Below are 114,179 nucleotides of genomic sequence, written 5' to 3'. Positions count from 1 at the left end.
AACTCATAACCGCAGGAACATAACAATATGATACAATTATTTATCAGCGGTGGAGTCGGCTAAGGTGATTGTTGATAAATGACAATCAAAATGATCGAATCGATAGTCAAATTGATACCTAAAAAGCTGTTACAACAAAAATGTGACAGTCATTTTGAAACAAGTATGTTTATTCCAAATAGAGCTACCAGGCACTTACACAAACGACTGGAAAATGTTTTTAGTTCACTTTGTTACGTTAAAAAAAAAAACTTTTCTGTGAGCGAAAAAAGTTTAAGGCATTCGAAAAAAGTAAGAATTGTATTCAAACACAGCCAATGTGATACTTTTATTTAAATATTTTAGAAGAATCAATTTAAAATTTCACCAATTCAACAATGAGTTTTGAAAATTTGATTCTGAAATTGTTCAATCGAATTGAATTGAGTTTTGAATTGGCCGATTTCACTCCAGATTATAATAACAAAAATGTATTCTAATAACATTTATATCTTGCAATATTATTTAAAGTTGTCAAGCTTGTAAGTTTTCCTTCACACACAAATTTTACATATTTTTTACAATTTATTGGCATTTTTGACTTCATCCCATAGATGCTCTATAGGATTTAAATCCGGACTTGACAATGGCCAGTCAAGTACTCGCATAGAGTTTTGATCAAAACAAATTTTTATGAGTTTTGCAGTATGCTTCGGAACATTGTCTTGTTAAAAATACCAAATGACCGGCTTATTTCTTTAGCCCACGGTAGCAATATGTTCTTCAGTATCTCAACTTATTTCTCTCTGTTAAGAATTCCGTCAATACGATGAATGGGTCCCAAGCCATTCCGAGAAACACATCCCCATACGCAGATTGAATGTACCTTGGGTCAAGTTCCTTACACTTTGGGCGTCGGACGTACTTTCTGTCGTCGGGACCAATGCGATTTATCTTCGTCGCATCGCTCAACAACACAAATTTCCATCGATTCACCGTCCAATGGGCATGTCTCTTGGCAAACTGGATGCGCTGCTGTCTTTGAACATTTGTGACCATTGGTTTCTTACATGAAATCCGTCCATAAGGTCAAGCTTCAACCAAACGACGGGCAACAGTTCTTTTTGATATGCGGATATCGTCAATTATTTCGCGCTAAATGACTGCTGAACTTCTTCTAGGATCTGCTTTTGAGAGGCGGACAATTTTTCTATCTGTGTGAACTGAAGTTTTTCGTGGTCTCTTTCGGCGCGCAACATTGTCAGTGGTTTTATAACTACGGAAATGGGCAACGGCACCGAACACCTTCTTTTTGGAACAGTTAAGCTGGGTTGCAATTTGTTCGTATGATAAGCCAGCTTTATTAAGCTCAACAATAGCGCTTCGGATTTTTGGCGTACAACTTTTGCCTTTTCCCATTGTGAATTTAAATCTAGTTTCTACCCATTTAAACTAAATAATGGATCTTTTCGCCAAATAAGTGAACAATCTAAATACTGGTGTTCCTCAGGGAAATTACCTTGGGCCACTATTTGTTGTTCATGTTATTTTTTAAAGTTATATAATATTAATACTGGCCCATTAAATGAGTCTTAAATTCTTAGAGTGGTAAATGTTGAACTACCTGTATTTTGAATATTTTAAGCTTGTTTTTAGAAAAGCTAAGGATTTTTTTCGGGAATGCTAAGTTGGAAGTTAGGCATTTGTAAGATTTTTGAATTGATCTCAAGAACATTTATTTCACAAAATTTCGCTTGCGACGTTAAAAATTGCGATAAAAATAGTAAGCACTTCAAGTTTTCGAATTAAATTTTATTCAAAATTGTTATTCGTAATAAATTTAAAGTTTTATTTTAAATAACGAATTAGAGTTGCAAGTAGCTGTTTAAAAGGTATCTAGATAATAAATTATTACATCAATAAATTATTGCCAATTCTATAAATTCTTTATTTCGATTTGACTAGATGACACCCATTTTCTATTTGTCAAGTACACTTTATAAGGCATTGAGCAAAAATAAAACATTTGACCTAAAAATATATATTTAAATAAATAATAAATTAAAAATAAAGCTTTATTTATATCTTTCAAATTCAATAAATTTTTGTTTTTGTATAATAAATGAATTTTGTATTCTATTTTAAAATTGTATACAATCTATAAAATAAAGATTTATAAAAAATAAATAAAATATATGTATCTCTGTAATTTGATTCAATTAAAAAAAAATAACAAATTAAATTTAAAAATAAAAATAAAAGTAAAAATAAATGTTTCGTTTGTTTAAATTTTATTATCTATAAAGAAAATTATTATTTTTGGTTTAATAGTCGTTTTTTTTGTTTTAATACAATAAATTTTAATTTTTTATAACTCCAGAGGTTTTTCAACTCATCATCATCCAGAAAAAAACATTTTCATTACAATATTTACTTTACTGTAAATAAATTCAATATTCTTTTTTTAATAATTTAGTTATGGTTTTCTTAATAACTTTATTTTTGGTTTTGTGTTCATGTTAGTTTATATATTTTTGTGTAGTTATGTATGTAAATTATAAATTAAAATTGATTGATTATTTTTTAGTAATCAGTTGTTCCTAGAACGCTGTACATCAAGCGATTGAATGATCCACTTTGACGGATTGAATCATCGTGTGAGTTTACCACCTGTAAAGAAAAACAATGACAACATATTAAAGTTGAGGTTATGCTTGGAAAGTTTGAAAAAACTAAGGCGGATATTAAGAAAACTATTTTGAAAGAAACTGCAAGTGATATTTGAGGAAAAGGAACAAAATTTGAGTATACAAATATAAACATTAATTGTAACTTAGTAAAAAAAAAGTATTTTTACAAATTTCTTGTAAATTGAAAAGAAGACTCAAACATAATTAGAATCGGATAAGAAAGAGACTATTTATTTAGCTTTTCTTCAAGACTTGTAATGTTCAATTCCAATAACTACACGGTTTTTTGAACATGAAATATAAAACTAATTTAGGATCCTGATTCCTTATTAGATTTATTTTTTGTTCAGATACTCAAAAATTAGTTTTCATTATGACTAACAGATGGCTATTTGAGTTTAAATATGGTAAGGTAGTGTGTAATTGATAGTTCATGGCAACTTAAATGTCATATTTTTACTATAAAAATACAATTAAATGTTATACTTACATTGTACGGCGAGGCACTTGAAACTGACGCTGGGTGTGGTGAGGAAGGTGGTTTCTATAAGAAATACAAATCATATTAGTCAAAACCTAGCAATTATTTTGTGTTGAAAGAAAAAACAAAGTGTTAGTAAAAATCGCACTATCAATATTTAGATTCTACTTAAAAATATCTAAACGTATTTTAAAGACACAACCAAAAATACACTGCAGGACAGAGGTTTAGGTACATAAAGTTTATTTTATTTTAACATAGATAGATAATAAATAAATAGGTATAGCCCACTTAAATCAAAAACAAACGTCAAATACAAATAACGTACAAACTTCACATGTCAGTTTTATTTTGTTTAAAGTTTTGTGCTTTTATTGTTGTCTTTTGCTTGTTGGTGTTCAAATGCATACATTTACATTATTTCAAAACAGTTTTATTTTTCTAAGCACATCGATCTTACCTTTCCCGGAACCATTCTATTTGGGTGGAAGACCTTTGGTTGCACTGGATTCGACAATTCAGACGCTGCATCGCCATAGCCATAACCTTCCTCTTGGATTGCTCTGTATGTTTCACTTTTCGATGGATCATATTGAAGTGTTTTCTTATAACTGTCATTATTTATGTCATTTTGTAAGATTTTTGTATTTAAAACATTTTCAGTTGAAGTCCATTCCAAATATCCCATCATCCATCACCAAAAGTTGCGTTTTATTTTACAGTAAAGATGTAGTTTTGTTGTTGTTGTTGTTATGTGAATCAATTTTTTAAATTTTATTTTGTTTATTTTTTTTTTATTGTTTCAGTATAGATTTTTGTTTATTATAAATTGCCAACAAAAATGTGAAGAAAGAGAGAGAGAAAATGTGCACAATATGTTAGAATTAATTTTAGGTTTTCTTTTTCTAAAAAATTTGATGTTTTAGTGTTATTAAATTATAAAATGTTATAAAACGATTGACGATGAAAGAGAAGTAGAAGTAGATTTGTGCAAGTTCAAAATGTCTTGTCTTATATAAATATATATATGTATGTATGTTTAAATGAAAGAAAAACAAAATTATAATAAAAATATATAATATAAATGTTGTGCTTGTAAAATTTTCAAATAGGAACTTCTTATCACAATTATTATTAATATTTTTTTTAATAGTTATCATTAAAACAATAGGTAAGATAAAACTTGATCACAATTTCGTTCAAGACATACAATTATAAGCTCATATAGTAAAAGTCTAATTAAATAAAAATATTTCAAATCTCAAGCCTATGGTTATTATTTTTTTTAAAGCTTATTTTCTTTGTTAAATAAATGTGCATAGCATTAAAGCTTCTATATCTGTCTGAAGAATTGGATGTCAAACTGTCAATTTTAAGTATTTTATAGCAACTATTATTTTATAGTTACTCTCCAAAAAATACTGGAGAAAATGACAGTTTGATACCAAATCCTCTGTTTAAAAATGTTTTTTTATACATTATAATTGTTAGTAAGAAAATGTATCTATTTGTATATATATACAAATATATATGTGTGTATATGTGTAAGCTTATTCACAAGGAACTAGTATTTTCGGAGGGATTTTTTGTATTATTAAGTTTTTGTTAATAGTTTGGGACAAAAATAATTATGGGAAAAACATTAGATTTTTCTTTCTTTTTTTTTTTGTTTGTTTAAATATTTTTCTTTTGATTTAAAACGTCTTTTAGTTGTGATGGAAACGATGTTGTTGTTGGCGTTGATTTCGTTGCTCTTGTTCTTGTAGTTGTTTTTGTTTTTGTTGCTCCAGGATTTTATGTTTTTGTTCCAGGAAAGATAGATCGATGAAAATTCTAATATTAATTGTGCAGCAAAATTCTATTTTTGATTTATACTTAACTACTTTTAATTTATAGTTTTTTTTATTAAATTAGTTTAGAAAACAAACATCTAATTATCTTCCTCTAGATTAGTAACTTTTAATTTAAAAAAAAAGGTTCTAAATTAAAGTTTTAAATTTAAATTATACTTAGCTAAGAAAATATATGTAATTATTTATTACTATTCGACAGTTGCTTATATTGTTTTGAATTCGTATTCTTTTTGGAAAATTTTACAAGATTTAAATATGATGTGCTTCTTCTGAATAAAGATGCGATGTTTAATGTTTGAGGCGAAAATTGAAATGCGTACAACAAAATATAAAAAACAACTTTCAAAGTGCTCTAAAGACAAAACAAAATGATTATTTTGGTGGTGGTGTATATTACACAAATTGCACAGGTATGATACGAGAATAAGAATAAAATATGTTTGAATTATGATTCTGAGAGTTTCTGAGGTGTCAAAAACAAACTTCATTTCTCACAAGGAGCAACAAAAGCCTAAACAAATACACCAGCAAATAAACAACACAAAAATCAATGTTTAAGTCGGACCGAAACATGGACCTTTTTAAAGAGTGTTTCTCATAATTATTAAGGCTTTAAAATAATGATACTACAGTGACATTTACTTTGACAGTTAATACAAAATGTGTGTTCAATATTTCACGGGTTTAACAAACTGATTGACTTTATAAAATTTTGTTTAATATGCGTCCATTTTAAAGTTGACAGCTGTACCAGATGATGTGAACATTTTACCGTTTTTTATTTCCTATGGATTTTTGACATTTTGTAGTTTCGAAGTGAACATTCGAAATAAACAGATTAAATGCATATTTCAACAGAGTTTCGCTGTCAGAAAGATAACATCATAACCAATTCCTTAAAATAAAACTAGTACTTTTTAAAAACTTCAATTTTCAACAAACTGTTGAGAAGAGTTCAAGGAAATAACATTCTATTCTATTACGAATGACAGTTTTTTAAATACAAACGAACAGATCTGAAACAAAAGTAAACGACACTGGAAGAATTGTAGCAAACCGAATTTAGGTTCATATAAAATTAAGTATTCTTCGTTAAATAATTGATTTTTTTCTGAACTGTCAACTGTAGAGTGACATTCCGAATGTCAAACATGTTTTTAAAACCCAATACAAGAAAAATCGAAAAGTCCAATATACATTTTAGTTCTGAAAAATAAATTCTGCTCTAGTTTTTTTAAAACATTTGTATAAACATAAATATAATTGACATTTAAAGCACATCAAATACATTCCAATCAAACAATACAAAGATTGAACTACACACAAAACAAATAAAAAGGAATAACATTTTTCAATAATTTTGGTTTTTGACAGTTGAGTGCATGCTATGAAACAAAACTTTTTGCTGTAGGTTGTGTTTTAAAAAATGTATGTTTCATGTGTCTTGGCTTGGATATACAAAAAAAACGTTTTGTGTGTTTATGTGTTGCACATGTGTGATGGCTATTGTAGAAAAGCATTTTCAATCAGTTGAAAGTATTTTTAAAGCTTAGATTTCCGAATATAACAGAGAAATGATTAATAGATTTTAATAAACATTTTCTAAGAAAGGATAATAATGTTTAAGTAAGGAAAGATGTTCCCAAAATTAGATACTGAAGAAAAACGAAATTATATGGTGCTGGTGATTATAAATTTTTTGATTTGAAAAGAAAAAGGAAGAAAAAATAACCGTGAATATGACGAATTAAAAAATTAAAAATAAAACTAAGAAAGAAACTACGAGTTTGAAGAAAGAAAATAAAACTAATATAAAAGCAAAAAAGTTTTTATTTCAATATTTTTACCGGTCAAGCTTTGATGGCAAGGGTCGATGTAAAGGACTACACCATTGTCTGTCGCATATGTTATTATTAAGTTATTTTTCAAAGAAGAATATAATAGACATAATTAAATAGTTTTAAGAAAAGAAACAAAAAGTAAATTATAAAATTCATTAAAAACATTTTCTCATGATTTTAAAATATGAATGTTGTTTTTTTTTTCTAGCGCTTTTTTGTGTAGAAAAAACCGAAATCATTTTTACTTATTTCATTGATTTCTAAGCTCAAGCTTGTAGTTTATAGCCATACAATATTAGAATACAAAGCTTAAGCTTAAACATACTCTACTAATCTAGTTGAATAAATTTGATTTTCAATTTAATTTTATTATACAAAATTTTCTTTTTAACTATACATTTTAATTTAAGCTCAAAAGATTGCTTGTTTTTTTTTTTTGGTTTAGCAAAAATAAAATCAAATTGAAACTTACGGAACGGTTTGCCTGATTGTGTTTTCAATATTGTTATCTGAGTACAAGCCAATTGGTGAGTTGAATTGTTTATGAAAGACCTTCAAAGTATATAACACAAATTCGATGAAAAAATGTTCTATAGGTTTTTATTTACCGATTATTATTTACCCTGCCGGAGTCGGCGTCCTTGCCAACAACTTTGTGCAACATTGTATCAGCAACACGTTGCTTCATTAAAACATCATTGTAATTGTATTCATGACCGGGTGGGGCACGTACAGCTGGATTTGGGTAGTGCCTCAAGTAAGAATCTGTTGTTGGAGCATCCTTCTTTACCTTAGCACCGGGAAGAACCAGTGGAGTTGTTCGGTATGGCTAAAATTATTTAAAAAAAAAAAACAAGGTAATGATTTTAAAATTCATCTAAACGAATAAAATTCTTTAATATTATTTTGTCATTAAGTTTAAATTTATATAAATAGCCTTGGAGCGACAAAAGAAAAAACAAACTTATTTAACTCATGTAGTTGTATTAGCGATTTTGCCAAAGCTTTCTAAAAATATAAATATAAATTTATTTATTTTCTTCTTTTCAATTTGCCCCTCCCTCAATAGGAATATCTTAAAATAGATAATTTTACTCTTTGTGTCATAAAAAGACTTGCTATTTCGTATCAAATTTAAATTAATTATTTTTCTATACATAGATGTATGGCTTTAGATTATTGAAATATGTATTCAAAGTAATTAAAACTAATTGTTTGCTTGCATTGATATAAATTTAAAAAGAGAGCATTTATCAAATACGTTTTTGTTTCGATTCCAAAATACTCAAATATTCTAACATACGAATAGATATATAGATGGTATGTTTTCCATCTTGGTTATTTTTGGATGGTTATGTATGTATGTTTGTTATTTGAATTTTTAGAAACATTTGGCACCCAAATATTTTCAGTTTAGAATTTTGGAATCTTTCGGAAGGTCTGTGTATTTTTATTAAGGAATTTCAACATAAAAACAATATAGAAAGCTGTTTTTTTATTATTATTTGCTATAACGTAAGTAAAAAACTAAGATGTTAAATTTAAACAAAATGAATAATCGGTATGATTAAACTTTACAGTTTTTTTGTCCAATTATTAGAGACGTTTTATTCAGATCAATAAATAATGTTCATGTAAAGGGAAGTGAAATCAAAAATAGAATTTTAACTATCTAAACACATTTGTAAGTTTAATTTATGAATATTCTCAAAAATTCTTTCAAAAACTGAAACTTGATGTAAATTTCACTTTATTTATCATAATACAATGAAATAATTTACTTATAAGTTATTAATTTAATATTTATTAATAGTTTCAGAATATAATTAACTTTGTTTTTTCAAAATCCTAAATTAACTCCAGATGTGCATAATGCCTTAGGTTAGACTCAGTTAAATTACCACACTACCTTACCGATTCAATAAATTGACATTACTGTTGCCTTATGAACGCGCCCATTGTCAAAAACATATGTGCTGGCGAAACAAGCAACTGCAGCCATTTCACAAATCATAGCATAAAAGAAATTACAAGTTCAAGTTTCGCTTCATATTTCGCGCCTAAATTAACATAAACTAAACATCTATTTTTAAATTCATAAATTCAAAATATCTTTTAAATAAATAATAAAACAATGTCGACAGTTCGCAGATCCACAAGACTGAGTAGTGTAAGTAGAACACCCACCAAACCGGACAACAACAAGTGGCGGTCAAGAAACCAAATTATAAGCCTTGACACCAGTGACGACGACGAAGAAATCGAGAATCGTAACATGAATTTTACTCCTAAATCTCCCAAAACACCAAAATCAAAAACCAGACCCAGGCCCAAGTCTAAGCGAAAAGTTGTGGAATCTGACAGCGAAGAATCCTCGTCCGATGTAAGTTCAAGAAACGCAGGTGTCTCGCCACCAAAGCAAAGCCGACAGCAAAGATCACCTAAAGACGATTTGCTCAGTCCGTCGAGGCTTCTCGATCGGTTGAGTATTGATGAGGATAGGGCGGAGGAGAAACAAAGACAAATTGACGAAGCGAAACGAAACAAATTCCAAAATGCCCGACGAGTGCTCAACAGTGCGGAAACAAATTTCTTGCCGGGACGCGAAAAGGAACTCGAAGAACTACGAGAATTTCTTTTGGAACATATGGATGGGGTGAAGTCAGGTAGCTTGTACGTTTCTGGGCAACCTGGAACCGGCAAGACGGCTTGTCTATCGAAACTACTAAAGTCTGAAGAGTTTGCCAAGAAATTCGTAAAAGTCTACATCAACTGCACATCGATCTCAACTATAGGTAGTATTTACAAGAAAATTTGTGCCGAACTCAATCTCAAGGTGGCTGGAAGAACAGAAAAAGACCATCTAGCTGCTGTGCGGAAACACCTAACGTCGGACCACAAGGTGATTCTTATGGTTCTGGACGAGATCGACCAGCTCTGTGGGCAGAAACAGTCTGTGCTCTACACCATCTTCGAGTGGCCTTCCATTGTGAACTCAAAAATCATACTCATCGGCATTGCCAACAGCCTGGATCTGACGGATCGGATGCTGATGCGACTCAACGCCAAATGCGAGCTCAAACCACGACTGATGCACTTCTCTCCCTATACGAAGCAGCAGATAGTGGACATATTCAAATCACGCCTTGAAGAGGCTAATGTCCTCGATATCTTCCCTCCGGTGACGATTCAATTGTTGGCTGCAAAAGTCTCTGCCATAAGTGGCGATGTTCGGAGAGCTCTAGATATTGGACGTCGTGTGGTTGAAATCGCCGAGCAGCAGAAGAAAACCGGAGGAGCTCTCAACCTCTCCGAATTTGGAATCGAAACTCGTCCTGAACCCGAAGCGGAGCAAAAGCCAGTTCAGGTGAATCAAGTCATGAGCGTCTTGAATAAAGTCTACGGAGCATCGCAAAATCTCAATGACGACATTGAAGAGTCATTCCCTCTTCAACAGAAAATCATCCTCTGTTGCCTGATGCTGATGCTGAAGAAAGAGAAGAACAAGGACATAACGATTGGACGCCTCCATGATGTCTACAAACGTGTGTGTTCTAAAAGGAATATTCTCGCTGTTGATCAAGCCGAGTTCGCAGGATGTGCCGATCTTGTGGAGACTCGTGGAATAATTCGAGTCATCCGCCGCAAAGAGCCACGACTCAACAAAGTTCAACTTCAATGGGACGAAGAGGAAGTCAATGCAGCTCTGCAGGACAAACAACTTATAGCCTCAATATTAAACGATTCTTCATGTTTGGGACGATAATTTTAAGAAAATCTTATCAAAATAAAGTTAAATATATTTTTTTAATCAAAAGGAAAATATTTTGTTGTTTTCTTTTTTCGCCGCTTAATTGTCATGTCTCACGTGTCGTGCAGAATGTCATTTGTTTGTTGGTTGCCTTGAGATTTTCGCCTTGACTTAGGCGGATCCAATGGATTATGATAGCTTTTGTTGGTTCGTCCAACGTCCCACTGATCTAACGCTGTTGGAAGTTTAAAAATAATTTAAATTTTTGTTTGTTTATTCGAATTCTAGATGCAGCTGTAGATCGTCATTGTTTGTGAAGAAGCAACAAATAAACAACAATCATTTGTGTGCTGTTGATGGGCGCCAATCCAAATGTGTGGAGGCGGAGGATATTTACATGTACATACATAGAGAGTCGTACATATATTATTTTATAGGAAAATTCTCACTTTTATTTGGCTCGAGATTATTCTCCGATTTGGCATTTATAGCATTTTTCTTAATGATCTTAGGAAATAACATTTTTAATTAATTGAATCGTAAATGGATGTGGATCGTATTGTTTTGTTGAGTTTTAGAACAAAGGCGAACTTTCAATTTAAAAAATCCGAAATATGTATATTCAATACGTATGTATGTTGGTACTTCGAATATTTTTCTTGGTAAACCATTATAAGGCTCCCGGTTATTGCGACTGTAATTACAAGATATGTACATGAAAATTTTCATGGCATTTTCAGCATCCAAAAGGATGAAAATATTTGTATTAAGTATTTACAAACTGTTTTCTAATATATAAAAAATATTTCCGATTATTTGCAATTGAAGACCAGGAAAAATTAAGAAAAAAATGCGAAATAGTTTATAATAAATAACTTCAATTTTTGTTGATAAATGAAGTCACAGTTTATTGATTGAGTGATTAATCTTAAGTTAAATTAAAATTGATGCGATACTCTTAACATTATTAAAAAACTTAAGTCAATTATTAAATTTCTGAATTGTAAGTTTTAATTAAATATGAGCTTCAAAAATTATTTTCCGTTTGGTATTAATTTTAGTTTCGCATACAAATTTTTCTATCATCCAAAAATGCATATTCTTGACGGAAAATTAAATTTTTCTTTCGTATATTTTAATAGGATCACAAATTTCAAACATATTAAATGTATTTACTTTTGTTCTTAAAAAAAATGCTGAGGAAACTGTTTGGAATATTTTAAGAAAATAACAGGTTATCTAAGAAAAGAACGGAAAATACATAAATATCTAAGTTACAAGTGGTAGTTTCAAAACAAAAGCCTTTTCAGTGAATATTTTAATTGTCCTTGATTTATTGCAATTGATTTTTCTGTAAGATCTTGCTTCCATATTTTAAAATTTCTTCAAAACTAGTTTTTAAGTGTTTAGATTTTCAAGTTTTTGAACACTTTATTTAGGTTTCAATCTATTCAAAATGATTACTAAAAATAATTTTACTATCAATTAAATTAAATTTCTAGAAAAATTTTTAAGTCGAAACCATTTTTTAACTAGTTTTGAAGAATCTCAGTAATATGGGATGTAATTTTTCCCAAATTGTTATTACACATCTTTTCAATCATATTCACACCTATAATTTGTTTTTTCGACTGAAAGCAGAAATTTAATAACTAGGATTTTGTTAAGAAAAGTTTCCAGGATCACTTGGATTTTTTTTCACAAACTAAATCAAAAAATTGACTTAACTTAGTTTTTCAAAAATTGTTATTTGGATCTATTCTGTTTTTAATTGGCCATTCAAGTAGATCCCCAATAATTTGATATTACTTTTACCCAAATAACCAAGAAACAAAAATCGACTCAAAGTTTTCTCAAGATTTAACAAAGTTTTGCATAAAATTCATGATCACTATGAAAATCGACTTTCTTATAAAGTAATAAAATCGCTTGTATCGTTTAGTGACATAATAAAGTCTGAAACTTTCCAGAACTTCGTCTAAGGACTTATTTGGTTAATTGACAAATTTTTCCGAGCTTTTATTAATTTTTAATTATTTATTGTTTATTAATTTTACGCTTATTTATTTTAAGTATTCCTTAAGTTTTGAGGTGCTGTAAATAAAATTAAAAAGAGCCTGGGATGCGACCCACACTGACAACTTCCCATCCCGTCTGTCAATTTCTCTTGCTTAAAAGTTTGATGGTTTTCGTGTTGGGTTAAAAAAGTTGTAAGTTCAATTATTCTTAAACATCTTTAAAGTACCAACAATATTTTTCATATAAAGAAATAGAACAGTTTTGAAAATCTAATTTTGTTTGTATAAATTTTTAGTCGAAAACAAATTTTTGTAGCGTTTCTTAAATTTTTATAAACTGGATAAACGTAATTAATTTGAGAGATATCAAGAACCGAACATCAATTTTTACCAAATTTGCGAACTTTTTTTGTAGATTTTATTTTGTATGAAAAAACCTACTGTTGGATTTTTATAATAAAAAAAAAACTTCTAAATATCAAAAAACATATTTTCTGTGAAATAAAAAAGTTGGAAGACAATATTTTTATTGTTTGACAAGCTATTTGAGTCGAAAATCAATTTTTACCAAGTTTTAGTATTGTTTTTTGTTAGGTTTTGAATTTTTTGTAAAAAAATTGTCAATCCGATTTTTCTCAAAATGTTTCGAATGGTGAAAACAATATTTCTTATAAGTTAAAGTAAGTTGAAAGCCATTATCTCAAATTCTTGAAAAGATATTTGAGTCGAAAATCAATTTGTACCAACTTCTGTTAAATAATTTAAAGTTTTTATTTTTTATAAAAAAAAATTGTCAATTCGATTTTTCTCAAAATTTTACTTTATTTTTAGTTGCACAAACATGTTTTGAAGATAAAATTATTTTGTATTCGTAAAATTTTCAACGTGACAACATTTATTTTTGATTTATAAAAAAAAACTGTAAGCTGAATTTTTTTTTTCAAAAAATATATTTCTTTGGTATCACGCTACGATATTTTATGTAAAATTTAATTCAAGTTTCCAGCGGTTTTGGTTCGTAGGATATTAAGGGTTAACCAAAATGTTCACCTTTTTTTAAACTGTTATGGTAAAAAAACCGCCCACGCAATTTTCTTGAGAGCCCTTTCTGCATCTTTCTGCGTTATTATCTGTATAAACAAATTATTTGAAGTCGATATCTTTTCTGGTTCTTGATCTATGGACAGCGAAAAAAACATCGCGAACGTACGGACGTACAGACATGTTTCTAAAAATCTTTTATTTCGACTTTAGGGACCTTGAAACGTCGAGAAATGTCAAAATTTTCAATTTGACAAATCGGACCCATTGCAATAAAGTTAAAAATTTAACATGAAATCTTGGAATTTGTTTTTAATTTTCTTGTAAGAGGTATAAAATAGCACTTTCTGCTGTCAAAATTTTTACTCATACGTACACGAGTTATTCTGGAAAGTCTTGAGTAGTTAATTTGTTTAATGTTTTAAGTATAGTCTTGAGAATAAAAAAATTAGCAGCTGACCCATTTTAAGAAGAAATAAAACCAATAAGAAGTCCCAATTATGCAGTTGTTTTTTCTTTGTGATTACGTGTGGAAAATAAATCGTCTAATAAAATTTACTGCTTAAAATTATTAAATATAATAATATAATAAAACAATCCTTTAAATTTTGAACAAACGAAAACAGAAGGAAGCAACTTATTGTTTGCAAGTATTTGGATACAATTGCAAACAATTTTCGCATTTCTTCAGCAAAACATAGCACTTTTAATAATTGCAGATTCTAAGACTATAATAAGTGCATAGTTCTTTCAAGAAGGAATTTTTGCACGTAATTGTTTTCTTTAATTTGTATTAAAAAAAATCAAGCTTGTTTTAAAGAAACAATCAATCAACTTTCACTTTATGGCAAGGAAAAATGTGCTTAGTTTAGCCATAAGTTCTGTTACACGATTTCAAGAGCGCATTGCTTATAACTTCCACTAGGAATAGTACCGTTAACTATTGTTTCGAAGCACGTCATCTTGTAGGTAAAGAATGGAAGCTTGTTTGGTTTCAACTTTTGATTGGAGATCATGGCGTGGGGCGTTGAAGAAAATCGAGTCGTGATAAGCGCATTACATATGTGTGGAAAAAAATCAAATAAAATGTTCGAACTTTTAAAACCACTTGGTTTATCGCGAATGTTTGTGTATCGTACTATAAAACGTTTTGATGAACTGTCAAGATCAGAGGACAGACCAAGAAGTGGTCGTCCACGCGTCGCTTGAACGAGTAAAAGCCGTGAACGAATTCGTAGGAATCCTCTCCAGAAGCAGAAGATCATTTCCAGAGAATTAGATATATCCGCCAGATTCATGTCAAGGCAGATCCGAGATGATCTTCACATGAAAGCCTATTGTCGATCAACAAGACATCTTTTAACTCCAAGTCTTAAAAAAATAAGACTTGAAAGAAGCAAAAATATTTTGCAGTGGCACTCGGTTAATGAACACGAAAATATCTTGTATACGGATGAAAAAATCTTCACAATAGAAGAAGTTTATAACAAACAAAATGATAAATAGTCATCTAAAGAAGCGTGGACACCATCCCGCTTCAGTAATGCTTTGGTGGGGGCTTCCCATAAAGGTGTCACATCACTGCACTTTTGTGAAAAAGGCGTGAAAACCGGTGCAAAAGTGTATCAGGAGAATTTTCTCGAGGGTGTTGTTAAGAGATAAACAAATACTCTCTTCAACGGGGAAAGATGGGTCTTCCAACAAGAGTCTGTTCCAGCACACAAGGCCAAAACCACACAAGAGTGGCTTAGAACAAATATTCCTGATTTTATTGCAGCTGCAGATTGGCCGTCGGGGAGATTTGAGCAGATTTGAATCCATTGGATTACAGAACATGGCCTGTAAGACTCCCCATCGAAATTTGGATAGCCTAAAAGCTGCTTTGTTAACAGCAGAGTCATCGACACAGAGCGTGCCGCTATAGACCAATGGCCACATCGTTTGAAAGCCTGCATTAAGGCTAAAGGCGGCCATTTTTAGTAAAACTTTTTTTCTTAAAACTAATATTGTGAACTAATTAAAAAAATAAATTTGATGATATAAAATATACTAGATTTTTTTTTATTGCCCTCTTAAAATGTAACAGAACTTATGGCTGGACTAGGTACACATTATCAGACTCTAAATGGGATGAAACATAAGGTCTTTAAAGTAGTCCCAAAAAAGTTCAAGGGTGTCAAATTCTAAGATCTCGTTGAAAGATGTTGATACTTCTTACAAAAGCAATACGGTCAGAAAACTATTTTTTCAAAACTGTGAAGTCTAACTGCAAATTTTAAATATTTACATATGGATGTAAAGTAAAGTGAATTTTAACAATTTCGTAAATTGTTTCTTTTTTAGTTATGTCGTAGTCTATGCATGTCTAACTGACAGCTGTTAAAATAGCGTCCTATTCAAAATTAAATCTCCTTTTTTAAAACCTTATAACATACACTTTATACAAATTATAAGCTTACAAGATTTTAAAGTCAATGTTTTGTAATGTACTTTCATCTCGTCAAACGATGAGATCATCGATCTTTTCTTTTAAATTTCTGTAAACCCTCTTGATTCATAAATTCTCTTTAGACAATGAAAATGTTTAATTATTTGATACAAAAATAATTATATGACCTTTAATTAAAATCCTTTCGATTTTCATAAATACCACTCGTGATCAAAGAAGTTTGTCTCAAACAGGCTAACATTAATAATATTGGTCTCATTCTATCATCCCACGCCCAAGTATTGTACCAACAACCATTAACCAACAATCTGCAATTTATAGTCCTTTGACATTTTGAATTAAAATTTCCTCTCGAAATTGTTGAATCCAACATTTCTCAACCATCGCATCACTACAGTCTACACCCAACCCAACCTGAACCGGACCATATCAATGTCACTGCGATGTTTCCTTTCATTAGCATTTAAATAAAGACGTTTTCATAAATCACCAAGTATTTTCGGGTAGATATTTGAAAATTCTAAAATGTGAACATTAAAATTAATTTTCTTCTCTTCTCTCATACACTCGCACTCGATCGTTGTGCCCCGCCGCCGGCCGCACCGCTCATCATTTTGGTGATCGTGGTGGTTTAAGATAAATATTTATTTTTTGTCTTAATTTTCTGCGCCATCCCTCGCTTCAATAAAAATAAAATGAATTATCTTATAACGTAAACTTATTAGGTTTCACTAAATACTTTGATCATGCGCAGGAAATGGGGCAAAGTATAAAAACAATAACGAAGTTTGTATTAGTTGTTTCCCGAACGAAGGAACAAATTGGAACAATTTTTCAATTAGTCATCGATGGTGCTTTAATTTATTTTCGTATAGATATCTATTTTTCAAATTTTGAATTTTTTTCAAAAAGAATTTAAAAAATCACTGATTGTCTAACACACACGTCAACACAAGCAGAAAAGGCGTTATATAAAAATGTTATATAAACATTATTATTGTTCCACTAGTTTGTATATATTTTCAAAAAAATGTTTTTCTTTTTTATTTTTGAGAATTCAATGCATAGGTAGATTTCGAAACCCACTTTATCGATTTTGATTAACATATTTGATTAGTATATATAGAAGGTGTTGGATGATTGTAAGTAGGTTAGAATCCTTACTTGATATTGGATGGCTTCATTGAAGTCTGGAGTATCTCTGTAGTAATGGGGGGTGCCATTTTTGAATTGAACGTATTCCATTTTTAATGTGTTTTGTTTATTTTTGATCAAAAACGTCCTTAAATTGGATTTGAAAAAAATATCACTATAAATTAATTGCACAAGTTTTTAAAAAAATTAAAAAAAAATCACAAAAATTTGCACAATTTTTTTTTATTTTTAATATTTTATTTTAATATCAAATTTTAAACCTACAAGTTAAATCGTTTTTTTGATTAATTGTTTTTGAAATTTCAACAAATTTCACTTCGAGATCGTGTGGAATTATTATATTCACTAAAAGATGATGTTTATTATACAATTTTCCGAAAGCAACTGAATATTAAAACGAATATCAAAATGTTTTGCTTGTTGTTTCGAGAAGCAAAAAAATATACCTACTTTTCCCGTGTATATTAGAAAAACAAAAAATATAAGAAAAATCAGTTTTTATTACTGAATTATATAGACGTTTGGGGGTGTGAATGACGCAGAGGGGGTATTGGAACATATCACCTTCCAACAACCTACACCAATAGCGAAAAATATCTATCGAAGCTTTTACATAGAAATAAGTTTAATGGTGATCTTTATATACTCGACTCTTGATGGCTTAGAAAACTTAGACAAGCAAATATCCACCACCCTCTTCACCGCACCCACCCGCCTCCCTCATCAACATCATCATCAAGAAGAAAAACATTGTGAATCTGTGTATGTTGAAAATTGTTTGTAGATATTTTGGAAAATATTATTCGCCTCTGTGGCACAGAAATTCCTCCACATGAAAAATCGAAAAAAAACAATAATGATCTTGAGGGATAATTTAATTGAATGCCAACTGAAAATAGATTCGAAATAACTGCGTAAGTCAGTGTCCCGCTGCTGGTGGTTAGAAAATTGTACTTGGCCCTTCGAATAAATAAATTTTCATGGTCAAAATACTTGGCTTTTGAAAAATTTCTCAAAAAAAATGTAAAGAACGTTTTCACTGCTCTATCAAGGCTAAAAAAATAAAATACTTTGAACTCATTTTTGTTGTTGAAAACGGTGTTTTTTGAATTTCAAAAACAAAAAAAAGTATAAAAACAACACACTTGAACGGAAGCTATTAGTGGCTGTGCTGCGTAGGGGACACTTTTCATAAAACTGTGGATGCCACTTTTCATATTTTACATAGACCATCATAAAGAGACAATTGTGGGTCAGAGATGGGGAGCGGGTAGAGGGGGCTGCAATGTGTGTTTTACTCTGTCTGCACGCTATAAAATTTTTGTCGAAAAGGTAAATATAAAACACCTTGATTTTATTTTAGTTTGTCTTTCTTTTTTTAATGTGCGAGGTATCCTTGATTTTCAAATTTGATGAATGACAGTCTTCATGTTTAGGTCAGTTGCATTTATATATATAAAATGTTTAAACTCTTTGCTTTGTCCGCCCTTGACCGAGTATTATTTTTTGTTTTGTCAACTTTCATATAAAAAGAATGATGAATCGGCACAAATGTGTGTTACATGCTCTAATTTTTGTGTAGTTTCAACTAAATTAATGATGATTGAATAATTTTAAATATGAAATTATTAATCTCTCAGAGTAATAATATTTTTAGTTAATACATTTACGCAAATCAAATAATATTTATGTAAATAGGCCAAACATTTTCAAAGCTGTCATAGTTTTATGATGGCTACAAATTTTTTCATTTAATTGATTCTTTTAACCTTATTTTTTAATCACTAAACAATAATTAAGAAAAGAAAAACAATTTACATATTTTGTTGTTTCTATTTGTTTTCGTAAATTTGAAGGCTAACATTTTTTTTAAATTTTGTATTCATAAACATACTTTATTAAATACATACTCATACAAATTTTCAAAACAAAAACTAAATTGGAATATCAGTTCAGAATTAAGACATTAAAATATTTCCGAAATTATGAACGGAAAGTTTGTATTTTAATTAATTTTTTGTATATGTATGTAACTAGATTTAGCTAAGAATGCCAAAACTAGAATTTAAGTAATGTTTGGCTCAGAATTATTTTTGAAACACGCCTAACCATAACCAATGGCTGTCACTATTAAATATCAATTTTCTTGTCATTTTCTTCTTTAAAAATAAGAAATAGGATTCAAAACTTTAATAAAAATTGAAAACGAAATTATTAAATTATAATAAAACAGTACCTTCCAAATACTTGTTTTCAGTAGTCAACTCGTTCTGAGCTCGAGGAACCCGCTCTGAATAAACACATTCAGAACAAAAACAAAGAAACACCAATTTGAAGCTCTGAAGGTTCAGAGGTAAAAGTAAAAACGGAAAACAATATTTTGTTTGACAGTTCAGGCTCTGTCACAGCTTAACGTTTAATACCTAAAGTCAAACTAAAGTTTAGCTTTTTATGTATGTATGTAAGTATAGACTATTTTTTTTCGACCTATAAAGTCAATACACTCTTGATACGAAAGTAGCTGTAACAAGTTAAGGCATTTCACAGATTTTGTCATATAGCTTGCTGAATTTTTTCTGACAGTGAAGTTTCTGAAAAAAAAGTCAGACTGAAAACGTCCGTCGCGTTGCCAGAAACGCAATGTTTTGCTATTTCGAAACTTTAGAAAATTTCTAGTAATTGCTATATATTTTTTTTAGATAGATAATATAAAATGCAGATTATAAATATATCAGCATTTTAACACGTTAACTTCCACCGTACAGGAAAAAAATCAACAGAGTTCCAAAAGGTTTTGTATTTGTTTTAAACTTTTCTCTGTGTGTTTTGTTTTAAAATTGTGTCTTAAGTTTCAAGTTGTAAGTATTTTGTATGTGTTTTAAAAGTGGGACCACGTGGTCTTGAACAATATGGAAACTGTTGTTCGTTTTTAAGTCTTATGTATAATGGATTTAATTTTTATGTTTATTATTTTTGTTTATCTATTATTTTAATTAAAATGTTTAAATACCATGTACCATAAACCTCTAATATGTAAATAAAATTAAAAAAAAAAAAAAACAATATATTGAAAATAAATAATATACCTTTTACATTAACCGTAAATTTGTGTTTAACATTATTCCTCCAAGACCAATTGCAGCAACTGCTTCAGGATAGGATTTCTTCTTACTTATGGGCTTGTTTTTAGACTAAATAATTTTGGTTTTAGGTGAGTATTTAATATTTTGAGGTTTTGAGACAATTTTATAGGTCCTTGGGGCAAGAATTGAAGTTCTTGACTATTCTGAAAGAAATGGTTCTTACGACAACAACATACGTTTTTAAACGTAACGATACCGATAACATTAATTTTTGGCACAACAATGTTTATTCTTCGTGTTTGAAAATAATGTTATTGTTTTAAATATAAAAGTTATTAAATTTTGAGAACTTTATTTTTGGTTTTAAAATAAAAGTATTCAAGACTTAAATAACACTTTACTCTCTTAAGTTAAAATAAAAAGTTGTTGGTCAGATTTTAACCTACATATTTTCTTGAGACAAAGTATAAAATTTTGGCATAACTATTTTTTTCTCTGAGTGACTGGTGGGCAACATGGCCCCTTGTGTTAAATGTTTGTGTCTAGTGCCACGTGACCCACCGGTGGGGCACATCTTTTTCTCGTTTGTTTTTCTTTCATCTAATTTTCATTATCATTTTTTTTAGATTTTTATCGGAAACAAAAAAGTTTCTAATCATGGTTATGTACCTTGGTATCCCTTGCAAAATTGTTGCTCAGTCGTAAAACGCATCTTATTGGAACTCTTCGAAAAAATAAAGCTAGAAATCCAAAAGATGTTGTTGTAGCTAACTGTGATTGTTTCCAAATGGAAAGATTAACGCAATGTTTTGATGTTGAGCACAAAACACGGCCTGGAAGAACGTTCAACAAAGCCTGAAGTTATTCTTGAGTACAACCAAGCTAAACAAGGCATCGATGTGTCTGATCAAAAGGCTACACCATTGCGAAAAAGAATTCGCTGATTGCGTTCGAGTTTTTACTTTCGACAGCTGTTGTTAATGCTTTGGTTGTTTACAAAAAGTACAAGAACATACAAATTGGCCCCCCTTTTAGACAAGCCATTTGTGAAAGTCTTTGTGGCGTAGGGGTTCATCTGAAGGAATTCGAAACGGTTGACAGAACCAACCGAAAAACCAACAAATGCTTGACCTGTTACAACGAGCTCAGTAAAACAGAATGTAGAGCTGTTGCGTCAAAAAAACCCAAACATACGTCTCCACATATTGCAGTACGTGTGAGGGAAACCCAACTTTCTGCATGGAATGTTTCAATAAAAACATTAGATTTCTTTTATTATTATTTTTTTTTAAGTTAACTTATTATTGTAATTTAATTTTGTATAAAAAATTTAGCTTAAAGCCTAGTACGCTGCTGATGCGAAACGAAATTTCCCATACAAAAATGACATGACGAAATCATAAACGAAAAATTTCGCTGTGCTTTTCGTTTTTCAGTACGCTGCTGAACAACGAAATGTGTCATTTTAGTGGATAGCTGTACTAGATTTTTTAGTACAATTCTCCACTCTTTTCGTTCTCAATTTAATTGCCCGGTATATTAATTGCTTGCGAAATTTTGACGTTTAATTTATTTATTGGAAAAAATTGTTTACAAATCAAAATTGAAAATTGTTTACTCGTGACTTTCGGTGTTTTTGTTTTTTGTTTTCCACAGCTGACAGAACTCTACACAAATATTTTTCCGTTGTGGTTTTCGTTTTAATTTCGCTCTACACTTGGAGACCACCGAAAAATTTCGTTTCGCATCAGCAGCGTACTAGGCTTAAAGCAAAAAAACTTAGCTGGAAATAGGCTAATAAAATCCTGAATTTTGATAAACAAATACAAATTTTTTTTTGTACTATCAGGAACGGACTTTTATCTAGGTGCCAAAGAAGAAAAAAATGAATCTTAATCGCAAGCCACATAAAAAGCATTGATGAAAAAATATACTAACTATGACCCATTGGTGGTTTACATGGCCTCCTGAGAAACTTTTGCGTGGCCCACCGGTGGGTCACATGGCAGTCAACGTAACTACATTTAAACTTCCTGCATAATTTGTATTGATGTTTCAAGACCAATTTCCAATTAGCATTTTTTTTTAATTTAATATACAAGCCTACAGGAATTAAGGTCAATATGGGTAAATTTAAACAAGTACTTATTTTCTCAGTTTCTCGTATTAATTTGTTTTAAAAGAGAGATGTCAGTGTTTACGTCCTTACTTTCGGAAATCATTTTTCGTCCTCCATATCTGAAGAACCAGTCGACTTTAAATACATTTTTTACAGATAATCATATCAAGATGTTCAACTCGAATATTTTACGAACAAAAAAACTAATAACCTTCAGAATAAAGATATATGGCAAAAAAGGACGTTTTCAATATGCGGTACAATTTTTATAAAAAATCTAATTAACATTTTATTTACAATAAATAATATCCTATACCTTACTTTATTTAACGTCCCGAATATCTCTATCGAAATCACCTCAATCTTTAATTTTTGATTGAATTTTGACTGTTCGACTTTTTCGAACTAAAAATATAAATAATAAGGGCAAGCATCTGAACAGGCTTAAAAAGTGTCAGTTTGTGAAAAATAGAAGTAAAAAAGTCTAAATTTGGGGAACAGACCAATTTATTTAAAATTTCTGAAACTTAGAAGACATATGGAATTGTGTCATTATCTAAAGTTAAAGTAGCTATTTTCATATTTAAATTAAATGTTATAAAAATAACTTTTATTTCTTGTATAAATAATTATATTGTACGAAATTGTTTAAATTTAAAATCCTTAATTGATTGAAATCATATTTTTATATTTATTTAATATTGTAATTATGTAATATTGGTATGTTTACAATTAACTTACATAGTTTTTTTAATTTTTAATAAATTCGTGGGTAAAAATAAATTGCTATTTCATGGAAAGGCGTGTTACATAATTGAACCCACTACTTTTGTCGAAAACCAATGAATTTTGTACGTTATATATACAAAACGTTTGCGACTGTTTATTCTTCTAAATTAAAGATACAGAAGACTGAACTGGAGTTAGACCTATGAAAAATATTTATCAGATTTTAAAACACCTTAAGGTCAATCATTTTCTAAATTTCATACTAGCTCTTTACAATTTACTAGAAACTCAAAATTCAATTTGAAAATTAAAATGCACATAATTTTGTAAACTATTGAATAGTTAACATCGCATATTTAGCCTAATTAAAAGACCCAGTTTGTGTTTTACCGCATCGAGATCATATGTCAGGAACATTAGCTTTATTTTCCAAAACCAAGTAATTTGGTTTTCATATTATCACAGAATCAGCTTCAATACGAAAAAGATTATCTTTTCTGTTTTTGAAATAAAATTCATCATTACAAATTTAATAACATAATTTAATTGACATAAAAAGGATACAGATGTATATATATTTCCCTCATTTGAAATCAATTAACTGAGGCTTATTTTGTCTTTGTTAGAAACTGTTTTGCTTATTTAGGTGACTCATATTGTTACTGTTGATAATCATATTTTTGTATCTTTTATTAAAAACGTGTATGTTTTTTTTCGGACACACCATTTATCATTCACTTGATTGATTTTAGATAAAATCCTTTACCTTAAGTTAAGTGTCTTTCATCATTTGAACTATAATCAGAATTTGACATTGTGGTATTTTCGAAAAATTCCGAGCAGAAATAAATATTGTGTAATATTTGACCATCTAAAAATATATTTAGTGTCTGATATTTTCTAATCGTTCATTTTATATTTTAATATTTTATTTTAAATTGAAAGAATGGAATATGATGTACAAATAACATGTAAAAACACTATAAACACACATACATAGATGGAACATGAAACAAAAAAGAGAAACTACTAATTTAATTAAATATTTGAAAACATATTTTAGGATCAAATATTTCAACCCAAAATAATTATTTTTATTTATTCAGTTTTTCTTCTTTTTTTTGTGTTAATTCAAAAATATTATTTTATTAAATTCAGTCAGTAATCCTCCGAATTTTTGATCGAGACCAATGCATGTGCTTATAATTCATCTTTAATTCAGTTAAAAATTGCATTTGCCAATAATTGGTAATGGATTCTAGGAATTTATGCCTGTAAAAAAAATTAAGTTTATGTGCATGAGACATTACTTTAGTTTTTTCTTTTTTTTTTGAAGACTCAAAGTGCACGACACAAAAACTTGACATTGAAATTTTTAAATCGATTTTAACAAATTCAAATTAAAATGTATGTGATATGAAAATACATTTAACAAATAAATGTGTACATCAAAACATTAAAAATTATTAAACTAATTCACTGAAAAATGTTCTCACAACCGCCAATGATGGGGAAAGAAAAGTTATCGTGTGGTTGACAAAAATCAATGACGAACGTTCGAAAAGTTATTTAAGTCTATTTTTCTTAAATTCATGGCAAGATATTTTTTAATTTAGGCAAATTTTCTGTCGACTATCCCGATTTTACATAAATACAGAGACTTGTTTTTTTTTTTCAAAAAATCAAAACTATTTGTAATAAGGGTTACTCTAGGTGAAAATTGGCCTAACTGATATTTGTACATATTTAAAAAAAATACTAGTAATTCTTGGAAAGGTTTTTGGCACAGTTTTATCTAAAAATTTTTAGAACATACAACTGGTTCAAAAACCACAAGTTATAATCAGGGCCGGATTAAGGGAGGGCAACAGGAGCAGAAGCCCCGGGGCCCCACAATAGAGACTTTAATATTGTTTTTTTTTTTTTCAAATTGAAATTAGTAAACATCTTCACGTAGTACTTTGTTCATACATGATTATTTAATTACATTAATCTTAAATAACAGAAATCATTGATATACATATATTTCCTCACTCACGGACAGTTTTTAGTCTTGAAAAAAAATATATATACGAAAGCCTTAGTCAATGGCTATTCGGAAATCGAAGAAGATCTAACCAAAATATCCTCCAATAAAGAACAAAAAGACATAGTGAGTTATGAAGCAACGCAACTTCTACAGAAAATGAGTGGTCTCGAAACCGCTTTGTTTCCAACATTTTGGAACGATATCTTGGAGTGATTCAACGCTACAAACAAGATGTTGCAAGACCCGAAAACTATTCTTGAATAGGCAATGCGTTCTTTAGAATCATTGAAATCATTCGTGGAATCCAAACGAAATGATTTTGATAAATACGAGGAAGCAGCCAAAAAAAATATCCCATACTGATGAATATGTACAATCACGCACCCGCACCAGAACGAATATGAGCTTATCCGCTGGATTACGTGAAAGCACAAGATGCAAATCTGTCACCCAAGGAAAAATACAAAGTATCCGCCTTCACCCCAGTTATTGACCAGTTATACGTTTTTCGTACTGAAAGATTGCATGCCTTTAAAGCTGCACGTTCGAGATTTGGATTCCTGAATCACATCGAGAATATGGATGCTGAAAATTTGCACCCTACAACAGAGTCATTGGTAAAAGCGTATCCAGATGATTTAGAGCCTAGTCTTGGTATTGAGTTGGTTTAATTTGTGTCTTTGATTGACTCATACAAAAAGGAAAAGGACTATGGAACAGATCAATCGCCGGAACTATTTTACTGCCAAATTGTCAAAAATCAAAATTTCAGTGCTACATTTCCAAAAATCGAAATTGCATTGTTTTGATGGTAGCAAGTTGCACTGGAGAGCTCTCATTTTCAAAAATGAAACTTATAAAAATAGCCTTCGAACCACGATTGACAAAACCGTCAATGGAAGCTTTCTCTCCTGAGCATTGAAAGCGATTTACTCCGAGAACAGGATTTCAACAAAATCATCAACGATTTTTCGACGAAAAAAGCTCGAAAAGTTCCGTTCTCTAACGCTAAAATTTAATTTCAGATAATTCTTTTTTCCGTTTATATTTTGTATATGTGTTTGTTCAATACTAAAGGAATCTACTTGGTTTCACAATAAATTGCTTATTGAAAAACTCAAGTGAAAAAAATGGTTTACTTTATTTTGAAAGTAATTTGGGGTGAGGGGGCCTCCTCTACATTATTGCCCCGAGGCCTCTGTACCTCTAAATTGGGCCCTGGTTATAATTTCACATTGAGACTTTGGCCTGCTTTAAAAACAGTTCAACATTCAGTTAGGATCCTATGCGTGTGATACATTTTACTCCAATTAATTTGTGGTTACATTTTAAAGGCCGATGTTGAATGTGAACCACACCTAAGCGTGAAGTTTGTTTCTGCATTTCATGCAGTTGACTTAAGACCAAAAGTTTCTTGAACATTTAAAGCGTCGTCAATGGTCAGAATGGTGGCAAGAAATGGCAAGATTAGATGAACATTTTTCGAAGAAATTCATATTTAGTGATGAGGCACATTATCACCTCAGTAAATTCGTCAATAAGCAGAATTGCGCATTTTGGCGAATGATAATCTGAGAGTGTGTGTGTTTGATGCAGTTTATGGGCTGGTCGTATTTTGTGAGGTCGCGGGGGTCATTTGCACAATATTTTGTTCGATACATCAAAAATTCCAAAATAATTTATGTTTTATTCAAAATCAACATCGGAACCTAAAATTTGATCACCCTTTTTTTCAGATAAAGTAAATAGGGTGCTGCTTAAAGAAAGTTGTCATATGTTTATGTAAAGTCTTTGCTTACACTCATCCAAAAAAACCTTCAAATATTAAGTTGTTTTTGAATCAAAACATACAACGGGGAGTCAATATAAAACATTCGGGCCAAAAACTATGCAATATTTTTTAACATAAATAAACCGTTACAGTTTTAAAATCTGTCCCACTAACAGATTGGTCAAATTCAAATATTTTGTAAAGTGCCACTAGCTTACCTGATTTACAATAGCTGCTTGTTCTTCTTGAACTTCCTGTTGATGGTCTCTAGTTGGCATTGGACTAAATCTTTGTGATGCTGACGAATCTGGACGATATGGTGGAACATATCCACCAGATTCATTCAAATTTGGAAATACTGTATGTGGCAGAGTGTTCACTGGTGAGTGCATTGCCCTATCATATTGACCAGGTCCTGGCAGAAATGGTGATGGTCCCCTATATACACAAACAAAACATTTACATTTTTATTATTTTCTAGATCACACTTTAAGCAAAGTTCTTACCTATGAGGGGTATTTCCGGTGTTGACAGGGCTAACAGGTGGGATGGTAGAATTACATCTTGAAGATTCATTACTCAAGCCCTGTGTATAGGCAATTTTGCTATCCCTGAAGAAAGCAGAAAAGAGAAAATTAGATTATAGAGAAATACATACAATTTTCAAAACCCTCACCTTGACACAACTATTCTGATTTCATTTCCGGCTGTGCGAAAAAGCATTTGAGCATCTGAGTGACGTATATCCCGCGAATCATACTCTCCAATTTTAGTAACAATATCTCCTCGAAGAACTTCTCCATACGCTGGACTACCTAATTGAACCTTTAAATTTGAAATAAAAAGAAAAAATAACTGATTAGCTTACATAATAATTTACATATGCATAATCTTTCAGAAAAGAATTCTTAAGGACATGTCGGAAATGTCAAGAATTCAACACTATTAAATTATGGTAATTTATTGTGACACAATTTGATGCCAAAATAATTTTAGATGAAGAAAAAAAATATAATTGCATTGCATTTTTTTGTAATGTGGTGTTTTTCGAAACAAAATTTATATTTTTATTCCAAAAATAAAACTCTCAGAATACATACTCGTATATAGTATATAAAAGTGCCAACAGCTAAAATATCGTTCGTGGCCAATTAGAATTTATTTCAGTCGGACTTTTTGTTTGTTCACAATTAAAAATATAAATAGAATATGCATTAGCATCTGGAATTATATCAGGTTATATATTGATTGTCAAAATAACGAAAATCACTGACGTGGGCGGCAATACTAAATTATTATGGAGAGTTAATTAATTTATATCTAAATGCTTTCACGTCATTATAAGATTTAAGCCGTTATGTCCAACGGAGTGTGAATGATATTTCCTCCCAAATACAATGTATCATCGGCTTTGCGTATGAAACCACTAACTTTATTTTAATTGTGTCATTAACTAATTCATATTTTTATGCAATGTCACTGAAGTTTTTTATCGTTAAATGATTTTACATATTAGCGGTTCATTTGGGCTTATGCTTACTTTTTTATTATGTTGAATTTTCTCTATTTTCTATCTTAGTGAAATTTTTAGGTTTTAAAGTAAAGGTAGACATCTCGAAATGTTTATGAAAGGCTCACTTAAAATTTATAGTAAAAATTAAAAGCAGACAAAAATACTTCACCTTTAGAATGCATTTTCTTAGAACACTTCTGTTGTGACATTGATAACTTGGATATTTTTGACGTAAAACTTAAAACTAAGTGTGAAAGAAACTTATCCGAGAAATCGGAATATCAATATATATTCAACAGCAGTAACGCTCCAAAATCCTTCAAATTTCCTCACAGTTTCAGCAATTGCTTTTTTATTCGGTCGATTATGATGAATATAATCATTGTGTGACATAAAGTGGCTCCGTTTAACGGTAAACATTCAACTAATATTATAATACTTCAAATGACAACTCAGTTTGAAAGGTATCAAAAGCCAGTGCTAACAACTTGAAAACACGAAATAAATGATTTTATATCTGTTTCTCACCTTCCCTTAGTTTGTTTAGTACTTCTTTAATAAAAAAGAGGCTGGGATGCGACCCACACTGATAACTTCCCATTCCGTCTGTCGATTTATCTTGCTTAAAAGTTTGTCTTTATGTACTCGTATCAATTTTTACCAAATTTGCGTACTATTTTTTGTAGATTTTATTTTTTATGAAAAAACGGAAATCTTTTATTTCGACTCTAGGGACTTTAAAACGTCGAGAAATGTCAAAATTTTCAATTTGACAAATCGGACCCATTACAATAACTTCCTATGGAAAGTAAATAAAGTGCACCAACTTTATTCTACATCCAAAGACTCTCTTTTGTTTGTCGGCAAAAAATTAAACGCCAATCAAAAAACCTTGATTTGTTAAAAACAAATTCGAAACTTGTAATAGTTTTTTTTTGTGGTAATTTTGTATATATGTACATTTTTTAAATATAAGATTTAAAATGTTTTTAGTATGTAGTTACTTAGATCTTGTTGATACGGGTTAAACTGTTATTTTTTGTAAAAAAAAAATGATGGCCCATTTTCAAGATATAGAATTTTGAAAATAAAAATAATGTTTTTTTTAATCCAAAAAACTACACAGACATTTTTCATAAAAAAAAAATAGCTTGCACAGACAAAAAATTATTCAAATCAGGTCATAAGTTCTTGAGAAAACTTATGGAAACTTTAAACCAAAATAGCGGTTCTATGGAGGTACCCTTCTGGAGCAATACAAAAATATTATTTTTCTATTGAAAGAAGCCAAGTTAAGAAAAAAGATTTTAGAGAAAATTTAATAAAAATTTAATGGTTTGTTTTTGAGAAAATTCGAATTTGCGATTTTCTAAACAACAAATGTGTATCGACTGAGGACCACGCCTTTAGTCTTAAAACCGATAAAACGACTAATACAAATCAGCTTAAAACTTTAAAATCCAAGTTTGAACTCAATTCACCCAAAGGTTTGTGCTTTCACTTTTCTCCCATTGTAATGTTATGTTTGATTAAAACCTGGAGTTCGAACTTTTTTACGAAGGCAATACTTGCCATATATTTCCTTTTGGTGGCAAATACAAACTTATTGTTCAACTCAAAATATCTCCTGTTTTAGTATCATAGAAATACAATTCTTTTTATTTTTACATAAAAGCCAAACAACAAAATTATTGTGGGTGTTATAACGATCTCGAAACCATGTTTTAAACTTTGTTTAACTTATTTTTACTATTTTATTTTTAAAAATTATTTAAATTGCATAGATTTTAGTAAAGGTAGACTGAGCAGTATTTACATTTTTAAACGTCAGAAACGGTTTCTTCGTGAATTTTTTAAGAAGGGTTAAATTCAGTAGGCTGATAGGATAGGATAGGAATTTAAGATAATTTTATAGTTGTATGCATTTAAATCAAGAAACAGTAACATACAGTGTTAAAGTTACAGTATTGTTAATATAGCAGGCTGTTTTAAAGTTTAAATGTGGATACATTATTTTCATTCCTTTAACAATATTTTGTTGGAACAACTTCAATTCCAAAGTAAGCTAAGGCAGATTTTGTTCAGTCATTTGTTTTTACTCACTCAAGAGATTTAAGATTTTCATATCTTCTGAAAAAACTGAAGTTGACAAGTAAGGTTGGGTATTGACAAGGATATATTAAGTCCGTTCGCTTACTTTCTGCACTAAAATTTGTAAAAAGATATATTTTCAAGAGTGGGGGTAAAATTCTCTCACAAAAAGGCAAACTACAAAAAAGTAAACGAACGGAAAAACAACAAATTTTTCCAACAATTTGATTGTCAAAAAAATGTAAATTTTGAAACATCATCGTTCCATTTCGCGATAAGAATTTTTTATTTTGTAAATGGATAAATTAAGACAACATGAACTTCAAGCAACATCATGCTCGTCCATTGCTTTTTTATGAAAAAACTTGATTAAATTGAAACTTGAAAATTGCAATCTTGTTGCTGTTCTTTGGGAAAAGAATTTTAAATTTCATAAGTAACGACAAAAGAGAGCAATTTATTTAATTTATTTGAAGTTCTATCAAATTTGACACTTTTCACAAATCAGCCCAAACAAATTTCTTGAGCTAAGGTTCGTAGGTTGGGGAAATATTTTACTATCTCGTGAACGCTCTCTTTTACCAAAAAGTACGAAATTCTTGTGTACACGAACAGGTTTTAGTTAGATTTCGTAATTTTTAAGATAAGACTGTTTTAGGAAGGTACGCGAACATTTCTTCACCTGAGTTCTATCTTATCCTACGTCAATTTTTCAAAATATTGGGAAATAGATTTTTAAAGTAAAGATCGCAAACTTTTGTTTATTTTACCAAATTTATATTTGGAAGTGATGTTTTTCTGAAAGATAAATTGATAAAATTTGTGGATTTTGAACAAAAAAATTTAATGTTGAACAAAACCGAAATTAACAAGGATATTATAGGAAACCAGAATAACTTTGTATTAAATTGAACAGTAACAATTTCGTTTGCTACAATCTACGAAGATGGTTCCCTTCTGTCCATTGGAATTCTGGACAATACTGTCTCTGTATTCACCGCTGAAGCTACTGCGATCTTAAAGACTGCAGAGATATTAACAAAACTACAAGGCCACTTTGTGATCTGTTCGGACAGTTTGGCAGTTCTGCATGCAACAACAGCACCGTCATAATTAGCAAAATAAGAGACCATCTCATTAAGTCTGCCAACAAACTAAAACTATATACAATACAAATCTATCAACCACCGAGATACTAGGAAACTTCGATCCAAATAACATCAGAAAAATATACAACTTTATAAACCTACACAACTTTAAAATCTAACTATATAATTCTTAAAACTATAAAATAACTTTAAAACATAAATATTTATTTCTCACTATTTATACTATTTACTTTTTACATTATTAATTAAAAAAAAATATACAAGCTCAGTTTTTATAAAGAGTCAGAAGCCTCAGCAGCTAAGTCTCTTAACAATATGTATTAACCTGTGAATTTTAATTTATAGTTAATAAATTTTAATAATAATAATATTCAAATCAGATTTCATTTGGTTCTCTGAACAGTACTATGAAAGGAGACAACAATATTTTGAATATCTTGGTATGTTTGTATTGTTTTAAAAAAAAGTATATAAATTTCACTTCTAAATGCTCAGATAAGTTCATTTTAAATTTAGCTTTACTTAAAAGTATTTAGAGGTGAAATTTGTGTTTTATTTTTACGGATGTTCTAGGCAAAATTGACTTTAGGCTATATTTGGTTCTATTATCCAGGGTTAATCATTACATTCCATTTAATGGTTTCTTATTATGTTTTCGTAAAAACGTTGATCTTGTATGTTAAGCATGAACTTTAACATTGCTTGAATGTCTTTTTTCTTTTCCTTGGTTAGCTTTATGTTGAAAACACTTTGTTCGACAGTAGGAAGGATATTACACTTTGAGGCTCTCATAGCTTTAGCGATTCTGACTGTTTGAAAATCTTCACTATGTTTTGTCTTATAATACAAGGAAAGGAGGTCATTGCTTCGTTATTTGGCGATTTACTTGTGTGTAATTGTCTCAATACTAGTATTACATTCCATTAATTTAAGAATGGCTAAGGATACCATTCTGTTCTTACTTTGGGAATGCAAGCTTCGGACCACAAAATATTCCGTTTCGTTTCTGGAAGATCTTCCAGAACTTTGTTCAAAATAATAGTCAGACCAGATGATATGTCAATTCCAGACCGGTCGCTTAGCGTTTCGTGTTCAATTTCGCAGTAGGTGGTTTTATTATTTTGGCAAAATCCCGTCAAATTATATATAGCATATTTAAAATAACTCGAAGCATTTGCTTTCGGCAGCGAAAAAACATTTTGCAGATCATAAGCGATAACAACTGTATTCTTACACTTGTTTTTTCGATCGATATCACGCTGAGCCTTTGCTTCACTATGATTATTGCGATGAACGTCATAATCCCGTTTTTCACTTGTATTCGGAATTCTTGTTGCTGTGAACTTAGCACCTTTATCGCAAATATCTTTTTTGGGTTTAAAAAACGACAAAATGAATGATTCATTGCAAACTTTTAGATAAATATTATAGGAAACATGTTTTCTCGCTGTCTCTACATTTATTTTCATTAAAGTAAGCCGAGATATGGTTTTTTAGTATTTGCTCAGCAGTAGTGCGAATCCATTACTGGAAAAAAATTATGAAATACTATGAATTGTTCAATATGATACAAAAAGAATAAATAGTGTTTTTTTGAACAAAAGTGATACTCAAAATGGTCAGAAAAGTGGTATATTGAACAAAACAGTTCTCCATAACTTGAAAACTAAATGAAATAGAACAAAACGGTTTGCTGCAATCGAAAGGGCACCCTCGAATGATTAAAACTGCATTTCTACTCAATTTCGTCAAAAATGGTCTATTGAACAAGATAGCACTCAGGTGACGATTTATAAAAGTTTGAATCAGAAAATGAGTTGAAAAAAAAAAACAAACAAGTTTCAACAAAATTCTTAGAAAATGACGAAGTCAAGAAAATTTTGTAACCACATTCATTTTTGATTGTAAGCAATATTTAATAATATGAAGTATTTTAAACAAATTCTTGTACACCGTACACAACCTTTAAAGTCAGTATGTGACTGCCAAAATGCCGAGAATTGTGACGTTGATGATGATACAATGGCGTAAGTATGGGTTCTAATCCCTTACATTTTGAATCAGTCTTTGGGACCGCATATTGTTATAATATTCATGGATGAATTTCAACCCCTTAATTTTTAGTTCACTTGATAAATACTCAATATTAATAATAAAATTATATATTAACAATTCTTGCTATATTTTCCAAACTATCCCTGGGTTATTTTAAAATTCTAAATCAACTTAAATTTTTTAACTGGGGAATAAAAATAAGATTAAAAAAAAATTAACTTGCGTTTCAACTCGTGATAGTAATTAAATGTTAAGATGACCAACATGAGAGTTTGCATTTGTTTATTTAAAATCGCCCTAAAAGCTACTAATACTCATTCTCGAAATTTTAAATATTTTTAGAAGACTTAATCTTTAATCGTCTTCAAAAATGTTTGAAAGAACGGTCACTTAACACTTAATATTATTCTTTGAAAAAAACTAAAGCATTATAAAATCACAATAATTCAATCTTATGCAATTTGTTCACTTTTACTTTTCAACACCAAAGTACAATTAAAATTAGAAATAAAACAATTCCTTAATATAAACTAACCCTTTTGACATTAATACAATTTATGGGATAGTGACACTAAACAAACAATGCGCAATTTTAATTGTTTAAAAATAAATTCTCTAGATAAAGTACAATCTAAAAATACTAACAAAAAAATAGCTTCCTTAAGCTGTAACAAGAACACATGTTGTTAATATACTTCAAAAATGATTCATTGTATGGCACCGTTAAGGCAGGTGAAAATGACCCAATGTTAAAAATAAATCATCCCAAATGGATTAATGATTTTTTTTTTCAAAAACAAATGTCAAGGGCATTTTGTAATTTAAATAAAATATTTATAAAGATCTAACGAAACAAATCAGGAAATCGTTATGAGATTGAAATTTTGTATTTATTTTCATAGTGAGATTTTGTATTTTGGAAAATCATGTAACAAAAAATCGATTGATAGGTTTACGATACCTAAAGAAAAACGAAATATTCTTTTTTTTGGTAATTAGGGAAAATATTTTTCTCGTTGAAAAGAAGATCATTCATTTTTGTCGAAAAAAAAAACAAAACAAAAAAAATATTCTATTTTCACTCAAGTTCAGGAATACATTTAATTTTTAAACTTCAAAATTGAATCTAAAAAAAAAAAAAACAATTCATAACTTATATACCTTGACCACACGCACATGTGTTTCTGTCAAAAAATCGGACAGCTTTAACGCATATGTTGTGCTTTAGCTGTCTCCGAGTCACTTATTGACATACATAAATCTGACTAATTGCAAAGAATATCATATGGGTGCGTGTAAAATTGTTTGTTTGGTCTTTGATATTATCTACTATGTAGCCTGTAGCTTGTAGCTTATAGGTACAACAAAAAAAGTACACTTTTTGCATCATACGTAGCTTTGAAGGAGACCTTCATTTTTTCGCCAACTAGGCCATGGATCAGGGCATACCAAGTGAAATAATTAAAATTATTTCATTACACATAAAACAGCACTTTCCGAGGGACCGACGACGACGCGGACGACACGGACGGCGAAAATGCATGTGTGCCTCAGTGTGTTTTTGTAATGTGTAAACAAAACTCAGGCCCCTCAGTTTCTAAAAAGGCCTATCATGCGGCCCATCGATCGTTAAACATCAGACTTCATGTTTTACCGGAAATAGACATTGATTGCTAGATCGCTTGTTATTTGCAACAGCAGAATGTTTTTGCAGATACTTGTAATTTTGAGAAACGGTGGCGCGCAAAAACATTTTAATTCGGTGCCAGGAACACAAAAGAAAAAAAACCTAACTAAAAACTAAAACAATGGGATCGAGGAAACTTGGCACCGAGCTCTTAAGTGGCTACAGCTAGCCACATAAAACACAATTTAATCCATTATAAGAACTCGTAATGAAAAATCGAATCGAAGAAAAACATTGTCACTTTTTTGTTGTTGTTGAGATAAAATCTGTTGCGAAATAATAAATTGCCTTTCAGTAAGTTCTTTGCAAATTGGAAATTGTATATCAGATTACAATTATTATATTTAAGATTAAGAGATTTACTTTAGTTATGATGAGTGGAGTATCCAGATCACTGCCGCCCACCAAACGAATACCCCATGGAGTATCGGGTCCATCGCGTTGGAGAATCACCACGAATTCATGTAACTTGGGGCTCATTTTTTGACAACCCGTTTGTTATCCTTCGCGCGATATGTCACACGAAAAGTCCAAATGAATCGAACGGTTATTACGAAAATTCGAATTCGAAACTACAGTATTCGTAATTGTTAAAACTATTGCACTAAGTTTTGATCTTTTCCTTTTTTTTAAGTATCTTTCTTTTGGGGGCACTTTACGATTTTAACGATTTGTTCGAACTGAATGCTGCTGAAATACTAAATTTAAATCTACAACAAGAAATGGTTCTGAAGTTCTGATACGATGTACAGATTTGTTGTTGTTTTGTGTTGTTTTTCTTTTTGCAAAGTCCACACTGTTGCTTCTCAATTTCTCATGCTCCCCGAAAATTTGTTCTTCGTCTTCTTTTAGATGGCGATGGCGGCGTGTGATGGCGGTGATGGTGTTGATTTTGCCATCCTTTTTCATTGCCGAATAATATAGTGTTTCTTTTGTTTTTCGAAATATGCAATAATAAAATAGAGAGAGAATGTGTATTCGAAAAGTCCTTAATGTTTTATTTTAGTACAATCAATCAATTGACTAATTTGTTCATGACTTCTTTATGAGACATAATGCATTGGTCTACATTTAGTTGTCATCATTTGATGACCCTCTACTGTAATTGTGTTCTAATTTATTTATTTGAATTTAAGATATACAAAATGTTTGCCAATTTGTTTACGATGAAAGCAGCAAACAGAATCAGCTTGAGCAACATACGCCAGCTGATTGAGAAGAAATCTCATTAAGTAGCTTGTTGTTCATTTTTATAAACAATAAAATAATTGTAAAAACAAAATAAAAAACATAATAAAAGATTTAGTTTATAAAATCAACCGCTTTCTTCCGAACCAAAGGCAAGGTACATAAAATGTTATTCAGTTAATTTTTTTATTAGCTATAAGATCAAAAAGAATGATATCATTCTTTCTTTCATAGATTTTATTTTACCCATGGATTTGAATATATATTCTCTAATTAATGTAGTAATATTAATGGAAAAAATATCTATTTTTAAATTAGAAATATTAATTTTGAAATTGTAACCTATTAAATTCATTCTAATAAGTTAAGTTTTATTATAGGTACTTAACTAATTTATAAATTCGTAAAAATTGCGAAAATAATTGTTTATTCTAAATAAGTTTTTTCATAGTGGTTATAATAAATATTGAAAAAACATTAGGTCTAACAGTTACTAGTTCTGGTAGTTTATTAATAGGAAGAGCAACAAAATTAACTGGTTATCCAAAACCCACCTCGTTCAGGAACACCGAAGCTTCGAACATTACCTTTACACTGGACTTATTCGCTAATTTTTTCCAACCCGTTTAATCAATACCCGGTGACGATGTATGCCCAATGTACTATATACCTAAGGTTGATATTAGTTCATTACAGTTAAATGGCTACGAAGTTCTGCTGGAGCTTTAATCGGTAAAGCCTAACTAATCTAACTAATGTAAATATATACACTGGACTTATAGCAAAATTTCCAAGGAATTGCTTGACATCACTTTGCTTTGCTTTTTCAACAAATCCCTTTCGTAAATCTTGGTCTAAGAATCTAATAGAAAACCACAGATGTATTTCCAAACTATCAACAAATTCTAAGTCCTTAGAAAGTGTTGCGAAAGCCAAATTTAATTATTTAACTAGGGAATCTATTATATCCGAACTGCGCCATGACTCTATTTTGAGCTAATGTCATCAAATCCGTTGAAGAAAAGATGCAATTTATACAAATTTTAATGAGGCTTTAGACTCGGTAAATCAGTCCATTCTATTGCGTAAACTAAAACTATTAGAATTCCAATCATCATTTTTGAATTAAATATCACCATACTTCGTTATTGGTAGATCTCAAGAATTTATTATTATTATTTATTAATGTGGGTAGCCATTTGGGTCCCCTTCTTTTTAATATTTTTATTGATGATGTAATAAACTATTCCCAGTACCTTCTTTAGGCTTAAACTATTTTTAATAATTAACAATGTAGAATATTGCTTTGTGATACAATCTGTTATTAATCAATACTTTGAATAGTGCAATTTAAATTACTTAAAATTAAACATACAAAAAATGTAGCGCTGTTTCTTTTTTAAGTCTAATAAGCTTTTATAATATGATTTAGTCTAACTCACTTTCAAATTAAGGATCTAGGCATTATGCTTGAATCAACTTTTTATTTGAAAAGTCATATCATTTGGTTGGAGGAGGAAATTCACTTGCCGGATTTTTGATGCGAAATTGCACTGGTTTTGGGAATCCTTACGCGTTGTTATCCCTTTATAGGACTGTCTTCAGATACTGGAATATACAGACTTTATATGGGGTCCGATATTTAAGACTGTCCCTCTCCGTATTGAGAAAATCCAGAGCCGTTTTACGGCATTTATATTTTGTAAAATGAAATGGAGTTTTATTCCGGATAAAATGGGATTTTGGTTTAAAATTGATAGGTCTTTGTAATAAGCTTAAGCAAAGGCCTAAACTTGATTTTTAAAGGGACCGTTAGGTTAAGCAAAATCGACCAAATATTCACACTACGGCAGATCTTGGAAAAAACCCAGGAGCTTCAAATCGAAACCCACCATCTCTTTATCGATTTTAAAGCCGCGTATGACAGCATCTATAGGGAAGAGCTCTACCTAGCAATGTCTAGTTTTGGCATCCCTGTCAAACTTATCCGTTTGTGCAGAATGACGATGGAGAATGCACGCTGCTCTATCAAGGTCGGAAAAGATCTTACCGATGCATTTGATGTCAAAAAAGGTTTTAGACAAGGCGATGCACTGTCATGCGACTTCTTCAACATCGTTCTGGAAAGAATTGTGCAAAACTCAACCGTAAACACTAGAGGCACAATCTTCCAAAGATCCATCCAATTACTCGGATACGCAGATGATATTGACATAATTGGAAGATCAAAGCGTGATGTCAGTGGAGCGTTTTTGAGCATTGCGACGGAAGCGAAGAAGATGGGTTTAGTGGTCAATGAGGGCAAGACCAAGTATATGCTGTCATCAAAAAAGGACACTGAACGACGACGTCTTGGACAAAACGTCACCATGGACAGCTATAACTTTGAGGTAGTTAAGGACTTTGTCTACCTAGGCACCGCTATTAATACAGACAACGACACCAGCGCTGAAATCAAACGAAGAATAACTCTTGCAAATCGCTGCTTCTTTGGACTTAGAAGGCAATTGAGAAGTAAAGTCCTCTCTCGAGCATGTAAAATCACCATCTATAAGACACTCATCATCCCGGTTCTCATTTATGGCGCTGAGGCCTGGACCCTGTCAAAGAAAGATGAGAGCGTCTTAGGATGCTTCGAGAGAAAAATTCTTCGGGCGATTTTTGGTCCCGTACGCATAGATGGAGAATGGAGGAGAAGATATAACGACGAGCTGTACGGGCTGTACAGCGACACTGACCTAGTTAGCAGAATCAAAGTCCAACGGCTTAGATGGCTAGGTCATGTAGAGCGGATGGACATCAACGCTCCAGCCCGGAAGGTCTTCGAATCCAATCCCAAGGGACGGTGCAGTAGAGGAAGACCGCGACTCAGGTGGCGCACCCAGGTGGGAGAGGACCTCAACCAACTTGGCGTGCGAAACTGGAGACAGCTAGCTAGGGACCGAGCTGGCTGGAGACGCTTGTTGGTTGAGGCCCAGGTCCGCCCCGGACTGTAGCGCCACCTTAAGTAAGTAAGTAAGTTAGGTTAAGCATACCTAAGTAAAAATAAGTAAAATAGTTTTAAAAAAACCATACACATATACTGTAAATAATGTATGTTGGATTTGTGTATTTTTGAAATTTTGGCTTTGATCCTTATCCGACCTTTTATTATAGCTGTTTACATGATCAAATTTAAAAATAATCGTTTAAAACATATTTTTTATTTTCTTTTTGCAAAATATTTCCAAAATTAAATTTGATTTTGTGCATGCGACGATTTCGTTAAGGGCCTTGCACATGAGAGCGAACAACGAATGGGCGAACAAACGTGATTTTATACATTTCAAAAATTCAATTTCAAACAAAAACACTGTCTCATTTTCATTCTAGAGGAAGAATTTATCCAAGCTCGTGTAAATGCTTACACGGGCCTCTGTCTCTGCCCAGCATTAGTCTGTAGTCTGTCCCTCAACATGGGAAATCTGCAAATCCGGCTCGAAGGACCGATTTTTCCGTATGAAATTATTAAAATTAATTAGGAATTGTGTAATAAAAAAAAAATACTTGTATCAATATATATGTACATATGTAACGTAAAAATAAGTAAGACAAAGAAAAAAGCAGAACTTCTTTGTTCAATCAATTTTGTGTGAAAGGTCATGGCTGAGGAAAATATGGAGAAAAAATTGACAATTCGTTAATGCGTCTGCGAATAGAAATAAAGCCCATGTGAAAAAAAGTCAAAATATGCGAATATCCACAGTTCGCAGTTAGGAGTTCGAAATTTGTAGCTCATGTGCAAGATGCTTTATAAGAACAAGAAATTACTTTTATACCAGTATGGTTTTTTGTGTTAAAAACTGTTTCAACATAAGAGCTTCAGTTCTTTCTTAAAATTTATTTGGTTCCTTACCGATCATGTTATAATCATTACAAATGGCAATATACGTTATGAAATACTGAGAGTCTGAGTGTCATGCACAAAAGTCTGTTAAATCTACTCAAAGACTCTTTTGGGTGCAACTTGCAACTTCCAAGCGGAATGAATATTTGAGACTCCCGGAATTAGAGTAACTTGACTTAATGATCATGTTTCATGTGGTTTCAAGAAGACGAGCCATAATGAATAATATAAAGAAGCGTTTCCTGGTGGCGTAATCTCATAATGGGATAAAACAGGCAAAAATGTGTTTGTATTACATCACTCAAAATATTTTGTGTTTAGTGGAAAAGTAATAAAAATTAAAAAATTTAATGATTATTTTTCCGCCATCTTGAAAATTCTTATTACGAGTATCGGGGTACCTCTCTATTAAAATTCATTTTTAAAGTAAACAGAAACATATTGAAAGATGCAAGAAATTTTAATTGAGTTGATCTTATTTATCAAAATTACTTAAATAAAGTATTTAATAAAGTTATTGGACAATCCATCAATTCTTCTGAACCCTACAAGTAGGCAGGTTCAGGCTACATAAGGTACTTGAAGGTAAGCCAAGTTTCTTAAATAAGCAGGTTCAGACGACATAAGGGACTTGAATCTGATTGGCCAGCTTCCAACAAATTTCCTTTAAATTATGTATTTTTATTCGAAAGTTGATAATCAAGTCAATTCCATTTATGTTAAAATGACAGCTAATCATGTTTTTTTTTAATTAACCGAAAGCTGAACTTTATAACTGTGATTTATTCATTTTCTGCACAATTCGATTGTTTTATTTAAAATTGTATCTTGTTAAATTGGAAAAGGAATAAATGATATTTGTTTTAAATACAAAATACAAGTCGGGATGGACTGGCCTAAAATGTTTTTCGAGCAATTAAAAATACAGGAATACAGGAAAATAAAGTAAAGTTCCGAGTTTAAAGTAAAGTTAATGACACTTTGGTAAGTAACGAACTGCATTTGTCAAAATGTACTTTCAAAAAATGCAGTGGACTGCAAATGAAAACCCTTATGTTTTCTAAACCAGCCCAATCTCAAAGACCAACTAAACCAATTTTACTCTCAAGTCATGTTTTTTTTTGGTCATACAACCGAAAGCTTAAGTTCATAAATCTTTGATTTATTTATTTTTTCTTATAAGGAATGTTTATTTAGAATACAAAACACAACTTATGATGGATTTGTAACCTGAATAAGGAGATTTTTTTTAAGTTCCTAATTTGAAATTTATAACATGAAGTCCCTTATGCTGTCTGAGCCTGCCCAATGGCCGCGTTCAGTAATCAATCCAAATCTATAGATCTGTGTTGTTAAAATAAAGCTGATAAATAATTCATCTTAAGCTAGCCCAAAATGTTTGGTATGCTCAGCTATTTTACTTGGACAGTAGGTGATTATGTTCATAGCTGGTTTTTAATTTCGTGTTGTTTGTTTGCGTCTATCTTTGTATCGATTTCGAGGCCACATATGACAGCATCTACAGGGACAAGCTGTATAGAGCCATGTTTAGTTATGGCATCCCTGCCAAACTCGTCCGTTTGGGCCGGATGACCATGGAAAATTCACGCTGCTCCATAAAGGTTGGAAACAACTTAACAGAACCTATATATCTATCTCAGATAGCCTGTCGGATTGCAAATTGAAATTTGTTAACTTAGTTAATTACTCGGCCATTTTTAATACATTTGTTTTTTTGGAAATCACAAAAGAAAATTTTATGTTACATTTACTTTAGAACTTAAATCTCTTTCGACGAGACGTGGCCATGCCATTTGTATTTCATCAATTAAATATGTCAACATTTTAACTCTGGTAAGTTTTTGGACTTAAGGCTTTCTTTAATGAAAGATTTAAGATTTAATGAAATATGAATAATTAATCCGCTTCTCTATAATGCTTCACACCAAAAAGAATATTGTATTTCTGCAATGAAAATAACATCACTCTTTTAAAAATAACACAATCAAAAAGTCTCCAAATAAACTATAATTTATCAATGTGTTATATTAAATGAGAACGCACAAATTGTCAAAACATTTTCAAACTCAAAACCAACAAATTCAGGTCATTTACACTGATGAGCTCTCTCTAAAACTAAACATTATACATTGAACATAAAGGCGTCTATACTTTTTGCGATTAGCACACGTTACTTATAAATTACAAATTTATTACATACGCAGGTAAATACTTCGTAATCATTTTTACGGCACTTAATGTACATATGTACCTCATCTATGAAATGGACCCGTTTTTTAGTGTGCCGCTTCTTTGGAAGACATCCCCAAGTATGTGGGGGTGGTTTTAAAATGTTATCCTTATTTCCACTATTGCATGAAGATAACTTGGCCCAAAAGGGCGGACGACTATAAGATAGTGACGACATCTTTTGATGTTTTTTTTCACTTTTCAATTTAACAAAACATTACTATTAAAAAAGAAAAACTAAAATTATTCAAAAAGATTAATAGTACAAGGTGAATCACGCACTAACGGTTACGCGCACACGACCCAACCAACGCCACACCACGCCACGCCAAAGCCAAACCACTATATGCCTATGGTTCAATGAAAAATCGCATAGACTTTCGTTTAAGTTTATGATCGCTTCGCAGAAAAGTCTACGAAATTGTTTTTCAGGAGCAGGACGGACCATGCTATTTTACGTTATTCAATATTTTTGTGTTCTAGTGCTACAGCTTACTTCTGGCAGCTACACATGAAAGCGAAATCGTCAGAAGGAGGCACGCCAAGAAAAAAAAAAAGAAGAACTGTAAGCGAAATGGAAATCTCAAGTAAAATTTATTAAAGTCGAAGCAAGGCAGCATAGCGTATACAATATAATATACGTTCAAGACTCAACAGCACTGAGAATTTTAATTTAATTTTAGATTCCTCCACTGACGTTCTTCAAGTGAAATCAGATAAAAGTTTGTAAAATAAAATCGAACATACAACATTGCAATGGTTTATCGTCAAGATATTTCCATTCGGCTTTTTGAAAACAAATTACCAAAGATTCATGTTATTATGTTTATTTATTTGTTTAAGCTTTGTGAGGAAATAATGTAATATTCAGTCAGTTTCAAATGACTCTGAGCGGAAATAGTAATTATGAAGTTGTACAACCAAAAAAAAAGAAAGAAAATTATAAACTTTCCTTTTCATCATAATTTAATAAGAGATCTTTATGTAGTTTAAGAAAAATTAGGAAGTAATGTATTTGCAACAAAAAGTGTAACATTATTCAAAACCTTTTCGAAAACGTCATTTGCGTCAAAAATGCAATCAGGTATCTGACAATCTTCAACGCAGCCATACAAGAGCCAGCCTTTTAATAATATTGTGTGCAATAAAGCTTTATAACTGATCAATCTGGTTTATAAAAGCGTTAATGTCAAATGTTTCTGCATATTTTAAAACTAAAATATCTCAAAAATAAGAAAATCTAATTGACGTATTACACACCCATAATAACTTTGTATGACAAAAATGTTAAATCTAGTATATACCTAATATAATATGAATATCAATTGAAAACACTTAGGTATTCTGATTCTAGCTTTTTGGGCTGTAGCTAAGTTAAAAAAAATGGGCAAATTTTGACGAACGACATAAGAAACTTTTACTGCCAAAAACTTCCCTTCCAATCAAGGAAATTTTATTGGAAATTTGACTAGAAAGTAAGTAAAGAAAAATCTCCCTTGCTTACTACAGTCAATGGGCAGGTTCAGACAACATAAGGGACTTCATTTGCAGTCAACTTCAAACGTAAATTTTGACCAAAGCAACTAGTTAGTTTTTCGAGTGTCAAGGATTTCAAATTTAGAACTTTCAGTTCATAGTACAAAAACTTCCAAAACCATTCCTCAGGCATGCTACAAGTCCATCGCGATTTGTATTTTGCATTGTAAAGAAATATAACTTATTTCTTTTCCGAATTAAAAAGGCATTTAGAAAGCTGCCTTACTTTCATGTTCCTTATGTGGTATGAACCTGCCCAATTCTGCCTACGTCAAAATAACATTATATTTTGACGTATTTTTTCTCATTCTGAAAGCTAAAAACTAACTCCGTGGTTTATTTTTGTCTCGACTATTACATTTAATGGTTTAGAATTAGTAAAATTTATTTAAAGTACAAATTAAAACTCATGATGGACGTAATGGAGTTTTATAACTTCCCATAGGAAGCAGAAGATGAAGAAACGGCTCTCAAGAAAATTACGTGGGTTAAATTTTATATAATATATAGTAACGTGATTCCAAACAAGCATATTTTTGAAAAAAATCCAATCATAGGTTTTTTTATAAATAAAAAAAAAACTGAAAAAAAATTTGTCAAACATTTTGTAACAATACAATTAAACAAATACAGAATGATTTTATCTCCAAAAAAATTCTGTCCAACTAAAAATAACGTGTGGTAAAATTTTGAAAAAAATCGAATTGACAGTTTTTTTATAAAAATAAAAACCTTAAAAAAATAGATTACTCAAAGTTGGTAAAAATTACGGCTCAAATATCTTTTTGAAAATTCCAACTTATTTTAACTTATAAAAACTACTGTTTTCAACATTCTAAAAATGTTTGAGAAAAATCTAATCGACAGTTTTCTTACAATAAATAAAAACCTAAACAAGAAAAAATTTGTAAAAATTGACTTTCGACTTAAATATCTTTTCAAAACATTGAGATATTCGCTTTAAACTACTTTTATCTTTTAAAAAATATTATTTTTAACTTTCAGTAAAATTTTGAGAAAAATTTAACTGACAGTTTTTTAACAAAAAATAAAAACAAAACAAAAAAAAAATAACAAAAAAAAAAGCAATACTAAAACTTTGTAAAAATGTACTTTTGACTCAAATAGCTTTTCAAAATTAAAACTATTCTCTTCAAACTTTTTTATTTCACAAAAAAATTTGGTTTTCGATGTTCAGTAGTTTTGGTTATACAAATCAAACAGTCCGTTTTTTCATAAAAAAATAAAATCTACAAAAAATAGTACACAAATTTCGTAAAAATTGATGTTCGGTTCTCGATGTCTCTTAAATTAATTTCATTCATCCAAATTGTAAAATTTAAGAAATGCTACTAAAATTGGTAAAAATTTGTTTTCGACTAATAATCTATTTAACAAAACTTTATTTTCAAACTAAACTATGTATTTCTTTATAAGAAGATATTGTTGTAATTTCAAAATTTTTAAGAATAGTTTTTAAGCAAGACAAATCGACAGACGGGATAGGAAGTTATCAGTGTGGGTCGCATCCCAGCCTCTTTTTTACTTTTTGCACGTTCTGAAACTGAATTGATATTAAAGGAGAGTGAAGTAAGGTTCCATGTTTGAAATTGTTGACATAAAAAAAAAAAAAAACTTATTGCGTAGCTTGTATAAAGCTATTCAATGTGAGAAGTATAGACAGAGCTTAAAAGTGTTTTTCGAAGTTTCTACAAAACTAGTTTTACGTCAAACCAATATTTAAACAAGTTTTGAGTTTTAAGTTTTTCAAACATTTTAATTACTTGTTAATCAAATGGAAATAGTCTTTAAATAATATTAATTGTGTTGACATTTAAATCAAATTTCTGAAAAACTTAAATTTTAAACCATTTTAAAAAGATTTTCCAAAAAACTGGTTTTGAAGAAGGTATTGGTAAACATTGTATTTAAATGAACCGCTCACAACACAAATTGAACGAACTTTAAACCGCTGACATGGTAGTTGCTTACTTGCGAAACTAAAGCTACCCAACTCGTTGAATAAGGCATCTTAAAATTCACTTATCCGGCCTATCCAAAGTGACATTTATGATTTTTAGTTGACAGACATTTTAAATAATCTATTTTTTAAATTTCCAAAGCATTATATAAAAATTTAATTGTTTAATTAATAGAATTGGATAGAAAAAAGAAATATTATTTAAAAATGCATAACCGTCAACGGATGTAAGAAACACAGCCTCTCAAACTATTCTGTCATTCGGATTGTTTATTCCTAATTCCGAATTCCTAATCTATGACAATCAGCTGTTTTCTATCAAAAAATATATTTCTGTTTTGAAGTAACAACTCATAAATCAACAAAAAAAAAACAAAAGACGACCAAGAACCTTAACAAATGTCCATTTTTAAAGCACGGTAAATTTTATTTATTTATAAACTTATTTAATTTAAAACCATTTAAAATATAAAATTAAACCAACCTACGTATTACAGAGTCAAAGAATTTGAAGATGCACTCTCACAAGACGAACTGGACATGAAAAATCTAAGGAATTTATGCTTCCATGGCAAGTAACATTATCAATTAAATAAATTGTTAAGTTTGATTTGTAACATAGGGGTGTGTATTTTTTGTTTTTTTGCTTCTCGATTTGTTTAGGCATTCCTGATGTAAATGGCTTCAGAGCACTTTGTTGGAAACTTCTATTGGGTTATTTAGGACCATCCAAATCATCATGGACATCTACGTTGGCTAAAAAACGAGCTCTCTATAAACAATTTATTGACGAGTTAGTCGTCCAACCAGGTTTAATAAAAATGAGCGAATGCCATGACCATCCACTGAGTGAAGGACCTGAAAGTGCTTGGAATACATTTTTCAATGACAACGAATTTTTATTGCAAATCGACAAAGACGTCCGTCGACTATGTCCAGACATATCATTTTTTCAACAACCAACCGACTATCCATGTGAAATTGTTGTTAATAGCAAAGGGGAGCGAAGACTGCACCAGCGAGTTGTCCCATCGGTATTGAATTCGGCAAACGTTGAACGCAAAGGACTTGGAATGACAAAGGTAAGGAAATATGTTTTAGAAACGTTCTTAAAGTAAGCATGAAACTAATAATAACCTGTTGAATTTGAATCCCTAATGCTTCCTTTGAATTTAAAGCAAGTAAGTTAGTGAAAGCATTTTTATTTATTATAATAATATCGTAATAATAATCAATGCAGATTTCTTACTCATAAACAATTAATAAATAAATAAGCACCTCATTGGTACCACTTGTTTATTAAAATTTAGCGAATTTTGAAACTTATTTATAGTGTGTGACCTCAAGTTAGTTGAAATTTCCATAAATGATGTGATGGCATTTGTCTGATGTGGACAACATCAACTTAGTTTGGTACAGTGGAAGCACATCTGCTGTTTTCGAAATAAAAGTGTTTTTAAATTCAAAATATTAGTTTGTCTCACAAATGACCGAAGAATGAAAAAAAAGTGTTTAGACGTTTTACAAAAAATGAATGGACATCAAGTTATGGTGTTTTATGTTAAACTTCGATATTTGACTAAAATGCGAGGCAGACTTGTCCGGCTTACTTTCCAAGCAACATTCGTATAAAGTTTGACAGCTAACCCTCAATAATAAATACTCAAAACTTCAAATTTCTTGTAAAGATATAGCAGCCTCAGAGAACATAAGGGACTTCATTTGCAGCCAACTGAATTTTTTGAACGCAAAATAAAACCATTAGTTAATTTTTTAGTTGTCATTAATTATCAACTTGGAACTTTCCTTGACTATCTTTTACTTGCAGGAAGTACCAAAGTAACTAACACAGATTATTAGTCCATAAGTTGTTGTTTTTATTGCCAAGATAAAGGTTTAATTCCTTTTTAATATGGCAAAAAGAACCTTATATATAAAACATTAAATAAAATTGTACGTTAAGCAAATAAATTACAGAGTTATGAAGTTCAGAATGATAAAACACGACCGGCTAACATTTTGACAAAAGTAAATTTAATTGTGAGATTGGGCAGTTTCAGACAACATAAGAGACTACATTTGCAGTGAACTTCATTCTTTGACCGTTTATGTTTATAGTACTCGTACAAAAACTACCAAAAGCATTATTGTCTAAAAAATACTTCTCAGACAAGCTTCAAGTCTATAATGACTTGTATTTTATATTGGAAAGAAATATTATTTATTTATTTATTTATTTATTTATCTACAAGCTTAAAGCTAACAGATTTGATCTTAAAAATTAAAATATTACAAAATTATATTAAAAAGTAAATAATAAAAGTAAATTGGCCTTAAACAAATTCCTAGAATTACTTAATTCAATAAATTGACAAACTTCATTGAATTGCCTTATCGATCTACAAATCGGATCATTAATACCGTAGCTTGTTCTGTGAAAAGATTCAAACAGAAATTTTCTACCACGCAAAGCTCTTGACAGAACATAAATTGGTACAATTAAAAGCAAAGATGGACAACGTAACTGGTAACATAAAATATCCCTCACAAGCATTATACCATGAATTTTTCTTCTTGATTCAAGAGACTTGATGCCTAGAAAAAGGCATCTTGCTTTATAATCTGGGATAGAAGTCGACTTCATCTTATAAAATATGAATCTAGTAAACCGCCTCTGAACCTTTTCTAAAAGATCAGAGCAGGTCTTAAAACCCGGATTCCAAATGACATCTGCATATTCCAAAATAGATCTCACAAGAGATATATATAAGCATAGTAATGCGTAAGGATCACTGAAATCAACACAATTACGTTTTATAAATCCTACAGTTGAGTTAGCTCTTCCAATTACATAATCCATGTGACTTTTAAAGGAATAATTTGTGTCCAATATAACACCTTAATCTTTTATGTTTTCTACACAAGATAATACATTAGAATCGATCGTGTAGTCAAAGCTAATGTGGATATAGGACCTATAGAAGGAGATAGCATTGCATTTTTTTATATTTAATTTACACCATTCGGAGACATGGTTAAGGTCGTCCTGTAGCAGCTTGCAATCATGGAGGAAATTGATTTTTAAGAAGTGTTTCAAATCATCAGCGTAAAGGAGGTATGAGAATATTTTATCACTGTAGTTATATCATTTATAAAAATATTTAAGAGGAGCGGACCCAAATGACTTCCTTGAGGAACACCTGAGCTGCATTGAATAGATCTCGAAAAAGTGTTATTTATTATGACTTTTTGAGATCTTCCCATTAGATAAGACGACAGCCAATCAAGAAGGGTGGAATGTAAACCATAAAGTTTTAATTTGTGTATTAAAGTGGAATGATCCACCGAATCAAAAGCTTTACTGAAATCGGTATATATCGCATCTACTTGATTCCTACTTTCAAACGAATTTAACACATAATTTGAGAAAAGAGCTAAATTAGTTATTGAAGAACGACCGGAAGCAAAGCCATGTTGTCGGTCAGAAATATGCTCTCGGGTTATGAATTCCTATTTATTTTTTACCATGTTCTCAAACAATTTAGGGATGGCAGACAACTGGGAAATACCACGATAGTTCTCAATTTTATTTTTAGGTCCAGATTTATGAATTGGCACAAGATAAGATATTTTCCATTCACTTAGAAATATGTATACCCTGAGATAGAGATTGATTAAATATGCAATACAAAGGAGAGCATAGAGACTTAGCACAATTTTTTAAGAAAAAAGCTGGTATACCATCAGCTCCAGGTATAGTTTTGGGCTTCATAGATTGGAGTCCTGAATATATTTCTTCTAAACTGAGTTGTAATCCTCCGATATCAACGCTACAGGTTGAATCTAAGAGTGTACTATAACTGTAATTTCTAGCAGGTGAATAAACGGATTGAAAAAAGTCAGCAAATAGACAAAGTATTGATGATGTGTCTGATGCTTCAGTGTCTCCAAATGTCATTTGCTTTGGGTAGCCTGACGTATTTCTTTTCACATTTATATATGTCCAAAACGAAGAAGTATTTGTCTTTATGTTAGTTTCAATATTCATTATATAACACTTGTGAAGGAATTTATTAAGAACAAAAAAATCTTTGCGCAGTTTGCTAAAATTAGCGTAGTCTAAATTATCATTAGTTCGCTTAAATTTGTTAAAAGCTTTACGTTTTAAATTTTTCAGATTAATTATTTGCTCGTTGTACCACGGGAGCTTTTGTTGAATATGTTTGGATCTTCTCGAAGACGGAACAAATCTACTAAAACTATCGAAAATAATAGACACGAAACGCGAATACTTTTGTTGAAGATTCAGATTGACAAAATTAATTGACCAATCATAATTTTCAAGAAAATTGTTAAGTTCAATGAAGTTTGTCTTTTTAAAGTTAAAGAAGCTAGAACATTGCATTGATTCAATTGATAAATACTTGTACAATTTAAATTCAATAAATAGTTCCTTATGGTGAAGAAATTCAATAAGTAAAGAAAAGGGAACAATTGAGACTTTTGAATTAAGAAAGTCATTACATACAAAAATTAAGTCTAACAAATTATTTAAAGAATTATGAATACAATTAATTTGGTTGAGATTAAGTGAATAAAAAGAATCAATTAAATAGAATTCATAATCTTTCATCAAATTACATGCAATGAATAAATTATCATCTTCAGACCACTTCCATACAATGTTAGATAAATTAAAATCACCAAAACAACAAACATTATCAAAATCAGAACATAAATTATTAATATTTTTAATATTCATTACATGTTTTTCATAAATTTCAAAATCTATTATACTAATATATAATTACTAATTTCTATTCAAATTTGGCAAGGAACTATTTAAACACAAAACATTAAATGAAGCTGTGCAGAAAATAAATAAATCATGGAGTAATAAAGTTCAGCTTTAAGTTGAAAAAAAGACATGATCAATTGTCATTTTGACAGAAGTTGACTTGACTTGATAGTTAGAGGGGTTTTGCTTGACTATCTTTCCAGTCAACTTTCCAATAAAATTGACTTAATTGAAAGGCAAATTTTTTAGCAATTGGCCAATCAATAATACTAGAAACTTGCCTTACTTTCACCTTATGTCGCCTAAACCTGCCAATTTTTCTTGACAAACTTTTCTATAAAATTACCTTATTTGTAAGGCAATTTTTTATCAGCAATCTTAAATAAAATAATAGAAACTTTCCTTACCATTAACTTACTTATGTGGCTTACATATAAATACATAAGCTAATGTCATAAAATGTTTATACGATATAAACTGCAAAACCTTAGACTGCACCTTACTTAAACCAAAGTCAATGGCTAGGTTCAGACAAAATATGGGACTTCATTTGCAGTCAACTGCATTTTTTGAATTTACATTTTGACTAAGGCACTAAGTTAGTTTTGAAGTGTCATAAATTTCAAACTTAGAAATTTACTTCACTAACTTCTACCGTCAGTTCATCGTACAAAAACTACTAAAACATTATTGTCCACAAAGCACTCCTCAGGTAAGCTACAAGTCCATCACGATTTGTATTGTAAAGAAATAGTACTTACTTATTTTCAAATTTGACAAAGAACCCTTTTACAAAAAACAGTAAATGGAATTATTCACAAAATAAATAAATGAGGAATAAAGTTCAGCTTTCAGTTGAATGAGAAAACATTTTCAAAAGAGTTGCCTTAAGTGAAAATGAATTTTTTGGCAGCTGGCCAAACAGATACTAGAAACGTGCCTTACTTTCAAGCCCCTTATGTCGCCTGATCCTACCCAATGCCACAAACCCACTAGAAATATGTGACAGCTAGAACTTTTTTAACTTACTATAATTATTTCATAAGCATTTTTTTTTTAAATTTTATAATTCATTGGGTTATTTTGATGATGTTATATTTTGTACCTTTAGATAAATCTCATCACAAAGCGTTCCAGCGAAAACTACGTAGCAATGGAGGAAGGTCAAGAAGCACACTGGGAAGTTGTCCAACGAATATTATTTTTATATGCAAAACTTAATCCTGGCCAAGGATATGTACAAGGAATGAATGAAATAGTTGGACCAATTTATTATGTAATGGCATCTGATCCTAATATAGAATATCGAAGTATGTCTACAAGAAAAACAAATATTTATAGGAATAGGAATTTTTTAAAAATGTTATTTGATATTTTTTTAGAATATGCCGAAGCAGATTGTTTTTTCTGCTTCACATCACTTATGGGAGAAATTCGTGATTTTTTTATAAAAACTCTTGATGACTCTGACTGTGGCATAAAACACATGATGGCCAAACTATCAACTATGGTCAAACAAAAAGATCCTGATGTTTATGATCGACTGGAAGAACAAGAATTACACCCACAATATTATAGTTTTAGGTTTGTATACTTTGTATAAAGAAATTTTAACAGCTTTTGAATATTAATTTCTTTTCATTCATTTTATAATTTTTATTAAGATGGATAACGCTGCTGCTGTCACAAGAATTTCCACTGCCAGATGTAGTTCGTATCTGGGATTCGGTATTTTCCGATGAAAATCGTTTTGATTTTCTCATAAAAGTCTGCTGTGCTATGATAATGTAAGTAATACCCAAAAAATGTAATACAACCATTTTCTTATTCTATTTTTGTTTGTTTTTTTATTTCTAGAATTTTACGTGAACAAATACTAGAAAATGACTTTGGTTCGAATGTGAAACTCCTTCAAAACTTTCCTCCTTATGATATTAACATAGTTCTATCTAGAGCAGTATCGCTAGGTGATTAAAACTTATTCTTTTTTTATATTAATTATATACTGTATACTGTGTGTATATTTTGCAATCCCTTGTCAATTGTACAAAACTTACCATCTAAGCAGTTTTATCGAATAACATTTATAAGAACAAACAAAAAAAACACAATCAAAATTAAACAAACAATTCCCGATTTATAGATTTTAATAATGAAAATTCTCATATTTTGCCAAGTAAACGCTTTTAGGTATGACATTTTATATGAATTTATACCATTTATTATAAAATATTTTTACACTATGGAACTAAAACAAAAACAAATAAGCGAATTAAGTTTATTAGAATAACAAAAATGTATTACTTTGTTAAGAACAAAACTAAAAAAGAATAATTATTACAAATAAATATTTGCTTTTTAATATATTTTAATCAAGACTTTGTTTTTTATGGAATCTCCAGATTTTTGATTTTGCTACACTTTAAACGCCATAATGAAAGGCTCATTCTCGATTTGAACAAATAAACAACTTCAGTTCTTAAATGTTTATACATTTTTAACATGATGTGTTTTGCTTTCACATAAATTAAATTAACGCTAAAATTTCCCATTTGCTTCAATTCCCGGCAGAAAATTTGTTTGATGATATTAATCAACGAGGACTAATTTTAGGTGATACAGCTCCAAATGATAAGATTGATAAGGTTATTCTAAAACCAGCAGAATGATGGAGATTTTATATATTCCTAGAATAAAATTTGGGAATCGGCTTACAAAAACTTGCAGGAATTGCAATTTATCTAAACCCAACCGTCTTTGCCGACAAAGTTGGCGAGATTTTGTGTAAATCAGTCGTTAATGTGCAGGTGAGAGTTTAGGGCTATGCTGAGAGTCGACAAATAAATTGTATTCTAGTAGTCGGAAGAGCCTCTTGCGGAGCGCCAATATTACTAGGATGCACTTATTCTATTGGGACTAAAAATAAAAGTAAAATTATTTTGATTACAAAAGGAATTATCTAGAACTATTACGTTCTCAACATGTAGTACGAAGAAGAACAACTAAACATATGGGAGTTGCCACGCCTCTTCCCCATAGACCATACTGAGCTCGTTTCCGGAGACGCGCCTAAAAGTCCTAGCTGTGAATGTAAATTCACTGATTAGGATTGATCAAAGAGCCAACATGTTCCAATTTTTGAAAGACTACAGTCCCGATGTGTTTATGGGTAGCGAAACCAAGCTAAACCACAAACACAAATTGACTCATAAAAATTAAATAAAATTAACAATATCGTAAGGAAAGATCGGCCTGACTCCACTTAAGGGGGCGGTTTCGCTTCCTTCGAAAAGGCATTAATTATAAAGCCGTATACAACAATAAATTGCGAAAGTTCAAGACGCTAGAAGTTTGCGTTGTATGCATCTCTCTCTCACTCAAGGGAAGCGGATGTATATAATCAATCACGGCTTATGCGTCTGGATCTCCGCAGGTTACTTAGTATGCTTCAGAACTCCAGATTCTTTTAAGGGAACTTAAACTGAGCTTGGAAGAAAACTATTTCATCTTGGCCGGTGATCTTAACCCAAAACATGAAGATTGGGAAAATCAAAATAGTAATCCCAGAGGTAACCATCTTTTTAATTTGATGAATCTTTACAGCTTTCTATATGGCGTCGACCTACTAACTACTGAAAAGCCATCATATCCAAGAAGTAATCACAATCGAAACTGCTTACAGACAGTCGAGTACGACAGTGATCACTGCGGACTGGCTGCTGTAATGCAGATTCCGAACGAACGCGTGGAGTTGGAGGAATATGTTGCAACGCACTCTAACAATTAAAGTAAGATGCGCTGAAATCGTTTCACCAACGCCTTAGAGAAAGAACTTCGTTCAAGTGACATAGCCCCACCAAAGAACCTGACAAATACAGAAATTGACCAACATTTACAACAGATAGACGAAACAATAAAACGAACGATGGTACGGACAATAACAAAAAACAAAAAGACCAGAAACGCGGCTATTGACGCACTACGAAGGTACAAGAGTGGCTTGCTGACAAGACTCAAAAATTTGTACAAACGACTTACAGACCCACACGAGTTGGAGGTTAGGACACTGAAGTCGTCAATAAAAATGTCAATGGTCGCATTCACAAAGGTAGTTTCTACGTAATCAAGGGATTCTGATTGGCTAAATCCCCTCCGACGTAGTGTACAAAATTCGGCTACAAAGTTAGTGGAGAAAGATTTTGACGTTTCACGATCAGCTGTCGATAAAGTAGCACGAATTCAAAATGAAATAATTCGTTCAGTATTTAAATACAAATACATCTAAATCATTAAAATGTGTCTTAAATTTGATTTTATTGAATTTTAAAACACAAAATATAAGTTAAAGTTATCAAATCAAAAATTTTTCTTATTTTATATATTTGCATTTGTCAATAATAAAAAAGTTCCAGATTGACTAGCTTTGTAGTGTAGTTTTGCATTCACAAAGCTATAGTTGAATTTTGACTACGTAGCCACTAGCTTTGTGAATGCGACCAATCTGTTGAGAACTACAGGTTATAAATTAACTAGTATTGGGACCGCAAAATCCGGTCAGTTAATTCCAGTGACCCTAGTATGTTCCCTAAAATCAACAAGATATTCAGGACAAAAGAACGATAATGATCAATGATCTCCCGTGTCTCAAACTCCAAAGAACTGAAGAGAACAGAGACGGGGCAGCGCAAATAGATCTAGAAGAAGCCATCTTTGACGATAATTTTTATATAATTGAAGATCCGAAGGAAAAATTGAAGGCGGTGGGAGCTGCTTTCCAGCAAGTGTACAAGGTGAATGTTAGCATTCGCCCCAACCACGACCTGGAAAACAGAGCCATACTTAATCACTTTTACCTTCGAGATGCCATAATCGTCAAGCAGAAAGGACCAAGTCCCTTGTTAGGGACGAAAGTTGAGCTTCAGCTCTTCTTCAATTCAATAAAAAACAAAAAGTCGGCAGTTGTCGATGGTATATCCAACATTGTACTAAAACATTTACCGATGGAGGCAATTGACATTAACACCATACTCTTCAATAATGCACTGAATAATGCATATTAACCAGTACATTTGAAGACGGCTGTGGTTCATCCTCTCCCGAAAAAGGGAAAGGACAACTCCAACCCCTCAAATCTTCGGTCGATAAGTCTTCTTCAAAGTATCAGCAAAGTTCGAAAAGATCATCAATAGGGCTCTGACTAAGTGGGCTGCGGACAACAAAATAATTTCGGATAAACAGTTCGGGTTCAAGGCGGGTTCAAGGCGGGTCATGACACAATTCATGCTTCGTCCAACACTTTTCTGATATCCAATGGAATAAATCAAAACAAACTGGTTGATTTGGAAAAGGCCTTTGACACCGTATGGTTAGAGGGTCTTTACCTTAAATTGAGCAGGCTTGGCATAAGCAAGCCGTTGTTTTATATACTCGTACATACTTTATGATATGCTTAACGGTAGAAATTTTTTTGGCAAAAGTGGCAATGTAACTTCTACCACAACATTCTTAATTAAAAATGGTCTTTAACAGGGAGCGGTGAATTCGCCAATTCTCTTCAGCATTTACACCAGTGATCTGATAGGAAGTCTTACGAAGGCAATTGCGTACGCCGACGATCTAATTGCGTACAGAACGGTCCAAAAGGTTGAGGTTATTAGAATTATCTTGCAGCGTGATTTTCACAAGATTCAGCGATATTGCGAAGACTGGAAACTGAAAATAAATGTCCAGAAGTAGGAGACAATTCTGATCCGGACACCTTTGGCTTGAGCCACGAGGGATACGTGCAATAATTGGCGTAAGATGGTCATCGTTGATCTTCACGGGCAGCGACAGTGGTGCGGCAGTGTTTACGAGGTTGTACAGGCTTATATCGAACAGCCGAATCTTCGTACGTGCATTACTACTCCAACGAGGTCCTATGGAACGGGGTTCGAATCAACAGAATTGACAATTTTGTGATAAAACTCGTTCGGGTTGACATTGCAAGAGCTATGTCTTCGACCAACAATTTAATTTTCGGGGCGTTTTATCCGAACGACGAGTATTTTGAGAGTGCACGCTTGAGCAGCGTCATTCCACCAGAAGCATTCCTCTTCTTAGATAGATGCGGTCTGATACGGGGTCTATCACATCAGACGACGAACCGTGAATAGGCGACTCCTGTGCAATCGGGACGTCATGGCACAAGGCGGAGAAGAGCTCCTTCGGTTCAGTAAGACTGTATCCGAACGGAACCGAAATGATTTACCTTAGTGGTAAAGCCTACAAACTTTTCATACCTTCGAAGAGCGATATGTTACTTTTATTGAATTTATAGCACATACGGTTTGCAAGGATACTGCACACACAGCCATTCTCAAGGCCGAAAGAGTCTTGCTTTTTTTATGTATACGAAATATTCAATCATTTTGTCTCATTTTATATTTTTTGCATTATGAGTTTTCATTCAGTTTATAAAAAAAAACTGTTTTGAAGTAATTTTCATTTGCAGGATCGTAGTATTCCAAGGATACTCGTAGTTCCATCACAATACAGACGTGTTTTCATTCCATTGAATCCAACAAAATTCAATTAATTAATTAAATATTTTGTTTTATTAAATTATTACAACGTATTTCTACATTATTTATTTTTGTTTAAATTAAAATATTTACAATTTCTACTTAACAGGTTATTTCTGTGAGTGTGTGTGGTAAATTTCATAGTTAAGAATGTTTTGTTTTTTTTTTTTTGAAATTTTGAAGGTTAATCAGAGATATAATTTATAAAGGCGTATTTATAAGATTTTTAGGCTCTATAAAAAAAAATAACTCTTGTATTTTATTTAAGAATTTGAGCATTATAAATTTTAATACATACAATTAATGTTTGTTTTGTTTTTATTTTTTTTTAATTTAAAAATTAAAGCTATAGATAATATGACTATATGGAATTTATTGAATTAACAATACATTATAATTTATTATAACCAAGATAAATTTTTGGATAAGTATTTATAGGATTTATAAATTGAAAAAATGCATACATACATATACATAGGTACTACTTTGTTAATTTAAAATTATTAATTATTCTTTTTATTTAATGTATGTAAGGTAAGTAACAGCGAGTAGTAAAGCTCTATTTTTGTTTTTAAATATCTACACTTGTTTTTTATATTATAATATCTGTTATTTTTTTATATAAAATTTTAATATAATATTGCCATAAATTATTATTTTCCCTTGTCTAAAAGATATGCTCTAGTTGTACTCTGGAATACAGAAAGTTAACTGTAATTTTATGAATTTGTTTCATCATCTACCTATGGAATTATTAAAAACGATTGTAAAGCCTAATAAAACGCAAATATGTTTGTGGTGGGATATTTCTTTGCTTTTGAATATTGGGTGTGGTTATACATTTTTAATTTTAAGCCAATTGCTCTTGAAACGAAACAATAAAACCTGAACTTGAACTTGAACCTGAATATGTGCCAAAGCCGCATTTTTAATTTACTTCGATCAATACAAGTCTAGTATCACAGATTAACCAATTGAAGTTCTTTTATGTTATGTATTTTGAAAAGAATTTTTGAATTCGTGTCTATGTTTTTTTAAGAGCTTGAAGCCCAGGAAATTTTTACAAAATGTTGATGTAAACAAATGCGGATATTATTCAGCCCAATTCTAAACGAAAAATTCCCGGGAATTTCGTTACCTTTTCTATTTTCCCTTATTATAATCTAACTTCGAATGTGGGAAAAAATACTCAGAAAAAAAGTAGGCCTTCTAAATTTCAAAAGAATGGAGTTTCTTCCTGATAAATTTGGTGGGGAGTTTAATCAAAATGTACGATTTTATATATTTTTAAAAACAATAAATGTGATAATTTGAGTTTTTTAGGTCTAAAACAACAAACAAGTGCCAGCTTCAAATTCTCTTGAGTTTGATGGAAGTTCACCACGATATTGCTTGTGGCTTCCAGAAAGCAAGCAAGGAGGTGGTTTTATTGTTTTGGGATAGGTACTGCTGAAAATGCCTTAAATTCATCTGGGCTACCAAGCAAAAACATATCTAAATGGAAAAGGGTACATTTTTTAAACGAAAGTTCGATAACTTTAAGTAGTGCGTCTAATTACTTTAGGTGTGGAGTGAGGCTAGAAATGGTACTGGCGGTGGGTCAAACAGAGAACAAAAACTTTCCGAATATAAACATGCTGTCTACCACATGCGCCCAATTTAATGATTGGTGGAATTGGATGAGAACATCCAACAAGTATTTAAAGGAAACCTTGTTTAGTCTAAAATACTTTTGAAGCCTAAGAAAAAATGATTTTTTAAAAATTATGATAGACAACATTTGAATAAACTAATAAATGCTTACAGCTCACTATCTCTTAAAGATCTTCTAATGGTCCTTGGTTTTACATGTTGACTTTCTTCATATTCTTTAGTTAAATCCTTGCCGCGATAAAAAAAAAAAACATTTTAAATCTTTTTTAATTGGAATGATGAACATTTTGTTCGGGAGTTATTTTTCCTGTCAAACAATACGGAACAGCTGATTCGAAAATCAAAATTCCCCATTCCCGATTTCGAAGGGTAAAATGTGTTCCCGGGGATTCGAAAAAGAAGAATTTTACTCTCGGGAGAACTAGTTTCCCTAGAAGTTCTTTTTCCCGTTAATATTTAGAATTGGGCTAATTATCTCCATGAGTTCGCAATATTTGGTTTTAATTCTATTTCCGTTTAATACGAAGATAAAAGTTTTGCCCGTTTTCTCAAGAAATGAAGTAGTTGTGAAAATTTCGAAGTTGAACAAATTTAAAAATAGAATTCCATTTCGAATGAAATTGAAAATCACTTTCGGTTTTCGAAAAAATTGACTTCTGACAAAATTTAAAATACAATTGGCACAAAGCTAAGCCAAAACCAGAAGAGTATTTACAGTTGAAATCATATTTAAACATTTTTTTGAATACAACAGTGTTTTTTTTAAAGGTTAGTTCAAAAATATATTTATGTATAGGTAAATTTTTGTTTTTAATTTGTGAATGGGAATTTGACGTATATTTATGAATTTATGACTACTAGCTTTCTGGTCCATGTGATATTTTTTAAAATACTTTATTTTCAATATTCCATTCGAAAGGTCGATATGTTTTCATTTGATTTGTTTTTTTAACAGTGAGATTACTATTTTTTATACAATAAATAAATCAATCACTGAATGTGATAAAGTTTATAAGAGCACACGTCATATTTTGAACAATATTTTAAATTCAATTTTTTTTTTATTTATTTTGATATATAATTTTAGTTTAATGTAAATAGTTTTCAGGTTAATTTGTCTTAAGATTTATTAAATAACATTTTACACTCTGTTAACATTTATTTTCTTTTGTTTTGTTCAATTTTACATTTTCAACAACCCAGTCATTCGCATTGTTTTAAATTTACTTTTAAATGGAAGCATTGCTGCACCTTTCGGTTTATACCAAATATCTTAAAGCTTGGTTTTTAAAGAAAAAAATATCTGCCAATCAATGAATCTAACATAAGTTGGCGCCCAACGTGAGCGCTTTAGTCACAGAAATAGAAATATTTATGTAAAAAAAAAGTTGTTGAAGATTTTTAAATTGAAACTGAACTTAATTTAAATTAAATGGTTAGCTTTTTTGAACTTCCTGTTTGGTCTTTTAATTTTCTATCTGTAGTTATTAAATTTAATACTGAAAAGCAATGCTCTAAACATTCTGTCATTCATCATTCATGCAAGTATTCCAAAGCGTAAAGATTGTTTGTTTTGTTTTTACAAAAATAACAACAATATTCAAATCTATTTTTGTAAAACTATTTTTTTTAAATGTGAGAAATTATTTTTCTTTCATTAAAATCAGTCGTGTTTTAATGAGAGAGTGAGTATAAAGCCAGCTCAGAGGATCTTCTATAATAAATAATTACTTTATTTTATTGTTTGCTGATATTGCAGGCTAAATTCACTCTTCCATAAAAGAACTGACGACTTTTGTTAGTTATTTGTTTATATGAAAGTAGGTAGGTATGTATGTAGGTAATATAATATGAACTGGAATCTATGTATTTTGTAAAACTACTTTATTAATAACTATACAAAAATGTACACTCTTACTTTTTTTAATTCTAAATTGAAAATATATTTATTTATTTTTTTAGTTTATTCTATAACAATTTTTTTTAATTTTTAATAACAATTTATAATAATATATAATTATATTATAGGTAGAATGGCAGATATGGCTTGACAAAAAAAGTTGAGTCATTCGAACATTGTTTTTGTTTTGTGTTTTGTTGTTTTTGTTGTTGTCTTGTTTTTCTGCTAATACTCTTATAATATGTTTAACGATAGAAAATTTTTCAACAAAATGTAATCACAAAATAGTTGTGACTGTTATTGAAGCGCCATCTGGATTAACATATTGTTCGGTTTCAACTTTAGCAATAAAACTTTCGCTTTTTATAGGAATGGGTTCAGTTTGGAGCTCTGTTATTGACGTTGTCATCGTCGTTGTCGGCGTCGTTGTTTCCAGAGCAGGTGGACAGCAAACGTTTTCTTTCAGCTCGACAGGATGTGTTGTTATTTTACTCTTTTCACTAATATGGTGTGTTATTTGTTTTGACGTTGACGGGCCAGGCATATAGATTATTCCATCATCATCTTCGTCGTCTTCATCGTCTGTTATTTCCCGGTGCTCGTAACTGTATGTGTTCATGTAGTTGCCTCCATTCTGATATGGATTACTTGTTGTTCGAACACATGTGTTTCGGCCACTTGCTCCACCTCCAGCTCCACAGCTGCCACCGCCACCGCCTCCAGTCCCACTCTCGATATCCTGACTACTGTGGTGATGATGGCTATGATGTCCATGATGATGATGATGATGGTGATGATGATGATGTTGATGTTGATTTTGATGTAAACCACTACTGGAACCCTGAACCTGGTGGCCCACAGTGAGTTGGCCATGCTGCCCACTCCCACTGTGGGTAACTGATTGCTAGATGTGCGAATGCGAGTGTGCCATCGATAGGGAGTATGGGCTGAGATCCTTTTGTATGTCCATTGTGTCATAGAGGGGAAATTCACAACACAAAATAAATTTCAACGCACTTGGCACTTCGACATAAACTGACGGCGGGATTGGGATGAGTGGAGATGTTGATGCCTTGTACTTTCGATACTCCATCAAACTGTAAATAATTTAGAGGAATTCCTTTTATATACAAATTGATCTGCGGCAATAATGTGTTTATAAATTTGTTACATAAAAATATATCTTACTCTTTGTATTTTTCGTCCGCCGAACGTTCTCGCAATGGTATGCCCGATAGAAAGAGAATGATAAAAGTAGTGAAGATTGGCGATGCTATAGCCACCCATTCTGGTCCACGTATAACATTAAGAGAGACTACAAATATCCCCCACCATATAACTACTTCTCCAAAGTAGTTTGGATGCCTTGACATGCTCCATAGTCCTTTGATAAATAATAAACGAAAAGACACATACAAATATAAATAATGAATACAAAATTTATTTATACAGGGATTTTATAGTATTGCCAACTAAGTGTTAAGAATATAGAAATTTAACATTAAGATGCAACTCTGCAAATACTACATTGTATGAGCATTCAAATTTTATAAATAAATTTAGAGATAAGAGTTCAACATTTTAGATAAAATATCAAGAGTCTTTAGAAGTATTAGGTTATTGAATTAAACTTTAAGTATTCAGAGAAAATGCTCCATTGTTTTAACAACTCTCTAAGAATTCAGCTTCAGAAAAAAACATGATCTATACGTTTCTAACGTATTCCAATATTTACACTAGTAATACATTTTAGCATAATATTATTACATTCAAGTTATAGGTAATTGGCCCTTCTCCACAGTTCTTATTTTCAAAGAGTTAATTTCAGAAGTTCTTTTTTCAAAATATAGAGTTCCTCAGGTTAGTCATTTAGGACCACTACTATTTATCTTAGCTATCATTCATGTACCACTTTGTGTAAGCTACAATAACAAATAAGAAATTCCTCAGGTTAGTGATTGAGGGCCACTACTCTTTATCTTAGCTTTCATTCATGTACCACTTTGTGTACCCAACAGTAACAAATAAGGAATACCTCAGGTTAGTGATTTAGAACCACTACTCTTTATCTTAGCTATCATTCATGTACCACTTTGTGTAAGCTTCAATAACAAATAAGGAATTCCTTAGGTTAGTGATTTAGGGCCACTACTCTTTATCTTAGCTTTCATTCATGTACCACTTTGTGCAAGCTACAATAACAAATAAGGAATACCTCAGGTTAGTGATTTAGGGCCACTACTCTTTATCTTAGCTTTCATTCATGTACCACTTTGTGTACCCAACAGTAACAAATAAGGAATACCTCAGGTTAGTGATTTAGAACCACTACTCTTTATCTTAGCTCTCATTCATGTACCACTTTGTGTAAGCTACAGTAACAAATAAGGAATACCTCAGATTAGTGATTTAGGACCACTACTCTTTATCTTAGCTATCATTCATGCACCACTTTGTGAACGCTACAGTAACAAATAAGGAGTTCCTCAGGTTAGTGATTTAGAACCACTACTCTTTATCTTAGATATAAATGCACCACTTTGTGAAAGCTACAGTAACAAATAATTAGTTCCTCAGGTTAGTGATTTAGAACCACTACTCTTTATCTTAGCTATCATTCGTGTATCACTTTCGTGTATCACTTTGTGTACTCTACAGTAACAAATAAGGAATGCCTCAGGTTAGTGATTTAGGACCACTACTCTTTATCTTAGCTATCATTCGTGGTGTATCACTTTGTGTACTCTACAGTAACAAATAAGAAATTCCTCAGGTTAGTGACTTAGGGCCACTACTCTTTATCAGACAAACTGATTTTTTTTGGAGATTTACATAAAATAAAATATAAATATATGCATGATGTTATTCTTTATACAACTTTATGGCTCAGGAGATAATGATAATGTTATTAACTACGTCATGAAACGTAGTAAACGGATTTTAAACTTTTAAAGATTGTAATATCATCCGCATGGATTTGAGTGTTACATTAGCGTTCACAAAGTGTTACATGAATGCTTATATTTATATTTTATTTTATGTAAATCTCCAAAAAAAATCAGTTTGTCTTTTAAATCTCATCAAAAATTGTGTTATGACGTTAAAGTTACTTCTTAAATTCGATCCATAGAAAAAAATAATTCGTATCAAATTATTTTAACAATTATTTTTTGGAATTAAAAGAACACATTTAAGACAAAAGATCGTCATGACTTTTATTATGTTTCATGGTTTGAAGCACATGCTGGTTCGAGATCTCTAAGGTTTGGGGCTTTTTGAAAGTGAGGTATTTTTAAAATTGATTAAATGTCAAACTTTTAAAATCTTATAGGGTCATAGTGTACAATATTTTAAAAGTATTTTTAAGCAGTGTTAATTTATTAAAATATTTTGTCAGTGCCGTATGTCTAAAATTATTCGAAAAGCATACGCTATTTGAATCTTTAAGCGCGTTTTCTTCGCAATGAGATTGTTCAATTTCGCTGACTTTGTAAATCAAAGGGGAGCTTGAAATTTGAACTGAGTTCTCTTGAACATGTTTACTCAACGACGACGGTGTAGTATATAGAAATAAACTATTTGGCATTGGAAATATGTACATCAATTTTAAAGGCAATAAAACAAACTTTTTATAACGATGTCTATTTGTTATACATTAATGCATTCTTTCGGTAAATAATAAACTCAAGACATTTATTTAAATACTATAGGAATGCTTCAATTGATTCTGTGACACATCCAACTTGGAGTACACAACTTAAGACATCTAGCCAGGGATTGAGCTAGTTTGCGTAGGACTTTAGCGAACGATTTCATAAAAGAAAAGTTGTTGAATTATTTAGACCATGCAAACATTGCACTAGGTAATGAGCCAGCTGAACACATTTTTTGTATTGTCAATTTCTGGGTAGTATGATAATGCTTTTTAAGATAGATGCCTCAAAGTGTACACAATAATATTACGACAAGTTATAAAAACAATTAAATATTTTTTTCCTTAAAACTTTCCTTTGGAACACCTACCAAACATTTGTTAACAAAATTCTATTATTCTATTCTATTAAAGGAAAATTATAGCAATAACTATAACAATCAAACAAACAATAATCTTAAAACTCTGTTAAGAAATCGGTCAAAAAACAATGATGACTTCTCTCAAAACTGGAGGCTCAACCCGGCTTATACAATCCACAAACATCTATGTTTTTGTAGTTATTTACAAGTCTTTCTAAAGATTGTATAAACTTGGGTGTAGTAAAGTACTCTTTATACTTATTAACTCTTCATTTGCAATCAACAATTCAAATTGTTTAAAATAACTTCTGTGGCCCCCTCTCTAAGGAGTATCTAAAAGTGGTTTGATGTAATCCAAACAGCCATTTTTAAGCTTTATTAATAATCTTTTGTATCATGTTTCAATTTCAAGTATTATTTTGATATTGGATATTTGAGCATCACGTACAAGAACATTCCTCTAGTTGGCAACAATAATATAGTTAGAACGATGTGATATCATAATTCGCACGTGCATTCCGCTCTAATGAGCACAAAACATATCTTATAGTCTATTGTGTGTACATAATGTACACGTAGGAGCTTTGAATGTCAACCGTTCTCGGTACAGGTCAAGTTGTTTTATCAATAGAAGCGCGTCGTTGTCATGTCACTCAGTTTTCAGTTTTCAGTTTTCAAATCTAAGCGCGGTCCAAACCAGAGGCAAGGTAAATCAAAATGGTGAATGATCCTAAAACAAGTGAATTTAAATATAGTGCAATGCAGGCTTTCAGATTCAGAGCATACATACTATAATAGCATACTATGATGGCAAACACATAGAGGAGGATTAAAAATGGGAGCTCTGAATGGATGCATCTGGGACAAGCTTGTTTGCATGATGCCATCCCCTTTTATGGAGACCACGATGAAAAGGATTGACGAATACAAAGCAGTTTCTAGAGCACATTTGCACCTATGTATATGTACGTACGCCTTACGGTACGTCGTCGTCATCATCGTCATCGTCCTCGTTGTCGGTCGCCGTATATAGCTGTCGGTCGTTCATTCACGATCGTCATTATATTGTCGTTCTGAATAAAACGGCATTCCATGGAATGAGAAGATGGTATGTGTCAAGAAATATGCGAAGCTTAGCGTGTATTCATCGTAGTTAAGTACCTGGTACAGTACCTGGTATTTGAAAACACCTACGCCACAGGACTATCCCGCACATCAAAAGGACTACCGTGTTTGTTTGTTTGTTTGTTTGTCGTAAAGCCGTCATAGCTTTGGCAGCAGTAGGTATATTGCTGCATAATCAGATTAAAATTCAATCAAAAATCGGATCGATAAATGCATCATGCTGTGGCAGCAGGGCCATGAGCTTTAATCACACAGACCATTTCACAGATAATTAAATTTCAATTCGTCTCTTATACGAGTTGATGCTGTGTTTTGACTGGACGTCCCGTCCGTCCGTCAGCCTCAGACTCAACCTCAGCTCTAAGCAAGCCAAAGCAACAGTGTGGTGTTGGTTTTGGTTTAACTTCCTTGTTTAGTTTTTTTTTTTATAAAGGCTTTACCTTCCTCTGGTCTTTTTCGTTGTGGCAGGCAAATTAAGAATAGATGAGCAAACACGACGGCGGCGACGTTGATGACGGACGACCAAGAGTTCATTGGTTTTCAGATTGCAGCTCCTGTTTCAGTCAAGAAATAAATAATTAAAAGTTTGTTTTTGTTGTTTTCTTCCGGCATAGGCTGCAGAATGGAGATTTGAAACGTAGCGTAGGTAGTTTTTGCTTAAGGTGCAAGCTTACTCTGTTCGATGAACTTTTGTTTTTAGAATTTCATATCGTCAATTAATCTGCAAAATCCTGTTAAAAAATCATCTCAACGAACATAAATACTAATAATGTCATATCGTGCAGTTTGCAGTCAGGGAATTGCAGGTTAAGTCGTTTATTGTTTTCTTGAAACTTTTTTAAAATTAAATTTTATATTGTTTTCCTTTTATAAAGTACTTAATCCTTATTTATGTATGTACGTGTATTTTATGAAAATGTTTGTTTATAAATCTGAAGATACGGTTACACTATAACCGTAAAATGTATGCATAATGCATACGAGTATATTTTCATTAAGAACGATCTTTAATACCTGTCCTTAAAGATGGCGCTGTCAGGATACTAAAACAATTCTTTCCTTATAGAGTGTTCTTTTAAGAGATATAGAATTATTTTCAAAAGAGATAAAACAAAGATATTTGTTTAAATTGACATGACATTTACTTCATGCGAAAGAAAATTTTCTGTCATATGTTCGCCACGGCTGGCTTGGAAGTAGTCTTATATGGAAGTTCAATTTTCGCTGAATTTTTCTAATATATTAGTGGTTGTTGGCAATAATTCGGCAGAATTTTTTCTGCAACTGGTCAATTGTTTCGGGCTTAACAGCGTAGAGTAGTGACACATATTAAAAGTCAAGCGGGCGACGTAATAAATAGTTTGATATTGAATTCTAATTCACGGGTACGTAACGTGAACTGTAACCTTTTGACCAGCATTGTTTTTAGAGAAATACGGACTAGTTATTCAACTTACCATAAGGAGCACACAACCGTCGTTTTTGTGGATGGTATGGTGTCTCTAATCAGTATTTATAGCGTGATATTTAGTGCGAGGGAGTGTCAGCCAAAGGTCTTGGGTTTAATCCCTGTCTGTCTGTGCTTTTTTTAGTCTTTTTTCACGGGTATTGCCTCTTGCGAGGAATCGACAATGCTTTCTTAAATAAGAGGTTGGTGTGCAATTACTCGCACGCATTGTGCTTTGCGGCCATTCGCCGAATCTAAGCCATGCTAGGTGAACCTGTGGGTTCAGTTCTTGAAATGCCCAACCAAATTAAAAATAAATCACTAGACTGGATTTATACTAAGGATCTGGACCTTCAGGTTGTCGGTTGTGCCGTCGTCGGGGTGACTTCCTGACCATGTTAAATCATCTTAGTTGCGAAGCACAAACAAGCCTCGGATACAGACGGATTTACTGTTGACAACCTACGCAAACGAACTAAGGACAACTTCGGATATGCACGTGGAATGCAAGGTCCCTTAACAGACCCCGTGTGGCCGAAGAATTAGCGGAGGTCCTAGACTGCTATAAAGCAGACATCACTGCCATCCAAGAAATATGATGGGATGGGCCGGGCAAAAAGAGGATGAAAAACTGCCATATTTACTTTAGTGACTGCTACCGCGAAAAGAAACAGCGGTTATTTGGATGTGGTTTTGTCATTGTAGCCAGACTAAGGCAAGAAGGATCTAACATTGACTCGGACCACTACCTCGTTGTAGCCAAGGTAGCACTTCGGGTTTCTAGACCCAAGGCAAAACAGGGAGATGATAGAAGAAGGTACAACGTCGAACTGCTACAATCGCAAAAAATCGACAAATCCTTTTCCGACCGTGTTATAAGTAACCTCTCTCGAAGTTCCCTGCCGCCAACACAATGTATGGAAAACTAGTGTCAACATTGCCAAGATGCAATCAGAGAAGCCGCCTCTGATGTGCTGGGTTTCAAGAAACCACCAACAAGGAATTTCTGGTTTGATGAAATGTCGGCAGGCAAATGCAGCCAAACAACAGACACGCAAAGCGGCGCTGCATAAAAGGACGAGAAGTGCTCGTGAGCTCTATGAGCAGAAGAGGCGAAAGCAACACCGACTTCTCAGAAGGAAAAAGAGAGGGCATGAGAAGCGTGCGGTCGAATGAAGTCCGAAAGTTTTATGAACAGGTGAAACGAAATTCACAGGTACATAAACCTAGAACCGAAGGCTGCAAAGACGAAAGTGAAAATATCATAGTGGAACCGCAGTCAATACTGAGGATATGGAAGGACCACTTCTGCAGATTGTATTACGGCGACGACGAACCCAATTTCGCTGTCAGGCAGGATGATCCAATAAGCATTAACGACGAAAGCCAACAATCCCGTAGTCCCGACTTAGACGATGTAAAGATTGCCATATCTAAGCTGAAGTCTAATAAAGCCGCTGGAGCGGATGGCTTGGATGCCGAGCTCTTTAAAGCAGCTGAAGACAAGTTGGTTAGAAGCATGCACCAACTTATCTGTAAGATATAGTCGGAAGAAAGCATGCCCGATGAATGTAAACTCAGTATTGTTTGCCCGATCCTGATCCTGACAAAAGGAGACCCTCTAAACTGCACCAACTATAGAGGAATCAGTTTTCTCTGCTGTTATATGTGAACGTCTAAAGCCCATCGTCAAAAACCTGATAGGTCCTTATCAGTGTGGTTTTAGACCAGGAAAGTCCACAGTCTATCAAATATTCACATTACGGCAGATCCTGGAAAAAACCCCAGAACACCAAATCGACACCCACCATCTTTTCATCGATTTCAAGGCCGCATATGGCAGCATTTACAAGGACGAGCTGTATAGAGCCATGTCTAGTTTTGGCATCCCTGTCAAACTCGTCCGTTTGTGCAGGATGACCATGAAGAATTCACGCTCCTCCATAAAGGTTGGAAACAACTTAACAGAACCTTTCGATGTCAAAAAAGGTTTTAGACAAGGTGATGCGCCGTCATGTGATTTTTTTTAACATCGTGCTTGAAAAAATAGTGCAGAGCTCACACGTCAACACTAGAGGCATTATCTTTCAAAAGTCTGTCCAATTACTAGCATATGCTGATGACATTGACATAATCGGAAGAACTGAGTGTGATGTAAATGTGTGAGTATTGAGGCAGAGGCGGAAAAATGGGTTTAACGGTTAATGGGGGCAAAACATACATGCTGTCGTCAAGAAGGACCTAAAACACCGACGTCTTGGTCACAACGTCACCATCGACAGACGTAACATTGAGGTAGTCAAGGACTTCGTCTACCTAGGCTCCGCTGTAAATGCAGAAAACAACACCAGCGCTGAGATCGAACGCAGAATAATTCTTGCTAACCGCTGTTTCTTTGCGCTAAGAAATCAATTGAGTGGTAAAGTTCTCTCTCGAGGGATCAAAGTGTCGATATATAAGATGTCGGATCCATAGAAAAGTTCTTCGTGTGATCTACGGTCCTGTATGCATCGAAGGGGAGTGGAGGAGAAGATGGAACGACGATCTGTACGGGCTGTACAGCGACGTAGACTTAGCCAGAAGTGTAAAAGTGCAACCACTAAGATGGCTGGGTTACGTAGAGCGAATGGAAACCATGCGCCAAGACCGTGGATCAGGTGGCTCGCACAAGGGGAAGGTGACCTCACCCAACTTCGTGCGCTTAACTGGAGACATCTAGCTAGGGAGCGAGCTAGATGGAGAAGTTTGTTGGGTGATGCCTTAGTTCACACAGGACTGTAGCAACAGTAAGTAAGTAAGACTGTTGACAAAATGTCAGTTTTGCCTATACCTCTAAAAAATAAACACCCTTTTTATGCATGTTTATCCAAACGTCAAGTATGTGTATATTTTTATTGAAGGTTATGTAAAAATTATTCTGTTATAAATGAAACTAACTCATAGGTACGAGTATTAACAATAAATGTTGATTTTGTGCAAACAAAAAATGTTACATTTTCTAAATTTGCACATTTTTAATAGCTAAACAAACATGATTTAAATATGTCTCTTCAAACCACAAATGAAAGTTTATGTACTTAAAAACTTGTATGCAAAATAAAATATACTACATTCATAACATATTTTAATAAACGAGCATACTATACAGTTCCCATAATCTAGAGTGACAGTATCATCAAGGTCTATGCAAAACATTTAATTTAAATTTTCTTACCATCATTGCAGAACTTTCCTTGATTTGCCGGATCTTGGCGAAATGAAAATTTCTGTAAGTCAGCATATGTTTCCGCTAACAATCCGGCAACAAACATCCCTGAACCAGCTGAATCTAATGTTGTCATAGTTTTCGGAGCATGGGGTTGTGAATGACGTGGAGAATTTATTATGATAACCGGAAGTGATACAACGTACACCCATACAGCCTGTAATAAAAATAAAACTTTAAGTTTATGCTTACGAGTTTCAGACATATGCAAAATAAGTAACAGATTGTATTTACATACATTTTACGTATGTAGAAATTTTCCTACATATGTAAATATAAAAGTGAATAGAACAAATGAAATGTATATTCAAATGTCAAGTTGTACTAAAAAGATTAAAATCTTATCCAATAACATATGTTTATGGCTTTAAAGTTTCAAATTCTGATTTACTACCCAATAATTTATATTTTTGTAATGTGAGCAAAAGTTTAAGTTTTTCAATCACAAAAAGCCATATATTTTTTTTTTTTGCTACATTATAAAACTGTGCCAAATTTGGAACTTGTTGCAGTTATTTTCAAACAAAAAACTATAGTTGCTATAATCCATAAATCTCGATAAAGGAGCTTAAATAGTCTGGAATCTCAAAATTGGCACGTTTCGTGTGTTTAAGCTTAATGTTTGTCTGTTGCAATGGGATATGTGGGATATCATTCATCAGTTTTTCAATGTATACAAAAGTAATCGCATTTATACCACTTAAATGATTATTTTAAATTTTATATAACTTTTGGGGATATATTCAAGATTGCTTCAGTATTTTTAGTTTATGGTATATTAACCCATTTATGTTTTATTTTGAATTTCTATAAACGATTTTCCAATAATATGTTTGAATTTTGAAAGTCATCTGTTTGAGCAGCTGTCACTTTTGAAGTTGTCATCTTATGATCTATTAAATGTTCTCCTTGCAATTTTGAAAGGAATGTTTCCAGAACGTGTTATATCTCGACGGGGTGCGATGAAAATTGGTCAACGATTTTTTTTTTATTTAACGCCTTTAAGAGTCTTTTTGCGACTACCTAAAAAATCATACTAATGCTTCACAATCTATTCAAGGCCTTAAACATGAAGTTCGCCAAAAATATGCAAATTGGTAATGGAAAATTTCATGAAAATGTAATGGCGCTGCAACTGATAAATGATGGCCATTACTATTAGTAGAAAATTCCCAAGAAAACGCATCGGTAGAATCCAGATTTTTGTATTTAAAAATTGATACAACTGAAAGTAAATCTGTCAGAATAATAATTAAATAAACACTAATAAAAGGAAGTTTTGTGAAAATAAAAAGTTAAAATACACTTTAGCAAAAAAAATTAACTAAAACTAATAAAATGGACAATTTTCAAGAAGAAATGTTAAGAAAACATCTGTAAATTGATATTCTATAAAAAAAAGTTAATTTAACAAAAGGGGGTTTGTTCGTAGACTAATACATTAAAAACCTGTGTGAAGGAGTTAGTTTTACAGATAATGCATTATGGTCTATTTATTTGCATGTTCGTGTACAAAAATTATAGTTTAAATCAAATTAAAAAAAAAATGCACAATTAGTAAATAGTATATTCTTATATGGTGCTGAACTATTCAGTTCTTCATTGTTTAACACGAATTAAACTATCTCACTTGCACTTTATAAGAAACATCAAAACACCATTTGCATTTCAGAAAGTGCTGTCAAACTTAATCATTTTTAAATCTTCTTGAGTGTTGGAAACACCAAAATGATTTATTTAATGTAAACTGAGATAAACTTTTGGTGGAAACATTGCAAAACTCAATTATCTTTTCTATTCTTACAAAATAAGCCCAGTTAGTCCATTTTCACTAACAAAACTAAATAATATCAACAGCAATAGATTGATTTTTTTCTCCAATGGAAAACATACATGATTCCAAATGCACAACTACTCAACGAACACTGCCATCGAGATACGAATGCAATATCAATCGTACCAATATTTGAAAACTAAATTACATAAGATCCGTTCGAGACTCCTATAAATGTCAAAAACCCATCCGTAGTAAGATTCTACTTTAACTTTTATCGGCAGTATTGATACTACGGATATAGTTCTTTTTATTCGTGTAAGATCGTAGATAGATAGATTTTCCAACAAAACACTGGTATGTTTTTCCATTGCAATAGCATACTTTTTTCAACAAAAAATAAACATCTATTAAATTTCTTTAAAAAAAAACTAGTTTTTTGAATATCAAAATGAAATCAATTTATAAAATCCCTCTTTAAACATTTAACTTATATTGTTGAGTTTATTCGAAACTAGTTTTGCGACAAAATTAGTTTAATTAATATATTTGGCTGCTAGTGTTAAAAATTTTCAGAAATTTAATTTAAATTTCAATAAAAACTTTTTTATTCAAGTACTTCAAATACTATTTTCAACGGTTTGAGATCTGAAACAAATGTTTGAAAAACTTAAAACCAGAAACCGCTTTAAATCTAATTCTGCTGCAAGACTTGTTTAAAAAAAAAACAGTCAATTGAATACATAGGTGTAAATGAATTGAATGGTTTATAAACAAAAATTAATATAAAAAGAGAATTGAACAAATGAATTGACGTACCAACATTAGTAATCAATACTTTTTTAATTCCCTTACAATGAAATGTATTAAAAAACTTTTGTAAGAAAAGTTGTTTTTTGAATTTTTATAAAAACATAACTAAAAGTCAACTGTTGTACAGTTTTTTTTGGTTAAAACAAAAACTTTTGCTGATCTTTTTTTCTAGTAAATACTAATTGGGTATTAAGTCGCTAGCTTTATTGGTACGTGAGATTTTCCACGTCAATCAAATATTTATTTTGAACTTCCCGTAGGAAGTTATTGTAATCAGTCCAATTTGATGAATTGAAAATGTTGATAATTATTGAAGTTGCAGGTTCCTTAGAATCTATACAAAAGATTTTTAGAGAGATGTTTGCGTGTGTACGTACGTTCGGGAAACTTGCAATTTTGCAAGTTTTGAAAAAAAATTTGTCACCTCGAAAATTTTACGAATACAAAATGATTTTATCTCCAAAACTATTTTGTGCAATGAAAAATAACGTTTTCAACATCTGGTAAAATTTTAAGAAAAATCGAATTGACAGTTTTTTTTATAAAAAATAAAAACTTAAAAAAACATTACTGAAAGTTGGTAAAAATTGGATTTTGACTCAAATATATATTCAAAACTTTAAGATTATGGCTTCCAACTAATTTTAACTTATAAGAAATTTTGTTTTCAACATTTGGAAAATTTTTGAGAAAAATCGAATTGACAGTTTTCTTACAAAAAATAAAAACCTAAACAAACAAATTAATAAAAGTTGTTAAAAATGATTTTCAACTCAAATATCTTTTCAAAACTTTGAGATAACGGCTTTAAACCACTTTCATCTTTTAGAAAATATTTTTGTCAATATTTAGTACAATTTTGAAAAAAATCTAATAGACGGTTTTTTTACAAAAAATAAAAACCTAAAAACAAAAAAATACTAAAACTTTTATAAAAATTTACTTACGGCTTTTCAAAAATTTAAAAAATATTGTCTTCAAACTTTTTTGTTTTACAGTAAAAATTTTTTTCGATATTCAGTTGTTTTTTTTTATAAAAATCCAACAGTCCATTTTTTCATAAAAAAAATAAGATCTACAAAAAATAGTACGCAAATTTGGTAAAAATTGATGTTCGGTTCTTGATATCTCTCAAATTAATTTCATTAATCCAATTTGTTAAAATTTAAGAATTGCTACTTAAATTAGTAAAAATTTGTTTTCGACTAAAAATCTATTTAACAAAACTAGATTTTTAAACTAAACTATTTCTTTATATAAAAAATTTTGTTGGTAATTTTTAATTATTTAAGAATAATTCAACTGACAACTTTCTTAACCCAACACGAAAACCTACAAACTTTTAAGCAAGACAAATCGACTGCCAGGATGGGAAGTTATCAGTGTGGGTCGCATCCCAGCCTCTTTTTTAAAAGTGATTTTGGACTGAAATATCTTTTCAGAAATTTAAAATATTGGCTTCAAACTAATTTTATCTTACAGAAAATATGGTCTTCAACAATCAGTAAAAACATATGGTAGATAACCTACAAAAACATCACAAAACCGATAAGAATGGGTTTTCGACTGAAGTATTTGGGAACAAAACAACATATTGACATCAAATTCACACAAAATATTGTTATGAATATTTTGTTAAAGTTTTCAGCGGGGTAGAAAGTTATCAGTGATATAGTAAAAAAAAATATCCATTCAATTTTTTTAAAATCCTTTCTGCATCGTTTGAAGTTTTGATCTGAAAAACAAAATTGATTTGTAGTTGTAATCTCTGTAGCTTTTTGAGAAATGGGTGAGCGAACGTATGGGCATACGAACGTACTGTAAACACAGGGACCTCAAAACATCGAGAATATTACAATTTTCAATTGGATTTGGATTAATCACAATAGCTTTCTATGGGAAGCTAAAAGGATAAATCATAGACCAAGACTACAACCGAACTTAAATCATTTAACAAGAAGCAAGACTTTGGAAGACAAAACAAAAGAGGGCAAGATGACATCAATTACTTTTGCTCTAATTGCTAGAGAATATAAGGAGTTAAAATGTTCATCACACTTTTTAATTAAAAAAAGTAAAAAGCAATATATTTTGTTTACCCTCTCAATGTCTGCTCATAAACATCATAGTGATGAAAAAAATAAGAATTTAAACTTTATGTAAAACATTAGAAAGTTGTAACCTCAAACGAAATACTACGCAAAAAATAGTTATCAGTTATTTATTTTACAGTTTTCAAGACAGAATTGAAAGTTGTTACTATTGACAAAATGTATAACACCCTTCTCTGATGGTTTACATGTGTATATGAATGAAGTAACGAATAAGGTTTTTGTCTTTTTTAATTGGTAAATAATTTAAGCGGCTTATCTTCTTGCCAAAATCGATAAACCAAATGACAAAAAATGTGCTTTTTTTACAATGCATCAAACCTCTTAAAAGGATATAAAGCTTGTAAACATATAATACATCAATTTTACTCTTCGACTCCTCAAAATTTATTCTTCCTTTTAATAGCTCCCTTGAGTATACATTTAGCCATAAAGAAGAAATCTTCAATTTTCAAGGGTTCTACTCAATCTTTGTACAGTAAAAAGCTTTATAACAGGAAAAAAATATCAAAAATGATCAATGACCAAAGGGAAAATGGTATACCACCTAGATGATATACATTATATATTATATGTACCATTTTATTGTATTAAATTGCACAAAGAGAAAAAAATGTTTATGTAAAAGCACTATACAAAGAGGCGGAAATGTCCTTTCCATTATAATGTAAAACTTCCATAGGTTTTGTTTGCACTTCCGAATCTACTCCGAGCTATATATGCACATAGCTATGTGCATAGCCAAAACGTGCTGAAACCGTACGTGTTTTTTAAAATGTCACTTAATTGATTTTATTGGTAAATAATAAAATGCTTGAATGAATATATTTTCCCGTGGAAACTATCTCACAACATAACAATTTCCTATAGTATTTCTCTAAACCAACCCGTTTCTATATGAAAGTTTTCCTTCTCGTAAAATAATTTTAATATTATTTTTGTAAAGTTAATAAGTATATGTATTTTGTGTATAGACATTTAACTAGCACTCATAATGTAAAGTCAACTTTTTAATGGGATATTAAATTTACAGTCATAAATATATATTCAGAAAATAAATACGCTATACACGCATCGCATCTATACAAATGAGTAAAGTAATTAAAATTATTTGACGTCTCTTTATTTTAAATCCTGATTAAATATATATTTGTATATACAAAATGTATTATTTATTCAAAATTAAACAACCATGAGCACTTTAAAAATTGACATTATTCATGATAATTCACAGAGATACTCGGAAATGTGAAGAATTGTTTCATTATATTATGTTGCAGGTCTGTTTGGGTACGAATAATGTTTTATAACCTTTCCCTTTTGTGTCAACCTTAAGAGGTACACTTACACTACTCGTCACGTGCTTATACCTTGTATACTGCGAAGCGTTCATACGTCAACGGTAATACAGCGAAAAATATGGGTTAATAGTCAAGTAAAATAGGATTTTTTAAATAGATCCAATGGGACTGCCAAAATTGTCAACGTTTTTGTGATTTGTAATTCTATACAAAACCGTTTCAGAAACATAATATCCAGAAAGTAAGCAGCTCTCAGCCATAGTTTGAGATTAGACTATTGCACAACGCAAAGTAAAGCCAAAGGCGCCAAGAAATAAACTTAAAAAAATTGGCATTAATAAATAAAAATAAAATAGGTGGCTCAACAATACTTTGAGAACTAGGGCCTGGTGACTAACAACTCTCAACCATTCCTGTGCGCGAGTGATGTTGCCAGAAATGGTCTTATTTCAATTTTTAATGGGAAATAGGGCAAATATTCAGCATTTATTCTTATTACACTTTAACAAGATGTAATACAGCCAAATTAGTTTCATTTCAATTTCAACAACTTTGCAAACATTCAATATTGTAAATACCCCAAATCCTATATCTCAGCCAAGGAGGGAGTTGCAGGGGGCAGCATGATCCCTCTTACGTACATACCCCACTATTTATTTACACACCGTAAAAATAAGTGAAAAAAGAGGCTGGGATGCGACCCACACTGATAACTTCCCATCCCGTCTGTCGATTTGTCTTGCTTAAAAGTTTGTCTATATGTATTTTTACCAAATTTGCGTACTATTTTTTGTAGATTTTATTTTTTATGAAAAAACGGACTGTTGGATTTTTATATAAAAATTCTGAATATCGAAAACAATATTTTCTGTGAAATAAAATAAGTTTCAAGCCAATATTTTTAAGCTTTGAAAAGCTATTTGAGTCGAAAGTAAATGTTTACGAAGTTTTAGTATTGTTTTTTTTTAGGTTTTTATTTTTTGTAAAAAAACTGTCAATTCGATTTTTCTCAACATTTTTCAGAATGTTAAAAACAATATTTCTTATAAGATAAAATAAGCTTGAAGCCTAAATTTCAAGTTTTTGAAAAGATATTTGAATCGATATTCAATTTTACGAACTTTGAGTAATGTTCTTTTTTAGATTTTTATTTTTTATAAAAAAAACTGTCAATTAGATTTTTCTCAAAATTTTATCAGATGTCAAAAACATTATTCTTCGTTGCACAAAATTGTTTTAGAGATGAAATCATATTTCAGTCGTAAAATTTTGGAGGTGACAAATTTTTTTTTTCAGTTATATTGATTTAAAAAAAAAAACCGTTATATTGTTTTTTTTTTTTTCAAAAAATATACCTGTTTGGTATCATATTACAATATATAATATAAAATTTAATTCAAGTCTCTAGCGTTTTTGGTTCGTAAGATATTTAGGGTTAACCAAAATTTTCATCTTTTTTTCAAACTGCTATGGTAAAAAAACCACCCACGCAATTTTCTTGAGAGCCCTTTCTGCATCTTTCTGCCTTATTATCTGTATAACAAAATTTATTTGAAGTCGATATCTCTTCTGGTTCTTGAGCTATGGACAACGAAAAAAACGTCGCGAACGTACGGACGTAGGGACTTACGGACGTACGGACGTACAAACGTACGTACACACGCACGCACAGACATCTTTCTAAAAATCTTTTATTTCGACTCTAGGGACCTTGAAACGTCGAGAAATGTCAAAATTTTCAATTTGACAAATCGGACCCATTACAATAACTTCCTATGGGAAGTTAAGTTCAAAAATTGCCCTACAAAAGTGAAGTAATGCCAATTTTCAGCAGTTTTTCATATTGCACTTTGACAAAGTGAAGTAAGGCAAAACTATTTTGAGAAATAAGTCCCCCCTGTTTGGGCACACTACAGAATTTGAGGTAGGTGCAAGGTTGAGTGTTTGTAAAGTTTCTTTGCATTTATGGCAAATAATACTGTTGAAAGTGAAATAAAACAAATTTGACTTTATTTTACTCTGTTCATTATCAATTTATTTATTTGTTCGTCTTTTAAGTTACAATACTTCATGAAGACTACATTTAAATCAAACATTATATTTACAAATAGACAGTGGTAAAAACATAGTGTTTCAACAAATTCAATACAATTTTCTGTTCTATACATCTAATCTATTTTTATTAAAATCAAATTCGCTGAAAGCAATACAAGAAGCAGTTATTAGAATATGTTTCGTATAATTTGTTCTATGAAAAGGAACATGCAGAAAATTACTATTTCTAGGACGCAAATTTCGAGATGGAGCATACATATTAAACTGAGACAACAAAATGAACAACTTATATTAGAGTTGAGCACATAGTAAGCAAAGAGTACTGAATATAAGTCTTCTAGATTTTAAAGGTTTTAAGTCAATTAAAGCACATCTGGTCTCATAAGCTGGCATATTTGAATAATTATAAAGCTTTCGTAAAGCAAATTTTGTGAATCTCTTCTGAACCTTTTCAATCCTTAAAATACTTGATTGTGTAAAGGGATTCCATATTATACAACAATATTCAAGTAAAGGTCTTACAAGGGATGCAAAAAGAATTTTTTAAAGTATAAGGAACTTCGAATGACTTAGAAGTTCTTGAAATAACATTATCAATTTGGAGAGAAAAATTCATATTCGAGTCAATAATCACCCCAAGATCATTAAAAATTGATTCTCTTCTCATTAAAAATTGATTCTCAATTTTGTAATCAAAATATATCGGATCCTTTATTTTAGAAAACGTAACAATACTACACTCTTTTACATTAAAATTGAAACCATTTATGAAACACCACTTAGCAATATTATCAATATCCAATTCAATTTTACTAACATCTGATAAAGAACTTACAGAACTAAAAATCTTGAGATCATCATCATATAAAAGACATCTAGAACTTTTAATACAATTCGGTAAATCATTTATAAATAAAATGAAAAGGAGTGGACCAAGATGACTACCTTGTGGTACAACGGAAAAAATTTGTATTTCATTGAAAAGCACATCACCAATTTTAACATATTGTCTTCGTCCAACCAATTAGCTTCTGATCCATTTTATTAGATTCGAGTGGAAGCCAAGCAATTCAGTTTTTTCAAGAGAACATTATGTTGTACCCGATCAAACGACTTGGAAAAATCGGCGTAGATTACATCAACTTGAGTATTACGATTTTCTAAACAACCAAGACAGTCATTTGTAAAAATTGCTAAATTTGTTGCCATGTTGATACAGGGAAATATGGTTTTGTAAAGTTTAATTTTAACAATTGCTTTAAATAATTTGGGGATTAACTGAAGCTTAGCAATAGGTCTATAATTTTCCACAGATGCTTTAGACCCAAATTTATTCAAAGGAGTTATCAGAGAGTGTTTCCATGTATCTAAAAATACTCCTTGTTTCAAGGACAAATTAAAAATAAAGCAAAGTGGAGTTTTAGGTTATATTTACAAATTTTCAAAACCAAAAGTGGAATATTGTCCGGTGTAGCAGAGAATCTGTTATCAAGAGACAATAAAGCATTTAATACATCAACTGCCGATAAAGAAAGGTCACCAACATTAATGTTAGAACTGAAACTAAGTGTTTCATTATAATTTAAACCCAAATCAGAAAAAATCGATTGGAAAAATAAAGCAAAGTTAATACAAATATCTTTTAAATTTTTTTGAAAAAATACCATTGTAAAAAATACTGGAAGGAATGCCAATTGATTTTCTTTTAGTATTTAGAAATGACCAAAAACACTTCGAATTTGTGTTCAAGTGTAATAAGACCAACTGATTGATTGATTGATTTTTTACATTTTACTAAAGTGAAAAGAGGCAAATTCTTGAAATTGGCCTTATTTCACTGATAGGCTTTATTTCATTTCATTATTGGTTTAATTTCTCAAAAATAATTTTCAATATGATCAAATGCTGGAAATTTGCATTATTTTACTGTGGTAAAGTGCAATAAGGCCCATTTTTGGATGTTGGTCTCATATAAATTGATAATATTTCACGGCGCAGGAGTAAAAGAGTTATATGTGAAATATTTGTTTGTTTGAGCAGCGTATTGGAGGCTTAAGCAGGATGAAATGTTGCAAATGCTATCACCCGACACACAAAATTTTTGATGAAGGCAAATGATTCTTTAAAGATATCTTTGTTGATGTGTATTTTCTGATAACTTCAATAACGTAGAATTTTCATTTACTGCTATATTGTTTTTTAAATATAGCAATGTTCGATAGTAACCTTTTTCCGCTTAGAAAGAACTGCATTACCATCCTTTTTACCGCGAATATATTACATGTAACTAAAATTAATAAAACGATAATACTGGTCGACAAGGTTTTGTTTCTAGCATCCATCAAATTAAAGTTTTCTGATGGGTTTTGATTGCCTTCATTCAAACCCGTTTCAAAAATCATTCTATTACATATATAAAATACTTTTTTTTTATAATCAGCGACACTGTGTGAGCATTAGGCAAAGAGAGAAGGGTTGGATAGGAGGTGTCGGTGTACATTGATTCTAAATTTTTGAACATTGCAATGACAGGGAAAGATAGAACGTTGCAAGATGCTCCAATACGGCCGAAGTTGGGCTCAAGGGTAAACTGATGGGCATTCATAGAAGCGCGGGTATTACGTTTCAATATTGTTTAGGGGAGGAATGCAACTGGCTACTTCACTAGAGCATAGTCCGTTAAAAAAACGGTAAAAAATGGTGAGGCAAGAAACCTTGCGTCGATGACGTGACGTAAAAGAGTTGATGGTGCTAAATTACACCAATTTCAAAAGCTCTTTTTTGAATACTGTTAAAAAGGTTTACATAAGTTACTGGAGCACCAGCGCCAGAGATGAGAGTTATATTCAATTTCGGACGTATTTATGTTTTGTAGATTGTAGCCAGATCAGACGAAGAGACAAATTTCTTGCAACGTCTCAAAAAATCTTGCGGCATTTTTCGCGTATGTGATCGCTCCACAAAAGGTGGTAAGAGTGCTTTCGTCAGCGAAAGAATGAATTGAATGAAAACGAAGAAGAGATTCGTCGATACCGAAAGCACGAATTTTTGATAAGAGAGCAAGATGCCAGACTTTACGAAATGCCTTTATAATATTAAGTGCAATAATCTTACTTTCTCAAAAACAATGTAAAGATCTGCTCCACTGTTCGGTGAGATGAACCATGAGATCACTAGTGGACCTATTGCTAATAAATAAATAAATAGGGTGGCGCAACAGTCCATTGAGAACTAGGGCCTAGTGACTTACAACTCTCAACCATTCCTGTGTGCGAGTCGAATCCGAACGGCTAATTTGAGACAGCACTTTTTTATGACAAGATTTACTCTTGGAGAATTTGTCAATTCCTCGCAAGAGGCAGTACCCGTGAAAAGACTTCAGATGGCATAGGCAGGGATCGAACCCAAGACCTCTGACATGACAGTCCAACGCACTAACCATCATGCCACGGGTACTACGGACCTATTGCTACGAGAGCCGTGTTGGCGGTGATTAAGAAGCTTCCGTTCCTCGATATTCTTTAAGCTGATAATTAATCAGCGTTTCCATGACCTAAGAAAGAAGTGACGTTAGTGCTATCGGTCGGTAATTTGTGGGAGAAGAAGATTCGCCTTTTTTTGGATTGGCTGAACAAATGCAGTTTTCCAACTACTCGGGACGAGCCAGAAGAATAGGATAGATGGAAAAGCTTACGCAGTGGTTTTGTTAGCGTAAAAGAACACCTCTTCAGAATAACAGCGGGGATATCATCTGGTCCAGCGGATTTATGAATGTTGAGATCTTTAAGAACTTTCACCACAGTTTAAGTACGAAAAAAGATTGGTCCCATAGAATCATTTACGCGTTCAAGAACTGGATTTCTTTGACACGAAAAATTAGCAGATATGATACGGTGGTCCGATGTGCCTAGAGGCGTCAATAAACTGATTGTATACTTATCAGGATCAGAAGTGAGAAACAAGTCAAGTGTATTTTCACCTCGGCCGTTAAAGTCTGATTACGAGCAGGCTCATTATCAAGCTGAGTTAGGTGGTTAACCTCAGCAAAAATCTCTCGGGCGTTATCCGGCCCGAATGGCATAGCTACGAAGAATTGTGTACATTTAAATCGCCCGTAACAACGATTTCAGTGCGAGGATAGGACGAAACAATTCTTTGTATGGAGTCAGGCAGAGCATCAAATTCCTGAGAAGTTGAAACTCTGTCCAGGTTTAGTCTCCGATAAAGAAAACAATAGTGAATGATATGCTTATTCAAGGAAAGTTTTAACTTTTTGATTTCAATAAAATTCGTGGTGGTTTTCCTAATGAATAATTCCTATCTTCAATATTTATTTTAAATATTTGTAGTATTTTATTAAATATTCGAAAAAAAATCGTAATTTTTTTAGGATTTACCTGTCCTACATTTATCTTAAGAAAACTCTGAATCATTGATGCTAAAAATTAAAAAGGCAAATGGCAAAACGCGAAGTTTTTGTTAAGCTTGGAAAATTCGTTTTTGAAGAGTTAATTGGTAATATTAACAAACGTACGTATGTATTAAGCTTTTTATTTCGGGACAGAACGAACATCATTTCGGAAATTATAGATTACAAAGTAGTAGTTCAAAGTATTGTAATGTGTATACACTCTTTATCTCTTTTACTCTAATATAGTGTAGTAGAATAATTACGTAACAACCGTTTATTTGTAGGAGTAAACACTTGTGTAGAACATTTAGAATAAGTGACATCTAGTGATTAAGAGGAGAACTCACTGCGTTAAGCATCTAGAAACATCTAGTGATTAAGAGGAGAACTCGCAGAACTTACAGTATTAAAAACTTGAATTTTGTTTATTTTTATTAACTTTTTAGAAAGATTTGATAAAATTGTATTTTAATTAGACAACCCCTCTTTTATAATTGAGATAAGAAGCTTAAAGCAATAAAACTAAAGTTATGATCTCTATTAAAAAAAAAAGATTTCCTTAAAAAAAAAGCTTAAAATTTGTAAATAATCTTTGATCAAATTTTTTTTTTTAATTTTGAGTTAAATTCTTTTAAATTTCTCAAAAAACTGTGTTCTTAAAAAACATACGTGCATTCGTTTATGTGCAACAGGACCGCAGTGTAAACGACGAGGCTTAAAAACATGTCTTGATATACAAAAGAATAAATCTAAAAGTTCTTGGAAAAGAGTCATGAGCACACACTCCAAGATTCGTCACAGATTTATAAATTCCCTCTACTTCCTCAAGTCCTCAAAGGACAAGACCTAATTGCATAAAGAAGAAGAGTTAATTACTATAAGCCATATAAACTTTCACGTGCGGTATGCTCTCCTATACCCGTAAGTATGCATACCAACATTATAGCTTGAAAAGAGAACTGACGTTCAATTCACATCTTTAAGCTAAATTTTGCATTAATCTTCGGCAGTTTTCCTTAGTTCTATTGTTTTCAAACTTGCCTCAAAAAAATTAAACCAAAAACATGCAATTTTCGTGATTACCCGCAGCAATATCTAACATGCAACGCTTTTGGTTTTTGCAGTTTTACGTTCATATACCTACGATCAGGATATACATAGGTACGCGTGTACTTAAAACATTTACGAGTTTCTTGAGGATTTGCATGAGGACGTCAAAGTAGAAAAAGGTACATAGAGTCAAAAGAGTCGTAAGAGCGTGCACCAGAAACTGAAAGTTATTCCTACGTACAAAGAGCCGTAATTATATACCTCGTTCGATAGGCGCCCGCCATAAGTAAAACTTATTCTTTGGGGTGTTATATGTATACGTAATTAAATTTCAAATTAATGCAGATTGAACCTCAGCAGGAGAGATACGGATATCAATAATTCGATATCTGTTGTTTGTGTATAACAAAAAAAAAATGAAACAGGAGCAACTATCCCCCATAACCATCACCATCACCATCATCGCCTTTTGCCATCGATTGACTTTTGATTGCCACTCTTGCGATATCGGATAGGAAATTATAAAGCCTTTTAGGTGCACCCTAGGGGTTGCATATCGTCTTCATTGATTTGTTTTGCGTTCTATTTTCGTCACAAGTTACTCATCATTGAGTGTATACAATAATTTTCCTTTCGTTGTGACAAAATATAGAATCAAGGTTTTTCTAAACCAATTGCTTTTTACATATGCAGCAGAATATAGCTTCCGTATGCACACATATGGCATTTTTCTATTTCTTTGGGTTGCTTTGTGATGAATGTTTTCTACAGTGAATCAAAAACATAGGTACAAAAAAAAAATACAATCGTTGGACGATTTGTATTTCTGGTAAAGTTTAATAAAACAAAAACCATTTTCCAAGGATCTATTCAGGGTTATTGTTTTTTTTTTTAAGGCTGTAGAAGTGTAGACCAATAAAACTTAAAAAATGTATATGTACGATAGTGACATTTCGGTAGTGTTTATATATAATTCTTAAAATGCTCACGTCAAGAGTGGTGGGGTAGACATTAGCCTTGTACATTTTCCGGAAATGGACTCCGTCAGTTTGAAAAGATCAATGGTGTTTTTCATGTATGTGGCTCCATCCAGCGAAGAATTGTATTATTCCTTCAAATTGTTGTTGCCAAATATATAAAGTACACCTTGAACCTCATGTATCGTAATGGTTATAAAACTTAATGATTTATGTTCAAGGTGTATGCAATAATCTTTTAAGCGACGCATGACACATACATATATATTCTATGCATGTATTATTTTTGATACCATGTCTATTCTCCGTTCTACTAAGATTTGTTGTATGTAGAATAATTTTAACATTTTGGAATAAAATCCTAAATTTTCAAAAGTTAAACAGAATTTTTCTTTTCTCTTAGTAAACTTAAAGCCTCAAAAACCCAGTCAAAGTTATGTTTTTGTTAAAAAAAAACCTAAAACAGTTTTATTATTTATGAAACTATTTTTGCGAAACGCTTAAAAAAAGAATACGTTGTTCTTCATGATAAAATTCAATGTCGGAGCATTTTGAACTTAACTTAGAAAGTTATTGTAATGGGTTCGATCTGTCAAATTGAAAATTTTGACGTTTCTCGATGTTTCAAGGTCCTTAGAGTAGAAATAAAAGATTTTTAGAAAGATGCCTGTGCGTGCGTGTGTCCTTCCGTACGTCCGGTCCGTACGTTCGTAACGTTTTTTTCGTCGTCCATAGCTCAAGAACCAGAAGACATATCGACTTAAAATAAATTGTGTTATACAAATAATAAAGCAGAAAGATGCAGAATGGGCTCTCAAGAAAATTGTGTGGGTGGTTATTTTATCATAGCAGTTTAAAAAAAAGGTGAAAATGTTGGCTAAGCCTAAATATTTCACGAACCAATGACGCTAGAGACCTGAATTTAATTGTATGTTATATATTGTAACGTGATACTAAACCAGTATATTTTTGAAAAAAAAATTCAACTAACGGTTTTTTTATAAATCAAAACAAAACTGAAAAAAAATGTATCACCTCAAAAGTTTTACAAATACAAAATGATTTTATCTACAAGACAATTTTGTGCAACGAAAAATAACTTTTTTAATATCTGGTTAGCTTTAAATTACTTTTATCATTTAAAAAATATTTTTATCAAATGCAATACAATTTTGAGCAAAATCGAATTTACATTTTTTTTTATAAAAAATAAAAACTTAAAAGAAAATTTATCAAAAGTTGGTAAAAATTTACTTTCGACTTAAATTTCAAACATTAAAAATATTTTCTTCAAACCTTTTTATTTCACAGAAAATATTGTTTTCAATATTTAGTAGTTTTTTTAATAAAATTTCAACATTCCGTTTTTTCATACAAAAATAAAATGTACAAAAAAGTACCTACGCAAATTGGATAAAAATTGATGTTCGGTTCTTAATATCTCTCAAATTAATTTCAACATTCCGTTTTTTCATACAAAAATAAAATGTACAAAAAAGTACCTACGCAAATTGGATAAAAATTGATGTTCGGTTCTTAATATCTCTCAAATTAATTCCATTCATCCAATTGGTAAAAATTTGTTTTCGATTAAGAATCTATTTGACAAAACTCGATTTTCAAACTAAACTATTTCTTTATATGAAAAATATTGTTGGTAATTTTCATTTTTTCAAGAATCATTCAACTAACAACTTTTTTAACCCAACCCTACACATTTTAAGCAAGACAAATTGACAGACGGGATGGGGTCGCATTCTAGCATCTTTTTTTTATAGAGCAGCGCCAAAACAAAAATTAAGTAAAGTAAAATTGTGGCAATACAAAATATAAACTTATTTATTCTTTTTGGTAGACACATTGTAGGACACACTTTCTGTTTGACTACCCGATCTTTGTACAAAGTAACAAATTGACAGTGTTTTTATTTTAGAGATAATTGAATTAAATGTTTTATATATAATATATGTTTATAATATATTCTACTACTAAGTGAAATACTGCAAATGTGGAGCCCTACGTGGATTCTTTTTTCTCTATACCCTACTTTGCAGACTGATAAATGAGTTTTTTCTGTTTTTTTAATAAATATGATTTAAAATATAACCAGCATAAGTGTTCATATATGCGTTTGGCCCCGGTGTAATGGTTGAGCTCATCAGAAGATGACCATTACACCTTGGCTTGTACAATTTATCTCCTTTGAAGGATTATAGCGGATTATATGAAATCTCGATTTATTCGGAATAATATGCATCAAGACAAGGTGTAATGGTCATCTTCTGATGAGCCCAACAATTACACCGGGGCCAAACGCATATATGAACACTTATGCTGATTATATTTTAAATCATATTTATTGAAATTAAACGGTGTTCAGGAAAAACATTTCGACTGTTAGCAGTCAAATATTTCTTTTTCGATAAATGAGTAAATATGAAAAAAAGGATGGGGTGCAACTCACTCTGGATAACTTCCCTTTCTCGCTGTTTCTAAAAGTTTAACAAAATATTAAAAACAGTAATTTGTGTAAAATAAACAAATTTGAAGTCAATACCTTTCTCTATTTTCATACTAGTTTAGTCGAAACAAATTTTTTATCAGTTTTTGGTTGTTTTTGAAGGTTTTCGTGTTTTGTAAAAAAAATTGTCGATTGTATTTTCCTAATTTGTTGCATATTATTATTGTAATTATTCAAAAGTTGGGTAACTCGATGTCATCAACCAATACATACAAAGTCTTATTATATTTTATTGAGATTACAATTTATTTTGGAACAATAGAAAGACCTTTATTTAATCATCCAATTTCAGCTCTTCATTTTGAATACAAGTTATTAAAAAACACAATTAGTTCTTAAAACGTCAGTCCTTTGGCATGTCACATCCCCGAAAACCAACATTATCATTGATTTGAGAAAACTTATCAATTTAATACAATTTGTGATGCATATAGTTTAATATCTACTACTACTTTCATAATGCCTTGTTCTCCACTTAAAAAAAAAAATAAGAAATTTTATGTTCAGTTTCATTCGTCAGTCGGTTGTGTGTTATTTAAATTTGAAATTCCTGCAAAATATAGCTGACTCAACGTCAAATCCCACTTTAAATTTTAATGTTGGTTATAAAGTTAGTTGCGGGTCAAAGAATTTGACGGCCACCATAACTGTACCAGAGATTGGGTTATGTTTGTTCTTTATACACGTTATCTTTTTGCTAACCTAAAGATTATTTTTATTTAATTTGATTTGTTAAAATGTAGTTTGTTGATATTAGAAATTACAAACAAAAAACATTAGTCCTGATTATAATCTCAAATTTCGTCAGTCTTTTCGTCAGTTCTATGGCGTCAGTCCTGTGTTAGGTATATTGTTATTATTCTTCATTTCATGATCATTAGTAGTTTTAAGATGAATATTGATAGATTTTGTTTATATTGTTTGTGAATTACTTAGAAATATTTAGTATAACTATGTGAAAATAGTAAAACATAAGTGAATAACGTTGCCTTAAATGTTAAAAGTCTGTTTTGAAAACTGATAAAGTATTCTCTCCCAGTATTGCATATAATTATTTTTAATTGTTACTAAGTTATTTTAAGTGATTATTATTAAGTCCTAAGGGATTTTAACTAATTTGTATTAAATTTCATTTTAATACTTTCAAAACTGTGTATAACATGTATCAGTACTATGTTACATCGTCAGTCAAATTCTGAAAATTTTAAATATTATTAATTTTAAATATTATTGATTTTTCTAAGACCATTACCTAACGTTAACAAAAAAATGTTGCATAGAATAAAATAATTCTAAAGTCAATGCTTTATCTATTCTCGAGATATTCAAACTGCACATTCTTGTCGAAATTTATTTTTTACTAACCTTCAGTAGGTTTTTTTTATTCATCAATAAATAAATTGTTGAATGACTTGTTTTAAATGTATTCCAATTTAATATCACATCGCATCATGTAATATACAATATGCACAAATGGAAACGCTGGCGTTATTTGTTCGAGAGATATTTGAAGTTAATATCTCTGATCGTTCCCGAACGTAGGGACTTACGAACGTTGTTTGTACATGTACACACAGACATTTTTTTTAAAAACCCTGTATTTGGGTTCTAAGGACCTTACAAAATGTTAAAATTTTCAATTCGGGAAATCAGTAATCGGCAAAAGTTAAAAAATCAACAGCATTTGTTTTTGACAAATCAAAAAAATGAAAAAAATCGTCACTTCGAATATTTTAAGAACAAACAATTACAGTGTAAGTTGCTATTCTCCTCCGAAACGACTTAACCAATTTCAATGAAATTTTGCATATACATTCTGTAGATCTGAGAATAGGTTGTTATCTATTTTTTTATATTCCTTAGTGCTATTGTTTAATTGCATCAACATCGTACACGGTGCAACAATCTTACGATAGCATTAAGTAACGCTATGTACAATGAAGCATTGATTGCTATTGAGGATCTTTGCATTATCATTGCCATCTTACCACTCAGTCATTTCGGTATGCATTCACAAAATCTAAATGCATCTGATTTAATAGACGCTGAATTGAATCGTGAACAACAAGACAATACTGTAGAAATGACAGCGATTGTTGCTCGCAATGTCCCACTTATGAATGAAGAACAAAGAACCATTTATGAACACAGCATGCTCGCAGTTTCGGCAGGACAAGGTAGATTCTTTTTTTTTTATTGCAAATTTTTCCTTATTTCGCTAATTCTTGCTAAAATACGATCAAATAATGGTATCGCAATGGCTGTTTTACTTCTGGTATTGCGCAACTTTATTGAACGGAGGCAGAACAGCTCATTCACTAAATATTCAAAATAACCCAGAATATAGAAAAACAATCATCCTTGGCCACAGTGCTGAAACAGTGTAAAATTATCATCCGGGATGAATGCACTATGGCACACAAACATTCGCTTGAGGCGTTGAACATTGATAGATAAGATATAAAAAACTATTTGGCGGCACTCTATTTAGGTGATTTCAGACAAACACTTCCCGTTAATCAGCGTTCAACGTTCGCTGATGAGATCAACGTGTGCTAAAAATCATCGCCACTGTGGCGTAATGTTGAAAACAACAACAACTGAAAGTTCAAGATCCAGCAGCTGAAACATTCTCAAAGCAAAAGTTAGATATAGGTGACGTAAAAGTTACTACAGATGAAACTGGATGCATAAAACTGCCGGTCAATTTCTGCACTATTATTGATTTACAAGATGTTCTTATTGACAAGATATTTCCAGATGTACACAGAGAATATACGAATCATGAGTGGCTGGCAGAAAGAGCAATTTTAGCAGCAAAAAATGTGGATGTCATCGAATTAAATCTCAAGATACAACATTTGTTACCAGGAGATTTGTTGTCATTCAAATCTATTGGTACAGTTTGTGATGCTTCCGAAGCTGTAAATTATCCATCAGTTTATGAACTCTTTGGATTTACCAGGCATGCCACCGCCTAATTAACAACTGAAGGTTGTATCTCCCGTCATTTTGTTTAGTAATTTGAACACACCACGGCTGTGCAACGGCACACTAATAGTATTCAAAAAATTAATGAAAAATAAGATCGAAACCATTATTCTAAGTAGCAAATTCCGAGGTGAAAATATATTATAACCCCGAGTCCCTAAATTATTCCCACAGATGTGCTAATTCAATACAAACGCCTTCAATTTCCAATTAGATTGACATTTGCAATGACTATCGCAATACGTCTCAAGGCCAAACGATGTCTTTCACACGGACAATTACACATGTCGTGCTCTCGAGTGGGAAAACCATCCAGTTTGTTTGTATTGGGGAAAGATGGGATCACAAAAAATATTGTAGACTCTGTTTTGTAGTATTGTCATAAATAGCGATATGTATCTAATTTTTAAGAATTAATTTTAATAAATGAAAGAAAATCGTTTGGTGATTTGTTATTTCAATATTTTGTTACCGTGTACAGTGCTCTATGCTTTTCCCACTTATATACCACATTACTTAAACTTACAAAAAGTCATTTATTTTCATCAAAATATTCTCCTGAAATTATTTATATGACAAAACAATATTTGTCTGATCAGCTAGTAATGTTATAAATCAACTAATACTTTGTAAAAATCAAATCTTGACTTAAATACCTTGAAAACAAAGAAGCATATTCGTTTCAAACTTAATTCATAAAATAACAAATTTTCTTCTTAATATTTGGTTAGTTTTTATAAAATTTCAGTTTTTCTTACAAATAAAACCTTCCCAATTATTTTGACCAAATTAACTAACTCCCTAAATGAACCCTAATGACTTCAAAAATATATCATTTGCGTAAGTGCACCGATAAAAAGTTATCAGTGTGGGTTGTATCCCAGTCTCTTTATGAATATTTAAATCAAAAGAAAAAAAACTTAAAGAGCCCTACATTCTAAAAGTCTTGTGGCTTTAGACTTGTGTAAAATGAAAAGAACACCACATTGTATCAATTGCTCTTAAACTTTTACAACAGTACGAATGTGAAAATTGAGAATTATTTAAATATCCTTTATATTTAAAGAAACCATTAATATATAGGTAAGTAATGAAATAAATGGCGCCCAACGTGAGATTTTTGTATATATTTTTTTTCAAATCTAAGTAATCAATAATAAAATTCTGTAAGTTTCTTACCTGGAATGTCCAAAATATTGCATATCGTATTATATTCCTTCTCGTATCTTCAAATTGTTTGTCTCGCCCAATTTTTACGATTCTATATAAAAGGTATCCAGAAAGTCTCGCTCCCCAGAGACAAACAAAAATTGTTATCATCAGTTGTCGGCTGTCATATGACTAAAATCAAAAAAAAAATACAATGCAAAAAGTCTTATAAACACTTGCACCATTTGTTTGGACAGCTTTCAATATATTTCAATGCAGGAAAGAATATTTCAAAAATATTTTTGAAAAATTTAATTTTATAAAACAAACCAAAAAAAAGATGTTTTCATACACATCCCAAAATGTGTAATAATCGTGCATTTTTCTTGTTTATTTTCAAGTTCATATGGGTTATGGAATTGAAAATAATTTCTCCTTTAAAATTAATAAACTCGAACAAAAACATAAAATAAAAACGTTGCTGATTTATCGGTTGGTTTGAATGATAATTATCTGTTTACATATGTAAAGCACATTCCATATGGATGATGTATAGATGTAGATATTTAAGAAAAATCTTTGAAAATAAAAAGAAATAAATTTGCCTATCAAAATTTTGCTTTCAGTATGCATACGAACGTTGAGTAGGAAAACTAAGTCAAAGAAGTACATTTATGAATAAGTGCTCTTCCTCACTTAGGTACAATATTTCATATACAGAGAACACTCTTGCAAAAGAAAGTCCTCAAGAAATAGTTAAATGTGTTTTTTTTCTCTGCATGATGGAAAAAGGGGTAGACAACCTTGAAACTTTCAAGTGGCATTTGGCCAGCTTAATAGAGTAATTCCCTTGAATTTGAAAATAAAAGAAATACAAAAAAAAAAATTTTTTTAATTCATGGTCATGGTCGGGAGGCTACCGACTATATTGTATCTAAAAGTTTAGAGGTTCATTGATTTTCGATAACGGTGCACTATCGTTGGGGCACTTTCTATGCACACTACAAGAAAATGTTAATAATAACTTAAAACTGCACAAGCACACCATCCAACTATCACTATAGAATATACACATGTAGTAGTTATATGCACTGCAACGGATGTGTACTTTTGTGGGTGACGAATAACTATAAAGTACTCACCTTGGAAGGCCGGTCGATTTGGCCCAAGTAGAATGTCAAGAGGGCTATAATTATAAAGTTTACTCCTCCGGCGAAATCCGTAAGTTTGTCCATATGGAACGCCGAGTTGATCATAAAAAATATAATTTGCATGGCCCCGGTGACTATGGCACTTATTGCGAAATGATCCACATCCAGAATGTTAATAGGCATTGTGTTTGTGTTTCCAATGTATTTAGAAGTTCTCATTCAAAATATACATAAATTAAAATCATTAATTTTTTTCTTTTATTTTTAAATCCGTCTTCTTCAACTGCAGATATAATTTTGTTTTTCCATTGCATTCATTATCCAAAGAATTCAAAAATAACAAATCTCTATGTTATTGTTTTTACTGTAAAAAAAATTTGAAAAGCGTTACACAAACTATGCACGAGTACGTACTCTCTTGAGTTCATGTTGAAATGTGATTATCATATTTGGTACTTGGAATAACTTGAAAAAGAAAGAGGAATATGTACAATAGAGAATAATATAATTTATAAAAACAAAGGCGTATTCAAAAGCCATTGACAGGCGATGAACACACATTTCGAAAACCCCCCATACCTATAGATACTGAAAAAAAAGATAATTTTTCAAAAGAAAAATTCAACGAGAAAAGAAAATTGATATATAAATAGAGTTACGACAGCGACAACGACCAACGTTGTTGTTTATGTTGTTGTTTTTTTTCATTTTCAATTTTCTTTCTTTTTGTCATGTGTATGTAGCTTAAAAAACACATACATATCCCTATGTGTAGGAAACAGTTAGATATACCGTTAAATGTCAAAATGTCAGAAAGTTTCAGGTTTGATGCTCGTGAGACATATTGATGTTCAATGGTTCTTTGTGGGTAAGCTAATCGTTTGAAATTGCTTTGGACTTTTTCATGGAAGGAAACCAACAACGAGAATGGGAAAAGTGTGTTTTCCTTCGAGTGTTTCAGAAAAATAATAATGCTTTCCAAAATATTCTTATATGTTAAACGTCTCGTTAATTTATGATTTAGCATATACAAAAATATGTTGAAATATCTACTCGAGCGAATGACACGTTTCTTTTCAAAAAAAAAAAAATAAATTAAATTGTAAATTTAAACATTTTTAAAGCTGCACACTCGTCTTGCAAAACTGGTTTCTGTCGTAAGGAATATTGATCCTGTAGGCGTTAACATTGATTGACAATAAGGTGAATGCGTATCCCTTCGATTTTAATTCACAGCAATAAAAGAGCATAATAAATAAAAAGAATTACAGGGTTACTCGAAAAAATTTCAAGTTAAACATTTCGTTTGGATATTAATTATTTACATATAAATACAAATATTTGACAAAATTTTCTTAAATCACTTAAATTGTTTAAATAACTCAAAAGCACCAAAAAGCAAATGAAAATAACAGCTCTAAGGTACGAGCTAAAGGTGATAGGGTATCCCATAAAGTTTATCTAAAAAATCATTAAACTTGGGCTTTAAATAATAAGATATTTACAAAAAAGAGTATTTTTCAAAAAAAAGAATGTATATTTTAAGTTAAAAAAGAAAAATTTAACTGAAATGGATACAGTACCATAAAATGTGAGGAACTGTTTCTCATCGATAACTTTACTAATTCTATCTTTATAGCTGAACTACAAGTACGCCTTAAGCAGTAATCACATGAACGCGACCAACGACCAACGAATGAATTACAAAATGTGAGTTTATTTACGTTTGAAGACATATTTCCATACAAATCCTTAACAAAACGATATCAATATAGTTTCTTTTGATTTAAGATTCATACTTTTACTTTTCAAAATACGAAAAAAATTGTAGTTGATACGAACTGTCAAACTTTATTCGCGTTCCACATGATCCACACTCGCAACGAATAAAATAATCGCAAGTACTTAACCTAAAAAAATCATTTTTGTTTTGGTTTCGGTGGTAAATGGTGTTCATTTGCGACGAATAAAAACTTCCATATGAAAGAAATGTCAAAATCGACGAATATTCGTTCAGTCGCGGTTGGTCGTGCTCATGTGAATAGTGCTTTAGGTCGGTCAACCTTTTCAGGGGTCTTGCCAACTTTACGATGTCATGTGTCATAAAGCGTTAGCTAAGAATTTGCAAAACAGAGTTACCACTTTACTTTAATTGAAGTAGATCCACTTCTTAAAAAAAAAAATCAAATCTACTTCCTACTTTGCACCATCACCAAAATATTGAAATCTACTTCATTTTTAAGGTCTGTGTTTCTACCTACTTCAATTCTAATAAAAATAGACGGAATCTTCTTCTTTTTTCTATTTATCACTCTTGTATGTAGTCTCAAAATGTTTTTAAAAAATATATGAAAATTAAAATCGCTTGAGTGTTTGCATTTGTAGTGAGATTATTTCGTATCTATTGTATTGTAGCTTAAACCTTTTGTCATTTTCACTTGCGAATATAAATATTTTTGTATTTTTCAGAAGGGTTCTCCCCATAAAACCTTAATTTTTTTTTAAGTCTTCTTAAGAACTTAACTATTTTTTTTTTCTACAAAAGCTTTTTATTTTAATTTAATAATATTTTATGATAATTGTTTTTGATTTAAAAAAAAAAATATTGTTTGTTTTTGATCTTGAAAATAGGTCATCTTTGTTTAACAAAATTAAAATGCAAGACGTCTAATAACAAGTTTTAAAAAACTGCATACCAAAAATATTTTAGAACTAAAACTAAAAAGAATGTATACAAAAATGTCTGCAGATACATTTTAAATTTTAAAATACAGGAAATAGTTTTGAACAGACTTTTTCGATACATGACCGAGTGCATGCGACTAAGTCCTGCATTTTATTTCATTGTTCAATTGTGCTCTAGTGTTATTTTAGATTTGATTTTTTAATTTTTAAATATGAAGTTTTTATTTTCAAGTTATCCAAAACAAAAAGATAAAAGGAATGTTTGTGTACAGAAATTTTATTATGAATTCAATAACAATTTCTGTAGAGCTCGTCCTTTGCAATCAAAGCATCCTAAAGTCATTTCATCTGACCAGCACGATCCCAATCCTTGCAATTTCGATTAATGTAAGAAATGTAACATTAACATATTGAATTATATGACATGAACTCTTAAATAATTCTAGTTTTCTACTTCCATTTTTCTCAATCTACTTCGCATTTTTCCTCAAAAATTCCACATTTTTTCTAAGAAGTGGTAACGCTGTTTCAAACCTCGAGTGTTAAGAAAAAAGTTTGCATAAGTTTATCTTAATTTTTTTAATATACTTATTTATTTCTTTTCGTTTTTATATAAAGTGAACAACAGAAGGGAAGACACTGCTCCTATACACAAATTCTGAAATAGATGAAACAAAATCTCAACAAGAATACAGTTGTGAGCTCTCAAAATAGAAAATAGATCTATTCGGGTGTTAAGCCCTAGATTACAATATTTACTATCAAAAGCGAGCACAAAGCTGGAGGTAACATTTTAGAACGCCTCATATTAGCCCACTGTTTATATTCAATATCAAAGTCGGCGCAAGATTGTGGTTTAGCTATTAAGATTTTTCAAGTACGCCCCAAAAACAATTTAAAGGTGTTAAATCACAAGTTCTCAGTGGCCAATCGTGATCACTTTTTCGCAGTAATTATAACTTCATCATTACACGTGTTTTTTTGGCATTCTATAAACAAGATAGTAGAAAATTCGCAAAAAAACGCATCGGCAGTTGAAAGATTTTTGCATTTGAAAATTGGTACAACTGAAAGAAGATATGTTAGAATAATAATTTAAAAATAAAACACAAGTACAAGACAGTTTTATGAAAAATAAAAGTTAAAATCAACTTCAGCAAAAAAACTAACTAAAACTAATAAAATGACAAACATTTCGAAACACCATTTGCATTTTAGAAAGAGCTGTCAAACTTCTTTTTTAAATCTTTTTGTGCATTGGAAACACAAAAAGATTTTGTTTAATCTAAACTAAGATAAACCTTTGGTGGAAACATAGCAAAAGTTAATTATCTTTCCTATTGTTTTCTCTTGCAAAATAAGCCGAGTTTGTCAATTTTCACTAACAAAACTAAATAATATCAACAGTAATCGATTGATTGGAAAACACATGATTCCAAATGCACAACGAACACAGCCATCGAAATAGAAATGCAAATGCAATCAATCGTACCAACATTTGAGAACGAAATCACATAAGAACCATACGAGACTCTTATAAATGTCAAAAACCCATCCGTAGTAAGATTTTACTTTAACTTTTATCGGTAGTAATCATACTACTGATATTGTGTTCGTTATTCGTGTAAGATTCTACTATACTATTGATAGATGTTCCAACAAAACATTTGTAATTTTAGGGAATTTAACCAATATGCATTATTGAAGCGTGTATTGTTCGACTTTTAGTAATGGCGTCGTTTTTACTTGTTAAATGCTGAAAGACGACATCAGCTTTAAAGTGGAAGCTGCTCGAATAGTGGGTTATTAAAAATAAAACGTGTGAGACTTGATGAAATAAGCAATCTTTGAAATTTCTCAAAGAAAAAAAACAAAATTATTAAAAGAATTGTACTTTTCTTTTTGTGAAGGAATACGATAAATTTTAACAAAGTTAAAATAAAGTGGTTATAAGATTTTTTTGTAAACATCAAAAAGGTAAAACGGTCTATTTGCAGAAAATGTTGGTTCTTGAAAGCGGGCTAAGTTAAATTTAATTTAAACCAAATATTGGAGTCTATAAAATAAAATATTGCCAGATTTGTCTTTAAGAAACTATATCTTAACTATCATACAATCCCGTAAACTTACAACTTTGTACGAAAATAACACCAATGTCAGCCATTGTAAGATGATTAGATTGAAATTGTAAAATGTCATTTTTAAAGGCATTTAAGAATGTGTGTCAATTTCTCTGTCACATAAAATAAATCTTTTTTAAAAAGCAAAATGAAACCAACAAACAATCTATGTACGAGATATGTAACTATGAATATGTAAGACTTTGGAACACAGTTTCAAAATAGTAGGAACTGAGCATTTCTTATTAGAGGTATTTCGGCACTGTCAGCCTATTCTCAACTAAGCATTGACTTAACTCATATTCATCTGCTTTACTAAATGCAAATAATTGTTAACACAGATTAAAATTAGCCAATCTTTTAATTTAAAAAACAAACTATTAGATATACATACAATAAATACCTTGTGCACAAAAATTGAAGTTTTTTGTAGAAATGTTAACAAAACAAATAGACTCCACGTAAAACATTTATCGCAAGTTCCTTTTATTTGTTGAAGAAAAATAAATCTAGCTTGACCTAAACTAACCTTATCTCATCTAATTTCATCTAATCTAACGACCAATAGTAAAATTAATATGTAAATATATATACCCGTGGGTATGCTCTCTAAAACGACGATTAAAGTTGCTCACTATGCGTATACGTAATTTTCTTATTTTATAAAGGTTTTACCAAATGCTCAATTTTTGTTTGCTTGTGCATAAGAAGGTGCTTAATTTCAACGAAAATACGGACAACGTCTTAAAACACACAAAAACAATTTTAACGAAGCTTTCGTCCAAAAAAAATATTAATTAATTGAAGCAAGATTCAGAGGTTCTACAACCAATTTCGGAAAAACTCATGCGTCTGTTGCAAAATTGAAAAAGTAACTTTATCATAAAGTGGGGAATACAAATATAGCATAAGTTTGTTACTTGGTGCTAATCGCCTACGGGGCTTTTAGTTATTTTCAAGATAATGGCAGAAAAATGATATTTAATGACAAACGACAATGAATAGTTTTGTAGAGTCTTTAATTCTAAGCAAAAAATTGGTATATTGCTATAAAATGCCACGGAACTATAGAAATTTGGAAGACAAATGCTCGTATTGTACACATATTTCTAAAACAACAGTTTAAAATGCTGTAGATGGGTACTAAATATTTTTATTATGGGCTTGAATTTTCAAGGAAATTTGTTTTTGGGGTTACCAAAAAGTGATTACAAATAAAAATAGTCATAAATAAAGCTCCATCGTTGACATTTCTTTGAAAGGTTGGTTTGAGTTTGATTTTATTGAATTCATTAAACAAACTAACGAGAAAACTTAAGACTAATATTACATTTATTCGTAGATTAATAGATTTACAATGCTTTAAGCGATTTGCAAAAAAAGCTTAACTGAAGTATTGAAAAAATTTACTTTAAATGTTTTACTTTTAAAATCATCGCTTACGGAATATACCAAAAAGTAATACTTGTTGTAAACTGAAATCATTTGGTTGAGGGGACTGTTTTTACCATAGTTCGATCTGCTTGATATAGGATGTAAAGGAACTTGTCTTCAAATACTTGAACGGCTATAAATAAAGTTTAATCGTTCCAAAATTGATGATGATATGACTGACTCATTGATTAATTTTATAATAAAGCACAGCTGAATGTACTCTCTGTGTTTAGAAAGCGATGGAAAAATTATGAGCGTGAACATACGATTGTACGGTGAAAGTTCGAGCCTATTTGACCATGGGAAGAAACAGAGGCAGAAGCACATGAATCTTCTTTGTACTCCTTCTATTCTGTTTATATGGACTGAATAAAAGGGAGTCCATATTTTGCAGCCATATTTCAATATTGGTCTTACAAATGTTATACAAAGAAGTTTATGAATATAAGGGTCGCGAAAATCATGTGAAAACCGTTTTACAAATTCGAGTGTCTTATTTGCTTTTTTAATAATATAGTCATAATGATTTGTAAAAGTTAATTTTGAGTCAAGAATATTACCTAGGTCAGAGAAAGTAGAGAGTTAAGTCAAATAAGAACTGTCTAATTGATAATTGAAAGTCAAAACATTTTATTTGCGTTGAAAACACATTGATTTATATTCTATGTTTAGTAAAATCTTATTTATAAAACACTATTCACGAAAACTATTTAGATCATCTTGTAGGAGTGAACAGTTGTCAATACGTTTGAAAATTTGAATGCCATCAGCGTAAATTAAAACAGGTAAGTGTTCTATAATAGAAGGTAAGTCGTTAACGTACAAAATAAACAGTAAAGGTCCTAAGTGGCTACCTTGTGGTACGCCCGAGTTGGTATACAAATATGATGGCCGCTCATTCTTTTTTTTAAATTCATTTTTATTAATTCAATCTTAAACCTAGACAAAAATTCATAAAACTAGCCTAATTATCCATAACTTACAACTAACTTAATGGTCCTATATGGACACTCTAAGTTAAACAATAATACTTAATACTAATGCCTTTCGGCCCTAAGATCTATTTTAACTTCAATTCAATTTTATTTATTTTTGTATTCATTAGAAAATTTAAAAAACTAATATCAATATCCGCCCATTCCTAAAAACAACGCTGTATGGTCTATTATGTAAGTACAGCGAAACCCAACTAACAAATTTATCGTTAAAGCATTGGAATTTAAGTTTGGAAGTTAATGTTTTATGGCACAATTTAGGAAAGGCCTTACAGAAGTCTGTGAAGACACAGTCAAATTGTTTCCGTTTTTCAAACGAATCTAAACAAAATGAACTGAAATGAAAGAGGTTAGTAACTGTTGACTTATTTTGAACAAAACCATGTTGACTGTCACAAATTATAGACTTACAATTAAACGATATGACTTTACAAATAATAGACTCAAATAACTTAGGGATGACGGATGGTAATAGCTTTAACTGTCATCTTACAAATGTATCTACCTATGCTCTTTATTTAACAGTTCGCACCTTTATTTTTGGAAACATTTAGAAAGTTGTCAGAGAGTTGTCAGTCAAAAGGCCCTAGTTCTCAAACGGACTGTTTTAATTTTTAGAAAATTATCCTTTCTGACCAAATTTTAGAAATTTCTTGAACAAAATAAAAAATATGAGCTTAAAATTCAGTTTCAAAATCTAATGTTCGATTTGTATTCCTATAGATTTGAAAAGTTTTTTCGTTAAAAAAAAATACTGCGGAGAATCATCGTTATTTGGTGCACTGGAAGAGAAGTTGTAATAAAATCAAAAAAAAAAAAACAAGTAAATCTTAATCCTTACAAATTGAAGTTTATCAAAAAGGAACACTTAAATCCCAAAATGACTGACTCTTAGAAATATAATCTATTCAACACTATAAATGTTTAAGGGGGTATTCTGGTCTAGAGACATGAAATTTATGTAATTTTTGAAGTGCTGTAGAAAAAAGCAAGCTACAATTTTACCATCAATTTTTTTATACATTATTTATTCACATTAGAAGCATACAAAAAAAATAAAAAAGTAAAAAAAAAATAAAAATTCCGTTAGTTATCAGCTGATAGAGTAGTGCGTCTCAAAAATTTGGTGCGTGACCATACCCACGATTTTAACTCTCCTAGAAATCTGAAATCAAAAACTAAAAAAGATTATTAATCTACAATAATGTCGCAATGTCTGGAACTACGGAAAAGTTACAAACATTTTTTTTTACAAAATGGCGGCTGTCTAAAGAAAAATACAAAAAATTTACCATTTTTTTGAAAATTCTTCGATTTGTTAAAAATAGTAAAAATAAAAATTTGGGGATGGCCGTAGTTCCGGACGTAGACAAGTCCCTAAAGAAGACTTTCTTAAAATTTCAAGTAAATCGGTTCGGCAGAACCTGAGAAATCGTGGGTATCAGATTCAAAAAGACAGTTCTGAGAAAAACGCGTTTAAAGTACCCCATTATGTCTTTTGTTCTATTAGTTGCAGCCCAACCGATTTGGATGGCTGCTCAGCAAAATACTTATTTCTCCGAAAATAATTTGAATTTGGGAAAATCCTCTAGTAGACATATTCTTAAATAGTTAAACTATGAAAATATGAAAAGAAAAAAAAATCGATTTTTTTTAATTTCTAGACCAGAATACCCCCTTAAGCTAAGATCCTCTATGTGAGTATTAATACGTTGAGCCATTTATGGAATTATAAAATTTAACTTTATACAAATCTTTTAATTTATACAGACAGGCAGTGGCATGCACAAATTAACAACAAATTACATTAATCAATACATATATATTTAATGTACTTTAAGAAAAAATGTTTTGCAGAGATCCTTTAAAAATAAAGTTTGAAATTATTTCCTTGAATTTGAAATTTATTCTCTGGCTCTCTTAAAAAAATTTAAATAGATTTTTCCCACGCTATATAATTTTTCTATATACACACTACAAAAAATGTATAAACCTCTCTTCATATACAATATCCATAAACTAATAAGTTAAACCGTTTATGATATACAAGCGTTCATTATCTTTATCTCTAGTTAAATATGCCACAGACATCAGAAACTTAATTAAGAGTTTGCAACTTAAGTGATCACACACCCAAACTTAAGTTAAACCCTCGTAGATCCCTCGTTTAATCTCAAAAGGAAAAAACAAAAACAAAAAGAACAAGCGTACACAACAACCAACAACTAATAACACTGTGTACCTAATCAGATTATCGCTGTAACAGAATGAGTATTAAGCTGCATGTAGAAAACACTTGTTGAAACCCCTGACACATCATCAGTCTTTAACAATTGGCCTTACAAGCGGTTTTATTGGTAATAGATATTATTGATTCTCATTCCAGCCTTTGGTGAGAACATATCATAGCAACACCACACAATATATGACCTGCCAACCCTTTGCAACTATACAAACAACAACAAATCGCGCCATCAAGCTTCATAAATAATAAATTTCACATTAGCATGTTCAACATCCTGTCAGAAGGCACAAAGTCACACGAAATGCAAGTCCTCAAAGAAAACTATGAGTACACTAAGGTGACGCGAAGCGGCTTGAAGCAGCGTGGAGCCGCACGGCGCGCGTGGCACGACGACTGACATCACAAGTAAAAGCAAAGCAGAGAAAACCAAAAAAAAAAACGAAGATGTTATAGTTCACTATGGCGTATGTGGAACCTTAGAAATGAAATCACACGTTTATAGCTATCTTTTGCACTACCTTCCATCTGAATGTCCTTCTTTGTTGTCAGTTTTCACCTCCTTGAAAGTAATTAAAATGACAGTTCGCTTTCGAGTAAACAACAACATATCCTAGTATCAACAGAGTATAGAGTACGAGTACACACTGAGGACTCATCTTTCTAACTCGACATTTCACTCTAGAGAAGAGATGATAAAAAAGGTATAAGAGCGACAAAAAGTGCGGGTATTCAAACAAATATTTTTGCTCTTGTCAAGGTATCCTTGAAATGCTATGTGTACCCATAGAAGGTTAGATAAAAGCATCTAACTTGTATATGTACACACATCCCAATGTGCAGGGAGCCGATGCTGTAGCTATATAAGTGAAGCTGAAGCTGGTGTAGTCGAAGCCAAGCCGGGAGGTTGGGTTGTTTTGTGTTATGATGAGATTCTCTATGTACTCATATTTGTGTTGTATTTTTACGAGTATTTTTAAACATCTTCAAGGCAAAAATACAGCCATCGGGGTCGGTCCAGACCCAGACCCAGAAGACCAGAAGAGTGTAGCTCTGTAGATGACTCTTTATAGTTTTGATATTTCATTTAGAAACAGTTTTTTTTTCTTTGGGTTTTGTTTTTGAAAGTAGGTATACTTAGCTTATTGTAAAGATTTAAAGATTACACGAGCATCATAGCAATTATTTCGTTTTTCATTTTCCATTTTTCTTATTTATCCTTTTCTTCATTTGTATCCTTTATACGAGTATGTATATTTTTGTTTGCACATAATATCCGAGATGTGTTATTCTTATTCACTTTTACTTTTGTTTCATAACCTTGTTCATTTGTTAGATACAAGATACAAGATACAACTACACCACTTACAGATAAACTTACAGAAGAACAACAAAAACTATAGATAAGGATATCTCAAGGATATTTCACTAAATACATCCTTTTCTACACAGACATCACATTTCCTGGTTGAGAACACACAAATTTTTATATTTGGGAGGGTACTTTATATCTTTGAGGAATGTTCTCCTAAGATAACTTACTAGGAGCACAATAAAAGGATTGGTTAAATTGAATTAAATTTACATCTATAGATACATCTTTTTTTAAGGATATTTTGATGCAGAAATGACTGCGACCACTTTAAAAATAAATAAGTGCCACTAAGTTGCAAACTTTTCAGAGACGAACATAATTTTTTTTAACACTTTAGACCAGACCGTTTCCATCCGATATGTTTAGAGCACGGTGCCTGAGAACGAACTGAGTCAACGCGGGTGGGAGACTTTTGGGCAGAGCAGAAGGTGCTTCGTTTCGGTTTCAGCAGCTTTTGCTCCATGATTTTTGAGTTCTGCGCGGAGTGGCCGGAGAGTCTTATAGAGTATAGTGACAATATGTATGTGTGTATGTAGATACTTTTGGTATTTTTGTTTCGCGAATGCAAAAGTTCCAAAGTTTATTTTTTTTTGTTATTTTGTCCCTTGTTTCGTTTTTTCGTGTTGTTTTCGTTAGATACCTTCCTCCATGTAATGCATTTTTTGTTTTGATAAACAACATTGACCATCAAATTAATACGAAAGGATATCCTAGTTGGTATGAATGTGGGTGTATCTGATGCTATACTTTATATACAGTAAGATGAAAAAAGGATCTACAAAAAAATATATAGCTCATTGTAACAGTGTATCTATTTCAACAAACTTGGGGGGACTATAGCTCGAGGTGATGTCTTAGAATATACAAGTGAAATGGGAATAAGAAGAACAACAAAAATAAAAGAATTTCTTCTCAGCATGACAAGTTTACTTTTACTTTTACATTAAAAATTTTAAATTAAAAAATATATACATATATATATATGTATCTACAATGTGTCCAAGGAAACGGAAGAATAATAATGAATATAGTTTTAGTTGACACATACATATGTATACAGACATTTATGCAGATGTTATCAAAATATGAAAAACGTGTTGAGAACATTTAAATTAATGAGTTAACCAATTAAGGACGGGTTTCTCTTACTACATTTGGAAGGACAACAGAAAATTATTTTTGAGCAATAATTATACACTTAATAGTTCCGGAGGATTAATTAAAAAAATATATATATTAAATTTATATATGGAACACTTTCAACACATATTAAAATAGAGACATTAAAAATATTACTGATTTCTGATACTGACTTTACACTTACATATGTATTTACGTATTTTATGTATCTTCAAATTGGAAAATATATTTAAATACTAAAAAATAAAGGTCAAGAGTAATTGTTTGAAAGTGTGGTTTTGGCATTGTTGTGTCTACAAATTGTCAAAGACGAGTTGGGCAATTCGTTCTTCAGCTTTATAAATGTTTCTCAAAAGTGCTGGCTTTTATTTTTTAAAGAAAACGTGATATCAACATTTGATATCCGTATTTTCTCAGATATTGAGGCCACTATAAAATCTCTGGACTCTGTCTTCTTCAAACTCTATAACCGTCCATAACTGCCGATCATCTCTAATGGGGATGGCACAGCAGTTTAATATTTACCTTTGCTGGGTGCCAGGCCATAAAGACATTCCAGGTAACTACAAGGCAGATGAACTCGCCAGGAAAGGTACAGTGCAGCCCATCCTACCACACCAGGTGGAATAACATCTGCCTGCTATCTCTAAGCAGATCACATATAAGCTTGAATAGGTGCCATAACCGGACACTGTCTAATAGGAAAGCACACCACTCGGCTAGGCGTATCCTCAAATGACTTTTGTAGAAGCTGTATGGACTAGGAAGAGGAGGAAACAGTTCTTCGCCTTCTCTGTACATGCCCTGCTCTAGCTCAAAAACTCAAGAATTACCTAGAAGAATTCTTCTTTAACGATCTTAATGATCTAAATCATACCAGCATAATCAGCCTCTCACGTTTCGTAAGGGTTTCAAACTGGTTTTATTCAGAATGGGCCATTAAACTGGCCTAAGTGTGTCTGTTTCCATCATGGATAGCCGCTTAATATAACCTGGCTTTTATTGTACCAAATTTACTAAAATCGATTTTGTTCTTTAGTCGTCAAAGCGTGATAGAGACAGAGTCGAAGTATTGCCTTTCAGAATTCTGTATGATATTGTTTTGTCACAATACTATATGTCTTAAATCATCTATTTTGTTTAAACACTGTAAACTTAAGAAACTGCATACCAAAATGATGGAAAAAACCTATATCTCTGAAGAACTACTTTCACAAAATACAGCGTGCTTAAAGATTATTATGTTTAAAGGTTTGTTTTTTAACCATCTGTAGAAATAAAGCAATAACTTGTTTCAATGTATACTTTTTTTTTGAAAATCAGAAGATGTGACATACTTACAACAAGAAATTCATGAAAATTATTTTATGGAAATTTACAGAAAAACTATAAAAAAGAAAAACAAGTATTCAAAATATTGAAAATATTCACGAAAAACCTGAAAACTAACAACTTTTCAGAAACCCAAAAAAATGAATGCTTATTCAACAAATATTGATACATATTATTGTCTTAAAATGTTTTGCTAAAACATTCTGTTATAAAAATTCTCTACTCTAATATTGCTCTACAGAATTTTGAACATATAGAATTTTGTTCATACACAATTTTTTAATACAGAATTTAAACAATTATGAGCCATATTGAAATCGACTCCAACCCCTTAAAAGACCCTTGTTCAATATTATGTAATTCCTACATATATACGATGCGGTATACACTGAACAAATTTTCGGCATTTACATACGTAACGGAATGGCGTTCCATTACTTTTGTATTTCAAGCCATAGTTAGTGTTTACTGTTAAAAACCATGGTGGCTGGCTTAAAAGTTTTTTCAGATCCACTCACAAATTCTCAATTGGGTTGAGAAAAGGGATTAAGGTTTCCAGGCTATCAGAGAGATATGACGATAACGACACCAAGAACTTATAAACTTAGAAAAGTGCTTGTGATTATTAATCTGTCTCTTAGGTGGCATTTTTAGCAAGTGGCGTGTTGATTAGTGCATAAGACTGTCATGTTAGAGGTCTTGGGTTAAATCTCTGTCTGTGCTATCCAAAGTTTTTCATGGGAACTAACTCTTGCGAGAAATTGACATATACTTCTTAAATAATTCTTGTCATGTTCGGGTTCGGATTCGGCTTAAAACTGTAAGTTTCCTGCATTCCTGACAACATTACTAGCGAACAGGAATGGCAGAGAGTTCTCAACGTTGCTCCACCAAATTTATTTTTTAAACATATTATATTATTTTTTACATATTATTTTAAAGAATATAACCTAACAACTTAATAGTAATGTTTCTAAAAGATCGTGGAAGAACTTTTAAAATGAGAACCTCATCCAGTTCTTGAAAATTCCACAATAGGTTATGGTAGTCTTTTCTTAAACTGGTTATTTTGGCAGGGAATCACATAAAATTATATATAAACTTAAAGGTTATAAGTTAATGTACCAACAAATATTATATGTCGTCACTGAATATTTTGAGATATTCCCATGTAAAAAGAAACTGAAGTATTTTTTGTTCAGCAAACACTGATCTAATTATATTATCGCATATTGAGTATAAATTAAAAACATTGATATCGTCTGGAAGATCTTTTTGATCTTTCAATTGAATCGGTGATTGTTAAAACAACATAAATAAAATTTCTTTTAAGGAGAGACAAAAAACCTTATATTTTTGGCAACGCGGTCATTGACAATTTTAACTTCAAAATCTGATTAGGGGCAGTTTTTCGAGTTGTAAAGAGTTAAAAGTTAAAAAAAAATCTTTTTAGCAAAGGAGATTTAAAAAAAAAAACTAACTACGTTTTGTTGAGACACAAAACAACTCAAATACTGTAAGTTATGTTGTTTTAACACTCAATTTGCCACGTAAGTCATAGAAAAATTAACTGAAAATTAATAAAATAACACCTGAAAAAAACCTGCAATCTGAACCCATGCAATGCCTTGACAGGTTTCACTTTGTGACTGGTGTTCTACGCTCCACATAAACGTGTCTTTTTAATAATTTTCCTTTAGTATTAGTTTGCATTATTTGATCTTTTTCTGGGCCTTATCTCCAAACAAGAATCTATATTGTTATTCAAAATTTAGTCAATTTTAACTTTGTTAAGAGACAAACAACTCGAAAGACCGCGGACAACTGACTGACAATAATATTATTGTGAAAAAAAACTGCAAAAAACAACCATTAGCCTACTACGTTTTTCCAGCATTGGGTGTAAAAAGAAGTTAAATGCATGCAATAAATGTGTTTTAACACTCACTTGTCAAAATGGCAGAACAGATATGTTGTTTTGTTTTAACACTAAATGCTGATTTCGCAATCGATTTTTTGTGTGTTTCAGGTATCAATTTATGTTCTTTTTATGTTCTCAACCTAAAGCTTTACCCCTAAGCAGTGCAAAACCATTATAAAAGTGATTTCGAAAATTCTGTTAATTATGTTGTTTTAACAATCACCGATTCATTTGGTACCAATATCGTTTGATTATAGCCCATCAGCCAAAAGTTATAAACTGTTATAGAAAATATTATTGGAACATGCATTCCTGCTGCTCGTCATTGTGTAGCCAACCTAACAAATAAAAATACACTAATCTCAACTGACGTATACTTAAATTTCACGAATGTTCATTAAACTTCAACTTAATAAGTATTTTTTGCTCCTCAATCTTCAATTATTAAAAAGTGAAAAAGCGTTTATTTCAAAAAAAAAAAAAAAGAGTTTCAAAGATTCTTACAAATCGATCTTTTTGTTACAACACTTTTTAATGTAAAATATAACAGCTCATATAAAATACTTAATGAGAGCCCATACAACTTCCCTCTAAGAAAATTAGTTTTGGTGCATTTACTACAATGTAGAAACATTTTTTTATTCGTATTTTGTTTTTAAATGGTAATTTTTTAAAAGCTATAGGAAAGTTTAAAAAAAACACATACAATTCTGAAAAATGCATGACATCTTTATTTCAATCGATAGTACTGTCCATATACATAATTTAATGTTTGAATATTTTTACTTGCAAATGTTGACCTTGACTGCGCTTCAAATGGTCCCAACCGGTCCTGAACGTAAAATAAAACTTTCACCGAACTCGCCCCTTAATAAGTCCATTGTTGCGCTTGCTGTGTGGCATGTGGCACCATTTTGTTAAAACCAAATTTCATGCAAGTCAAGCTCTTTCATTTTGGGCAAAAAAAAAGTTTGATATCACGGCAGCGCTTATCTTTGAAGAAGTAAGGTCCAATTATGCCACCAGTCCATAAACCGCACCAAACTGTGACCTTTTCTGGATGCATTGGTAGCTCTTGCAATGCTTCTCGCTGATTTTCACTCCAAAATCGTCAATTCTGCTAATTTACGTACTCATTGAGCCAAAATTGAGCTTCGTCGCTGAACACAAATTTTCGCGCGATGAACTTTCTTAACAGAGCACGCATTTTGATAATAACATTCAATAATTTGAAAGCGTTGTTTGTAAGACGATTCATGGTTAAATTATAGACCAAACTGTAGATGTTTGATAGTGAAACAAAACACGAAATGCTGTTTAAACCAGTTTAAAAGATAATAGCTAAAAAACTAACCTTCAGATTTTAAATCTTTACAAGTTACCAAGAAACACCCTTTACAAAATCTATAGAATATTTAATACGCTATTTAACATTTTGTTTAGACCTTAAAGCTGGAAGTTTTCTTGGAAGCTTAATTTTCTATTTTCCTGCCTCTCAACTCCGAAAAACTGAACTTTCAAACATATGATTTTGACAGTTCTTTGACAGCCGCATTTGATCAACTTTTTTAAATCTATCACCTTTATTAAGAAAAAAAACATAGGTGCAGAGAAATTTGTTGATTGAAAAATAAAAAATCTATGGATCTTAAGCTTGCGTAATATGACTTTGGCTTTGAGGATCGCACGTCTTACGTGCGGTTCAGAATCCCGGTTCATCCCGCTTCCATCATCACTTCAACATATTCGTCACTGTTCTAGGTAAATCCATTTTATTTTATATTCTCCCAACTTTGTTATCAACAACTCTTATCAATAGTAGCAATAATCCACCACCAGAACCGAAACCTAAGCCCAGCAGTAAGCTCTCTCGAGAAAATGTTCGACAGAATGTCAAGGGTTACATGTTAAGTCGGTTCTTCGACTATGTAAAAAACTATGACAAAGTCCTTGAAAAGAACTTCCCTTCCGCCGTAAATGTGTATCGCATATTTTTCGATGGCATGAAGGAATTTTTTTCGGACATGAAAAGGTACCTAAAGATATCCCGCATTGCTAATGATTCTCCCAAAGGTGTCAGGGCACTCAATCGCAAAGAACTTGAATTGTATATGCAGATGCCAAGGGATATGATCAAAGTAGCACCAGCAATTGTTCTATCTTCCCTGCCAATGGTTGGCTATGTCGCTTTTCCTCTTGCGTGAGTAAACTCTTAATTAAATTCTATGATGGCTCCTAGCTAGAACTCATTTCCAGTTACATGTACCCGCGGACATTTTTGAGCTCGCATTTCTGGACCCTACAACAAAAGTGTGAATTCCAACAGCAAGTTCTCTCCGAAAGACTAAACAACAATCGTGCGGTATTACGAAGCATGCAGGCCCTCCTAAAAGGTGCCAAGAAGAACGAACAATATGAAGAAATACAAACTATACTTGGACTATTGGGAAGCGGTTTCCATCCATCCGTAGATCAGCTTTTAGAAGCCAAAGAGGTCTTCGCCAAACCCCCATATCAATTTAATTCCCTCAGCTCCAAACACATCGTAAGTAATATGAATATTTATTTGTTATTTTAACGAGTCTTGTTTAGAAACTGCTCGCATTGATGTACGGCTTGCCTGGTGGATTCTTTAGACGACACCGAATGGCTGAACTTGCTTTTATCATTCACTACATGGACCTGGCTATTACCCGCGAAGGAGATGTCCATAACATGCCCCAGGAATCCATTCGATATGCATGTTTCATTCGTGGTTTGAATCCATGTAATCTTAGCAACGAAGAAATGGTCGAATGGCTAAGAAACTGGGTCAAGGTTTCAATGGCGTTGAAAGAAGAACACATGAGTTTGTTCTTACATTTGCCCATTTTCTTGGGCTACAACCATCCTAATAATTGGCAATTAATTTATGGAAAGCATTAAATGACGTAGGTAAATGTTATACATTTATATAGTTGAAATATAATTTAAAAAACAACAAAACTGAAACAGAACTTGAAATTGTTTTTGTGTCAGCACATTGGGATATAAAAGTAATAGATGAGTTTTGAATTTGTTGACAAAGGATTCGATTGAAGATTTATCAACATTGTTAATGGTTGAATAGTTTCCCTATGGCTTCGTTATTGTTGAAATTGTTAGTCAAGCCAACACAAGGAACAAAACGTCCCTGGAATGTTTCTACTTCTGTTAGTCGGCAACGTGAATAATATAGAAAGTATTGGTAACAGAAATTATGTGTCTAGGACTCGGCTTTCATTTCAATAGTTTAAAGCAATCTCGTGCTTACATTTCCAAATTTCATCGAACATCGAAAGAAGACGCCTCTGATGTTTTGGGTTTCAAGCAGCCACCAACAAGGAACGCCTGGTTTGATGAGGAATGTCGGCAGACAAATGCAGCATAACAACAGGCACGCAAAGCGGCCCTGCATAAAAGAACGAGAGCTGCTCATGAGCTCTATGAGCAGAAGAGGCGAGGAACACCGTCTTCTCAGAAGAAGAATGCGGTCGAAGATTTTGAGAGGTTTAAAAGCTGGAATGAAGTTCGAAAGTTTTATGAACAGGTGAAACCTAGAACCGAAGGCTGCAAAGACGAAAGTGGAAACATCATAGTGGAACCGCAGTCAGTGCTAAGGATATGGAAGGACCACATCTGCAGACTGTATAACGGCGACGGCGAACCGAATTCCGCTGTCAGGCAGTATGATCCATTCAACAAGCCAACAATCCCGTCCTCCCGACTTACACGAAGTAAAGATTGCCATATCTAAGCTGAAGTCTAATAAAGCCGCTGGAGTGGATGGCAGCTGGAGATGAGTTGGTTAGGAGCATGCACCAACTTATCTGTAAGATATGGTCGGAAAAAAGCATGCCCGATGAATGGAACCTCAGTATTGTTTGCCCGATCCTGAAAAAAGGAAACCCTCTAAACTGCACCAACTATAGAGGAATCAGTCTACTTAACATCTCCTATAAAATCTTCTCTGCCGTAATGTGTGAACGTCTAACGTCATCAACTACCTGATAGGTTCTTATCAGTGTGGTTTTAGACCAGGAAAGTCCACAGTGGATCAAATATTCACATTGCGGCAGATCCTGGAAAAACCCCAAGAACGAGGGACGAGCTGTATAGAGCCATGTCTAGTTTTGGCATGCTCCATAAAGGTGGGAAACAACTTAAAAGAACTTTTCGATGTCAAAAAAAGTTTTTAGAGAAGTTGTCATGCGTTTTTTTAACATTCTACTTGAAAGAATAGTGCAGAGCTCACATATCAACACTAGAGGCACTATCTTTCAAAAGTCTGTCCAATTACTAGCTTATGCTGTTGACATTGACATAATGGGAAGAACTCAGCGAAATGTCAAGGGTGCTTTTGTGAGTATTGAGGCAGAGGCGGCAAAAATGGGTTTAACGGTTAATGAGGGCAAAACAAAGTACATACATGCTGTCGTCAAGAAAGGATATACAACACCGACGTCTTGGTCAAAACGTCACCATCGAAAGACGTAACTTTGAGGTAGTCAAAGACTTCGTCTACCTAGGCTCCGCTGTAAACGCAGAAAACAACACCAGCGAGGAGGTCAAACGCAGAATAACTCTTGCTAACCGATGTTTCTTTGGACTAAGAAAGCAATTAAAGCCCTCTCTCGAGGGACCAAAGTGTTGCTTTATAAGACCCTCATCATCCTCGTCCTGCTATACGGTGCAGAAGCGTAGAATTTGACAAAAGCGGATGAAAGCACCTTGGGTCGTTTCGAGAGAAAAGTTCTTCGTGTGATCTACGGTCCCGTATGCATCGAAGGAGAGTGGTGGAGAAGATGGAACGACGAGCTGTACGGGCTTTACAGCGACGTGGACTTAGCCAGAAGGGTAAAAGTCCAACGACTAAGATGGCTGGGTCACGTAGAGCGCATGGAAACCAACGCTGCATCCCGGAAAGTCTTCGAATCCACACCTGCAAGACAGCGCAGTAGAGGAAGACCGCTGATCAGATGACGCGCACAAGTGGAAAGTGACCTCACCCTACTTGAAGCTCGAAACTGGTGACATCTAGCGAGGGACCGAGCTAGATGGAGAAGTTTGTTGGGTGAGGCCCTAGTTCACACAGGACTGTAGCACCACCTTAAGTAAGTAAATTTTATCGATGGGAACATTACGAAGGAAATTTGCTGCATCAAAAACAAACTGAAAATTGTTAGATCTAACGTTAGGTACATTTTTTGGCTAAAACAGACCACAATTGTATTCGGCAATTGATTGTTTCGAAGGGACGTAACCAACGCATACTGCAACTTGATTTTCACTCAAAAAATTGAGTGCGGTTTAAGTTACACATATGATCCTCGTTTTTATCATAGACACACCATATATATATATATATATATATATGGTGTGTCTATGGTTTTTATCTTTAAACGTTACTCATATTTATATATGACTGCTTTGGGTGATCGTATCTCTACGTTTTGAAGTGTTTATCCTATTGTCACATTTAAAAAATGATTGGCTTTTGTGTCCGCTGTTTTAAACAAAATTGGGTAAAATGTATGGATCAATTCTTGAATACATTCATAAT

At 31.5% G+C, this 114,179-nt stretch overlaps 5 protein-coding genes across 19 annotated transcripts; 3 read left to right on the top strand and 2 right to left on the bottom strand.

Moving 5' to 3' along the window:
• Positions 1 to 1,770: 1,770 nt before the first annotated feature.
• LOC129943979 (PDZ and LIM domain protein 4) lies at positions 1,771 to 43,090 on the bottom strand. 12 transcript variants are annotated; one of them, XM_056053076.1, is made up of 10 exons: positions 42,791 to 43,077; positions 27,666 to 27,814; positions 27,496 to 27,600; positions 27,208 to 27,427; positions 7,467 to 7,673; positions 7,317 to 7,396; positions 6,851 to 6,898; positions 3,611 to 3,761; positions 3,160 to 3,213; positions 1,771 to 2,649 (listed from the first exon to the last, which is right to left on the bottom strand). In XM_056053076.1, exons 1-10 carry the CDS (start codon positions 42,944 to 42,946, stop codon positions 2,563 to 2,565), a joined length of 1,257 nt encoding a protein of 418 aa, XP_055909051.1. In that variant the 5' UTR covers positions 42,947 to 43,077; the 3' UTR covers positions 1,771 to 2,562. The 12 variants fall into 12 exon arrangements, with proteins under 12 accessions (XP_055909051.1, XP_055909052.1, XP_055909058.1 ...); XM_056053077.1 differs by lacking the exon at positions 42,791 to 43,077 and adding an exon at positions 35,808 to 36,124; XM_056053083.1 differs by lacking the exon at positions 3,611 to 3,761 and having other exon boundaries at positions 42,791 to 43,086.
• LOC129943978 (cell division control protein 6 homolog) lies at positions 8,287 to 10,621 on the top strand. Of its 2 annotated transcripts, XM_056053075.1 has the most exons (2): positions 8,287 to 8,359; positions 8,989 to 10,621. In XM_056053075.1, the coding sequence occupies exon 2, from the start codon at positions 9,120 to 9,122 to the stop codon at positions 10,608 to 10,610; it is 1,491 nt and encodes a 496-aa protein (XP_055909050.1). In that variant the 5' UTR covers positions 8,287 to 8,359; positions 8,989 to 9,119; the 3' UTR covers positions 10,611 to 10,621. The 2 variants fall into 2 exon arrangements, with proteins under 2 accessions (XP_055909050.1, XP_055909049.1); XM_056053074.1 differs by lacking the exon at positions 8,287 to 8,359 and having other exon boundaries at positions 8,742 to 10,621.
• A 3,486-nt stretch (positions 43,091 to 46,576) lies between the features above and the next one.
• Positions 46,577 to 53,455, top strand: LOC129948066 (TBC1 domain family member 13). Its single transcript, XM_056058884.1, has 7 exons — positions 46,577 to 46,704; positions 46,783 to 46,856; positions 46,949 to 47,367; positions 52,195 to 52,393; positions 52,466 to 52,667; positions 52,748 to 52,870; positions 52,941 to 53,455. The coding sequence occupies exons 1-7, from the start codon at positions 46,685 to 46,687 to the stop codon at positions 53,056 to 53,058; spliced, it is 1,155 nt and encodes a 384-aa protein (XP_055914859.1). The 5' UTR covers positions 46,577 to 46,684; the 3' UTR covers positions 53,059 to 53,455.
• A 4,205-nt stretch (positions 53,456 to 57,660) lies between these two features.
• Positions 57,661 to 104,576, bottom strand: LOC129946719 (uncharacterized). 2 transcript variants are annotated; one of them, XM_056057002.1, is made up of 6 exons: positions 104,373 to 104,576; positions 93,346 to 93,718; positions 92,234 to 92,395; positions 71,000 to 71,207; positions 62,388 to 62,583; positions 57,661 to 62,296 (listed from the first exon to the last, which is right to left on the bottom strand). In XM_056057002.1, exons 2-6 carry the CDS (start codon positions 93,571 to 93,573, stop codon positions 62,104 to 62,106), a joined length of 987 nt encoding a protein of 328 aa, XP_055912977.1. In that variant the 5' UTR covers positions 93,574 to 93,718; positions 104,373 to 104,576; the 3' UTR covers positions 57,661 to 62,103. The 2 variants fall into 2 exon arrangements, with proteins under 2 accessions (XP_055912977.1, XP_055912978.1); XM_056057003.1 differs by having other exon boundaries at positions 104,416 to 104,576.
• Positions 104,577 to 110,146: 5,570 nt separating this feature from the next.
• Positions 110,147 to 111,594, top strand: LOC129945569 (LETM1 domain-containing protein 1). Of its 2 annotated transcripts, none has more exons than XM_056055380.1 (4): positions 110,147 to 110,359; positions 110,421 to 110,798; positions 110,855 to 111,143; positions 111,191 to 111,594. In XM_056055380.1, exons 1-4 carry the CDS (start codon positions 110,262 to 110,264, stop codon positions 111,521 to 111,523), a joined length of 1,098 nt encoding a protein of 365 aa, XP_055911355.1. In that variant the 5' UTR covers positions 110,147 to 110,261; the 3' UTR covers positions 111,524 to 111,594. The 2 variants fall into 2 exon arrangements, with proteins under 2 accessions (XP_055911355.1, XP_055911354.1); XM_056055379.1 differs by having other exon boundaries at positions 110,418 to 110,798.
• The last annotated feature ends 2,585 nt before the right edge of the window (positions 111,595 to 114,179 follow it).

This window comes from Eupeodes corollae, chromosome 2 (assembly GCF_945859685.1).
Source record: "Eupeodes corollae chromosome 2, idEupCoro1.1, whole genome shotgun sequence".
Taxonomy (NCBI): domain Eukaryota; kingdom Metazoa; phylum Arthropoda; class Insecta; order Diptera; family Syrphidae; genus Eupeodes; species Eupeodes corollae.
This window is presented reverse-complemented; position numbering and strand designations above follow the sequence as displayed.

Excerpts from the sequence above, each read along its gene's own strand:
- LOC129946719 (XM_056057002.1), bottom strand. The coding sequence starts at position 93,573 with ATGAGAACTTCTAAATACATTGGAAACACAAACACAATGCCTATTAAC. Across the intron at positions 92,396-93,345 it reads AAATCGACCGGCCTTCCAAG|TCATATGACAGCCGACAACT; the intron begins GTGAGTACTTTA and ends TTTTGATTTTAG. Across the intron at positions 62,297-62,387 it reads GCGGACGAAAAATACAAAGA|TTTGATGGAGTATCGAAAGT; the intron begins GTAAGATATATT and ends AATTATTTACAG.
- LOC129943979 (XM_056053076.1), bottom strand. The coding sequence starts at position 42,946 with ATGTCGTCACTATCTTATAGTCGTCCGCCCTTTTGGGCCAAGTTATCT. Across the intron at positions 27,815-42,790 it reads GGGTCCATTTCATAGATGAG|GTTCAATTAGGTAGTCCAGC; the intron begins GTACATATGTAC and ends TCAAATTTAAAG. Across the intron at positions 7,674-27,207 it reads AAGCAGCTATTGTAAATCAG|CCATACCGAACAACTCCACT; the intron begins GTAAGCTAGTGG and ends AAATAATTTTAG.
- LOC129948066 (XM_056058884.1), top strand. The coding sequence starts at position 46,685 with ATGTCCATTTTTAAAGCACG. Across the intron at positions 46,705-46,782 it reads ATGTCCATTTTTAAAGCACG|AGTCAAAGAATTTGAAGATG; the intron begins GTAAATTTTATT and ends TACGTATTACAG. Across the intron at positions 52,668-52,747 it reads CCACAATATTATAGTTTTAG|ATGGATAACGCTGCTGCTGT; the intron begins GTTTGTATACTT and ends ATTTTTATTAAG.
- LOC129945569 (XM_056055379.1), top strand. The coding sequence starts at position 110,262 with ATGACTTTGGCTTTGAGGATCGCACGTCTTACGTGCGGTTCAGAATCC. Across the intron at positions 110,360-110,417 it reads CATATTCGTCACTGTTCTAG|TAGCAATAATCCACCACCAG; the intron begins GTAAATCCATTT and ends TCTTATCAATAG. Across the intron at positions 111,144-111,190 it reads CCCTCAGCTCCAAACACATC|AAACTGCTCGCATTGATGTA; the intron begins GTAAGTAATATG and ends AGTCTTGTTTAG.
- LOC129943978 (XM_056053074.1), top strand. The coding sequence starts at position 8,979 with ATGTCGACAGTTCGCAGATCCACAAGACTGAGTAGTGTAAGTAGAACA.